This window comes from Dermacentor albipictus, chromosome 9 (assembly GCF_038994185.2).
Source record: "Dermacentor albipictus isolate Rhodes 1998 colony chromosome 9, USDA_Dalb.pri_finalv2, whole genome shotgun sequence".
In the NCBI taxonomy this organism is placed as follows: domain Eukaryota; kingdom Metazoa; phylum Arthropoda; class Arachnida; order Ixodida; family Ixodidae; genus Dermacentor; species Dermacentor albipictus.
Window position 1 is genome coordinate 98169385 of NC_091829.1, and position 144179 is coordinate 98313563.

At 47.1% G+C, this 144179-nt stretch overlaps 1 pseudogene; it reads left to right on the top strand.

The window, feature by feature from the left end:
- The first annotated feature begins 69754 nt into the window (after nt 1-69754).
- On the top strand, nt 69755-112222 carry LOC139050170 (uncharacterized; annotated as a pseudogene).
- The last annotated feature ends 31957 nt before the right edge of the window (nt 112223-144179 follow it).

Genomic DNA, 144179 nt, shown 5'->3' on the forward strand with positions numbered 1-144179 from the left:
CGTGAAACGCAGGTACGAGCGTATCAACATTTCAACAGCGTAAACTTCTACTTTAGTGCCATTTGCTTCGTTTGAAAAGCATGCGCTCATATTTTATGCCTAAATAGTTCATAAGCAGGGCCAAAACTCAATTGTCGCCTGCACGTGCTTTCCAGTGCATGCACAATGTCAAACTCTCAAAGTGCTTGTCGACTTCAAAACGTTTTTCTCGCCCGCAACAAAATTTATTCGAATTGAGATTTCTACATGACAATATAAAATAGTGGTGCTTGTACATAATTATTTCGCGTAATTTCTATCTAGAGCTTTTTACCCTGAATTCGAGAATGAATATTTTCAAAAAGTGAGTTCCCGCAAAAGTAGGAAGCAATGGTCTTAAAAAAACTTCATGTCATAGTCGAACAATAGTTTTGGCATAACTTAAGACTCCGTGGAAAATGTTATAAAAATAACGTAGCTCCAACATTACAAATTTGTATGCAAAAATATTCTAGAAATGCACAATATTTTGCTTTTTACTGAGTCAAATAAACGCGCAAAATTCATATGTGTGTCAACCTTTGACGTGACATGAAAGAACGACGCCAGCAGAGTGTCCTGAAATAAGATTTGCCAGTGTATCTAATTTTACACAATTTAACACTTTACCTTCAACCTACTTTTGCTTCGTCGCGAAAACATCATAGAGCTCTTACGTCGCCAATTCTTTTCGTGAAAAATACTTTGGCGAAGCCTCATCCGCCAATCCACCAACTAGCCCAATCTTGGCAAAGAGAATCAGTGATGGTGACTTCTGGGGTCTGCCATGTTGTGCGTAGAATTACCCTGCTTCAAGTCTTGCCGCTTAGAGTTCCTTTACGCGGTGTGCGTGCAGGTATTTACCTTCCAGGCATCCATATTCAATATCTGCAACAATATATTTTGTATAAAAATGTTTCCACACTGTGCAAAGTGTTGCAATTAAAACGTCATTTCAACGACAGCGGATGCAGTGATACAGTATCCATTTGCGTTTTTCCATATTCTTTGTACGCACAACGTTCCCTGTCAAAGTGCTCGCTGACCAATTCTGATTCAGCAACATATGCCCCTACGTTATTACTTCGAAAATCTCCATAGTGAATATTACTCCTTAATACTCGTGTTTTCAACTGATTCATTATACACTGCACGATAGAAGAATGAAGATTCAATTTACATTTGTTGCTCCTCTCTCGCATGTGGTATAAACTACTAGACGGCAAAAACTTTTTAATTTATAGAGCCCGGCTGGCGTTTCCCATTTCTTAAATTTCGAACGTACGGTGTTCCCGAGCGGCACAATGTGATTCATTGCGCATAAGCGTGCACATGTTTACAGATTTGATTAAGTACTTAACATAAAAAATGTTGTAATTTTCTATCGCCATTATTTGCCGCCATTTGCTTCTCTTCAGGAACTCCAGCCATCTTTGCAGATGTTGCGGTGTGTGTCTTGTATCTTAAGGTATACGATCCCTGATCTGATGCAACGGAATTACAAAATACCCATTTTATCGCTTTTCGCGCTTGACGCTTGTTAACCCTTCTAATTTCCTTGAACCTAAAATTAGCTGAGAAAAAATAAAGAAGGAGACATTACCAGATTCGGGATGTTGTTTTACATATGAAACCGGTACGTTTAGTGTCTGTTATTGACACTGGTAGAGTGTATAAGCGCGACTGGACGCGGACGAAGAAAGAAACAGATACACAGACACAGCGCTTCACTTTCAACTATATATTTTATTTTCGCACGCATCGATAAATATATACCGTGCGAGCGGAAACAAACGTGACAGCAAAAAAAGAACATTGAGTGGTACATTTCGTTGAACCGGACACGTGTGCAAGGCAAGGGAAAAAAAGAGAAAAAATATCTACTACAATTGTCACGAAGACAAACCAAGGAATCGTATCTCCTTTTCCGAATCGTATCTCCTTTCTTCGTCCGCGTCCAGTCGCGCTTATACACTCTACCATGGATTCTAACCAACTAGCCCGCCAGCGTGTTTTAACCAAGTTCATATTGACACTGGTTGGGGAACAAATATTGTTATATCTTTTCAAATAAACTACTAAAACATATCAACATATTTCCCCCAATACGTTAGAAAATGAATAACAGGTCTGGTAAGGCGATAAAATAAGTAAGGGCCATAATAAGCGTGTTCCATGACACCTCGTACTTTAGCCAGTATATATATATATATATATCTATATATATATATATATATATATATATATATATATATATATAGAGAGAGAGAGAGAGAGAGAGAGAGATCTTATTCATTTGTTATATTTATATTTCTTCGTTTTTCTTATTGTTCCTCTTTAGGAATCCAATCAGTGTAGTTTCTTTATTGCTTTCTGCAAAAGCAAGGCTCAGTATGTTTATAACGCCTGCTTACACATGCAGACTTTTTTTGCAATTTTGTCATCTCTGTTCAGAAAAGTGACAGCAGTGCGGATACCAACCTCCTCACTATCCCAACTCACGAAACGCACCACTCTTAACATTCCGACTTCCTTCACTATTGTTTAAACATCACCTTATTCTACTCCTCCAATCATAGCAGGGGAAAATGAGCTCGGCGTACATAAACGCTACCAAAGAATGCAACCGCTCTACCAACGAAGACAAGTTAGTCAAGTGCAACTGTTGGCCACGGCAACGGTCCTTGTTTTCCCATGGTCGGTAAATGGGAACCGTCAACATAATTAATTACATCCTTTTTGGATGCGTATGTATGAATAAAATGAATTTAGATTATAATTATTCTTTACTTTCCAAATTTACTACGCAAATACATTTTGCTAAAAGAACAACGCGGCTTACAGTTCAAGCTCCACCTTACCAATAACAAGTAATGATAAGGTCGTTCCTGCCCAACGCTTCCTACGTGAGCTCTGACGTCCGCCAATTGGTTTTTCCTGAGAAAAGGTGCACACGATGTCAGTAAACCGAAATACAGGCGCTTCGCATGCAGCAGTGGTGGCCCTATTCATAACGTTCATTCCAGTTAGATTCACAGATATTTTATGCATGAGAACCTTTATTTTCTCCCCACTAAAGTTATGGGATTTTACGTGCCAAAACCACTGTCTCATTCTACGGCACGCCGCAGTGGTGGACTCGGGAAATTTCGACCACGTGGGGTTCTTTGACGTGCACATAAATCTAAGTACATGGGTGTTTTCGCATTTCGCCCCCATCGAAACGCAGCCGCTGTGGCAGAGATTCGATCTTCGTTCACACTCGACACTTGCTACGTGGGCTCTGACGTCTGCCAATCAATCTTTTCTCAGTAAAGGTGCGCACGATGTCCATAAACCAAAACAAGAGTTCTTCACCGACAACAGTAGTCAAGCTAGTCATAGTGCTCATTCCAGTTTGATTCATACACATTTCCGCCACAAGAACTCGACCTTGCCAACGACATGTACTGATGAGGTCGTTCGCACTCAACACTTGCTACGTGGACTCTGACGTCCTCCAATCAGTCTTTCCTGAATACAGGTGCGCACGATTTCAGTAAACCGAAATACAGGCGCTTCGCAAACATCAGTGGTGGCCCTATTCATAACGTTAATTCCAGTTAGGTTCATACATATTTTCTGCATAAGAACCTTTTTTTTGTCCCCACTTAATTTATTGGATTTTACGTGCCAAAACCACTGTCCCCGCAGGGGCGTCTGCGTCAGCAGGCGTTTTGTGTGTTGCGACACCACGTACCCGAGCACACGAGGGTTGGACCCTCCCGCGTGTAGCCGTGCGCGGCTTAGCCGTGTCTGGGGAAAGGGGGATCCTGGAGGTTGAGCTGATGCTGGGTGTTTGCACCTTTAGGGCCCCCCGGCGGAGGCAACACACCTCTTCGGCCTCAGCTTCACATAGACGGCACCTCCAGACTGACCCACCTGGAGGAAATCGGCAGTCGCCTTTTCTTGTCCCTCCATTCAATTTTTTACTTTCCCTCTCGCTGCCTCTTCTTTCCGGTGTTCTTATCACTTCTCCTCACTTCCGAATTTCGAGGCGGCAAGGGTTAACCACGTGGGCGTGGCGTTCCTTGGTCATAGTTATATGGTTGTAGCAGTTATGTATGGCTAGTGGTTTTTAAAACACTCCCATGTTGGGCTCCATGGTGGGCGGCCAGCTTAGCTGCCGAACGTATAAGTAATTTCATGGATACAACCCCCTCTTCAGCAAAACCTGATCGTAGGCCGAAAAGGCACCGGACCGAGGTAATGAACTTCAGTAAACCTAGTGATAGCTTTACAAACTTTTTTGTCATCATGTCTGAAACTGAACGCAAAATTAAAGACGTCCCCTTTTCTCATCGCCAAGGCATTTAACGAGTGTATTGGTAAGACATACAAAGCAAAGAAAATGAATTCTAGAGACCTCTTGCTCGAAGTTATGACGGCTCAGCATAGCAGGCAGATTAAGAAACTTGACAAGATCGGTGATAACAGTGTGTCTATCTCACCACATCCTACACTGAACTACGCGAAGGGAGTGATTTCACAAACAGAACTCCTAAAGGGCACAGACGAGGACATCGAAGAAGCCTTGAGGGATCAGGGTGCTCTATCTGCAAGACGAATATAAATTTAGAAAATATAACATTGGAACTCTGACCAAACTCATTGTGCTGACCTTCAACTCCTTAACGCTTCCAAGTGCCGTTAAAGCCGCTTACCTGTAACTTAGAGTAAGACCATATTTGCCCAATCCCCGCCGGAGCTTTCGGTGTCAGAAATATGGGCACGGATCCCAGGCATGCCGCGGAAGACCAGCCTGTGCTAAATGCGGTCAACCAGACCATGGTGATGAAACGTGCACAAGCGAGCTGTGCTGTGCAAACTGCGTGGGTCAACACGCGGCGTTTTCCAGGTCTTGTCATGAGTGGAAAAAAGAAAAAAGAAGTGATTGTATTGAAGGTACGGGAGAACATACCATACATTGAAGCCAAAAAGAGAGTCGCGTTTGCCGATAGAGGTACTTAAGCACAGGCTGTGCATAGGGGGCGTGCGCCGCCGATGGTGTCAGTTGGAACACAGGTGGAGCTGCTGGACAAAGTGTCAGCACTACAGCCCTCTTCACCCAGCGAAAAAACAGACGCTCGTAGCAAACCTCTCCCAAGAGGCCCAGAGGCTTCTGCTGGGGCTGACATCGGTCAGCACGCGGTAGAGGCCAAGAAGGTCTCAACATCGGTGCCGAAGGACCGCTTTCTTTCCAAGAAGTCGGCACCTTCATCAAGCACCATCAACAATGAACGCCCAAGGGGCGATGATATGATGGAAGTGTGTCCGCCGGACACGAATCAAACAAAAAAGCCTAAATCTGGTAGGGAAACCAAAAAGTCGGGTATTCCCTCTGGTAAACACAAAGGGGGTAAACTTCCGGTCATTCTCTCTGCCAAGAAGACGTAACCTAAAAAGCATTTTGGCAAGTCTCTTGCTCATTGACGTATGTCATCTTTGTGACCTTTTACATGGAATTTCTTCGTGAAATACTTGATAATATACATCATCAAATATGGCTACTATTGTGCAGTGGAACTGCAGTGGTTTAAGAACTAATACTGACTACATTTACGATCTTTTCGAGGATGCCGAGGCTTCTGTTATGTGTTTGCAAGAAACTCATTTGAAAGGTTGCCATAAAGAACCTCTACGTCGATATAGCATCTTTCGCAAAGATAGGGGAACAGTCGTCAGTCGAATACGGAGGAGTCGCTATAGTGGTTGCCCAAGGAGTCCCAGTACGGGAAGTGAAGCTTAACACCAACTTAGAAGCTGTTGCAGTAAAGGTTCAGATAGAAAAAACAATAACAGTATGCTCCCTGTACATACCACCAGGTAAGGATATCACAAGAAAAGAATTAGAAAATCTCGTGAAAAGAACTTCCAGAACCTTTCCTTTTATTAGGTGATTTTTAATGCTCATAACAACATCCGGGGCAGTAGCCACACAAAAGTCAGAGGGAAAATAATAGAAGAATTTTTAGACAACTGCAATGTGTACCTTTTTAATGATGGAAAGCCAACATATTTTATAGCAAAATCACAATCTACATCAAGCATTGACCTCTCCTGTGGCACGCCATCAATTCCTAGGTTCTTTACTTGGGACGTGAGGAAAAACCCACATGGCAGCGACCACTACCCTATAATACTCAAGCCGATCGACGCGCCTCCAACAATGCCAGCACGAAGACAGAGATGGAAGCTGGGTAAAGCAGACTGGTCTCTTTTTTTGGAAAGTTCTGAAATAAGGATTGATAATGTCATCGCACTCAATATTGCAGACCCTAATATATAGCTTTCATTGATTACGAGAAAGCGTTTGATTCAGTCGAAACCTCAGCAGTCATGGAGGCATTACATAATCAGGGTGTAGATGAGCCATATGTAAAAATACTGGAAGATATCTATAGCGGCTCCACAGCCACCGTAGTCCTCCACAAAGCAAGCAGCACAATCCCAATAAAGAAAGGCGTAAGACAGGAGATACGATCTCTCCAATGCTATTCACAGCATATTTTCAGGAGGTATTCAGAGACCTGGAGTGGGAAGAATGGGGGATAAAAGTTGATGGAGAATACCTTAGCAACTTGCGATTCGCAGATGATATTGCCTTGCTTAGTAACTCAGGAGATCAATTGCAATGCATGCTCACTGACCTGGAGGGGCAAAGCAGAAGGGTGGGTCTGAAAATTAATCTGCAGAAAACTAAAGTAATGTTTAACAGTCTCGGAAGAGAACAGCAGTTTACGATAGGTAGCGAGGCACTGGAAGTGTTAAGGGAATACATCTGCTTAGGGCAGGTAGTGACCACGGATCCGGATCATGAGACTGAAATAACCAGAAGAATAAGAATGGGCTGAGGTGCGTTTGGCAGGCATTCTCAAATCATGAACAGCAGGTTGCCACTATCCCTCAAAAGGAAAGTGTATAACAGCTGTGTGTTACCAGTACTCACATATGGGGCAGAAACCTGGAGGCTTACGAAAACGGTTCTGCTGAAATTGAGGACGACGCAACGAGCTATGGAAAGAAGAATGATCGGTGTAACGTTAAGGGATAAGAAAAGAGCAGATTGGGTGAGGCAACAAACGCGGATAAATTACACCTTATTGAAAACAAGAAAAAGAAATGGGCATGGGCCGGACATGTAATGAGGAGAGAAGATAACCGATGGTCATTAAGGGTTAGAGACTGGATTCCAAGGGAAGGGAAGCGTAGCAGGGGGCGGCAGAAAGTTAGGTGGGCGGATGACATTAAGACGTTTGCAGGGACAACATGGCCACAATTAGTACATGACTGGGGTAGTTGGAGAAGTATGGGAGAGGCCTTCGCCCTGCAGTGGGCGTAACTAGGCTGATGATGATGATGATGATGATGATGATGACTCAATATTGACGACTTATGTGATGCGATAACGAAACAAATTTTAGAAGCAGCTGAAAACTCCATACCACTTTCACGAGGGAAGCTTCCACGTAGACCAAAACCGTGGTGGAATGATGCATGTGATAAAGCTCGTAGGAAACAAAACTGTGCATGGTCTCGTCTAAACAGGTACCCAACTGTCGATAATTTATTGTTTTTTAAACAAACGCGCAGTGAGGCTTGAAGGGAAACACTGATAGCAAAAAGAACATCATGGGTGAAATATGTGAGCTGGATAAACAGTCACACAAAAAGTAAATTAGTCTGAGAGAACGTGAGAAAAATTGATGGTGTTCATACAAAATACACACTCCCTATATTTGACGATGAAACGAATCTTACAGGGCAAGCAAATCTACTTGGCGAGCTCTTTGCTGGAATTTCGAGTGACGCTCATTACACTACCGAGTTTCTTAAGATAAAGACCACTGCAGAAAAGAAAGATCTTCGGATATCCCTGAATAGTACTGAGCTATATAACCGTCCTTTTACAAAAACTTAACTCTTCGATGCGATATATTTAGGAAAGAGCCATTCAGCAGGTCCGGACAACATACACTACGAAATGCTGCGACACCTACACATGAACACGTACGACACAATCCTTCACCTCTTCAACAGGTTGTGGGTGGAAGGCTATTTTCCGAAAGCATGGAAGAAGGCGATAGTTCTACCACTTCTAAAACCCGGAAAGGAACGCTCTGACCCTAACAGTTATCGCCCCATTGCCTTAACTAGTTGTTTAGGAAAAACATTCGAAAGAATGGTTAACAAACGGCTTGTACATCTTTTGGAAAGTAACAGGTTACTTGAACAGTACAAGTGTGGCTTTAGAGCCAATCGCAGCACAATCGACCAATTAATCCGGTTAGAAACAAAAATCCGTGAATCTTTCGTCCAAAGGCAGCATTGCGTCTCCATTTTCTTTGACTTATCAAAAGCGTATGATACGACGTGGAGACATGGCATTTTAATGGACTTGCACAGATACGGAATCAAAGGGCACATGCTTGGTATAATCAAAAGCTATCTGGAGAACCGAACTTTTCAGGTGATGCTTGGACCAACCTTCTCCAACTGTTTTATGCAGAAGAATGGAGTGCCGCAAGGGGGAGTATTGAGCGTTACACTATTTTTAGTGAAGCTCAATTTGATAACTACAGTTATTCCTTCTTCCTTAATGTATTCTTTATTTGTCGATGACATACAACTTTGTTTCTCGTCTTGTAATATGGCTACTTGCAAATGCCAACTCCAGTTGGGCGTAAACTCTATAGTGCGATGGGCAAAAGAAAATGGTTTTAAATTTTGCGCATAAAAAACAATATGCGTACCTTTCAGTCAATACCGAAGGCTTACACCGGACCCAACACTACATATCAAAGGACAGCAAATCACAGTAAAGAACAAACACAAATTTATTGGTATGATCTTTGACAAGAAACTCAACTTCAAAGCGCACATCACTCATGCAAAACAGAAATCTCTGAAATCCATAAATTTAATAAAGCTTTTATCCCACCGATCATTGGGCTCTTATAGAATATGCCTGCTTCGCATATACAATGCAGTTGTCCGGTGAAAATTAGACTGCAAATGTTTTGTGTACGGCTCAGCTCGAAAGTCGGCATTAGATGTTCTTGATCCTGTGCATCACCTTGGACTACGTCTGTGTTCCGGCGCGTTTCGTACGTCTCCCATACAAAGATACAAAGCTTGTATGCAGGAACCAACCAGGTGTCTTTGGAACACAGAAGGCTATTTCTCGGAAACATGTATATAATGAGAGTACTGTCCTGTTCAACGCATCCTTGTAGACTATTTACAAGGCCGCGTTTTGAAATACATTTTAGAAACAAACCGGCACTCATTCCTTACTTTTTTATCAGGTGCCAAAAGTTGAATGCGGACTTATGTTACGATGTAAGAAATAAATTCTTGCAAGATGAACCTTCTCTTGCTCCTTCGGAGATGAAACATGCGCAATGCGACTTTAGGTTAACAATAAACAGAAAACAATTTTCACTAACAGAGGCGTTACTAAGTGAATATTTAGAAATCGAATCAGAATATATTTGCCTGAAACACTTTACAGATGGATCAAAAAGCAATGGCGATGTAGGCGCTGCAGTGACATCAAATCAATTTGAAAAACAAATAGGATTTTCAAGTCAGGCTTCTGCCTTCACTGCAGAACTTCATGCCATTTCGTTAGCTCTGGAAGACAACTTGAAAACAGGAAATTTGGGCTGCTGAGCACGAGGTCGCGGGATCGAATCCCGGCCACGGCGGCCGCATTTCGACGGGGGCGAAATGCGAAAACACCCGTGTACTTAGATTTAGGTGCACGTTAAAGAACCCCAGGTGGTCAAAATTTCCGGAGTCCTCCACTACGGCGTGCCTCATAATCAGAAAGTGGTTTTGGCACGTAAAACCCCAAATTTAAAAAATAGAAACAGGAAATAATCAATCTCTTATATTTACCGACTCCTTGAGCTCTCTTAAAGATCTCGCATCAAGGTTACCATCTAGAAATAATCTACTGAAGAAAATAAAAAATCAATACACAATACGTCACAAGAGAGCGTTAAATGTCACTTTCTGCTGGATTCCTAGTCATGTAGGAAATCCCGGGAATGAAAGAGGAGATCTTATGGCAACCCATACCAAAGATTTGGAGCTACATGATGTTGGCCTACCTTGGCAAGACTATAAAGCAACTTTAAGAATAGCAGTTGGGAAACACTGGCAGAAAGCGTGGGATCAGGAAACATTTAACCAGCTTCATTGCATAAAACCTAATTTACGAGAATGGCAGATTTGTCGCCACACACAAAGATTTTACGAGGTTATTTTACGTCGCTTAAGAATTGGTCATACAAGGCTGACACATACTTACTCAATAAGAACCCACAACCAACATGCCAACACTGAGGTGAAAGTTTAAACGTACTACACATTTTAATAACATGTCCTGGCGTAGAAAAATGGAGGGAAAGATATTTTAAGATTTTTTCCAAAAAAAGAATCCCTATCTATCCTATGTTCTTATTGAGCGACGAACCAATGGTCCCATATGAAGATACCTTTAACTTTTTAAAAGCCACAGGAATCCTACAAGAACTATAGCACATTTCATGTCTTATGCATTTACGTGGCCATTAACACCATTTTACAGCATTTAAACAAATAGGCTAATACAAAAAACATGTGCTTGGCGCATTAAAGTCTGCACGGCTGCTGCGCCATGAAAATCCCAAATCGTCATCGTTAAAACCACTGCCTGACTCTACGGCACGCCGCAGTGGAGGACTCGGGAAATTTCGACCACCTGGGGTTCCTTGACGTGCACCTAAATCTAAGTACATGGGTGTTTTCGCATTTCGCCCCCATCGAAACGCAGCCGCTGTGGCAGAGATTCGATCTTCGTTCGCACTCAACACTTGCTACGTGGGCTCTGACGTCTGCCAATCAATCTTTTCTCAGTAAAGGTGCGCACGATGTCCATAAACCAAAATAAGAGTTCTTCACCGACAACAGTAGTCACGCTAGTCATAGTGCTCATTCCAGTTTGATTCATACACATTTCCGGCACAAGAACTCGACCTTGCCAACGACATGTACTGATGTGGTCGTTCGCACTCAACACTTGCTACGTGGACTCTGACGTCCTCCAATCAGTCTTTCCTGAATAAAGGTGCGCACGATGTCAGTAAACCGAAATACAGGCGCTTCGCAAACAGCAGTGGTGGCCCTATTCATAACGTTCATTCCAGTTAGATTCATACATTTTTCTCCATGATTCTCTGTAGCCTGTCTAAGCTGCTGCATCTTTACTAGCCTTCACAGATCCTGCTGTCTGGCGGCCTTAGGACTTCTCTATGCGACGGAGTAAATTTTCGTAGGCTGCGCATCCTGGCGAAAACGCCGGCTTGAACGTCCTGAATCTGATGTCTTCCAATAATACAGAATTGAAGCCCACGCTAAGCAGCTCCATTCAAATGAGCAAGCACAGACTGCCATTGATTCTGTTCACTGACTCTGAACAGTGGACTTCCGATTGACTTGAAGCAATAGTTATCTTTCTGCAATTTCTTCAGCCGGCAGCTTCATGATCGTTCCTGCCGTCATGGCTGCTAATATTGCGTTTCTATCTCAAAAATTTGATGGATTTAACTTGGGCGTTATATATATATATATATATATATATATATATATATATATATATATATATATATATATATATATATAGTCATATAACGAGAAGCCAACAAACACTGACACCAAGTACAACATAGGGGAAATTGCATGTGCTTAATAAATGAAATAAAGTAATGATAAATTAATGGAAATTAAAGTGGATGAAAAAACAACTTGCCGCAGGTGGGAACCGAACCCACAACCTTCGCATGTCGCGTGCGATGCTCTACCAATTGAGCTACCGCGGCGGCGTTTCCCCATCCACTTTCTTGGGTATTTATGTGTACTAGTAGAACCCTGGGAGTGTTAGCCAGCGCCCCCACTCACAGAACTTGGCGGCGGACGTGGAACGTCTTTTTTGCCGCAGGCGTCATGAGGACGTGATCTTTTCGGGTGAAGGCAACTGGTCAATAAACCCACATATGCTACCTGAAGGCATCAATGTTGCCGGATTCGAGACCCTCGTTATGTAATAAACGAGAAGAAAGGGGGTTAACCGAGGGACCCGATAATTATTAGTCATATAACGAGAAGCCAACAAACACTGACACCAAGTACAAGATAGGGGAAATTGCATGTGCTTAATAAATGAAATATAGTAATGATAAATTAATGGAAATTAAAGTGGATGAAAAAACAACTTGCCGCAGGTGGGAACCGAACCCACAACCTTCGCATGTCGCGTGCGATGCTCTACCAATTGAGCTACCGCGGCGGCGTTTCCCCATCCACTTTCTTGGGTATTTATGTGTACTAGTAGAACCCTGGGAGTGTTAGCCCGATTCATATCATATCATATCATATGAAGCCAACAAACACTGACACCAAGGACAACATAAGGGGCATTACTTGTGCCTTCTAGATGAAATAAAGAAACGATAAATTAATGGAAATTAAGGTGGATGAAAAAACAACTTGCTGCAGGTCGGAACCGAACACACAACCATGGAATTTCATGTGCGAAGCTCTACCAATTGAGCTACCGCAGCGCCGCTTCCACATCCAATTTCTTGGGTATTTGTGTGTCCTAATAGAACCCTGTGAGTGCTAGCGAAATGCGAAGGCTGTGGCTTCAGTTCCCACCTGCGGCAAGTTGTCTTCCTTCACAGGAGATGGCAAAATTATACGACAGAGGTAATTTTGCAAAATAACCCGGTGGCGCTGCCTGCTTCAGGGTAGTTGCGACGTCTTGCAGTGGGCAAATTTGTATTTCTGCGACATCTGCGTACTAATACACGTTCTGTCAAGACAGCTGCAGAAAGGATTGGAAAAAAAAGCTATGAATGCTGTATACCTTTTTTTTAAGAAGCTCAACTACATTTTGGGTCACTTGCATTAAGCGCTGCACTTTGCGTTGCATTTTTACCCAGTTTCTGTAATCTCCGTCGTTGTATGCCAAAAGAATACCACAAGCGCTATGAGTACAGTCAAGCGATTTTCTATGCTTTTGCAGGCGCCAGGCTCTCGCAGGGAAGGCTCCATCACCTGCATTTAGGAAAAACTTTGGACACAAAACAGGTATGAGAGTCGTGATTTATCAGGCTGTGTTCACACTGAACACCCATGCATACAGCACTGTAACCAATCAGTCAGCCAGTGTAGCATGTCCGACATCGAAGCTTTGCATTTGATATGACCGTTTACTGCCAGTCTAAGGCGATTCTTTTTCCTGGCCATCAATAGAGTAAATACAAGAATTTGCGTATCCAAGTACGATATCACTGGGCACTGGGGTACCAGGTCTTAGTAACAACTGACCATGCTTCTCCCGTAGGAAGGAAGGAAATCAACTTTATTCTAAGTGCTGCAGGCCACGAGAGCTTTGGGCTCTCATGGAGTGGGCGTCACCATGACGGAACCGGGAGGTTGAGTTTTCTGGCGTCATCGTGGACCTGCTGGACGGTACAGAGCTGGGGACCGAGTTCTTCGCTCTGGGTTCATTTTTCAAACTAGCGCTTGTCCTGTTCCGATTTTAAGTGAGCTTGCGAGCATGGCCAGAGACGTTAAGGGATCTACTGCAATTTGTGCAATAAGACTTGTCGTAGAGATATGGCATGTAATGATGTAGTTTGTTTTGCGCGGGGTATGTGTCTGTTTCTAGCATTCTGAGTGTCACCGCTTGAGCTGCGGTGTGGCGTGCTACACGCTCTACGTTGTAGGCAGTAGTGTTTAGAGATTTCATTGTACGTAGTGGGGGCGTCCTTGTTGTCCGAGTGGTCGGGTGAAGCCTCCCGGTCTGTAAGCATGCGCGCAGCCTCGTGTGCCGCCTCGTTAAGGTTGGGGATGCCACCGATCTTTGGTTTTAAATGTGCCGGGAACCAGTATATGAAAAGGTTCTAAATCTCTTTCTTTGTCACAATTCTGAGAGCCCGTAGCTGAGTGTGATCATGACGCAATTATAGCAGTTCAAACACTCCAACATTGCACGCGCAAAATAAAGTGGGGCAATGATGCATGTTCAGTTCCATTTCTGTGCGCTCTAGTCATGTGCTACTTGTTCTGTTCTCTGTTATGAGTAATGAAGTGCGGCTGATTCATGTGCACGAAAAACACAGGACACAAAATCCGTCAACTTCCTTGCATTCTTGTTACACCTGCCGTAATATAACTATCGGTGCACAAGAACGACAGAAAGCTGAGCTAGTTGGTAAGGATTCATTATGCAAAAAAGAGGTGAGGCGTGCAGACAGGACACAAGAGTAGAGAAGTGGACAACACCAACGCCGACTACCAACTGAAGGTAGCATTGAGGCGAAAAAAGGAAGAAGAAACAAAACTCATCTGCGCAAGCTCACGCTGGTATCACCACGTGACGTGTCGGTCTACGTGAAAGATAACTGTTAAGGCAATTAATCTCTTCCTTATGTAAAGCAATCGAAGGCTGACTCACGCACGCACTTCCACCGTTATAGATATGCCATGCCTCCACTTTAAGACGTGTATCTTCATTCATACAGGCATAGGAATGAAGATACGTGTCTCCTCCGATCGACGCGAACAAGGACGGGCGCCGATTCGACATCAACTGCTGCTGGACGAATGAGCAACAGACTGTCTTTATTGAACAATGACAACGCATGCAGTCAGCACCGTCCTAGCACATTTTGACGACAACGCTGACACCGAGGTGCATACTGACGCCAGTAGGACCGCTCTTGGCGCAGTGCTCGTCCAACGTCAAGACGGCATTGAAAGAGTAATAGCTTATGCTAGCTGCTCGCTGTCCCATGCTAGCCGAACTATTCTACCACACAAAAAGAGTGTCTCGTGGTTGTGTCGCGATCACGAAGTTCACCCTTATTTCTACGGCCAGCCCTCCAAAGTGGTGACACACCCCCAAGCCCTATGTTGGTTGACAAACACATGCGATCCTTCAGCACACCACCATGCCCTATGTTGGTTGACAAACATACCCGATCCTTCAGGATGACTGGTACGGTAAAGGTTGCGCCTACAGAAATCCGACATCGCTATCGTTTGCAAGTCTGGCCACAAGCACGAAGACGCTGACACATTGTCGCGTGCACCCACCGAATCTGTCAGTTGGGCAACAGAACGATGACCACCACATGGGCGCCATTACTGCATCGGACTTTATCAGACAATAGCGTGACGACGCTGAAGTTCGATCTATCATCGACCACTTAGAGGGCCGCCCGAGAACCATACCACGCCATCTTTGTCGCTTGTTGACGTCCTTCTGTCTGTGCGACAACATCCGTTACAAGAAAAATGCCAGTTCAAATGACCGGGCCTCCTCCTCAAAATGGGGGTTCACAGCATGCTAGTTGAGCTCACTGAGGCAGTACGAGTGTCTCAGTTGTAAACATTCGGCCAGTCTAAAACAGGGAGAAAAATCATGGAATGGGTAGGAATGCAATGCGACAGGGCTGCCCAGACTGACAACAAATACATTCCGTTGGACGTGCGTAAACGCTTCTGAATTGCCCCCCTACCTAATAATATGCATCCTATCTACAACAAAGAGAGGAGAGCTCACAGGGCTAAGGGTCTAGTAAAAAAACTTAAAATCACACCGCCAAATAAAGTAGCGTACGTGGACACCGCTTGCGGCAGAGACGGGGCTGCCGTATCGACGGTGGTTGATGGCGATGGGTGCGTTAAGATAGCGTGCTCCACGTGCATGAGCGACGCCTGTGCAGCCGAGGTGGTTGCAGTAGCGCTGGCTTGTGCGGGTACAAAAGCTGGAGTAATATTATGCGATAACAAATTAGCTATCCGAAATTTTAACAAAGGGAGAATCTCGGAAGAAGCCCTCCACATTCTAATCAAAAACCCTCCCAGGAGGGAAATAACATTTATTTGGGTACCGGCCCATGAAGAAGTCCCAGGCAACGAAGCCGCTCATGAACTCGCCCGAGAGCTCTACCACCGGGCAACTCTAGAGCAGTCAGTTCAAGGGATGAAAGATAACATCATCAGTACAGGGAAATTATAGCTCATTACAAAGCCGAAAGAAGAATATTTCCGCCTCCGCATCAGTCTCTCTCTCTAGAGGGCGCTAGCATTTGGCGGCGCCTCCAGGGAAACAATTATACGTCACCACATTGGGTCTACTTAACACAGACGAGCGACTATAACGACGCCCTCTGCAAAATTTGTAAGCAAAAAGGTATGCTAGACCATATAGTATGGGAGTGTGCTGGCTCCCCAGGGGCCAAGCAAAGCATTGACAGTACAGAAGCCTGGGAGGCCTTGCTCCAGAGCGAAGCTGAAGACGACCAGCGTCGAGCAATCCACCTCGCCGTTGAGGCCGTCAAGACTCACCGTCCTCAACGCGCGGGGACTGCTTCATCCTCCCCGCCTACCTACGTGTAGGTTAAGAGGCGGGCACTCCTGCTCGGTCGAACAATAACGTTTTCAATCAGTGAATTAATCGAGCCTACCTCCTGGTGATTCCAAAAGACTTGCGGGACGATATTCTGTTCGTTTGCCACGACGAGCCCCCATCTGGTCACTTAGGCTCCTCACGAACGCTTGCAAGATTGCGCGAGATGTACGAATGGTCTGGTATTTAGGCAATCGTCAAAAAGTACGTTGAAGGCTGCCGCGAATGGCAGTGGCGAAAGCCATCGCCCATGAAGCAGGCCGGGTTATTGCAACCCATCGAACCACCTCATAAGCCATTCGACCAAGTCGGCTTCAACATTCTTGGGCTTTTTCCTGTGTCAACGGAAGGTAACAAATCGGTTATTGTCGTGACTGGCTATTTCACTCGCTATGCTGAGACACAGGCGCTCCCACGAGCTACGGCTTCTGAGGTGGCGCAGTTCTTCAAGAGCCACATTGTATTGCACCATGGTGCCCCTCCCACTGTAATCACAGATAGAGGAATGCCGTTCAAAGCACGGCTCATGGATGAAATGTTTCAATTTAGCAACACCACGCATCGAAAGACGACTGCTTACCATCCGCAGTCCAACGGACTTACGGAGCGATAAAACAAGACCATCACCGACATGATCTCTGCGTAATCTGACGTCCAGTACACAACAGAGTGTCATATCTTGCCTTACGTGACCTTCGCGTATAATAGCGCCGTAGAAGAAACAACACATTTTACACCATTTCGTCTCCTTTACGGCCACCAAATTCAGGTGATGCTGGATGCTGCGCTGCATGCCGTGTCAAGACGACAAGATTCTAACTACGGATGCCGAAGAATTTGCTCAGTGCGCTGAGGAAGCTCACCAGCTTCCGCGGCTGCACATCGGTCAGCAGGAGCACGCAGAAGCGCGGCGTTATAACATCTGCCACAGACAAGTATACTACAGACCCGGCGACCAAGTGCGGGTGGTGGACTCCCGTTCGCCGCCGTGGCCTTAGTCAAAACTCGCTCTGCTGGTATATTGGCCCATACAAAGCGCGGTGCCGCGTTAGTGACGGGAACTACCAAGTCGTTACGGACAGTTCCGTGTAGACAAACACCTAGCCCTGACATTGTTCCCGTCGTACGCATCAAACGATGTGTTGCACGTTCGTGATTATTTTATTCTACGTTTGCAGCTAATGCCGTTGCCTCTTTGTTTCTTGGGACTCTGCACGCCTCGTTTCACCACTGCTGTACTCACTGCTGTAATTCTGTAATTGTAATAATTATAAATAAATTCAGTAAAACTCACTGCTGTAATTCAGTTTCTTGACATTTCCTACGTCTTCGAACAAAATCACATTTGTTAGCAGTACTCCCCAAGTTCTTCGAAGCCGTTGCTAACCATTCAATCCAAGCATTCCAAAGTAGTAAAAAACGGAATTGCAATGTCATGCCTTAAGTCTTCTCTCATCATATCCTGCATGTACAAAATGAGCGCCAATTTTAAAGCGCAGGTCCGGCGCCTATAAGAAGCAAGTTATCTTAGTGTAGCAGTGGCCACTGTGGCTGAGCGCATAAGAAGTCGGTTTCGAGGGGGACGTACGTGATTACGGAAAGCAGTAATAGCAAAACAAAAAAAAGAGTGTTGGCTATCCCGTATATTCATTCAGTGTCACACAGGCTTAAAAAAGTTGCAAGTGGATATCATGTTAATGTTGCTTTCACTGCTTCCAATAAACTAGGTAAGATATGCGCTGCCGTAGAGAGGAAAAAGGAGCAGGTAAAAGGCAAAGGACGAACAGCTATTTGTCCAGTGAAGCACAATAAGAACAACAGTTTTACCTACGGTCGTATGGGTGGGGTTTATAACATTCCCCTTAGCTGTGGTCTGTTCTGCGTAGGGCGAACGGGACGGTGCATCCATCAGAGGCTAATGGAACATAAAACGTCGTTAACCGGTGGATCGCCTTCCAATATTTCCCTACATTGCCAAGACTGTAGCTGCACGCCAGAGAAAGATGAATGCGTGATATTGTACAGGCATAAGAATGAAGATACGCGTCTTATGGTAGAGGCATGGCATATCTACAATGGTGGAGGTGCGTGCGTGGGTCAGCCTTCGATAACTTTACATGAGGAAGAGATGAAGCACCTCAACAGTTATCTCTCACGTAAACCGACACATGTACCAGACTGACACGTCGTGATACCATTCCCGAGCTTGCGCACATGAGTTTTGTGTCGTCTTTCTTTTTTCGCCTCAGTGCTCCTTTCACTTAATAGTGAAAGGAGCACTGTATCTCTACTCATGTATCATGTCTGCACGCCTCACCTCTTTTTTTGCATAACGCATCCTTACCAACTAGCTCAGCTTTCTGTCGTTCTAAGCTGTACTTGTGTCTTTCCTGTTGGTGTGACTCTGCCTTCGCGCGAGCATCTGATTTTACCTTATTATCTTTTCTCTTTTTCTTACACCGCTTCTTCAACATCGAGCCGATTATGCTTTCTAGGTAGGGGGAAAGTGCCACCTGCAGTAGTGGGCAACGCACGAGAGAAGACGCAGCAAGAACAAGAAGGAAGAACCATGCATGCTACTCCCACCCGCTCGATAGCCAGGACCAACCGCCCTACTTTTCGGGAGCCAGTTGTCGTCATTAAACGTCGCCATTTGAAGACACGTGACAATATGCAGCAAACAAACAGCTCAGCAAGTGCGGTAGGAGTAGGCCTCAAACACCACATCAAGCAAAGACGCACTGTAAGTACAGTCATTTTATCCTGTCTCCCGCCGTCCACGCCAGACGGCAGCACCTAGTATCGATAGTAGTGGCACGGCTCACACTCACGTTATGGTCTTTAAACTCAATATGACACTCAAGCTGGTCTTTAGCAGCGAGTAATAGAGAGAGGTCACCACATAACAAGAGGTAAAGCAATCTGTATGCAGTATTATTCTGCCACGCCTTCAACAAGACGGCGGATTGTGCTTTCCGAATGCAAGATAGATGGCGCTTGACATGTGGATATTCACTATTAATGTTGAATGAACTCAGAGGAGCCAGGTCCACCAGGCTTGTTCAGATACGAAACGGTAGCTGTGTTGGATCACGAATCTGACGTGCGTATGCTAATGCTATATTTCATTTTGGCCTTCAATTTAGAGGAACTAAGTAAAAAGTTGTTTGTATTGTAGCTGGTTTTAAAAAAGTTCATATAAATTCCCACAGTGGGAAAAAATACGGCCCGGTGTTCGCCCTTCTCGCCTCTTTCAAACTTCTTTCGGCGTACTGGTTTCTTAAAGACCTGAATTCCTGCTAGCCGCACAGACGTATTCATCAAAAGCACATTGAATTGAATTTAATATTTGACCCTCTGTGGCAATTAGCGCAAGAGTTTGCCCTTATTCGTCCTCGTAGTCCAATTCCTCTTGTTTAGTAACTACACTTTTGGAAGTTGGTAGGCACGCCGTAGTGGAGAACTCCGGAAATTTCCACCACCTGGAGTTCTTTTGCGTGCACCTACATCTGAGCACACGGGCGTTTTCGTATTTCGCTCCCATCGAAATGCGGCCGCCGTTGCCGGAATGCGATCCCCCGACCTCGTGCTCAGCAGCCCAACACCATAGCTACTCAGCAACCACGGCGGATGGCATATTAGTTACTATATCGGGCTTCTGTGCTCTTCTAATCAAATGCGACTGCAGCAAATTTTACCTGTGCTATCTATATATTTCGATAGATGTACATACATACATACATACATACATACATACATACATACATGCATACATACATACATACATACATACATACATACATACATACATACATACATACATACATACATACATACATACATACACATCAGACTAGGTCTGCGACCAGTGGCCACAGGACCCCTGTCATGGGGATTGTTCCACAAAAAAGGCTCCAAACAAATCCAATACGAAAAAGTAGTGGGAAGTCGCTGAGAAAGGATTTGACTGATAGCAAAGTGGACGGTGGTCGAGGGCACGCCAAACGTCAGTCTCCTTGGAATGCTGCGCCGGGCGATGGGTTGGCGTGCTGGCGGCGGTGGTGGTGGAGGACGGAATTGTGTCGTCACAGGGCCCTGGCGCGGGCGCGAAGGGGGGACGTGACGGCAGGCTACGGCGGCATACGTCATCGCTTGCGGCTTAGGCTGCGACGATACAGGGACTGCGAGTAATTGTTGGAGCTCCTCACGTATAACATTGGCAATCGAAGCCACTTGAGGCTGTGATGAAGCGAACAGGTTCCGAAGTTCCTCCCACACAGCCACTCTGATCGTCTCACGCAGGTCGTCTGTGGCCAGTGGCGGAACTCCGACGTAGTTTGTTGAGTTCGTGCGACGGTTGAATTGTTAGTTCCGCATTTGCTGTGTTTCTTGATGTTGGTTGCTTCGCGAAGAAACTCTTCATCGGGCATCGTATCATTCCGCCCAAAAGTCCTTTCTTCACACCACGCAGACTCGAGTAGGTGGACTTTCCTCTCCTCGGGCATTTCCAGGTCAGCGTGGTGGAACTGACGACTCATTTCTTCCGTAAAGATGGCGACGGTCTTGTTAGGTAGCTGCACTCGGGTTTCTAGTAGAGCTTGGGCTCGTTCTCTGCGAACGACGCTTGTGACTGTGTGACTGTGAAACGAAGCGCGTTAAGCGCCTGATGGCTTGGCTGCCTCTGCACGGTTTCATATGCTTCCTGGTCCACCTGGCCTCTGTGGATCAGTCGGAGCTAGTCTTCCATGGCTGGGCTCGTTAGCAAGATCTCCCATCGCTTGTAAATGGTGGGGATAGTAGGGGGTTAGTTATAGATATAGGGGGGGGGGTCTGTGGAGAAACTGCATTCTCCTATGACGTGACGGAGGGGGCCTAGTGCATTGTACTAAGGACATGTGTTCTCGTATCTTTCTGGGCATATTCTAATCTGGGGACAGCATTGGGAAAGGGATCCTGCCTAGGTTTGCCTGTATATCGCTTATTCGGCGCTGATCAAAGAGTGCTGGGGGAGTGCCAATGTCTTCCTGCCCTGCGTGTAATACTTGCCTACATCTGCGTAGCTGATGATGGGATGCCATCTCTTTGCTTCCTTCCCGGTGACCCACGAGTTGAGCGCTCGGGTCTTTAATAGGCAGATCCGTTGCCCTCAAAAGAGGAGAGGGCCGGGACCCAAACTAGTTCGATTGTTTTTTAGGAGGTATAGCTTTTCCCAAGCTTTTTAGTGCCGCAAGGGACACCCAGCCAGATCTCTAGTTCTTGTGCGCAGCTTCTGAGTCCGTGACGATCTTGGCAACGCTAGGTTTCAGGTATTCGAGGGCTTTCGCCACTTCTTCTGCTTCCTCCGAAGACGGAGTGTTGATTGATGCGCAGGTGACCACCTTGTCCAGCCCAGTGACCACGACCGTTGCCCTCATGGAGCGTTTGGGTAGGGAGGCGTCTGTGTATAGGACAGCATCGTCTTCCTCCAGGGTCCTGGAGGTGGTTCTTGCACGGGCGTCGCGTCATCCGGCGTGTCTTGGGGGGTTCATGTTTCGCGGTAGTGGTTTGCATTTCAGTTTCTTAGTCCTCTTTTCAGGTAATTAACCATAGCGGCTGTAGTGTGATTCTTGCTATCCAGTCATTTGGAAGACGCATTCTGCCCGCCATGGTCTGACTATGGCGGACACTTTGGTTGGGTAAATTGGCTGAATTTATGGAAATACCTAGGGCCTGCTTCACCCCTTTCGTGAGTATTGCCTCAAGTTGTATGACGTCCTTCTTGAGGAGTTGCATGCACGGCGCTGCGTAGAGGATTGGTGAGATAAAAAACGCCTGAATGAGGCGCAAGGTATCCGTTCCTTCAGACCCCTCCGCCTGTTGGCCACTCGTTTGATCTCGTTCAAGATCTGATCTGACGTGAGCTTGACTTTTCTGATCATGGCCGTTGCCTTAACGTCTGCCTGGATCAGGCCGACCAGGATTGAGGAAGCTTGAGGAATCCCGAGCTGAGGTACCGGCATGATCCGGATCCCTTCCAGAGATATTCCTTTGTTTTCTGCTTGTTTCCTTAAAGCACGTGGTCTGACAATGATCAGCTCCTACTTTTGAGCCAAACAGCAAAGGCCAGAGGTGCTCGCATCGCTGTTGACCGCGTCAGCCGCTTTTTGGAGCGTGCCTTCCATCCAGCCATCAAACTTTGCCCTCGCAATCCAGAGCGTGATGTCGTCCGCATAAAATGCATGCACCAGGCCATCTATTGATTTTAGAAGCTTGGGCAACGGTTGGACGACCACGTCAAACAGGAAGGATGAGAAGACCGAACCTTGCGGCATTCATTTATCCCCCAGGGAGATCGGCAGATTTGCTTCCCCCCCCCCTATTCTTATCCTGGCCGTTCTGTTCCCCAAGAAAGTCTCAGATGTAGTTGTACGTTCTCGCTCCGCAAACCGTGTTGCGTAGGTTGCCGAGGACACTCTCATGGGTGACGTTTGAGGTCGAGCGCTAGTAGCGCTCGTGGTGCCTGCTTCGTTGCCCGCTTGATTACCAGATGGTTGATTTGTACGAGACCATCCTGGGTGCCCAGGTGTTGCCTGATGCAATATATTGCTTTGGGCAACTGCTCAGTGGCATCCAAATGTCGCCGCAACCTTTTGAGTACCATATGTTCCATAACCTTCCCCACGCAGCACGTGAGGAATATCGGTCCCATGTCGATGTGAGGTGTATTCCTCAGCTTGGGTATGAAGCGGTCTTCTGCCTCTTTCCATTCCAGTGGAAGTTTGATAGACTCGAGACCCGGTTGATAGACTCGAGCAGCTCTGTGCGGGCCTTGACATCGAGGTTGTTCAGTAACTTGTAGGCAATGGTATCGGGTCCTGGCGCGCTGCCCCGATTGCTCTCAGAGATTGGCAAGACCAATTCGGTGTCGGTGAATGGCATGTCTATTGCTTCATTGGTAGGTCCTGCATAGTCGGGAGGTGCTGTGTCGCCCTTCTCAATGAACCGGTACTTGGCCTTCAGGTCTTTGATGAGTTCGCAGTACGCACAGTATAGTTTGCTTAGCGTACGTGTGCGGCTTCGATCAGTGGGGCTATTGCTGCCGAAAGAGTCGATCAGCTGACGGAGGAGGTACCACGTCTTCCTGCTGGACAGGATTTCCTGAAGTCCGTGACACACGGTCAGACAGTTCTTTCCGAACTGCTTGGACACGTATTCAGTGGTTTGCTTCTTGAGTTCATGAATGCGTTCATGAAGTTTCTTGTGTCATTGTTTCTTCCAACAACTGGTGAGGCTCTACCGTGCTTTCCAGAGATGGACAAGCCTTGTGTCCACACAGGGTGTCTGGAGTGTAATCGCAATTTTCTGTGTGTATTTCTCTACCAGCTCGAGTTGTTCTTTGGGCTATTCCCCATCCGGTCTGGTGCTGTTGATGTCCTCGTCTCCATCGCCTTCTTGCCTTCTTCGAAGCTTTTTCCAGTCTGCTATCTTTGCTGTTCTCATTCGAGCCTTGAAGCAGGCCCCCTGATTGGGATATTGTGTACATCGGATGTCCGAACTCAGGTTCACCCCCGTGTTCTGCCATGACACCTCCAAGGTTTCACTCAGCAGGGAAAGGTCTGGAGTGGTGTCCCGCGACGTACTTGTGCCCATGTGGGTGAGTGTCAAGGGTGACAAAGGTATCGGGTGAGGCTGGTTGAGCAAGGCTAGGTTTTGCGGATCCACGATTTTCGCCAGCATCCTGCCGCTCTTTGAGCAAAATTTGTCGCATCATGTTGAGTGAGAGATGCATTCAAATCTCCTAATATATATAGGGGTTGGCTGCCCACCCCTCCCTTGTTGTCGAGTAATGTGCCCTCTATGTCCAGGTCCTTCTTGGAGTGCCGGTAGTATGCGTTGAGTTTAAAGATGCTGTCCTTGCTTTCTATGCTTTTTCTGTTAATTTCCAAGAGAACGTGTTCACACCCTCTCTGGATTGTCATGTGCAGTGTCGCAGCTATGTCCCTTCGGACTAGGATTGCTGTGCTTTCTCACTGGGATCAGTGTGTGTGACATACCTCGGGAGTTTGGGTAACGAGTTCTTTTGTTGTATTGCAAGAATATCAGGCTTGTGTTCCACATTGTCTATGTGTTGCTGTAATTTCCGTATTATTTACATGATTCATTGGCAGTTCCATTGGGCTAAATTCATTGTATCAGCCTTCCAATTTTTTACGCATATCCCCCATCTTGGCTCAGGTTCGTGGTCGTGAGACTACTTCCCATACACAGTTTCCCATAGGGTGCTCCCGTTGTGGCTTTCTGAGTGGCTAGTATAAGCTAGTTGACATTAGCCTCTACTTTCTCGAACTTGGCCATCCTGAAAGTTACCAAGCCGATCGGGCTGGAAAGCTGTGTGACAATCTCGGTGAAGGCTTCAATGGGCTTTGTCCACGCCGGCTCCTCAGACGGACTTGATTCAATTTTTTTTGCCTTCATAGCGGTTAGCGGGGGCTCCGGCTGAGCATCCCTCTTGAAAACTTTGCGTTTTTCGTCAACCATGTTTTGTTAGGGCTTTGTCGTGCATTTTTTTTCTGAGATTGTGAGTTGCATGCATTCCTCACAATTTTTCTTAGGGGTATTCGGAAGGGGAGAGAAATCTTTGTTGCTAAGAGCGATAGGTGATCTATCTGAACCATAGAGTTTCCTACAAAAATTACTAGAGGGAACTCTGATGCTGCAGTCGTTGTCCTACCATGGGAATGATGCGAAGTACATGGATTTGTCTGATCTTCGTGCTTGTGGACTCAGACGTTTTTGTGGCTTTGTATATAACGCTATATAAATCTGATTGTATATTTCAGCGCAATCTATATTCTTTGAAGTGCAGAAGACGCCAGGAATGCGTACAATCGCTATTAATTGCAACGATTGAGCTTGGCCAGGTGGCCAAATCGAAACGCGCCAAGCGTCTCAAGGTACTGGCATGCCCGCGATAAATCTGTAAGGGCGTTTCTTTCGCTTGTCGATACATGCGCCCGTAGCCTAATGGTTTCAAGATCAGGCTTCTGTGCTAGAGTGCCTGTGTTCGAATCCTGCCATCGGGCAATTTTATAGATGTTTATTTAATTACTTATTGCGCAATATACTGTTGAAAATGACGAGTTTACAAAGTCACAAAGCCGTTTGAAGCCAAAAGAATGAAGTTTAGGCAAATCCATGTACTTCCCATAATTACCATGCTGGGACAACCACTCCCATTGCAGCTGCCGTAGACACTAGCGCCAGAGTTCCCTCTAGTAATTTTTGTAGAAAACTGCATGATCTGGCCCACCCACCTGTTTAGCGGCGTTCAACCCAAACGTTTGGCTTCAGGTCTTCGACCTTGAGCGCGACTCCCGGCGTCACCCGAAGCAGCTGCTCCCGGCCACGTCACCCACCGACGAAGCTCTCTAGCCCGGCCTTGAGGCGCAGCTGCTCCTCCGCCCTGTGCTGCCGTCATGGGAGTGAGACGGTTCCGGCTCCATGACGTGGCTGCTCCCTCCCGACGTGCCGGTTTGGAGGCTTCCGCTGACCTGTCATTGTCGTTTCTCCGGTCCCACTGGTCTTTCCGTACCACTTACGGGATCTTGAAGCACACATTGTCGGCGGTAAAATGTTCACCTACAAAGAAGTCACACTTAGAGCTAAATTTGTGTTGTACACGGGAATAGGAGCACAGCATCCTGCGCAGATCCGGTCTGTCGGATCAGGGCAAATGTCCATGCGGTGACCCAGGTAATGCGCTGATAGTAGATATGGATCTGTTTTTTGTATAACGAGCTTTTGGTGAGCAGGCTCGCATAACGACCGTAGTTGGCCACTTTGGGTACATTGTGGGTGATCATGCCGGGCGTCGTGTTGGCTATGCGGTTGGCCTCCACAGCAATGATATTATATTTCTTTCCGATGTTATCGTTCACTTCTTAAACCGTGTCTCCGAGGGGGAGGCCTCGTACGACTCCCTTGGCCATGCCAGGGTGGGGGGAGTGTTTCGTTGGCGCTGACCTCGTGCTGCTTGCTTTGGACGACAATCTGGGTGGCTCTGATATACCGGTTAGGATTCTGTCTCTTCAAAGTACTACTGATAACGATGATTTGCTGGTAATTCGGGCATATTGTGTCCCGTATTCATTCTTCTTTCGTGACTCTCGCCGCAGCATAAATGGCCCGACCAACTTCTATATGGCCGACCCTGCTGAAGTTGAAGTCCCCACGTGGTCTCACGACGATCTTGGTACCGTCTTGTGGCAAGTCAGGCGTGCGCGCTCCATTGATTACCTTGCCTTTGGTGTTCCCGGGTACACAAATGACACCGGAGAGTTTTGATTGAAGTAGGTTGGGTACGCGTAGGTTTCGCTGATGTGGCCGGGACTTGAGTTCACCGGCGCTGCGCCAGCGCAGGGTCCCAATGTATTTCCTCATTGCCATGAAGTGGCCATGATGCAGCTAGAATGCCAAATAATGTTCGTTCCAGCAGCGTCTGCCCATAGGCGGCGGCCGCGGCGGCTAGGCCAAGCGGTCGGCGGAGCAGGCCTAGGCTTAGCGACGACTCGGCTCAGGTGCGCACAAAATTTGGCTAATGTAAAAAAAAACTCTCACCAACCTCAAGAGCAGGTATCCTCGTATTCCTGGCGACTTCATGGAACACTTGCTACAATAATTTTTGGAGCACAAGGTGATAATCCAACACAATCATCGAAAAACTGCGGAGGCGATTTGAAGCGTGTTCCACTGGTGTCACGGTTTCTTCTTCCATCTGGTCATCAACGATGAGCTCGAAGCACTCACTGTTCACTTTCATAACACAAATCAATCATCTTAAAACATAGATACGACGGCACCAACATCCAAACGGTGTAAACAGAAACCTTACCGAAATTTCCTGCGTTTAAGAAGCGTACGCCCATAATTTATGCCTATAGAGATCATAAGCATACCAACAATTCAGTTTTCGCTACCACGAGTTTTACAGTTAAGGCACAAAATGAACTGGTGACATTGGTTGTCGACTTCAAAACTTTTGTTCTTGTTTCAGGTTTGATTGAAAAAATTACCTAAAACCTACTTTTGCTTTGTCACGGAAAGTTTAAAGAACTCCTACGCCACAAACAATGGTTTCTCCTGAAAAATCCTTTGGCCCACACCTCATTCACCCATTTACCAATCAATCCAATTTTTTCCAAGGGAATCGGTGAAAGTCACTATTTAGGTCTGAGACGTATCACGGGGAATTAGCCTGCTTCGAGTTTTGCCCATGAAAATTCTTTTACGCACAGTGTATGTCATGATTTACACTCAAGGAATTCGTATTCAATGCCTGCGGCAAGAAACTTTCCATAAAGATGTTTCCACGGTATGCAAAATGTAGCATTAAAAACATTGCTTCAAAAATATTGAATTTTCTGGTAGAATATTTGGCCTTATTTTTTTATATTCGTTGTGCGCACGAAGTTGCCAGCGAAAGCGCTGACTGATCAATTCCCAATCTGCTGTAAGCACACTTACGATAATAGCTCATACATGTATGCAGTTAAGAATATTACTTATTACTCGTGTTGATCACGTGCTGCTATAAATATTTGAAATTATTGATTAAACACTCCACAATAGAAGAATCACGATTGGCTTTACTTTGGTTGCCCGGCTTCACACGTTTCGGCTGTAAACTACTAGCGCCGCAAAATACTTTTTCTTTATTAGGGACTGGCTTGCGCTTGCCATTTGTTATGTTTCAAACCTGCGGATTTTCCAGAGGGCAATGTATGGTCAAGCACTCAAACACCTCTATTAGGTTATATATAGTGAGAGATATATATTTTTGTTTCAGTACTTAAATGAAAATTCTTGTCTGTATAGAAAGGCCCTATTTGATCTCTTTTGTTTGTCTTCAGGGACTCTGGCCACCTAGGCTAGTGTTGCGATACCTGTCTCATATGCTGAGGTGCACAATACTTGTACTGATGTAGCGACAATACAGACGCGATTCAATTGTTAAAAATATCATGATGTAGACACAAGATACCGAAGGAATATCCTAAAACAAAGAGGGTACAAACCGGGCATATTTGATACTGCCCTGCCATGCTTTTAGCGCTCATCCGAGGTGGTCCCCTAAGGGAAATAATGTGCCAAGGACGCTGGAATATTTTACCGTTAAAGTACAAAGTATAATTTTTCGTCGCTTTTCGAGCTTGACCCTTATTAATCATTCTAATTTCTTTATCCCTTACCATCAACTAAAAAAAATGCACAAAGCAATGCCACCACATCGCGATATCTCGTTTCTTATGAAACCTGCACGTTTTGTTTTTCCTATCGACAATGGATGTGGAACAAATGTTGTTATATCTCCTGAGGAAAAAAGCAACTATAACAGAGGGACATATCTTTTCCTGAATATGTTAGGCGATGAATTACAGACCTGATAAGGTGAGGTAGAAAGGGAGAGTTTTCAAAGTGTTTTTGTTAGGAACCTTAACTTAACGCGCGCGTTTATCTATATTTATTTCTTTTACTCATTTTCTATATTTTTATTTCTTTATGTTTTCTTACTGGTCGTCTGTCAAAAATTCAAGTAATATATCTTCCGAATTGCTTTCTGGAAAAGCGAAGCTCATTGTATAAGCAACAGCTCGTTACACATGTGGGCTTTTTTCAGTTGTATCACCCCTCATAGAAATACCAACAGCAGTGCGCATACCAACTACCTCACTATCCCAATTTACAAGCACACGCCACCTTTAACATTCCGACTTCCCTCACAGAGGCCTATGCACCCTCCTAAGGTATTCTACCATTATTACCGAGGTAAAATAAGCTATGCGTACGTAAACACTACCAAAGAAAGGAACGGCTGCACCGACAAAGACCCGGTAGTTAAGTCGAACTGCTCGCCACAGCGCAATTCCTTGTTCGGCCATGGTTGATAAATTGGGACCACTTCCATATTTAAGTACATCTCCCTATCAAGCACATAGATGGTTAAATATGAATTCCCATAACATTTTTTCACCAATCTCCCTGTTTCTTCTCTTAGTATGCTGTGCTGAATGTACAACGCAGCTTGGAATTCCAGCTGACAAGGAATTCCACCAATGACAAGTAATGACCAGGTCTTTCGCACTCAACACTTACTATGCACGCTCTGACGTCTACCGTTCTGTTTTTTTTTTAAAGTGTGCGTACGACATCAATAAATCAAAATTCAAGTGCTTCGCCAACAACAGTGATAACGTTATGCATAAGATTCGTGCCCGTTGAGATACCTACATATAATATGCGTGATTCATGTGCCCAGGCTAAGCTTGCTGCCGCTACGCTGCCAGTCAAAGATTCCGCTTTACGTTGGTCTGAGACGCCGTCTATACACACGACTAAGTATTCACTGACTCTGCATTTTGCGCAGATGCCGGTTTCCAACGGTAGAATTTCGCATTTTGCAAGGCAACAAAATTGAAGCAAATGTTCTACTTTACAACAAGCCTATGCAAACTAGCACTGCTTCCGCTTCCTGAAATTGGTGTAGCGCAACTACTCTTCAAATATAGTAACGTTAAGCCGGAGCCCTTCGTCCTCTTATACCCGCTTCCGATATGTGTTGACGAGGGCTGCATTCGTCTGCTTAGCCATTTATTGGCGCATTGATCACCTCGAGCTAGAATTAAGAAACCAATAAGAAAATCGCTAACACCACATAGCAAACCTAAACAGGCTAAGTACATATATGATAGAGTCAAAGACTTCCCAATTTAATTCAATTCGGCAGCATTTTTAAATCATTTGGCGTTGTGTTTCAAAGCCGCAACGTTTATTTATATTACATGCAAGTTAAAACCATCAAATTCCTCAGATAGAAAGGGAACAGTGAAAACCATGACGGCAGGAACTATCAGGAATCTAATCTCTGAAGAAATTGCGAAAAGCCATTGATTCCTTCAACTGAATAAGAACAATATAGCACAGATTCAGAGAACAGAATCAATGGCAGGCTATGATGGTTCATTTTCATGGGCTTGCTGTAATGTAGAACGTGAGCTTCAATTTTGTTGCCTTGAAAAATGTCAGATTCAGTTGGCAGAAACCGGTATCGAAGCAAAATGCGAAGTCGGAGAATAATAATCAGGGCGTATGGATGTTTCCCAACAGTGACTTAGAGCAAAACCTAATAGTCAATTATATGTACGGATGCCAATGGATATAAACCTTACGAATAGTGTCATCACTACCGTTGGCGAAGCGCTCGAATGCCAGTTTATTGACGTCGTGCGCACGCTCTTTTAAGAAAAACAGAACGGCAGACGTCAAAGCATCCATAGTTAGTGTTGAGGGCAAACTACCTTATCATTGCTTGTCATTAGTAAGGTCGAGCTCGAATTCTAAGCTGCGTTATACATTCAGCAGAGTTTACATGGAGAATAAACACCGAGAGTTGAGAATAAATGCAATTTAAATTCATGTTTATACATATATGTGCGTCCTAAGGTGATTTATTTAAATATGAAAGCGGTCCCATTTGTCAACCATGGCCGAACAAGCGATTTCGCCATGGCTAGCAGTTTGACGTAACTGACATGTCTTTGTCGGTGTAGCCGTTCCTTTCTTTGGTGGCATTTACGTACGCGTAGCTCATTTTATCTCGCTATTAATGGGAGAGCAAAGATGGTGCATAGGCAACTGTGAGGCTAGTCGGAATGTTAAAGGGGGAGTGGGTTTGTTGAGTTGGGACAGTGAGGAAGTAGTATTGGCACTACTATCAGTATTTTTATCAGTGGTCATATAACTGGAGAAAGCCTACATGCGTAAACAGGCGTTGTTATTATAATGAGAATAGCTTTTCCAGAAAGCAATTCGGATGGCAAACAGTCGTCTGTCAATGGCTTGTATTGCTGAACTGAAAAATTTATTCCATGAGCTGTGCTGTGAACGATGTCCCTCGATCAGCGATTACACTGAACTGGGCACCATGACGCAATAGAATGTGGCACATGAACTGCGCTACGTCAGAAGCCGTGGCTCGTGGGAGCGCCAGCGTCTTGGCACAGCGGGTTATATTTAGTCACTCACGACAATCACCCAATTGTACCGTCGGTTGACAGAGGAAAAGAGCCGAGAATGTCCAAGCTGACTTGGTCGAATGTTTTTTTCAGTGGTTGAATGGGTGACAACAACCCGGCCGGCTTCATGGGCGGTGGCTTTCGCCGCTGACATTCACATCAGCCTTTTCCGTACTGTTTCACGCTTGCCGAAAGCTCGGCCAAATAATGCATCTCACGTACTCGGGCAAGGGTATCTGAGGAGCTTAAGTGGCCAAATGTGGGCTCATCATGGCAAGCAAAAAGAATTTCGTCCCCCAAGTCTTGTGCAACCTCTAGGACGTTGGCTCGGTAATTCGATCGGGCGTTTTTATTGTAAATCACTTTGTCTCATAGGCAGAAGGGAATTAATTAAATTATGGGGTTTTACGTGGCAAAACCACTTTCTGTTTATGAGGCACGCCGTAGTGGAGGACTCTGGAAATTTTGGCTACCTGGGGTTCTTTAACGTGCACCTAAATCTAAGTACACGGGTGTTTTCGCATTTCGCCCCCATCGAAATGTGGCCGCCGTGGCCGGGATTCGATCCCGCGACCTCGTGCTCAGGAGCCCAACACCATAGCCACTGAGCAACCACGGTGGGTTAGGCAGAAGGAAGTCAATAAGCGACACAGATGGCGTGAAATGGTTGTAGGGCGACCCTGTACGCGGTAGATGATAGCTCCCATTTCAGCATCGTCACGCTGCCGTCTGATCAAGTCTGAAGCAGTAATCGCGCCCACGAAGCCATCGTCGTCATCTGATTCTCGACTGACAGGTTCCGCGGGTGTACGCGACAGTCTGTCAGCGTCTTCTGCAGCAGGTGGCAATGTCAGATGGCGCGAAAACTCGAGCTCAGATGCGCCAAAAACACACTTGGATACGTTCGCAACCAGGCCATACTGCTGTAGACGTTAGGAAAAAGCACCTAGATGGTACTCGTGATCTTCAGGCGTAGGGCTTAGATGAGGACATCATCAAGGTGCGCGAACACAGTAGGGAGACTCCGCGTGCCTCAGCGATGAACCATACGAAAGCTTTAGCCAAATTTCGGCGTCCAAAACGCATCCACACATACTGAAACAAATCAAAGGCCGTGGTGATGGCGGTCTTAGGTATGCCAGCAGGCTTGATGGGAATTTGGTGGTACGCCTTAATAAGGTACGCTTTGCTAAATATGACGCAGCCGTCCAGACGCAAAGTAATGTCTTGGATGTGAGACAACGCATAGCTGTCGTGGAGACTTTTGCTGTTCAACGCTCGTTAATCTCCACAGGGACGCTAGTCACCAGGATCACGCTTACCAACTAGATGCAGAGCAGAGGCCCACGCGCGGGACGACGAGCGTATAAGGTCGAGCTATAGCATGTGATTGAAATCCAGTTTGGTGATAGCTAGACGGTCCCCAAACGAAAGGCCTTGTCAAGCGGCTGCTGGTGGACCACGGGTGATTATGTGGTGCGTCATCGTATGCTTAGGCGGCTCAGTGAGACTACATGGCTTTATTACCTCCGTAAGATCCTCCAAGATTTTTATGCGAAGCATATTACGAGAGCTCAACCCAGCTCCTCAGGCGCGGCGGTGTCGCCTTCAATAACACGTGACACCGTGACGTCACGACAGAGGAGAAACGGGGCTCCAACTCGCGCCGTCGCTCGTGGCGTCGCGGCGGTATATAACCAGCTGCGCTTGCCCCTGCTAGACACTCACGAGGTGAGATGCCTCCTGGAGACAGAGCTGCTCGTTGGAATGAGAAGCGAAGGTTGCGGCTTGCTACAGAGACTGATTTTCTAGGTGGCTTTGGCTCAACTCTTGCAAGATGGGCTGGGTGGGAATCGAACCAGGGTCTCCGGAGTGTGAGACGGAGACGCTACCACTGAGCCACGAGTACGATGCTTCAAAGCGGTACAAAAGCCCCTCTAGTGAATGCGGTGTTGCCTTAGAAATGAGCTGTTTCTAAGGCTCAGGCGTGCGTCGCTTGCTCAGGCGCACATTTCGTTCCCGCGCCGAACGCTGCGTTGCTCGACGCTCACCGCGTCCAATGCGGGGCGCGTAGTCGCTGCGTCGTAGCACATTGTCTTAGACCCCTTGGCGGGTCGACGGGAACGCTGTCGCGTTCCACTCTTGAAGGCGAAGCAGAGTAACGCATGAGTTGTTTCTTCGTCTAGCCGAACCAAATATAGCCAAGCAACAGCAGTTCACCAGGCTAAACAGTGGTTCAACAACTAAAATAAAGGCTAGTATGCTTCGCATCCTGGGCTTAACATTAGCTAAGCCACAGCGATTTTTTAGAACGGAGAGGAAGGTATCATCGCGCGGATGCTCGAGGTAGCAATGTTGGACAGGACTTCAGTGATGTATAGACGAGTCACACCGTCGGTTAGGCGACGACGACGCACGCTGACGTCCAAGTTGTACTATAAATGGAAAACCAAGCCGATGATCGGGTGAACCACATCTGCGATGACGAAGACCCATGGAAGACTGCGGCGTAGGCGGAAATGGAGGGGGAGAGACGAGGCGTTTGTGGCGCGAAGCAGCTGCCCTGGTGACCTGGAGGAATCAACCTTAGTCAGTAGAACCACGCACCTTGCGGCGATTGAGGTGGCGAGCTCAACGATGCCAGCCTCAAGGAACGAAATCGCCGGGTTTATAGGTGGTAAGACAGCAATGACGGACGTCGTGTTGTGAACCTGATCGGTGAGATCCCTCAGGCGGTCGAGGGTGTTGTCGCTCGCCTCCGCGACAACGAGGCGGATGGACTGGGAAAGGCGTTGGAGGAAAGCTCTCGAAGCAATGCTAAGTGGGTGGAGACGTCACGCTCACCGAGAAGCTGTCGCATGCAGCGCAGCAGTTCCGAGGGGCAGTGGTCGCCAAGGTCCTTCTCGGTAAGGAGCTGCTGGAGGTAGGTGCATTCCGGCGCCATCAATCTCTCCAGTATCCTGGTCTTGAGGTGCTGATATAGTGTAGTGCCCGAGGGGGGTGGACACAGCGTCCGAGAGCTCGCTGGCAACATCAGGAGGAAGGACTGAGGCGACGTGGTAGTAGCGCGTGATGTGTTAGTGTGCTAGGTGATGCGCTAGGTGATGTGGTAGAGGCGGAATGGCGCCTTCATCCTGTGAAACCAAACATCCGGGTACTGGAATTAGAAGGGTGGGAGGCGAAGCTGCAGCTCATAGACGTCTTGCGGACGTGCTCCTTGTTCCATGAAGTATACGGGTGGATTAGAAGCGAAGGAAAGATACAGCTCGCCCGAGTTGATGCCAGAATAGAACCACGAGCCTTCGCAGCACGTGCCATCGCCAGGTACCGCCATTATTTTCTTCTCGTGCGGGCGCGTGCTGTACGGATTTTCGTCGCCGTACAAGGGAAGGCACTATAGCCAAAAATTCGTCCTTCCTTTGAACCGTATCATGACTTCGCAAGCCCATAATTTCCAGCAAAGTACTGTGTTTTAAATAATTAGATCGACATCAATGAAATTGTTTGACGTCATTAGGCGAACACAGGCAACTAGCCCGGAAGACCTATAATGTAGTCATAGCCCAATAGACGCATGCAACGACAAGCGCCTATAGAACAGCGCCTATTGAACAGCCAAGCGCCTATTTGGCACAATAGAACACCTTTATGAATTTCTCGTGAAGAAGAGCTTGCGTTCGCATGCTTGGCGCTTTTTAAATTTTGTCATTTCTACAGTCTGGACCGCTTAAATAGGTAGCAAATATGCATATCCGCAGAGTTTTCTGCATTTAGAAAAATATCGATTGCCTTGAAGTTTAAGAAAATGAGCGTATGTTGATCGCAATAATCGAAGCCTCAACTTTTCTAAAGCCACAAGCACAAAAAGAAGACAAATACATGTAATGTTCATCATTCCAGTGGTGGCTCAATTCCTCTAGTAGAACGATTCCTAGCCAGAGCTTCCGCTTGGGCTTATTGAAGGAAAACCAATGGTTCTTGCACACTTGCTCGATTAGAGGCACAAAGCGCGGAAGCCATATCCTTCGCCACCTCTTCTTTCTTTCGCCCCTTATTGTTCCTTTTTGTGATGAGGTGGCTTGCGAACTTGTGATATGTGCCCTCAAAACTCAACATAAGCCCTCAAGTTTTCGTCTCAAGCCTCTAAATTGATGTTCTGTTGCACTACAACGACCCATAATTCATGGCTGCCCAAGAACACACATGCGAAAAATTGAAGATCCGGTTACAGCCCTCCTCCTGGAAGCTGATCGTAAAGCACCGTGCAGGCCGCTAATGAGAACTGCAGTGTCCCAGTTTGTGGTGGATCCTCGCTTCGTGTGTGCGAATTCAAATCATGCAATTCTTGTTGGAACCACGTGCCCTGCAAAAACGAATGACAGGCTTTGTCATCACGTTCAATGTCAGGACTTGCTACCGTGCGATTCGATCAACGCAGTGCCTACGAGAGAGAGAGAGAATAACTTTATTGAATTGGGGAAATGGGGACAGGGGATTAGGAGCTTAATGGGTGGTTCCCCAAGTCCAGGGCTCCACTGGCTTCTGCCGCTAGCCGAACATGACCAAGAAGGGCCTTCTGCACCTTCGGGTATGAGCTGGCGAGTTGTGCCTCCCATTGCTCCAGTGTGTTGGTTAGATTATACCTAACTAACGTTTTGGCATGATAAGTCATTGCGTTTCCTTTCGGTGGCTCGCATCATGTGCTACACTTTTGGGTTTTAAGTTGAGGGCTTCAGCGTTCGCACAGGCTCTGGCTGCTAGCAAAGCGTAATAACAATCTGCAAGTGGATGGCTAGGCCTTTCAACGACCCTGCAAGGCCTTGGCTTTTCCACAAGCACAGTGCCATTATACAAAAGCAGAAGAAAGAAGGTAAATTAGGCTGAATAAATGCCAAAGCATGAATAACGAACGCGCAAAAACAACTCAACCACTTGAGGCGTAATGATGCAGTGACAGCTACATAATAGAGCGTATGGGCCTTAAATGTCTATAACGTTGGTGCATGGCTGTCAATAAGCGCAGGGCAACTATTTACTACAACGCCGTAACCGCTCTTCTCTTTTGTTGCCCCATTTGCGTAAACATGCTCCGATGAGCTTGGCTGAGCGATCTTTATTTTAAAATGAATGAGTAACAACAAAGCAATGATGAAACCCCACTGGACTTGTCTAAGTATACGCGAGCATACCCCCAAGTTTCAGTTGGCCTACCCCCAAACTTCAGTTGGCCCACCCCTACCGTAAGCTTCACCACGCACTTTTTTGTGGAACCCTATGTATCCCTGTGGGTATTCTTCTTTTTTTTTAATTTGTCGTCGTCACTTATAAAGCTACCAATCAACTGCAGCCAAACCATTTGCACTACACGGTTTATACTCCGCAAATTAAACATTTTTGTGCAGCTACTTTTTGCGTGATGGGGCTGGGGTACTCGCCAAGGATAAAATGAAAAAAATGCTTATTTTTATTGAGCGGAGAGAATGAGGACGGAAGTAGCCCCGGCGATCAGCTTGATTATACTAATATGCCAAATCGCTTTTATTTGAGCGCAGCTCGGATGAAAGTGGGGTCCTGGGTTAAACGTCGGCGTTCCTCGCAGAAACCTCGCGAACGCGTTCGTGCCACAGCTGTCTCCGATGCAGCTCACCATGACAGCGTTCCCATACCGCCCCTCTCTCTGCGAAGACACTGACGTCATGGGCCCACTGCAAGTCGGTGCAGTGATCTCCGCCTCAAATTCCTTGCCTCAATATATCGCGAAATGAAAACACGTATCGAGTTCCGCTCTAATTTCACATTTGGGAGTATTGTAATTACCTTACATTTATTTTGTAATAAATGAAATACAATTTTCATGAACATCGCCCTATCTTTTGAGAAGTTTTTTTTTTCATTTTTACTATGTTTGCAAGATCTCTAAAGGGCAATGTGTGGAGCAACAACCAATTAAGTTTTCGCTTCCCACAGTGGAAAGTGGCCAAAATAGAGAAAAATGTGGAAGCGTGCTGCTGCAACAGAGTAGTCCTTTACTATAAAGTAGTCGTGGTGGAAAGCTACACAAACGCTTCATAAAATGTTTTGTATTGAACCTAGCCTTGCCTTTGAACACAAATTTAAACGCAGCGTAGGTGTAGCAAAATCAACCAAAAATTCTTTTTCACTTTTCTTCTTAAGGTAGAAGGGGATGGGAGGTTATTGAACAATATATCAGCAAGGGCGTGAGGAACCGCGTTGTAAATTAAATGTCATGCTATCGCCAGCCAAGGGGCAGCCTATCCGGATATTGATCAGTGTCGGTCACGGTTTAGAACACCCTATTGACTTCATCCGCTCATTCTGTTTAGCCATCGCAAAAAAAAAGCTAAAGCAGGAGAGCTGAGAATTTTTCCGGAGTTGCCACCGGTGTATTCTTCGTATATAGGCCATAATTTCCTGTGCCTGTAAGCTTTCGTCATCCTATTTTTACTAATGAGGAGGATAGTGTAAGCTCTGGCTGGGGCCTGCGGGGACTGCGTGGGCGACAACGGACCACATCACGTTAGAGGATGACGTATTCCGAAATCGCTATTTTTTTATGTGGAGGCTGGTACAGGGGACATATCTAACTCGATTTCAATTCTAATGACAAAATTATATCACTGAGATAGTTTACTGAAAACAACTTGCGGCGTTGTCTGCTTCAGCGTGGTTGCAACGTCGCGCCGTGGGACAAGCTAACTTTTTGCTGCACCTGAGAAATAATAAATGTTGATTCAAATCAGCCTCTGAAAGAACAGGAAAAAACAAAGTACGGTAGACTCTTTTCCTTTAAAAAGCTCAGTAACATTTTCGGCCACGTGCTATTGGGTTACATTGCGCTAGATTTTTACCCAACTTTTGTCATATGGGACGCGGTATCCAAAAATAATACCACAATCGCGATGGGTACAGTCCAGTGATTTTCTGTCTTTTTGCACGTGCCAGCCTCTAACGGGAAAAACTCTATCCCGTACGCAATAACGCAAGACTTAGGACACAAAGCAGTTATGGAATCGCCATGTGTGAGGCTGCATAAACACTTACAAACCATACAAACAGCAACACAACCAATCCCTGGGCCAATGCACTATGCACGAAATAGAAGCTTTGCGCTTGATATGGCCGTTTTCTGCCAGTTACAGGCGCTTTTTTTCCTGGCAGTCAATAAAGAATGCACGAGTATCCGGCGTACCCAAATAGCATATCGATGAAGGGGGCACCAGCTCTTAGCAACAAGTGACCATGCTTCTCCCGTAGCAGAGTATGATCATGACACAATTCTAAAAGTTCAAGCACACCAGTATTGCACGCGCAAAATAAAATAAAACACAGACGTTTGTTCAGGCCCGTTTCTGTGCGCTCTACTTATATGCTACTTTTTCAGTTCGTGGTAATGATTAATGAAGTGCGATTGATTCGAAAACACCGGACACAAGAATTGTCCAGTTCCTTTCAGTGTTGTTACGCTTACCGCAAGATAACAATCGGTGCGCAATTTACGAAATCAACAGTTGCACCTGATAGCCTTCTGCGCGCTTTGCTCTCGTGTCCAAAACATACATGGCCTTCGTGGGTTTTCCAAGCAGAAAGGGAACCGAGCACGCCGAAATAAAGGCGCCAAAGGGCCGTAAATGGCGTTGTTGTCACAAGCCAGCAAAGTAGCAAGTTATGACGCCCCGTTATCGTGCAGTTTGCGCCATCAAACCTGCACACACCCAAGCGAGCAGGGTGGGCACAAATTCTTTCCTGTGTAAAGCCAACATTGAATGGTGCTTTCCAGGCACCACGGAAACTTCGTGCAGCGTGTATAGCCACCACTGAAATACAGTCTTCTCGTCTCTCCGTTGCACGAGTTTTTGCATGAGCTGTGTCCCCTCACTGGTTGTTGGTGGAGCCAACGAAGCCACAGTGCCACCAGACGAATATGTAGCAAGCAAACAGCTATGCAGGTCTGGTAAGAATACGTCTCAAGTACTACATTAACAAAGACGCACCGCAAATAAAGGCATTTTATCGTCTCTGCCGCAGTCCACGCTCGAATACAGCACCTTGTGTCCAGAGCAGAGGCGCGGGTGACACTCACAATAGGGTCCTGTAAACTCGATCTGACACTCAAGCTCATCTTTAGCAGGCAGTAATAGAGTGAGGTCACCACCTAAGAAAAGTGAAAACAGCCTCTACGCCGTTTTGCTATGCTGAACCTTCAACAAAATGGCCGATTGTATATTGCGACAGAACGATAGATGGTGCTTGACATATTGAATATTCGGTATTGCAGGTAAATAACTAAGAATGGTTTTATCACATTTGTTCGGGTAGGGAACTGTATGTGTCTTAGGAACGCTAATCTCTGATGCGTACTTTGATACTATACTTTATTGTAGCCTTCATTTTAATTAAAGGGTGTAAGAAACGGTTTGTATTCCTACTGGTCTTAGAAAGGCTCATATATATTCCCTCACTGTGAAAAATATAGCCATGTTTTTGCTTTTCACACCCCTTTTAAACTTCACTCTGCCCGTTTTGTTTCTTGAAGACGTGACGTACAGTTAACCACAAATAACTACTTGCCGCGAAAGCATATCAAAGTAAGTACAGACACAGCCCCTATGGTCATGTTATGGCTAACCATATGGTTTAACACTAAAAACGCATCATGATCAATATATCACCTATGTGCGCATCTGTCTGAATTGAATTTGAATATTTAGCCCACTCTGGAAATTACCGCAAGACGCCCTGAAGTTTGCACTTATCCCTCCACATAGTCAGATTCCTCATCTTTAGGACTCCACTTTTGGTCACATTTGACCCATTCACTCCTCATAATAAAATAAAAATCTATCCATTATCTTCGATAACAACTAGAACCTCTTACGCATATTGCAAAGTATTTGAACAAACGCGCCCGCATTTTCGCCACGCAGTTTATTGTCATGCAGCTCGTGATCACCGCAGAGAAAAGTGATCAAAGTATGTCATCCTCAGTGACGTCCCTAAAATTGGCGACAAGCAATGTATGGAACGTTGATGTCGAAGGGAAACTAATCGCATGCCGAATGCCATGTTCGAACACAGAGCGACAAAACACTGATGCGTCCATAACATAGACGGCGGAAAACTTCCCCATCCCTCCCGACGTCTCCCGACGTTGGATTGTAAACTTCCCAGTTGCTCAGCCTAGGTTTCCTGTGGAAACAAAAATTTTGAAGCAGGTTCAACCTTCAATGGAAGTCGGCCAAGGACAATGTCCTCCTAAGGCATTAGGGATGAGAAAATTGTTCGTCGAAGGGATTGTGGTGGAGTGGTTCATTTTTTTACTATACTTTTTTTCCAATGTGGTCACATTTTTACCTATGATGACATGGAAACTACATTCGTATAATTTATTGGCTTTTAGATGCCAATACTACGTGCTCAAAATCAGGCGCGGTACAGGGGGCGAAAAATGTCCGTGACGCATTAGTTAAAATATCGGGCTTCTGCGTTAGAGGTCTTGTGTTCGAATGTCGTATGATTTTGCATATTTTGTCCATACACTTCAGTATAGAACTCAGGATGGATATACATATATATATATATATATATATATATATATATATATATATATATATATATATTGCCGCGACGCCATCTGTGCCCAACCACGCTGACGACGAGGACGACGACCTCGTGTGTGCAAGCGAGCGTGCTAGAGAAGAAGAAGCGAACACTGAACGCTTGTTCTAATTGCCAAGGTTAAAATAACGCTCTCCGCTCTTGTCTCAAGTGAGCCGTGACACTGGTGGAGGTGCTGGGTATCGCATCATCGCCTCATGATAGGCACGACTCCTGCGAGTAGCCCTGCGTCCAGCCCTTCAAGACATCATCCCCGCGTCGAGACACCTGTGCACCGTGCAAGCCGCCGCCTGCAAGGTCTGTGCCCGGAATTCGGTCTCTTGCAACGAACTTCGTCAGCGACCTCAATGACTCAGGAAATGGCGATTCCAAGTCCAACACAGGTGACTATCCAAAACAATCTAGTCCCCTCAAGCTTCCACGGTGACACGTACGAAGACGCCGAAGACTGGATGGACCAGTACGAACGCGTAGCTAAGGTCAATCAGTGGCGTCCGGACCAGAAGCTTTCTAATGTGTACTTCGCTCTTGAAGGTAGCGCAAGGACGTGGTTCCAAAACCGCGAGGCACATTTGGCAACGTGGGACGAATTTTGCCGTCGGCTACTTGACACCTTCGGAAGCACTGATCGCCGAGATAATGCACAACGACTTCTCGAGTTGCGCATTCAGAAGCCCAATGAAAGTGTCTCCATGTTTGCCGAGGACATGTCTCGTTTGTTTCGTCGCGCGGATCCCAACATGCCGGATTCGAAGAAGCTGAGCCATCTCATGCGCGGCGTCAAAGAACAGCTATTCGCTGGTCTCGTGCGTAACCCACCTACAACGGTGGAAGAATTCATTAAGGAAGCCACAGCAATCGAGCGGGCGCTCCAGCAGCGTTGTCGGCAATACGAACGCCTGACTAACGATGCGCCTGCAGGAGCCGCAGTACTCACAGTGACAGACGAGACCTCGCTGCGTCAACTGATAAGAGACATTGTGCGCGAGGAGATTGCGAAGCAAACTGTGACACCGAAGGAGTTTACTGTTGCTTCGGTCGCTGAAGTTGTTCGCCAAGAAATTCGGCAAGCATTAGCACCTCCTGAGCCGCTCCCTGAACTGAGTCCCGAGCCGCGCTTTGAGCCACGCGCATATAGCTACGCAGACGCTGTCCGTCGCCCGCTTTCTACCATGCCGGTACAGCAGTACCACCAGCGGCCACCTATTGCTGCCTGGACACAGAGGGAGCATTTCAGGCGACCCCAGCCTCGCAGGACCGACGTATGGCGCACTGCTGACCGCCGACCATTGTGTTTTCACTGTGGCGAACCAGGGCACATTTATCGTTTTTGCCCTCATCGCCAGCGTGGCATCCAGGAAATGTCACCTGCCACTCCGCGCCAGTTTCCAGAGAGACATCCACGCTTCGACGACAGTGTCAGTCAGGAACAAGGCAGCTCAGCTAATCTGCGGTCGCGCTCGCCGTCTCCATTACGTTATTCTTCGCCGAGCCATCGCAGCTTCGCCGACGTGGTACGAGGCCGCTCTCCAAGCCCACGGCGGGGAAACTGAAATCAGCGACCTCAGGGGGGAAGGTTGCAAGTCGTCGAACCGCCGAAAATCCCCCATTATTACTGAGAAACGAGCACAGCAACCCGGAGAAAAGGGCCGCCGACGAATTTGTAAGTGCCGACCTACTCTTAACAATTGATGGGCACGACGTGACAGCTTTAGTTGATACTGGTGCAGACTTTTCGATAATGAGTGAGCAGTTGGCAGACCGGCTTAAGAAAGTCAGAATGCAATGGACGGGCCCTTATATTCGAAATGCCGGGGGCCAGGTAATGGTGCCTACAGGAAAATGTACTGCACGGCTCCAGATAGGAAATACAGCTTTTGTCGCCACTTTTATGATTTTAAAAGAGTACTGCAGATCACTCATCCTTGGAATGGACTTCTTGCGGGAGTACGGCGCCGTGGTTAACATACGGGACGGCGAGATAACCTTGTCAACTAGTACAGACACGAGCCAAGACGAAGAGCGCCGACGTACATCGTTACGTGTCGCCGACGACGACGTCTGCATACCACCTCTATCATGCAGTCTTGTCTCCGTAAGTTGCGGAGAACAGTTTGACAAGGACGGTGTAGCCGAACAACTAACTGCACTTCTGTTCCATCAAGGTATTGCCATCGCTCGGGGTATCGTCAGCCTAATCGGTGGTCGCACAGAGGTACTACTGACAAATTTTACCAATGAACGCCGGCACATCAGTAAAGGCACCGCTGTGGCGTACTTTGACGAAATGGACCACGTCCAACACTGCTTTGCTGTACAGCAGGAATCAACCACCGATACGATGCCATCTATGCCCGTCGTCGACGTTGACCGAGGTTTAGCGCCGCAACAGAAACAAGGGCTCAGAGAACTGATTGACCATTTTAAAGACTGCTTCTCTACAACGTCCCGAGTGCGTCAAACACCACTGACGAAACACCGCATCATTACGGAGGAAACAGCAATACCCATCCGACAGCATCCGTATCGCGTGGCTGAGAAAGAGCGTGAAGCAATACAGCAACATGTCAAGCAAATGCTGGACGATGATGTTATCCAGCCGTCGAAAAGCCCTTGGGCATCGCCCGTGGTACTCGTTAAGAAGAAGGATGGCAGCCTGAGGTTTTGTATCGACTATCGCAAGCTCAATCGGGTCACGAAAAAAGATGTGTATCCCTTACCACGCATCGACGATTCCCTCGACAGGCTACGGCATGCACGTTACTTCTCATCGATGGACTTAAAAAGTGGATACTGGCAAATAGAGGTCGATGAGCGGGATCGCGAAAAGACTGCGTTTGTGACGCCTGATGGGCTCTATGAATTCAAAGTTCTTCCTTTTGGTTTGTGCTCCGCCCCAGCCACGTTCCAAAGACTAATGGATACTGTTCTCTCAGACCTTAAGTGGAAGACTTGCTTAGTGTACCTAGACGATGTGATTGTTTATTCTGCCACATTTGATGAACATCTCAGTCGGCTACGGTCAGTTCTTCAAGCCATACGGTCCGCTGGGCTTACCTTAAAACCTGAAAAGTGCCACTTTGGCTATCCAGAACTACAGTTCTTGGGCCACATTTTAAGTCACAGATGGCGTCGCGGCATATATATATATATATATATATATATATATATATACGTATATATATATATATATATATATATATATATATATATATATATATATACGGAAAAGCATTTTTATAGCACGTATTGAGCAACAGCAAGCTGTATCGGGAGCTTGTCATGTCACTCTGCAATTTCCTAATTGATACTTGTCATCTCATTATAATATTTCCGTAGTTGAATATATAATTGAGACTGATTATCTAATGAGGCGGAATGAAAAACATAATCTGAGTATCTGCAAGCGACACCAAACAATATAACCTTGAGTGTGCCCAGCTACGTGGCATTCGCATAATTTTAATGCATGGCTAAAGTTAGTTGGTATATCCTGTATACCGGGATATGACTGCGACCAATGATCCAAGGGGCTCATATAGGTTCAAATTTATAGATTGCACTGTCATCAGGATTATTAAACAAAGAAGGCTACAAACATATCCGATAGGTAAAAATAGTGGCTACTCGCTGAGAAAGGATTTGACTTGTAAAATCATTGCAAAATTAGCTGTGGTTTCTAAGCACGAACCAATCGTAAAAGAGTTCAATCAAACGTGAGAGCCGGCTGCTTTAGATAGCGCCATCGCATTACAGCCGCCACATTATAGCCTGTTGACGTAGCTTGTTTGCCTCTTTCGTTGACCTGGGTTCCCTGTACATCTGTGTAGCGGCGAAGAAATAACCGGATAACAGCTGCACCTTTACTGTGCATTAGTTTCGAGCGTGAACATTCGCGCAGCAGCGTTGGTTTAGCTGTCAGATATGGTGTAAGTGAAGTTCAATGCAACCCCAAATGACATTTACCGACGGTAACAATGTGGAATTTTATTTATGCTGTGTTTGCAAGGGCGCTCAACGGCAAGCGCTATCTTTTTTCATTTTCCACTACATACATCCCGGCTTTGAATTCGACTTGCTGCGTCCAATCGGCAGCGTCTGACTGTTCAGAGGCCATGGAAGCCATCACGTGTATAATTGTAGTAGCATGTGGGAAGTTCCCATCACTCGCCCGGGCAAAGTACTAAATAAGTAAATTCTCTCTCCTGCCTTCCTTCCACACAGGCAATGCAGAATCATGCATGCCAACATAGCTACTATATAACGTAACACGGTATCTATATTACATTACCTAGCATACAGATTATTGTAATATCACACAGCGTCAACTGATTTGAAATTTAAATTTTCTTGAGTTACCGAATAAATCATAGATTGCAGTATTACTCCTATTTATGCAGTTGGAGACCGCAATGCTTAGGAACTCTCGGGGGCCTCCTGCGCTATGGTAAATGATAATAAAATTGAAATTACTGCACGTGGGGAAAACCTGGGTTTAAAATGCTCTTTGTACACGTTAAAATCATCAGAAAAACGAGGAAGAAATAAAAATAAACTCAGCCGCATGGTATGACGAGCGTGTAACAATAAACATGAGCTTGGTTTCAGGAATTGTTACCGCCCCTACAGCACATGTAACAGGCAAATGTTTAGGGCTGACTAGGGGTGAGCGAATATTCGAAACTTTCGAATAATTTAATGGAATACTGTCCTATTCTATTTGGTCTTCGAATCCCATTGCCACGATCCATAACTGCCAATATTTTTCGAATACTTTTGGAATATCTCAGAGCCTCATTTGCGCCCGAATAAACATAAAGGTTGGAGCAAAACTACACTCACTTTTCACCCATACGGGCATAAAACATGAGAAATGGCGTAGTGGAGCAGGCTACGTCGATCAGCCATACGTTACATGATGTACAGCGATCATCAGCGCTCTCTAAATCCGTGTGCATTGCATCCTGTGTAAATTCACGTTGCTTAAAAGAAACTTCGGGTCAAAATAGCTCATCACAAACACACTAACTTTGTCCAGCAGTTTACCTTCTGGAATGAAATGGTTGTCATAAGCCTAACCAACAGGGCTGCCATCACGAGTAGGCAGCAGAGCGAGAGTGTTATAAGGGAACGTGGAGCCTTCCTTTGCAACACTGTTTCTATATTATCTAGATCATTTAGGCCACCTTTCTGTTCTGTCTACCACCAAGTTCAATCCCCTTTACTCTGCTTTCCTTAAGACAAACACCTTTTCATAGTAGTTACCTCAGTGAATGCACACTTCGACATTTGAACAAAGCATTCATACTGTTCTTTGCGCACTTTGTACACGCTACGTTTAGATAGTCTGCCATCAGACTTTTATGCAGTTACACCAAGTTTTCAAAATCGGAAACCCAGATCTGACTTCGAAGAGGAGTAATCAGCGCTTTGAATTATAATAGTGCTTCTGTTTTTTTTTTATCTCACTGTGTGCTGTTCAATGCAGTTCTATGAAATTTTCTTTCTAACCTAACTTCCCATCTCAACTATCTATTGTGGAGTCTGTCTGTGTGTGACTTTGGCTTTCGCACCCTGTCATGTGGCGTGTACACACTGTGCACGTTAAGCATATACTCATAAGTATCATGGATAGTTGGCTCCACCATTTATTGCTCCACGTGTAGGCGGCTTTTCCTGTGCTCTCTCTCGAGAGAACAACGACAGACATTCCCGATAAACTCCCTTAGGTTATCAGCCACAACATTTCTATAGTGCATTTTCCATTTCGTATGGTTTAAGCTCAATATATTTTACACTGTGCAATCACGCAACTTTCAAGATAATCTCTTCCGAATTTCGCATGTAGCCATCATTTGATGATGATCATGCATAAATTAAGCTTTAATGGCCTGTGGAAAGGGATACATGAGACAACTCATTATACACACCAGCCTTTCAGTTTGTGATCAAGAAACTTCAGTTCGAGTAGATCGTGGGACAAAAGAAATTGGAGTCCGCAACCAATCTTGTCGGCCAGCACTGCCGAAATCTGTCTTCAATGTAAAACACGCATTACTCGCCAGTTTCTTACTGACACACATTTCCCCTGTGGGTATATTTATTTATTTATCTATTTATTTATTTATTTATTTATTTATTTATTTGAACCTAAAGGGTCCCTGGCGGGCCATTACATGAGGGGTGGGCGCAAGAACGGCGGTTAACAATGAATGTTACATGAGAATCATTACGATGACATGGCTTCCTGTCTTCATGCCAGGTGAACGCTGGTGGTTTCACTTGATGGCCGCATAAGTACATCGTAAACGCCGCATGTTTCTCAGTTGACCCCTTCTTATTTGGTGGGCTTCGGCCGGTCAGGTAGGCGAACGCTGCATAGATGGAATCAATTTCGCCGTGGCTGATAGTGACTTACTTAGCCTAGGGCGCTATAACGTAAAACTATTCCAAACTTTTCTATTCCAATTCTGCTATCAGCCCTCTGCGATTGGTCAAAAACTTTTTTCGACCACCCCCCACTTCACCTGTCTGTCACGCGACGTTACGAAAACCGCAATACCTCCCCATCTGATATGATGTGTACACACTGATTATACATGATTTGACAGAAAAAAGAAAAACGGTTATTTCTGATTCGACCCCTTTTCGCCATTAGCCCTCGGCTATTGGTAAAAAGTTTTCGGGCTGCACCCACTTCACCTGCCTGTCACGCGACGTCACAAAACCGCACGAACTAACCGCGTCAAAGTGACGTGTAAGCGATAAAGATGCATTAATATGCCGAACAAAACTGAATTTTTTTCGGAATAGCCGCAGGCTGCCCCGTTCCGAAAGGAATAAAAGATGGCTGCCGCCGATCGCTGAGAGGCTGGCTACTCGCACCTGCCGGAGAGCATGGGTGTATTTGCGTATTAATAAAACTTCTTGCGTGATTGTGTAACGTTTTCGAGCACTTTCGGCACGTTTACTACCTCATTCTGCCAACTCTTCTTTGCTGAGGGTCAGTTTTAGCGTTATTCTTAAGCTTCCGTTGCATGCCGCCGCGATTTTCGACCAGCCACCAGAAGCTAAGTAAGGGAAAGCCGACCAATCGAAGACGCCGGCACCACCCTCTTCATCCGATTATCGGTTTTCAGTGCACTGGCTCTGCCCCAGGGAATTCCTCTCCACTTGAGCGTTCTCCTCGCCTCTTGGCAGCCACATAGATACGACAAGCCGCTCAGTGTAGGCAATGTTATTCGTTTTTCGGGCAAACAAAAGTGACCTCCAACGAACGAGGAGAGCGTTTAATTGGTCTGTTCAGACAGCCCTGTGGGTGACTGCCCGGTGCTTGCGTCGGTGGTTACGCAAATTTGACGTCAGGAAATTGGATTAGAAACATATTGGAATAGTTTTACGTTATAGGGCCCCTAATTGTGTTCTCTGATGCAATAAACAGGATAAAAACTAAAATAATCGCATGGTGATCTTTTCTTCTCTGTCGCTTAACACCAGAATGAAAACGGCGCTTGATAGGGCACACGGAAAATCACAGGGAAATTAAAATTTCTTCATGTTAGCATCATATTCCCCGCTGGCGTGTAATGTCGATGATTCGGGCTATTGAATAACTGGTAGTCTGCTACTCTGTGTTACTTACAAAACAATGAATCAGCGCTGTGCCCAATATATGATGTGAGATCACTATCTTCTCATGAAGACAACCACGAAGCAGTCACGGTTTACTTTCAGCACACAATGTGTTATCGTAAGACGTAGGTACGAGTGCATCAACATTTCGACAGTGTACACCCAGTGGCGTAGCTAGGTCGTCTGGCACCCGGGGCCCATACGTCTTCTGTCACCCCCCCTCCCCGGGTGTAGCCGGCGGAAAGAGGGGTGTCTTCAGACGTATATGAACCCCCCCCCCCCCCTCACTGGCCCCTTGCACCCGGGGCCCACGGCCCCCCGGCCCCCCCTGTTGCTACGCCACTGTGTACACCTATACTTTGGAGCCATTCACTGTGTTCCAAAAGCATGCACCCATATTTTATGCCTAATGAGTTCATAAGCAGGACGAGAACTCATTTGTCGCCAGAACATGCTTTGCAGTGCAAGCAGAGTGAAAAACTCTGAGAGTACTTGTCGACTTCAAAACTTTTTTCTCGCCTCCAACAAAAACTCACTCGAATTAAGATTTCTTCAAGACACTATAAAATCTTGGTGTCTACACATGCTTATTTCGCGTATTCTTTTATCTGCAGTTTCTTGATGCTGAATTTGTGAATGAAATTTTTTAAAACGCGAGTTTTCGCCAAATTCGGAATCCATCTTCTGAAAATTTACTTCATGTCATAGTCGACCAATAGTTTCGGCGTAACTTAAGGCACCGAGAAAAATATTATAAAGATAATGTTGCTCCAACTTTACAAATATGTATGCAAAAAGCTTCTGGAAACGCGCAATATTTTGCTTTTTACTGAGTCAAATACACGCGCGAAATGCATAAGTGTGCGCACATATGACGTCACGTAAAAGAACGACGCCAGTAGAGGGTCCCGACATAAGATTTCCCAGTGCACCTAGTTTTACACTTAGTTTAAAACTTTACCTTCAGCATACTTTTGCTTCGTCGCGAAAACATTATAGAGCTCTTACGTCACCTATTTTTTTCCCGAGAAATACTCTGGTGAAGCCTCTTTCGCCAATACACCAACTAGCCAAGTTCTTGTAGACAGAATCAGTGATGCCTAATTTTGGGTCTACAATGTTGTGCGTAGAATTACCATGCTTCACGTCTCACCCCCTTAGAGTTCCATTACGCGGGTGCGTGCAGTTATTTAGATTCCAGGGATCCATAATCAATATCTGCGACAATATATTTTGTATAAAAATGTTTCCACACTGTGCAAAATGTAGCAATTAAAAGGTGATTTCAACAAAAGTGAATTTAATGATAGAGCATCAGTCTCCATTTTTCTATATTCTTTGTACGCACAACGTTCCCTGTCAAAGTGCTGCTGACCAATTCTGATTTTGCAACATACGCCCTTACGTTAGCAATTCGAAAATCTCCGCAGTGAATATTATTCATTATTACTCGTGTTTTCAACTGATTCATTATACACTGCACGATAGAAGAATGAACATTAAATTACCTTTGTTGCTCCTCTCTCGCACTTTGTACGTCTAATCTACTAGGACGGCAAAGTACTTTTAAATTAAGAGAGACGAGCTGGTGCTTCCCATTTCTTAAATTTGAAACGATCGGTGTTCCCGGGTGGCACAGTGTGATCCATTGCGCATAAGCGTGCACATTTATACAGATTTATTTCAGTATTTAACATGAAAAATGTTTTCATTTTATATTGCCATTATTTGCCGCCATGTGCTTGTCTTCAGGGACTCAAGCCATCTTTGCAGATGTTGCGATGTGTGTCTGGCATCTTAAGGTATACGAACCCTGATCTGATGCAAGGAATTGCAAAATACCCATTTTTTAGCGTTTCACGCTCGACGCTTGTGAACCCTTGTAATTTCCTTGAACCTATAATTACCAGTGAAAAAAAAGCAAGTAAATACTACCAGATTCGAGATGTGTTACATATGAAACCAGTACGTTCAGTTTCTGTTGGTGACACACTGGTTGGGGAACAAATATTGCTATATATTCTTGAATAAACAACTAAAACACAAAACATATCTTTCCCCAATACGTTAGAAAATGAATTAATGGTCTAATTAGGCGATACAATAAAGAAGGACCATAATAATCGTTTTCCATAAAGCCTCTTACCCTAGCCCAGCGTAAATATATATATATATATATATATATATACCTCATTCCTTTTTTATATTTCTATGTCTTGGTCTTTTCTTATTGTTCCTCTTAGAAATTCAAGCAATATAGTTTCTTTATTGCTTTCTGCAAAAGCATGGCTCAATACATTTATAACGCCTGATTACACATGTACATTTCTTTTGCAATTATGTCCTATTCGTTCAGAAAAGTGACAGCAGTACCGATACCAACCTCCTCGCTATCCCAACTCACGAAACGCACCACTTTTAACATTCCGAGTTCGTTCACCATTGTTTAAACATCACCTTATTCTCCTCCTCCAATCATAGCAGGGGAAAATGACCTTGGCGTAAATCAACGCTACCTAAGAATGAAACTGCTCTACCAACGAAGAAAATTTGTTCAAGTACAACCGGCTTTAACTCAGGAAGAGGGCCTTACTGTTGAAGCAATGAACGACAATCTTGTGGGCATCATTAAGGAGTGTGCAAAGGAAGTCGGTGGCAACTCCGTTAGGCAGGATACCAGTAAACTATCGCAGGAGACGAAAGATCTGATAAAAAATTCCAATGCATGAAAGCCTCTAACCCTACAGCTAGAATAGAACTGGCAAAACTTTCGAATTTAATGAACAAGCGTAAGACACCTGACATAAGGAAATATAGTATAGATAGAAGTAAACAAGCTCTGAGGAACGGATGAATCGTAAAGACAGTGAAGAAGAAACTATGAATTGGCAAGAATCAGATGTATGCGGTAAGAGACAGAGCCGGCAATATCATTACTAATATGGATAAGATAGTTCAAGTGGCTGAGGAGTTCTGTAGAGATTTATGCAGTACTAGTGCCACCCACGACGATAATGGATGAGAAATGAGTCTAGAGGAATTCGACATCCCACAGGGAGCGCCGGAAGAAGTAAAGAAAGCCTAGGGAGATATGCAAAGGGGGAAGGTAGCGGGGGAGGATCAGGTAACAGCAGATTTATTGAAGGATGGGGGACAGATTGTTCTAGAGAAACTGGCCACCCTGTATACGCAATGCCTCATGACCTCGAGCGTACCGGAATCTTGGAAGAACGATAACATAATCCTAATCCATAAGAAAGGGGACGCCAAACACTTGAAAAATTATAGACCGATCAGCTTACTCTCCGTTGCCTACAAACTATTTACTGAGGTAATCGCAAATAGAATCAAGAACACCTTAGACTTCTGTCAAGCAAAGGATCAGGCAGCATTCCGTAAAGGCTACTCAAGAATAGAACGTATTCACACTATCAATCAGGTGATAGAGAAATGTGCGGAATATAACCAACCCTTATATATAGCTTTCATTGATTACGAGAAAGCGTTTGATTCTGTCGAAACCTCAGCAGTCATGGAGGCGTTGCGGAATCAGGGTGTAGACAAGCCGCATGTAAAATTACTCAAAGATATCTATAGCGGCTCCACAGCCACCGTAGTCCTCCATAAAGAAAGCAACAAAATACCAATAAAGAAAGGCGACCGGCAGGGAGATACGATCTCTCCAATGCTATTCACAGCGTGTTTACATGAGGTATTCAGAGACCTGGATTGGGAAGAATTGGGGATAAAAGGTAATGGAGAATACCTTAGTAACTTGCGATTTGCTGATGATATTGCCTTCCTTAGTAACTCAGGGGACCAATTGATATGCATGCTCATTGACCTGGAGAGGCAAAGCAGAAGAGTGGGTATAAAACTTAATCTGCAGAAAGCTAAACTAATGTTTAACAGTCTCGGAAGAGAACAGCAATTTACAATAGGCAGCAAGGCACTGCAAGTCGTAAGGGAATACATCTACATAGGACAGGTATTGACGGCGGATCCGCATCATGAGACGGAAATAATCAGAAGAATAAAAATGGGCTCGGGTGCGTTTGGCAGGCATTCTCAGATCATGAACAGCATGTTGCCATTATCCCTCAAGAGAAAAGTTTATAATAGCTGTGTCTTACCAGTGCTCACCTACAGGGCAGAAACCTGGAGGCTTACGAAAAGGGTTCTACTTAAATTGAGGACGACGCAACGATCTATGGAAAGAAGAATGGTAGGTGTAACGTTAAGGGATAAGAAAAGAGCAGATTGGGTGAGGGAACAAACGCGTGTTAATGACATCTCAGTTGAAACCAAGAAAAAGAAATGTGCATGGGCAGGATATCTAATGAGGAGGGAAGATAACCGATGGTCATTAAGGGTTACGGACTGGATTCCAAAGGAAGGGAAGCGTAGCAGGGGGCGGCAGAAAGTTAGGTGGGCAGAGGCGATTAAGAAGTTTGCAGGGACGGCATGGCCACAATTAGTACATGACCGGGGTTGTTGGAGAGGTATGGGAGAGGCCTTTGCCCTGCAGTGGGCGTAACCAGGCTGATGATGATGATGATGACAACCGTCGGCCACGGCAACGTTCCTTGTTTGCCCACGGTCGGTAAATGGGAACAGCCTCCCTATTTAATTACATCCTTTTTGGATGCCTATATATGCATAAATATGAATTTAGATTATTATTATCCTTTATTTTCCAAATTTAATATGCAAATACAGTTTGCTAAAAAACCAACGGTGCTTACAGTTCAAGCTCCACCTTACCACTGACAAGTAATGATAAAGTCGTTCGCGCTCAACGCTTCTTACGTGGGATCTGACGTTCGCCAATCGATCTTTCCTGAAAAAGTGCACACGATGTCGATACACTGAAATACAAGCGCATGACCAACAGCAGTGGTGAAGCTAGTCGTAGCGTTCATTCCAGTTCGGTTGATTCACATTTTCGGCATCAGAACATTTTTTTGTTAGCACTAAATTTATGGGATTTTATGGGCCAAAACCACTGCCTAATAATAAGGCACGCCGTAGTGGAGGACTCGGGAAATTTCGACCACCTGGGGTTCGTTAACGTGCACCTAAATCTAAGTACCACGGGTGTTTTCGCATTTCGCCACCACCGAAATGTGGCCGCTGTAGCAGAGATTCGATCTTCGTTCGAAGTCAACACTTGCTACGTCGGTTCTGACGACCACCCATCAATCTTTTCTGAATAAAGGCGCGCACGCTGTCCATAAATAAAAACACGAGCGCTTCGCCGCCAATAGAGGTGCCGCTATCCATGACGTTCATTCCAGTTCGATTCCTTCGTATTTTCTGCATAAGAACCTTTTTTTTTCATTCGCACTCAACGCTTTTTACGTGGGCTCTGACGTCCGCCAATCAGTCTTTCCTGAAGAAAGGTGCGCACGATGTAAATAAACTGAAATACAAGCGCATTACCGACAGCAGTGGTGGAGCTAGTCATAGCGTTCATTGCAGTTCTATTCAATCATATTTTCTGCATAAGAGCCTTTTTTTTTGTTCGCACTCAATTTATGGGATTTTACGTGCCAACACCACTGTCTTATTATAAGACACGCCGTAGTGCAGGACTCGGGAAATTTCGACCACCTGGGGTTCTTTGACGTGCACCTAAATCTAAGTACCACGGGTGTTTTCGCATTTCGCCACCACCGAAATGTGGCCGCTGTAGCAGAGATTCGATCTTCGTTCGAAGTCAACACTTGCTACGTCGGTTCTGACGACCACCCATCAATCTTTTCTGAATAAAGGCGCGCACGCTGTCCATAAATAAAAACACGAGCGCTTCGCCGCCAATAGAGGTGCCGCTATCCATGACGTTCATTCCAGTTCGATTCCTTCGTATTTTCTGCATAAGAACCTTTTTTTTTCATTCGCACTCAACGCTTTTTACGTGGGCTCTGACGTCCGCCAATCAGTCTTTCCTGAAGAAAGGTGCGCACGATGTAAATAAACTGAAATACAAGCGCATTACCGACAGCAGTGGTGGAGCTAGTCATAGCGTTCATTGCAGTTCTATTCAATCATATTTTCTGCATAAGAGCCTTTTTTTTGTTCGCACTCAATTTATGGGATTTTACGTGCCAACACCAGTGTCTTATTATAAGACACGCCGTAGTGCAGGACTCGGGAAATTTCGACCACCTGGGGTTCTTTGACGTGCACCTAAATCTAAGTACCACGGGTGTTTTCGCATTTCGCCACCACCGAAATGTGGCCGCTGTAGCAGAGATTCGATCTTCGTTCGAAGTCAACACTTGCTACGTCGGTTCTGACGACCACCCATCAATCTTTTCTGAATAAAGGCGCGCACGCTGTCCATAAATAAAAACACAAACGCTTCGCCGCCAATAGTGGTCCCGTTATTAATAACGTTCATTCCAGTTCGATTCCTTCGTATTTTCGGCATAAGAACTCTACCATACCAATGACATGTACTGATAAGGTCGTTCGCACTCAACACTTGCTACGTGGACTCTGACGTCCGCCAATCAGTCTTTCCTGAAAAAAGCTGCGCACGATGTCAGTAAACCGAAATACAAGTGCTTCGCAAACAGCAGTGGTGGCCCTAATCATAACGTTCATTGCTGTTAGATTTATACATAATTTCTCCATGATACTCTCTACCCTGGCTAAGCTGCTGCACCTTTACTAGCCTCCACAGATGCTGCTCTCTGGTGGCCTTAGGACTTCTCTATGCGACCGAGTACAGCTTCGTAGGCTGCGCATCGTGGCGAAAACGCCGGCGTGCACGTCCTGAATTTGACGTCTTCCAAGGCGACAGAATAGAAGCCCACGCTCAGCAACTTCATTCAAATGAGCAAGCAGAGACTGCCGTTGATTCTGGACACTGACTCTCAACAGTGTTCTTCCGATTGACTTGAGGCAATAGTTATCTTTTTGCAAGTTCTTCAGACGGCAGATTCATGATCGTTCCTGCCGTCATGACTCCTAATATTGCGTTTTGGTCTCAGAAAGTTGATGGATTTACCTTGAGCGTTATATATATATATATATATATATATATATATATATATATATATATATATATATATATATATATATATATATATATATATAGAGAGAGAGAGAGAGAGAGAGAGAGAGAGAAACGAGAAGAAAGGGGCTTCACTGAGGGGCCCGATTTGTATTAGTCATATCAAAACAAGCCAAGAAAGACTGACACCAAGGGCAACATACGGGAAATTACTTGTGCTGCATAAATGAGATAAAGAAACGATAAATTAATGGAAATTAAAGTGTATGAAAAAACAACTTGCCACAGGTGGGAACCGAACCCACAACCTTCGCATTTTATCTGCGAAGCAATACCAATTGAGCTACCGCAGCTCCGCTTGCCCATTTAATTTCTTCGGTATTTATGTGTCCTAGTAGAACCCTGCGAATGTTAGCGAAATGCGAAGGTTGTTGGTTCGGTTCCCACCTGCGGCAAGTTGTCTTCCTCCACAGCAGATGGCAAAATTATACGACAGAGATAATTTTGCAAAAGCACCCGGCGGCGTTGCCTGCTTCGGGGTAGTTGCGACGTCTTGCAGTGGGGCAAATCTGTTTTTCTGCGACATCTGCGTATTAATACACGTTCTGTATAGACAGATGCTAAAGTATTGGAAAAAAGCAATGTATCCTGTATTCCTTTTTTAAAGAAGATCAATAACATTGTGTGTCACGTGCATTAAGCGCTGCACCTTGCGTTGCACTTTTACCCAGTTTCTCTAATCTTGGTCGTTGTATGCCAAAAGAATGCCACAAGTGGGATGGGTACAGTCAGGCGATTTTCTATGCTTTTGCACACTGCGAGCTCTCGCAGGGAGGGCTCCATCGCCTGCATTTAGGCCAGACTTAGGACACAAAACGTGTTTGAGAATCATGATGTATAAGGCTGTGTTCACACTGACAACCCATACATACAGCACTGTAGCCAATCAGTCGGCTAGTGCAGCGTGTCCGGGATAGAAGCTTTGCATTTGATATGACCGCTTACTGCCAGTCTAAGGCAATTTTTTTTCCTGGCAATCAATAGAGTACATACAAGAATTTGCTTATCCAAGTACGATATCACTGAGCACTGGGGCACCAGCTCTTGGTAACAACTCACCATGCTTCCTCCGTAGGAAGGAAGGAAATCAACTTTATTCGAGGTCCTGCAGACCACGAGAGTTTTGGGCTCTCATGGGGTGGGCGTCACCACGACGGAACCGGGAGGTTGAGTTTCCTGGCGGCGTCGTGCACCTGCTGGACGGCCCAGAGTTGGGGAGCGAGTTCATCGCTCCGGATTGATTTTTCATACTTGTGCTTTTCCGGTTCGGCGTTTATGTGAGCTTGCGAGCACGGCGGGAGTAAATGATATACGTTAAGGGATGTATTGCAATTGGTGCAATAAGACTTGTAGAGCTCAGGCATGTTATGGTGCAGTCTGTTTTGCGCGGGGTATGTGCCTGTTTGTACCATTCTGAGTGTAACCGCTTGAGCTCTAGCGAGCGTGCGGTGTGGCGTGCTATACGCTCTACGTTGTAGGTAGTAGTGTTTAGTGATTCCATTGTATGTAGTGGGGGCGTCCTTGTTCTCCGAGTAGTCGGGTGAAGCCCCGCGGTCTGTAAGCGTGCGCGCAGCCTCGTGTGCCGCCTCGCTAAGGTTGGGGACGTCGCCGATCTTTGGTCCTAAGCGTGCCGGGAACCAGTATATGACATGGTTCTTAATCTCTTTCTTTGTGACAATTCTGAGAGCCCGTAGCGGAGTGTGATCATGACGCAATTATAACAGTTCAAACACTCCAACACTTCGCGTGCAAAATAAAGTGGGGCAATGACTCATGTTCAATCCCATTTCTGTGCGCCCTAGTCATGTGCTACTTTTTCTGTTCTCGGTTATGAGTAATGAAGTGTGGCTGATTGATGTGCACTAAAAAACACAGGACACAAAAAACGTCTACTTCCTTGGAGTCTTGTTACATTTGCAGTAACATAACTATCGGTGCACACGTTACGAAGTCAACTGGGGCACCCGACAGCTTTCTGCACACTTTGCTTTCGTATCCAAAACCTACATGGCCTCCGTGGGCTTTCCAAGGAGAAACTGAACTGAGCAGACCCAAAATAAAGAGGCCGAAAGGCCGTAAACGGCGTTGTTATTCCAAGACCACAAAGTAGCAAGATAGGACGCCCCGTTAGCCTGTAGCTTGCGTCAGCAAAAGGTGTACCCACCCAAGCGAACATGGTGGGCACAAATTCTTTTCTGTGTAAAGCCAATACCGAATGTTGCTTTTCAGGCGCCACGGAAAGTTCGGGCGGCGTACGCACACTACAGAAATATGTTCTCGTCGTCTCTCCATTGCATGAGTTTTTGCATGAACTGCGTCCTCTCACTAGTTGTTGGTGCAGCCAACGACGGCACAGTGCCACTGGACGAGTGCGTTTTGCACATCCCGTTTCTCATCATTTTACCACCTGCTGTATTGGCAAAATCCAAGAGAAGAGGCAGGAAGGACAAGAAGGGAGAATCGCGCTTGCTGAGGCTGCAAGTACGTAGAAGGTGCTTCCGCAGCGATCAAACTTCTACGAGTGGCAAGTGAACGCGACATCCCCTTCCCATATTTTCACGGCCACCAGAAGCAATGATGACAACCTCAGAGAACTCATCCGCACCGAAAAACAAGCGCGAAGAAAGGCAGCAGGTTTGCGGCGCGCCACGGGCTACGGTGAGCTTGATTGCGAGTGTTGTAAAAAGATGAAATTCGCCAAGTGCTACATGCACCTTTCCTCTTATTAACATCGTGCCTGCACCAATTGAACACCGCCACACGACCTACGCGGAAGCCCTCAGACTCCCTGCTCCATCACCCCCCCCTGTTTGCTCACGCCGCTCATCCTGCTGCACTTTCTCCAGCCCAACCAGTACGATACATCGAAGAACGACGCATGCCACCAGCGTTTCCCCCTATTGTGCTTCAGCCGGAGCAGCCATTGCATTACGCAGACGTTCGACGCAATGCCCCTCGGAAGTAGGATGCTTGGTGAACACCGGACCACCGACCTCTGCGCTTCCACTGCGATGAGGCAGATCACTTGTACAGCCAGTGCCCACACCGATGTCTCGGGTTGCGAGGCTTTTCTGCCTACTCGCCGCCACCCAAACCTGACCAACAACCATGGGATATTTAACATTATCTGGCTCAACAACGCATAGCAGCACCTACCGGGCGCAGTCACGGTCGCCATCGACAAAGCTATTTTCACCACCCTCCCAGTGATACACGGAACATGATCACCAAGTGCTCTCCGGGAAACTTACAGCGACCTTTGGAGGCAAGGCCGCTGCCAGTCGACGCTCTGAAGACCTCCTCGAATCAACGCGAACGAGGATGGGAGCCGGTTCGACATCAACTGCAGCTGCACCTGCGATTCGACATCAACTGCACCCGCCGAATCTGTCAGTTGGGTCAGAGAACCATGACCGCCTCATGGACGCCATTACTGTATCGGACTGGATCAGACGATGGCATGTCAACGCTGAAGTTCGATCTATGATCGACCACTTAGAGGGCCGCCCAACAACCATACCACGCCCTCTGTGTCACTTGTTGATGTCCTTCTGTCTGTGCGACAACGTGCTTTACAAGAAAAATGCCTGTTCGAATGACCGCGCCTACCTCCTGGTGGTTCCAAAAGACTTGCGGCACGATATTCTGTTCGCTTGCCACAACGAGCCCACATCTGGTCACTTAGGCTCCTCACGAACGCTTGCCAGAGTGCGTGAGATGTATGACTGGCACGTCTTTCGACAATCGTCAAAAAGTACGTTTAAGGCTGCCGCGAATGTCAGTGGCGAAAATCATCGCCGATGAAGCCCGCCGGGTTATTGCAACCCATCGAACCACCTCATTAGCCATTCGACCAAGTCGGCTTGGACATTCTTCAGCCTTTTCCTGTGTCAACCGAAGGTCGGTTATTGTCGCGACCGGCTATTTCACTCGCTACGCCGAGACAGAGGCGCTCCCACGAGCCGCGGCTTCCGAGGTAGCGCAGTTCTTCAAGAGCCACATTGTATTGCGCCATGGTGCCCCACCCACTGTAATCACACACAGAGAAACGCCGTTCGAAGCACAGCTCATGAATGGCATTTTTCAATTTAGCAACACCAGGCATCGAAAGACGACTGCTTACCATGCGCAGTCCAACAAACTTACGGAGAGATTAAACAAGACCATCGCCGACATCATCTCTACGTACATCAACGTCCAGCACAAAACATGGGATCACATCCTGCCTTACGTGACCTTCGCGTATAATAGCGCCGTAGAAGAAACAACGCACTTTACACCATTTCGTCTCCTTTACTGCCGCCAAGTTCAGGTGATGCTGGACGCTGTGCTTTCACTGCTCCCAATGGGCTAGGTAAGATATGCGCTGCCGTACAGAGGAAAAAGGAGCAGGTAAAAGGCAAAAAAGTACAGATATTTGTCCAGTGAAGCACAATAAGAACAACAGCTTTACTGACTGTCGTATGGGTGTGGTTTATAATATTCCCCTTAGCTGTGGCCAGTTCTACGTAGGGCGAACTTCACGGTGTATCAGTCAGAGGCTAATGGAACATAAAAGGTCCTTAACTGGTGGATCGCCTTCTAATGTTTCCCTACATTGCCAAGATTGTAACTGCACCCCAGAGTTAAATGAATGCGCGATATTGTACAGGCATAAGAATGAAGATACGCGTCTCATGCTAGAGGCATGACATGTCTATAATGGTGGAAGTGCGTGCGTGAGTCAGCCTTCGATTACTTTACATAAGGAAGAGATGAAGTGCCTTAACAGTTATCTCTCACGTAGACCGGCATATGTACCCGTCTTACACGTGGTAATACTATTCCTGAGCTTTCGCAGATGAGTTTTGTGCCTTCTTTCCTTTTTCGCCTTAGTGCTCCCTTCAGTTGATAGTCGGCGCTCGTGTTTTCTCGGCTCTCGGCCTTTGTTTTTCAAGAGCCGCCGAGACCTGCTGGATGGCCCAGGTTTGGCTTTCGTGGTCGTAGCATTCCGCCGCAGCCATGATTCGCGGCGGAATCGTTGTACTTGTCGAAGCTTCGTCGGAGGACTTGGCGCAATCCCATAGTATGTGCGTCAGGGTGGCCCTCTCGCGCTGGCACACGCGGCACACATCACTCACATATAATTTCGGGTATAGATGAGTCATTAACACGGGGGTGGGTAAGGAACCAGTTTGCAATTGTCTGAACAGCACCGCCTACGATCGGCTCAGCCCCGAGTGCGGGGGTGGGAAAGTCCTTCGAGCCAGGTGGTGGAACTGTGTAAGCTCGTTGAACGTCGTCATGCGCTCCTTAGCACTACACCACGTTGGACGGTCGGTTGCAGCTGCGCGGTTGGTTAGCGCTCGCGACACTGCGTGTGCAGTCTCGTTGTGGTCATCCTGCTTCTCCGACGCATTGTCGCCCGCGTGCGCCGGGAACTACTTTATTCTAACATACCGATTCTCTCGTTGCAGGTCAGCCGAGCACAGAACGCGCAGTCTCACCACACACTTTACCCTTTGCATAATTCCGCACTGCACTTCGCGAATCGCACAACACCGTCTGGCACCCGGGGTCGGCAATGGCCAGGGCAATGGCCACCTCCTCCGCCTGACGCGCCTCGCGGACCCGTAAGCTCGCCGCGGCCCTCGTCGCGCCGGACGATACCTCGATGACGGTAGCTACGAACGCCGCGCAGTCTTCCTGGTATTCTGCTGCATCCACGAACCTTGCGTGCTCGATCTTAGCGTGAAAGTCGATGAGGGCCTTGGCCCTCGCCGCTCTTCTCTCCTTGTTAAACTCCGGGTTCATGTTTCTCGGGATGAGGTCTACCCGAATGTAAAATGTTGTTTCTATTGCTGCTGGTTTTAAAAAAGTTGATATAAATTCCCACAGTGAGAGAAGAATTATGGCCTGGTGCTTGCTCTTCTCGCCTCCATTGAACTTCTTTGGTTGTACTAGTTTCTTAAAGATGTGACTTCCTTCTAACCGCGCAGACGTATTCATCAAAAACACATTGAATTGAATTTAATATTTAATCCTCTGTGGCAATTACCGCAAGAGGTTCTGCAGTTTGCCCTTATTCTTCCTCGTAGTAGAATCCCTCTTGTTTAGTAACTACACTTTCGGTCAAGCTTGACCAAGTGAATGCTCATAATAAAATAAAAATATGCTCATTATCGTCATTATTCACATGAACCTTTGGCGCACTTTTCAAAGTACTTGAACTATCTGGCCTGCATTTCGGTCAAGCAGTATACTGTCATGCAGCCGGAGGTTATGACAGGGAAAAGGAATCAATGGGAGTCATCCTCAGTTAGGTCCCTAAAGTTGGTGATTTGCAGTGTTTGGAGCGTCGATGTCGATGAAGCTACACAGTCGACATCGACGCTCCGTGCTAATCGCTAGTCCGCGTGAAAGAGCTCTGCAACAAAGCCTTCACAGTAAAGTTTCGGTAGAATTTCCTCCCACATTGGTATTGCTGGCAACTGAAAAGCTGATTCTCTTGCGTAAACAGCACTCCAACATTCTCCCAAAATCAAGGCCACAAAGAGTAATTAGGTTAAAAAGCCCGAAATTCGAAATCACTTTCGGTCACTTTGGATTCCACCACATATGCCCTTTGTAACCAAAATATGTTGTCGAGAGGACGCTTCACTTCCATATTGAATAAGGACAGCATCTGCCAGTACACCAGCATGGTTATTTAGGACGGGTCATATTATTTCTGTGAACTGTACGACATGCGACGAGGCAGGAAACATTGGACATTTTCTGCGGTAGTGCTCGAAATTCCCACATGAAAGGGGCACTCTCTTGAAAAACCTGCAAGGACCTTTCGCATGTGTGCCCACAACAGCTTGTGTTTCCCGAAGGGTAGGTTATAGCCCGCACAGAAACTTCACATTTCCTTACTGCATTCTTAAGAGAGACTAGTCTGATGCACATGTGGTGAAACACCGCAGTGATGCTATAAAAAACGCTCCGGCGGAGCGATTTCCGGCCTTAATTCCCAGGCTAAACCTGCCTCCTTCTACAATTCACCACCACCGCCATCACTACCAGCGTCAATGTAGAGAGGAGGGAAAGCGCATGCCGACGACCGTGTGCAGCAGGCGTGATAAAGTAATGGTGCGTTCGTAATACAGAAGAAAGAAGACTTCCCTATGCATCCCGAAATTTCCCCACTATGTTTTGTAAGTATCCCAATCGCTCAGCCTAGTTTTCCTATGAAAACAAAAGTTTTGAAGGTGATTGAACCAAGGGAAGTCAATTAGGGACAATGTCCTCCTGAGTGATTAGGGATCGGAAAGCGATTCGTCGTAAGGGAATCGTTCGAGCGATTTGTTTTCACTACGCTTTTTCACAAGTGACCACATATTCACCTATGATGACGTGGCAAACAAATTTAAAGCATTTTTCGGGCTTTTAGATAACAGAACGGCGCGCTGCATATCGGGCACGCTCTAGTGGGGGAGAGAGAGAGAGAGAGAAACTTTATTTTGGTTCCTTCAAGGATTTAGCGTCTCGAGGTCTCGGTCGTCTTGGGCGCCGGCGACTTGGAGCCTCTTCCAGCAAGGGTGGGCCCCTATTCCAGGGCTCCACTGAGCCTAGCTACCTCACTAGCGTGCTGCACTAAGGCCCCTTGGGCCGTGAGCTCGCAGCTGGTAAGCCGACTCTCCCATTGCTCCGCACTCGGGTTATTGTGTTGGTGGAATGATTTATTGTGTTTACATTCCCATGTGACATGGTATAGTGTGGGTGTGGCCCCGCACCATGGGCAGGTGTCTCTGTATTGTGTTGGGTACATTTTGTTTAGGATGTATAAATTTGGGAAGGAGTTTGTCTGCAATCTGCGCCAACTCGTTGCTTCCTCCTGCGTTAGAGCTTTGTGCGGTGGGGGATATTTGGCTCTCGTCCCTCTGTATAAGTTTAAGATTTCTGTGTATCCTCCCTCACAAGCGTGTGGGTGATACTCCGGGGCGCGCGACTGCTCTGCTCGGAACGTGGTCTCTCGAGCTAGGCTGTCTGCCCTTTCGTTACCCTCTATGCCTGCGTGGGCCGGAATCCAGATTAACTTGTGCGTAACGTTTCTCTCGGCGAAGTTGGCTCCGCCAAGAATTCTGAGGGCGGCTTTGCTAATCCTGCCCCTCGTGTAATTTCTGCACGCTTCCTTCGAGTCTGTTAAGATGTTTAGAGGCCTGCCTGTCCTATATCCTTCTACTGCCGCCAGCGCCACGGCAATTTCTTCGGCCTCCGCTGTGTCGACTGCCTTTGCCGTCGCACATGTGATCAGATTCCCGTCGCCGTCCACCACCACCGCCGTGGCCGCGCGCTTCCCTTCTCGCGGATACGTGGCAGCATCCGTGTACACCGTGTTCTCTAGTAGCGCGAGTGTCTTTTCCACGTATTCGGCTCGCGCCTGCCTTCTGCTCTCGTGGAGGTTGGGGTCCATGTTCTTAGGTACTGGCCTAACACTTATTGTTTTTCTTAAGCAGTCGGGCATGTCTGCGTATCTATCTACGTGTCCACTCGTGTCCCGTCCCAGCCTAGTCAGGAGCGCTCTCCCTGCAGGGGTGCTTTTGAGTCTGGCTTTTTGCGTTTCAAGCAGGGCTTCCGCCAGTTCGCTGAAAGTGTTGTTGATGCCCAGTTGGAGCAGTTTTTCGTTTGAAGTGTTTTTTGGCAGATGGAGAGCCGTCTTGTATGCTTTCCTGATTATTGTGTCCGCCTGTTTCCTCTCTCCTTTGGTCATCGCGTGGTATGGTAGCAAGTAGATGACTCGGCTGACGACCAGGCTGCCGACGAGTTTGAGTGTGTCTTCCTCTTTCATGCCGTATCTTTTTTGGGAGACCCTGTTGATCATCCGGCCCACCTGCTCCGTCACTTTGCTCAGCAGGCTGATGGTGTGGCTGCATTTTCTGCTGCCCTGTAGCCACATGCCCAGGATTTTGATCATATTCTTTTCCGGGATGTTTTGACCATCAAGCGTTACTTCCAGCGTTGCTTGGGTGGGGTGTCTACCTACTCTCAGTAATTCGGATTTTTCTGTGGAGCATACCAGTCCCCTTTCTCTGGTGTACTTTTCGACACAGTGCGCAGCCTCTTGTAGCTTCTCTTGTTTTTCTCCCAGTGAACCTTGCGTGACCCAAACCGTGACGTCGTCCGCGTACATCGCATGTTGGATGCCCTGAATCTCGCCGAGTCGTTTTGCCAGGCCGATCATCGCCACATTAAATAGCACGGGCGATATCACGGAGCCTTGGGGTGTGCCTTTACACGGTGTGGAGAAGGTGTCGCTCCTCAACTCCCCCAGCCCTACCGTTGCCGTTCTGTCGGTTAGGAAGGGAAAAGCGTCTGTGGCAGATTCGTTACAATATCGGGCTTCTGTGCTCTTCTATTCAAATGCGACTACAGATCATTTTACATATTCTATTTATGCATTTCAATATATGTACGGACAGACGTACACATACATACATGCATGCATGCATGCATATATACATACATACATACATACATACATACATACATACATACATACATACATACATACATACATACATACATACATACATACATACATACTGACAAGCGTACTTGTCTTTTTCGGGCGACCCGTTTCACCGCCTAAAAATGTTATCACACAGCGCAGGACGCGCTTGCATGTGTCGGAAGTTTCTGGAACGTTATCGATAGTTCCATCCGCTGTCTGTTGTCGCCGAACCTTGTGCAATCTGATTGCATGTATGCGCGACGCGAATGGCGTAGAACTTTGTGGAAGGCATGCGGGTCCCAGCGATTACTCTGGAACATTCGATGACTGATCTATAAAAGCCGACGCGCTTGACGAAAGTCACCTTTGAAGAGCAACACGTCAGCGTTGCTGTTCAAAGGTGGCGGTTGCTGTCCAAGAACAGTTGACGCCGCTGTCGCAACTGGCTGGCAAAACTTGAACCTCAGCCGGCCGTTCGTAACAACGGTAACTTCAGCACTACCGTGCACAGCGAATTCTGCAACACTAGTCAAAATAGCACCTTCGGCCGTTGAGCCACTTGCGTTCAACAGCACCTGTTTTACCGCGTCGGCAGCCAGTGTCCCAGCGTAAATAAACCCAGTAGGAGTGACGCAGCATTGAAAAGACGCGAGGGCGATGCTTTGCATTGTGCTCTGCAGGAAAACGCGCAAATTTTTAGCAGGTGTCAGAAGAATTGTATTCCGACAATGCGCTTTCAAATAACGATGAAGAGCGAATTGCGTAAGCAGCTGAAGCGCAATATCTTTCCGAAAACAGCTCGTGTGTGAGTGCCACAACATGCAAAATTAATGTGCGTCGAGCATTGCGAGCACAATTGCCCTAACGAACATCAGGCTCAGTCACTGAGCGTCAGGAATCCAGACGAAGGGAACGTGTCCTCAAATCGCGGATACTCAGAATAAAAAAGCCTGGGAAAAAGTACAAAAAAGTACTTGAGGTGCTGAAGGAATACTAACGTCAGCGCACTATTAGAAGCCTCCAGAAAGGCTGACAAAAATGACCTTGGTGCATCAATACATTTAGGACAAGTGAAAAATTACTACGAAGTGTAGCTGACTTTCTCAGAATCGACTAAACGTCATGTCGTTGTAATGTACAACCTATTGCTCGTATGCGCTGCAGGCGGGAACGGTGCTGAGAGGACTGACGAAGACGACGATCGCCGATCGCCCCTAGTATATACCTTATAGACATATTGTCGAGCGTCTTTTCTCCCCGTAACATTTTGGTGCAGAGTGCGGGTTTTGCAAGTCTCCAGGTGAATCTACGCAGCAGACGCTCCTTGGCGAGATCTACAATTCCAACGCATGGCGGGGTCGAGAATACTTCCAGCAGGTCGCCAACCGTGCCTGAACCATTCACCCTCAACCAACGTACCTTTTCCGGCTGTGACAACACCAACATTGAACATTGGCTTAAACTGTATGAACGGGTGAGCTCTAGCAACGACTGAGACCGGACTGTGATGCTAGCGAAAACCATATTTTACCTGGTGGGTGACGTAAGTGTGGTTTCTGAACCACGAACAGGAACTTACCAGCTGAGAAGTATGTAGGCAACAGCTCATCGAGCTGTTCGGCAAGCCCACCGGACGCCGTCACGCTGCGCAGGAAGTACTTACATGCCGAGCTGAGAACTGCGCCGAGTTCTACGTGACGTGCATACAGGATGTGCTCGAGCTATTTGGCAAAGTCGATGACGCGATGCCGGAAGCGGAAAAGGTTGCGCATATCCTCAAAGGTATCGCGGATGATGCGTTTACACTTCTGGTTTTCGTGAACTACTGCACTATGCAAGACATCCTCAATGAATGTCAACGCTATGAAGAAGTAAAATGTCGCCGCGTTACTCCGAACTTCACACGTTTTCTGAACACGGATGCGACGTCTACCTGCGAGGACCTCAGTCTCCCACCCGTTCTACCCGTTCCTGCTGATGCGACGATATCGTGTGGATCATCCTCCGCGAGATTGAGCTTTTTCACCAGTTCCCTTCAGGTGTGTCACGCCCACGAATGTCATGCAACCATTTTCCCTATCCTAACTGTTGTGCGTCAAGAACTAGCAAACGCAGGATTTCAGACGCTTTGCCTAGTCAACGGATCCGACTAACGCCCGCCCACCATACGTGCGTTATACAGACGCGCAAACGTTCGTCCTGGTGATGATAATTCGGTAGAGTGGCGCACTTCCGAAGACAGGCCCGTCTACTTCTGTTGTGGACGCGTTGGACATATTTTCCGTCATTTTTGCAGTGCTTGGAATTCAAAGCCTTGCCTGAGCAATCGATACGACCGACGTCCAGGTGGTATTTTCCGAGTGCCAGTACAAATTGACTACGACAGCGCTCCCCCATCATCACCAGCACGATCAAGCCGGTCCCCTTGGCAGACCCGACAACTGCCTAGCAGACCTATGTGTCGTCGCTCTCCCTCTCTCTCATACTTCCGCCGCTTAACGGAAAATTACGGGCATAGCTCCCATATGTGAGCTTGCCGCGACGACCCGACCCAAAATTACCTTCCTCACATTACCTGGACATCACAACCTCATCAACCTACACGTGAACGGTATGCCTGTCATTGCACTCATTAACACCGGCACCTGCATATCGGTCATGAACATCAAACCTTCGTATACATGTGAAGAAATTTTTTACCACTGCTGCGATTGCTGCAGTCCGCGTAGCCGATGGCGCGACTCCGGCTTTTGCTGGGTTGTGTACCGCCCGTGCTACTGTTGCCGGACACCACACTTCAGTGTTGTTTTACGTCTGGGATCAGTGCCCACATGCCATAATTTTAGGACTTCACTTTCTTTCGGCGCATTTGGTTCTTATGACTTGGGCTTCGACTCGGCCTGCGGCAGCGGTCAGGCGATGTTGCTCTGCAGGGGAAATCCAGCTGGCGTTACCTCATGCGTCTGAGCCATCTGATCCCGAGCCGATTCGGCTGCATTCCGTCGTTTACATTCATCTACCACATCTATTCGTGACTTACGTCGACGTCTCTCCTGATCCCCCTGTGGACGACGGCGATTACACCGTGTCGCCCACGCTACCATCTTCTGTTCGCAGAATATCATGTTCCCTGACTGGTCATCAGTATAAAGGGCAGTGCCGCATGTCCCCTTATTGTAAATTTAGGCTATTCCCTTAAGTGATACCCCAGGGTATCTCTCTTGCAACCCTAGCTCCAGCCTCCGACTGTCTTGTTTCCGTCTTAACAGAGCCTGATGCCCAGCCCCCTGCTGCTATTGTTGCGACCCCCACGAAGTTAGATAGTCCAACACGCACTAAGAAACCACCTCCGTACTACCACGGCAGAATGGTGTATTCAAGCAGCAAAAGTCCCTACATTTTATCTCTCACGCCTGCCCTTACTCGCGCCTGCGCACAAACGGCTGACGATCCCTCACGGGAAAGTCTCGTATTTTTCGCTCCTTTGAGTGTGCACCGCGGCTACCGAACTATTCTCGGGCACCGGTGCCCCTAGTGGGCGACCCGCAAGGAGGTCAAACAAAGTGGTTGAACGGCTCCCCCGGAGTGGTTGCGCGGGCACAGAAAGTATTCAGGGTTGCCATATTTGGCGATTTCCCACCAAACTTGTATATTAGAGGATCCTGGCGATCAAAAATTGTGCTTGGCGACTTCGCTACTTTCTGGCTACTTCTGGCAGGGTAATTGCAATAGTTATTGATCGAATCACACTACCCCGACAGCCCCCTCGAAGCAACAGCGCCCAAAGACAAATCTTCAACGCCACGCTTTTCTCTTGCAAGCTCCAGAAGCAAATTGAGGAGCTGAAAATATATCATAGCCACCACATGGTCAGTTGCCCTCTTAGACTTGTGATGTAGGGCAGTCCAGGACTTTCGAGATGCTTCAAATACAACGCTCGTAGGCTGAAATCAACGCCTCTGGCAGTACGGTACTGTCATGGATGGATAACTGAAGAAACCGAAGCAGCTCCCTCTGTGTAACAGGAAATAACCAATTTTAAAAGCAATGCTCTTGCATTCTTCGAAAGATGGAAGGAATATTGGTGTCCCAGCGGTAGTGGCCCCAGCGATAGCTCCCTTTATAGTGAAACTAGAAGGCTGTGGTTATTGGCGTCAGAAACCACTGTAACTACCAAAAACGCGTCATGGCCGCTGTAACCTTACGGGTGCCAACGTCTGTGTGATTGTGCGAGTGCGTACCAGAGAGCGTACAACGTGTATTACGCAATAGACTTCACGCGGGAACCTTGAGAGTGAAGTCATACTGGCTAGAGGTAATATAACCATGCTTTCAGGGACTTCAGACTTGCAAATATGGCTACAAAACTGCACAAAGAATCGGCACCTGCAGAGGAGCCTGTTCGATACCAAAGCGTGTCCCAAAAAAGAGCTACATTGAGTGCTGCGTCAACCCCTCCATCTGCATTGACTGAGGCAACCAAGCAGGAGACGGAACCGTCTACTGAAGCAAAGGATGAAGGTGCTGCTGAAAAAGTTGGAGAAGGCCAGGAGGGCAGGAGACGAGTGTCAACCGGGCCAATGAGCGTGTGAGTGAAGGCAGTCTCGGTCGCCGTCCCAAGTGGCGCAAGCCCAGAAAGGAGGGGGAGAGCTACAGCCAAGGTGAGCCCGAAGGCATTGAAAGGCAAGAAGGAACTCCATCTCGGGGTGGGCCCCGTCTTTATCAGCCACATGTCCCTCGGGACCGTTTAGACATAACGCCAGGTGTGAATATCAACGAAAGCAACCCCTCGTCACATCGTTACGTCTGGGCTGACGACATATGCAAGCGTTGATTGTACATTGGGAACATGTCCAGCCAGGTGACCAAGGATGAAGTTCGTGCCCTGTCACATACCATCCGCAGTGTTTGCTTTGTAAACAGGCGCAGTGCATTCCTAGTCTGAGAGCCCAAAGGTGACTACTGCACAGCTGGAGCTCCTGCGCAGCATGTAGCTCAAAAGGCAGCCAGCGCAGGTGTAGCTTAGCAGACCCCGGAGCAGTTTAGCATACAAGTCGGACCACCTGCTGTATGTGCGAGGGTTTCCTAATGACAAAGGCATGGATACTCTTGGGCCGCTGTTTCCTGATGCCTTGCTCATTGACTGCCGTGAAGGCAAAGCGCCGCTGAGATTCAAGGATCATGAAATTGCCTAAGCGCCATGAAAGGAGTTATTGCTCATGATGGGACAGACTACAAGTTCGGCTTTGCAGCCGCTCGCCCCGGATGGCACCGCCGGGGTCTTCCAGGGCTTGCTCGCCGTGCGGCTAATTACGCGCTCCACGCAGGGACGCCACGTACACCTGCACGTAATCACAGCTTCACCGGTAGTGGGTTCACAGTGCACACCGCAAGGTGTTTGAACCCACCACCTCCCATATTCGAAGGAAGAAGCACTCATCGCCCGGCGGCAGCACCCGTGTGGATGAATGAATGTGTGGTTTTTATTGGCGCAAGGGCCAGGTATGGCCAAATAGCGCCATGCAAGTGTTAGTGATTTCGCAATGGAGTGATGGGCTCTATGAAGTTGATGTGACGTGGCTCTAAAGGGGCCTAAAATATAGTCACTGTAAAGTGCGTAAAATGTACGTGTAATAATATTATGGCGATGACAAATGACGTGTACTATGAGCATTAAGGTGCATTGCAACATAATGATACGATATAAAAAATGCATAAATTTCTAAAATTCACTAGAGCACCATGGCCTCGTTAGAGCCCTTGCGCTACGAATTTATTCGGCTCATAACATGTAGAACAACCTCATTTAAAAAATTGAGGACTACTTTGGTGTTTAAAAATGGTTCCTAACCAAGAAACATAGCTGGGTGAAGAGGTATGCAATAACGATATGCAAGAGGAAAATGTTTCTTTCTTTCAGATTCGGCTTTGCGACACTCCAAGAGGGTGTGGAGGACGGTCAGCCTCTCACCACATCGACCACAGGTTCGCGGTTCATTTTAAACTCTTCCATTTGTTAGCAGCTCTCGAAAAGACGGAGTACGTGAAGCAGTTAACGCGTGTGCGGAAGAGGTGCTGTTCATCTATTGCTTTGCCTGGTAGGATAGCCCGATGACGAAGGTATTACTTTTCATGCACCTCTGTTGTAATGCTCAATAATTAGTTGCCCAGTAAAATTAAAACGGGAACAGCAATTCCTCTGGGACAAGGTGGTCAAGTTGCCCTTGATCGAAAAAGCTATGGTTGAAAGTCGTCCAAAACTATATGTAAATCTGAAGGCCTTTTTTATATTTTCTCTGTTTTATGAATATCATTTCCTCGTAAAACGGTCCGATTATGTATAAGCGGTCTTTACTACTAGTGAGACGACAGTTTCATAGACTAGCAATTGAACAACAAGGGTTCATAATTTGAAGCTCTTTTGAGAGAGAACAGTTTGCGGTTTGGGTCAACTGCAATGTGGTCAACACACTTTCACAATTGAATGATCAACTGGTCAGCTCAACTGGTCCAACTGGTCCAACTGATCAACTGGACCCAACTGGTCAGCTCATCTTCGTGCGTCCGATACCAAACTCGAGGTGTGCCACCGAGGTAAAAGACGACGTTGGCGAGCATGATAGTTCGGTCCCACCGGTTATTGCGGCTGACGTGTTCGTAAAGGCTGATCCAGTCCTCGACGTCTTCCCCATCTTTTGCCGAGAATACGCCAGGATCACGGGGAGCGGAGAGGGTGATGTAAGTCGTCGAAGTGGCAGCAGGTGTCGGAGCCGGTGGAGTCGGGTTGGCGTCGCCGGGAGCCATGAAGGTAGGCTCGACGTACCGTCCACTGCGAAGCTCCGTGACGAGGTACAGGGAACGTCCACCTCCACCAAATATGTTACGTAGGAAGACGCAGACGACAAGCTATGTACAAATATATTTGCAAGGGAAATACGCTGCGCTTGGCCAAGAGGCAACAGCCCGCGCTAGCTTCTAAATCGTCGTCGTCGTCTTCACACTGCTGGCCTTTCGTGATCGCACATATTGTGCCGTAGCACTATTATTGATGAAATGTCCAAAAAACTTCAAGTGAATGGTTTCAGCAAAAAGCCGAATATTACCGTAAATGTAAAAACATAATTTTAAATATTGATTTTCATTTGCAAAAAAATGACACCATTCAGTAATCTTCTGAACGTCCCGATTCACCTCGTGTTGGACAGAAGCACGATCATCAGCGACAATTTCAACTGAAATATTTCCTGCTACGCCAATCATGACTACGGGAAATAAAAACAGCCGCACATGGCCGGAGTCTAATGAGAGTCATTCTAAAGAGTGGTCTCTGTATTAGACGTGCTGTTGCCGCTTCCTCAGGTGTGCTTACAAGAACTTTATCAATCATGGATATTTGAGGCATTCATTCAATTTCTAAAGTAACTTCTGTGGGAAATATTGTCGAATTCCTGGATGAAATCCATAAAAAATGGCGTCACATTGGTTGTCATAACTTGTTACTGCGAAATTACGGACGGATTCCATTAGCTCAAATACGTAAAATAGCCTTCTTAAAACCGGCGCTGGTATCTTAGTGATATATTTTCATGACGGCTAATGACAGCTGAAATGCTGCGTTTGTTTTCACACTGTAAGATTAGATATGCGGCACGATTCAAAAGAGAGAAAAAAAACAAATCACGAGTTCTTCCTATAACGAAATGACGGTCAGTGTACATTGCACCACATTTTTTCTTGTCGACCTTCGTTACACGAGGACTAAATTCTATTCTTCGACGTATGTTCTTAATATAACGATAACACTTGCGCGACCTTTCTTACAGAATAAATGCGCACGCTTTCTGTCGTTGTTCTACCTCAAATTCGCCCTCAGATTGCTTGGTCTGACTGCAGTAAAGTGATTTGTTCCAATTCATGTGAACGACCTCAGCCGCTCCGAACATTACCCTTGTCTGTACAGTCGATCTATTTTATTGTCCTGCTGTTTTCTAAGGCCGAAGAAAAATTAATTGCAATTGCTACTGGTAAATTAATTTAGTGCTACACATGGGGACATCCACCAGTCGAATGCAATTAGTGAGCTTGAAGGAAGCGCAGCGTTTAAACGCATTCAAACTGATTTTGTAACGGACGAAGAAGATACCAAATTTATTAGCACAATGTGCTACCTATATTGACCAGTATGCTGTGAAGCATAAATATAATGGGATGACTACGAATTTGCAGACTACCATTGTTCATCATGAGCACGGAGTTGTTGCGTCGTAAAGTGAGTTTTGGCCAATACAAATAAATTTCGATATTACAGGACGTTCTAGAAGGCTATTATTAAGCAACGTTCCTAACTTCCATATGATTGAAATGTTGCTCAAGTTGCCGCTAAAACACCGGTTGCTGATTAGAATACATTGTGGCTAAACAGACAAGAATGTCGCCGATTAAAGATGTTTCGTTTAGACGGCCCGAACAAACGCAAGGGGTGGAAGGGTGACGCAAAGGGTGGAAGGTGAAACTTGTTTAGGATCGCACGGCGACAATGTTGTCGACAATGCAGGCCAGTGAGGGGCGTCCTGCAGGTGGCTTGCACCACGAAGAACCGTACCTTTCTGCTCTGCGCTGCCTTTTCAGCGTCATCTGCTACAGCACGTGGTGAGGAGGCCCAGAAGACCAGCTTCGCTGCCTAAGCAGGTGATACCTTGTAAACATATTTACATGAGTAATGCAGCCAACCGCGCCAGCTTTCGAAACAGCGGGTGGGGGGGGGGGCATATGGCCAGCTTTGCCCTCCACCCACTAATGGTGGTGGAGGGAGACGAGGCCCCCACTGCCCCTCCCCCTATACGGTAGATAGGCATATGTAGGCTAGATAGTACTGGAGGCTATCAAGTCCTCTGGGCTCGCCCTGAAGTCGGAAAAGTGCCGTTTTGCTTACGAAGGACTTCTTTTCCTAGGTGACGTCACCAGTAAGTTTGGACAAGGTAGTGCGCAGGTTCCTTGACATGTGTGCCTATTGCAGGTGATTTGTGATGGAGGTTTTCAAAATTACAGAACCCTTAACTCATCTTTAAAAAATTATGGGGTTTTACGTGCCAAAACCACTTTCTGATTATGAGGCACGCCGTAGTGGTGGACTCCGCAAATTTCGACCTCCTGGAGTTCTTTACCGTGCACCTAAATCTAAGTACACGGGTGTTTTCGCATTTCGCCCCCATCGAAATGCGGCCGCCGTGGCCGGCATACGATCCCGCGACCTCATGCTCAGCAGCCCAATACACAGAGCAACCACGGCGGGTAACTCATCTTACGAATGCTCACGTCGACTTTAAATGGAAGACACGGTAGGCCGATGCATTCGAGGAGCTGAAACGATGGCTGCAGTCACCACTGGTGCTTTCACATTTCTACGAAGATGTCGAGACCGCCATCCAAACCGACGCGAGAAACGTTGGCTTCCGTGTAATGCTAGTTCAGAGAAAAGACGGAGTTGAAAGCGTAATAGCTTAGACTAGTTGGAACCTCTCAAAACTGAAGTGATTTATTCTACGATGGAAAAACATTGCCTGGGTATCATTTGGGCTGCGGCGAATTTGCCGCCTTAAACATATACGGCAGGCATTTCAAAGTGGTAAGCGACGACCAGGCCTTATTTTGGCAGGCAAACTCCAAGGATCCTTGAGATCGCCTAGATCGGTGGAGTCTCAGACTCCAGAAATTCGACATCACCAATGTGTATACCAAGTGAAACCAATATGATGCCGGCTGCCTGTCACGCCTCCCTATTGACCAGCCATCCGAAGACAATGTGGACGATGCGCCTTCCTAGGAACAATAACTGCAGACGACTTCAGCGAAGAGCAACGAGTACACCCGGAATTACGAAGGCTTTTGGAGCACCTAGAAGGCAAGACCGGCGTTGACCTTAGGGTATTTCGGTGGATACTGTTCTCGTATTGCTTGCACAACGACATCTTCGTAAAAAAGAACTTGTCCCCTGTCCGTGAAAACAACCTTCTCGTTGTACCAGCAGCACTCGGGCTCGAAGTCTTGCATGTCCGGCATGACGATCAGACAGCCGGGCAACTTGGCTTTTCCCGAACGCTAAAAAGAATACAAGAGGAGTGTATCGGTAGCGCGTGACCGCCAACGTCGCCCGCTACATCAAGACATGCCGTGACTGCCAATGTTACAACACAACTCCGGCAAGGTCAGCGGAATTCCTGTATCCGATAGAGCCACCTTTGCCGATCGGTTCATGAGATCATGAAAGAGTTGCTCGGACAGTCTCCGACATATTTGGAAACGGGTTCTTTGCACTTTTTTGTATAAATTCTGCTGATCACTGATTGTGACAATGTTTGACAGTGACCTACGTTGTTGTGTTCGATGTTCCGGCCTCCCCTTATGTAATGCCCCTTCCAGGGGTATTTAAGGGCCACAAAATGATGAGTGGGCCGTTGTGGCCACCGACTACCTTGCCTGCTACACTGAAACGAAAGCTCTGCCCAACGGTAGTGCAGCAGAAGTAGCGAAATATTTCGTTGAGAACGTCCTGTCACGGCATGGTGCGACAGAAGCCCTCATTACTGACAGAGGAACGACTTTCACAGCTGAGCTTATTGAAGCCGCACCGCAGTATTCCGAGAGAAGCCACCGTAGGAGCACTGCCTACCAACCACATGCGAGTGGCCTAACGGGACGTCTGAATAAGACGCTCGAGAGCGTGTTAGCGATGTGCGTCGAAGTCCAACAAAAGATTTTGGATGCTGTCCTGCGGTACGTAAACTTCGCTTCCAACATGGCGCTACAAGAAAGCGCAGATCACGCCGTTCTAACTGGTTTACAGCAGGAACCCGACGACGACTCTCGACACATTGCTGCCGCACATCACCGACAGATAGAATCTTTCGGTCGTCAGCATTACCAGGGCGCCGAAGAAGCCCGACAGCTCGTCCGGCCACGCACAAACCAGCAGAAAACAGGCAGCTGACATTACAATGTTCAACGACGTTAAGTGCAGTACGAGCCCGGCGACTGCGTTTGGAGTCTACGGGCACTACCAATATGCCGACGAACACTATGCGAGGCGCTTTTGCGATGATGATAGCTATAGTGGCTTGTTGGTACGGCATATCTTATTCTGTTGGCTACGAGAACAGGCTACGAGAACACAATAACAAAGTAAACAACTTGGCCGCTGACCGCTTTCTTTCCATCGATTGCCAGAGATGCAAATGCAAGCCTGGATTTAAAGAAACAGTCATCATGAGTAGAAGCAGGTGTGAGATGAAGCGCTTGATAATAGAAGTTAGACACATATCAGCATTCGGCGACGCACGCGTCAGTACACCTTCCATTTCATTATCCTCAAAGAGCTCAATTGCCTCCGTTAGCGCTGAACGCGCACATGTTTGTGGACATGTGAGGAAAAAAACTGCTTGCATGTGGTTCCCACTTTATTTGTTGTTGATTTTTACCACATTTACACGTGCTATATGACGTTTTCAAGGTGCATATATACCGACGAGAACGGACAATAAATTTGTTGTTGAAAGTTAGAGCTGTGTGTGTCAGATGTACCTTTCTGTTGTCCTTCTTTAGCTTGCGCTATAACAAAATAAGATGAGCTTTTGCGACCCTATTTTGGACGCCACAGGATCGTTTGATGTATTGGCGCCTTGGACTATGATGTTGTGCCAGATGGCGTTTCGGAATTACAGTGGTGCCGTCCACGGCCTGAAGTAGTCCATATTGTGCGCCTTAAGCCCTTTTACCAACGCCAACTCTGCGACTTTGGTTGTTTGTTATTTCATTTCGTGCGTGTAATTTAGTCTGTAGCGCTCGTGTTTGCAGCATCTGGATGGTGCTTTTAAGTGAGGGGCATAGACACTTGTATTTAATAGTTACCTTTTTCTGGTTATCGCTCAGCGCAAGATGCGTCTGCATGATTGGAAGTAACTGGGATGTTATCGATGGTCCTTTCCGTTGTCTACTTTCACCGAACAATTAGTAATCTGATTCTACTCGTGACAGGAATTGTGTAGTATTTTCTGGAAGACGAGCGCGCAGCAGCGATTACTCTGGAAACTTCGATGACTAATGTATAAAAGCAGACGTACTTGACCGGCAGATTAGATTTTCGATGATGACCGACTGTGTTCGCCGCTATCGTTGCGCTTTGAGCGTAACTTGATTTTTCGGGCACCGGTTCGCCAAATAACAAGTTAGTTAAGCTAGTGACAGTTCTGTTGGGCATAGTTTTCACTGTCACTACTACGTGGCAATATTGAGAACAGATTAACACAGGAGCTTTTATGTCCCAGAGCGATGACATTCATTATAAGTAATATAATTCAGAGTATATATCTACTTCGGCAAAAAACACCTGCACTGAACAGAAAGCATTACTAGTGCTGCAAATATGCTGTTGTTCCGAGGCTTGCCTCCAGTTTCTCAAGCTTTTCGTTAGTGTTACGTCTCAACACCACAAAGGTGTAAATCGAACGTCTGCCACGTGTCAAACTACCGCACCCCATATCGAGACGACAACGCAGCGTGCACACTGACGTTTGAAGGGCGCTCACCCCACCATTACTTGTAAACCTGAGCAAAGGATGAAAACGAAGGAACCACAACAACGTATTGTGAAACGCAGTAATCAGACGTTTGCGACGAGTCAAATCACCACCCATGCATCGGCACTTATGCAGCTGTCAAGACAGCGTGTATATCGGCTGTTGCAGGGTTCCACCAAAGGCCCTCACCCTGCCGTTTACATGGCAGCCTGAGCGAATAAAATAGGGGGGGGGGGGGGCGACGACAAACAAACTAGGTGCCGCTGGATGATTTCTTTCCACACATTCCAAACCGGTTTCTTCGGAGGCGGTATTAAAGCGGGTTATTGCGAGCATGGGCGTGGTATCGCAACACAGCAGACGATGGTGATTTGCTACTGGACAGTCGTCAGATTCCCTAGTCGACTCGCCTAGGGAAGACAATGGTATTAAAACAAGTGACTTTCATAGAGTGGGTAGGAGCGTCCTGATGTTAACCGAGATGTTTACCTTCCACCTGCATGAAGTGGGCTTCCGTACTGGAGCCGTGTACCTCGGCTAGTAAACCCTTTCTCCTTCATATTCCCAACCTGATGTAGTGGTCGTTGGATTTCGTGGATTACGTGCCCTAACGAACCCTAGCCGCAACATTAGTCTTAACCAGATATATCGGCATCTCTGGCGGCTTGATGGGCTCGTCAATAGGCGTGACAACATTATTAATTACGTGGTCTATTCTGATCCGAAATGCTGACTGTGTTGCCAGTTGCATCTTCGTATATTCCAGGTTGCTGAAAGCTTTTAAGAGAGTTTATACAAAAGAAAATATTTCCAGTGCTAGAGCACTGTCAGTTCTCTTCTTTTTGCAAGTAAATGCAATAACTGTACATTCCCACAGATAAACATAGAAAATAAAGAATGGTACAGCGGTTTCTGACAATGTTTCCAGTTTACACAATGGTAAACTGTTCAATGGCTCATGAATAGACTAGACGGATGCGCATGATTGCTCATAAATACAGGATGGATGCATTTCGCTGCTGGCACTACATATATATATATATATATATATATATATATATATATATATATACATATATATATATATATATAGAAAGGGGGTTAACCGAGGGACCCGATAATTATTAGTCATATAATGAGAAGCCAACAAACACTGACACCAAGTACAACATAGGGGAAATTGCATGTGTTTAATAAATGAAATAAAGTAATGATAAATTAATGGAAATTAAAGTGGATGAAAAAACAACTTGCCGCAGGTGGGAACCGAACCCACAACCTTCGCATGTCGCGTGCGATGCTCTACCAATTGAGCTACCGCGGCGGCGTTTCCCCATCCACTTTCTTGGCTATTTATGTGTACTAGTAGAACCCTGGGAGTGTTAGCCACCGCCCCCACTCACAGACCTTGGCGGCGGACGTGGAACGTCTTTTTTGCCGCAGGCGTCACGAGAACGTGATCTTTTCGGGTGAAGGCAACTGGTCAATAAACCCACATATGCTACCTGAAGGCATCAGGTAGCATAGTTGTTTTTTCATCCACTTTAATTTCCATTAATTTATCATTACTTTATTTCATTTATTAAGCACATGCAATTTCCCCTATGTTGTACTTGGTGTCAGTGTTCGTTGGCTTCTCATTATATGACTAATAATTATCGGGTCCCTCGGTTAACCCCCTTTCTTCTCGTTTATCACATAACGAGGGTCTGAATCCGGCAACATTGATGCCTTCAGGTAGGATATGTGGGTTTATTGACCAGTTGCCTTCACCCGAAAAGATCCCGTTCTCGTGACGCCTGCGGCAAAAAAGACGTTCCACGTCCGCCGCCAAGGTCTGTGAGTGGGGGCGCTGGCTAACACTCCCAGGGTTCTACTAGTACACATAAATACCCAAGAAAGTGGATGGGATGTGGGTTTATTGACCAGTTGGCTTCACCCGAAAAGATCCCGTTCTCGTGACGCCTGCGGCAAAAAAGACGTTCCACGTCCGCCGCCAAGGTCTGTGAGTGGGGGCGCTGCCTAACACTCCCAGGGTTCTACTAGTACACATAAATACCCAAGAAAGTGGATGGGGAAACGCCGCCGCGGTAGCTCAATTGGTAGAGCATCGCACGCGACATCCGAAGGTTGTGGGTTCGGTTCCCACCTGCGGCAAGTTGTTTTTTCATCCACTTTAATTTCCATTAATTTATTATTACTTTATTTCATTTATTAAGCACATGCAATTTCCCCTATATTGTACTTGGTGTCAGTGTTTGTTGGCTTCTCATTATATGACTAGATATATATATATATATATATATATATATATATATATATACAGCGCTTCTGAATCAAATAATTGAAGCACGGCGCAAACGAAAAAATCCATTTATATTGCATGGAGAATGCAGGGAAATTATAGAAAAAATAGTTATTATATTATGAGAAATACTAGTGCGTTTGGTCCATAGCAAAGAGAATGCAAGCGAATGGGCCAGGCTAAACGGCTGAGACTAGGAATAAGATCAATGGCTGGACAGCCAGTTGTACAGATAATCTGTAAACGACATGATAGTGATATAAAACATGTATAAAGGTTCACGATGAGGATCATAACGACCTGGTGGCATGAGTAACAAGAACAGATCCTTCCGAGAAAACGTTAGGCATGCAGACACTACGAAAGGGGAAGGGGAAGCAAACAAAAACGTTTGCTGTAAAGTAATTGATAGTGTGTGTGTCTTCTTCCCTTCTCTTTTGCTCGTGTCTGCATGCCTAACTCCTTCTACGATCAGCCTCTGTCAAAGAGCTCAATTTACTGTCGTTCTTAGACAAGATCACGGTTTTTGCTCTTGACAAAACCTACATGCCGTTTTGGCAGTGATGACGCTCGGAAGGTGCATTTCTTGGCTTTCATTATTTGCGTATAGTCTCTGAAGTGAAATGGCCTTTACCTGCAACATAGGCACCAGAAATGCCATGAGTTCACGGTTTAAAATATAAGAAAATGCCAACCTTATCACGAACTAAATTCCAGAAACAGCTCACAAGAACCTCACCACCTTCCAGTGCACCTAACCCATGCTTACTTCCAAATTGGGCATTGGGTCGTCAAGTTTCAGTGTCCTCCCTGTTCCTTGCCGCTCGTGGGCAATCCCTATGTCTTGTACCTCGTGGATTTTTGTGCCAGCAGTTGCGGTTGAAGATACCCGGCCGGAAGCGTCGCTTGTCTTTTTTTTTTTGATGCTGACAGGGCTCGTGCGCCGCAACGTATCGCCGTACAGAGCGAGCAAAGCGACGCCAGTAGAAGCGACGGCGGACACGGTGGTACGTGCGTCAGAAGCTCATGGAGAACGGCTGAGCGAAGGCGTCGAGGGGCAACACAGAGAAGGAAGGATCGTCGACGCGAAAATTGTGGCAGTACGAAACGCCGTTCTGTAAGACGAAGCGCAGTAAGGATCGGTCATTAGGCGCAGATTCATGTCGCTCAATGAGGGTCCCCAAAGTGCGGTCACGGCGTTTCTCACTGACCATGTCCAATTGTTGGGAGACGGAGAGACCGCAGGTGAAGGCGTCCGGGTCGTCGACGTTGGGCTAGACTGCGGGGTAATGCGACAAGCAGTCGGCGTTGGTGTGCTGGTGCCCCGATTTGTAGGCCATCGAATAGGAAAACTCTATTTGCAAAGCCCTTTGTCCAAGCTTCCCTGTGGTGTTGAAGTTGAGCGTGAAGTGTATTAAAAATAGGGAAAGTATACAGGAAATATTGTACAGGGCATCTGAATCCCTAGCTCAAGTGTAGTTGGGATCCATGCTAGTTATTGTTCAGAATCATAGCGGCAATAGAACAAAGTATAAATAAATCCTATGTACATAAATATTAGTTTATGAACACAGGCAGGGTACGTGTAATAGCTACGACGAACCTAAAGAAAGGAATTTGTATGTGGTAACTATACACTGCAAGTGAAAAAAAACAGATATGTACACCAGCGAGATGGAAACCCTATGCATATAATAGTAGTGAGTGATAAAGTGATTTCAGTGATAGTGAAAAAATTTTGCTTGTTTTACTCCCTATGGTAAGCTGTTTCATAGACGTGCTCCGGCGCTGTTTAACCTTCTCATTCCATATATATTAAGCATTTTTGGCAAGAGAACATTTCCCTTAAGTGCGCTGCGCGTATTGCTTCTGGAAGGTAAAAAAATTGATAAATTCGAAGGGGAGTTAGTGGATACACTATTATGATTATGCAATGTAATGCTAAAATTCAGTAATAAATTAAAAAGCGTTATATTTAAACTTTGAAACAGTGGCACGAATTCAGCTTGGTAATCCGAAAAAGTCATAAATCGCAAGTCCCTTTTCTGAAGAAGTACAATAGGTTCTACATATCAAACGTATGTGTTACCCCAAGATGCAATACAACAGGATGGATGGCTATAGCATATGCTAAATTGCTCGCAGAGTTGCTCTCAGAATTGCTCTCAGACCTGAAATGTTTTGCCCAGGGAGTCTAGCGCACAAAGTAAAACAGTGTCGTCTGCATACATTACAGCAAAGCAGTTTTCTATGGCACCAGAAAGATTGTTTACAAACCAAGAAAAAAAATATTGGCCCCAGTACTGACGAGGGTTGCAATGTGGGCTTGTTGGTAATGCATCTCCAAGGGGAGTACGGTAGCGCGATTAAAAGACGGGACAAAAGAAGGCACGTAGGGACACACACAGCGCTAACTTCCAACAATGTTTTATATCGAAAACCAGGACCTACTTACGCTTTACTTCTAGTATGCTTACTTATAGTACGCCCGGTTTGACCGGTTGGCAGTGCGTCAAGTTTGGCTGAGTGTGCAAGTTCGTCGTGGTTTTACATAATAAACATTGTTGGAAGTTAGCGCCGTGTGTGTCCCTACGTGTCTTTTTTTGACCCGTCATCTAATCGCGCTACCGTACTCCCCCAGTAACAGGGGGCGGCAGAAAGTTAGGTGGGCGGATGAGATTAAGATGTTTGCAGGGACGACATGGCCACATTGAGTACATGACCGGGGTTGTTGGAGAAGTATGGGAGAGGCCTTTGTCCTGCAGTGGGCGTAACCAGGCTGATGATGATGATGATGATGATGATGATGATGATGACTCCCCCACTGCTGAGCCTTGTGATTTCAGAAACGTAAGGAACGTCGGACTTCGTATCTGCAATGGCAACTAGTTGTTTTCTGTTATTGAGATATCTGCGAAAAAAGTTGAACAGTTAGAGCTCGAAAACCATAGCATTCTAACTTATTTAGCAGTATGTCATGATCTACAGAGTAAAACGCTCTTCGCACATCTAGAAATTTGCCTAGGATACTTTTGTTGTTGTTCATGTGAGAATTTCTGTAGTCAGGCAAAGCTAATACTGCTGTGTTTTTCAATCTTCTAGCTCGAAAACCATGCTGGCATTAAGCCAAAATGGATTCAAGTTCAAGAAATGAAGTGACAAGTTGGACGATAAGCTTTTCAAAGACGGTGTTTAAGCAATTTAAGAAAAATATAGGATGGCAGTGTTCTAGTGAATTATGGTCCACACTTCTGCAAATTGGAATAACCTTAGCGATCTTTAATAAACCTGGACAGGTAGCAGTATAGAAACAGATTGAATATTTTTTTCTAATGACTTGCACAGTATATCAATTCAATTCTTTGGGGCCATTGTGGATATTCCATCGTGACCAGTAGAATGTTTGAATGGCATGCCGTTAAGTACGGACAATATCTCCTCCGCTGTAGTGTCCACAAAACCTAATGAGTTTGTCGTCCTTTCCAGGTAATAGACAAAAGAAGAAGTACATTATTAGATACTGCGCGACGAATCATACAGGAGTACGTGATAAAGGACGATACTAAGGATTCCATTAATATTCCTAAGGTTTTCAAATCTCATGTTGTATGTTCTCCAACCGATGGCTTAATTACCGAGTTGATAATGAGCCTGTAGCCTTTGAATTACCAGAATTACGGACTATTAAGTTTGTGTAATACTCTTTTTTACGAATACGTATAGCGCTAATTACTATATTTCGAGCCATACGAAATTTTTGTTCATAATATTTGTTACCCCTAGGTGACTTTACTTTAGTGTGCCAAAAGTCTTTATCTTTCAATAATTTTAGCAGTCCTTTCGCCATCCAAGGACAGATATGAGTGCGAAAATATATTTTTATTAAGGTGCTTGACGATTACGCTAATGTATCACACAACGCTTTGCTGAAACTGTCAAATTGCTGATTTCCATTTTTCTGCGTATCTATAGTTAAAAGCAAAGGCACTCACGTAGTACTGGATAGTTAACTCGATGAGAAATATGAGAATGGCCGTGAGAATGAGTGGATAGATGAAAAAGGACGAAAGTTAGGACGAAAGCCAACAGAGAGTTTAATGGTCGGTGACAACAGAAAAAGGCCGGCATATAAGAGGGGACGGAAATTCGCAACCACCCAGACAAGAGCAAGACACTCTCTCTGGGTAATGGGATAGTTTCGCTCCAGAGGAGACCAAAGGCGGCAGGCGTACGCAATAACGCGGTCATGACCACGCCGAACCTGGGCGCCCAAGCTACAAAGAGCTGAGTAGATGTAAATAACTAAATTTCGAACAAAAATATTGTTACGGTGAAGTGAAGGAAGACGTTGAATTGGACGAGAGAAAGACGAAGTCTGGCGGTTGCCTGAACGCCATATCCATCATTTGTAAATATAAGTTATTTTACACTCGTGGGCCTGCTTTCTTCCCGCAACATTTTGGTGGAGGTGCGGGGTACAACCACGGAACTTCGCAGCGGACGTCATCTACCTGCTGCCACAATGGCAAATCAACCGACACAAGCGACAACGCCTCGGCAGTCCGTGCCCACGGTCATCCTCACTCACCCACGGGACCCGGGAACATTTTGTGGCACGGACAAAGTCGACGTTGAGGACTGGCTTACGATGTACGAGCGAGTGTGCGACAACAACAGGTGGGATCCTACAATGATGCTTGCAAACGTAATATTTTATCTGAAGGGAACCGCGAAGCAATGGTATGACACACATGAAGCTGACCTAACGAGCTGGGATGTTTGCAAAGAAAAAATGCGAGACCTGTTTGGCAGACCTGTCGGTCGTCAGCTGGCAGCTAAAAAAGAACTTGCGTGCCGCGCTCAGACGTCCACAGAATCCTATGTCGTGTACATACAGGATGTGCTGGCCCTCTGTCGCAAGGCTGATGACAACATGACCGAGGCAGACAAGATTGGCCATATATTGAAAGGTATTGCAGACGATGCCTTCAATCTCTTGATGTGTAAGGATTGTGCCACTGTGGATGCAATTATTAAGGAGTGCCGGCGCTTCGAACAAGCGAAGGGCCGCCGCGTCACTCAAACATTCGACCGGTTGCCCAATACTGCCGCGACATCTTCTTGCGAAGACCCGCCGCGGTTCGTTCAGCCCGCAGGACCGGAAGAAATAACGCGCATCGTTCGCCGTGAGCTTGAGGCCATGGCCCCGGCTCCTGTTCGTTCAGACTGTCGGGAAAGCGTACCCGCTATCTCCCTTATACAAGTGGTCGTTCGGGAGGAAATACCAAGTTTGGGCATTCCATCTCTCTGCTCGGTCCGCCATACCAACACCTACCAAATTTCTCCGACCGCTCGCTCCCGGACGCAAAGCTTTCCACCACTCCGTCGCAACCCAGCTGAATGGCGCACAGCGGATGATAAACCCATCTGTTTTAATTGTTCCGGTATTGGACACATCGCCCGTCATTGCCGCAACCACTGGTCGTCGCCTCCTCGGTGGTCGTCTCCGAGTCACTACAGCCAAGTACCCGACAATCGCACTTTCTCGCCCTATACGCCGACTAGGAACATCAACGCCGACAGTGCTCCACCAAGATCCAGCCGCTCCCCGTCTCCGCAAGGTCGTAGGTCCTGTTCGCCTCTCGTTCACCGCTCTTCGTCCCCTTCTGCAACCGGTCGCTTCGCTTCGGGAAACTAGGCGGTGCAGCTCCCGGAGGTGAAGCTGCAACTCCGACCCGGCCCACAAATCCTCTATTGACCCTGCCTACATGTGGAAACCTGCTGGACATTGAAGTCGATGGCGTTCCTGTTAGATCTCTCGTTGATACAGGAGCGCAGCTTTCAGTTATGAGCGCTGCTCTCCGCAGCAGGCTCAAAAAGGTTCTGACCCCCGCCGTACCGTGCACCGTGCGAGTCGCCGATGGGAGTACGTCACCTGTCCTTGGAATGTGCACAGCACGTGTGACCATTGGGGGCCATTATACCGTTGTTCTATTTATCGTCCTTGAACACTGCCCACACGACCTAATTCTCGGCCTCGACTTCCTTTCGAAACACTCTGCCCAAATTGACTGCTCTGCAGGTGTTGTACAGTTGGACCTGCCGCTTCCTGCCGACGCAACCACTTGTGCTCCACACCGCTTATGTGCTGCTGAATATGCAAGGCTGTCTCCACAGGCTGCTACAAATGTCCTGCTGACGCCCTGTCCCCCCGTACCTGATGGCGAGTACGTCCTGTCGCCGCTTACTGACGTGGTTTTGTCGCGTAATATTGCCCTACCGAGCACCTTAATTCGGATCCGCGAAAACTGCGCTCGCGTGCCCATCCTCAATTTTGGGTTCTCGTCACATGTTTTGCCACACGGTATCGCCATAGCGCATATCACTCCTTTGGAAGAATTTCAGATTTCTTTTTTGACCTCTGAATCCTTCCTCAGTACGAACGGACCTTTGTCATCCACTCCTTCGTACTCGACGCCTGCGGACGATGTTTCTAAGATGATCGCCCCCGACCTTCCTTCCGAGCAAACAACAGCTCTTCGTCATCTCCTGTCATCTTATCGGGACATCTTTGATTTGGACGACCGTCCACTTGGCCAGACATCTGTTGTCACGCATCGCATCAACACCGGTGATGCCAGCCCCATTCATAGGCGGCCATATCGTGTCTCGGCAACAGAAAGGGCCATCATACAGAAGGAAGTAGACAGGATGATGGACAAGGACATCATTGAACCCTCCAGTAGCCCGTGGGCTTCACCGGTTGTCTTAGTAAAGAAAAAAGACAACTCGTGGCGCTTCTGCGTTGACTACCGTCACCTCAACCGGATAACAAAGAAGGATGTTTATCCCTTGCCTCGCATTGATGACGCTCTTGACTGCCTTCACGGATCCCAATACTTTTCATCAATTGACCTCCGCTCCGGCTATTGGCAGATTAGCGTCGATGAGATGGACCGCGAGAAAACCGCCTTTGTCGCACCGGACGGTCTGTACCAATTTAAAGTCATGCCCTTTGGATTATGCAATGCGCCAGCTACATTCGAGCGCATGATGGACTCTCTCTTGCGCGGCTTGAAGTGGTCTAGGGAAGTAATGGATGACGAAATGTAACACAAGTTGTGAAAAATACCAAAAAAGACGCATGGAAAAATTGAACCAGAGTTAAAAAATAATAATGCTATAGACCGCTGGGAGCAGATGTTCAATTTATCGCCCCAATTCTTTTACCAAGTTTGCGGGAAATATGTGTAAAAAAATTAATAGAAGGATTACAAACCGAATACCAACAAATGACATCGTATTTGTCTATATTGGATAATTTACACCTATAAAGCGGACAAATGTGATGATGATTTACGTGGAATATTTTAAATTTTAGGACAGTTTGGAAACGTCATATTCAGAAATCCTTTGCATATTAGTGCGCGGTCTATACGTCAATATTGTTACGGTGGCAAAAGAAGACAAGGTCATCGACGTTGGTCACATTGGTATAACCACTTTGGTTGTTATAGTGAGTATTGTTTAGATAACAACCCATCCGAAGCCCACCTGACGCAGCTTATTCATTACAAGTGAAGACTAAGAGCTCAGGCGTAGAAGAACTTATCGAATTGACGCATGAACAAACGGTGAAGGAGTCAGTCAAAGTGAATGCATTAACATATGCTATGGAAACAGTTCATTCGAGCCCAAAACAATAGCGAAAAGTTCAGCTATAAAAAACTGACGTGCATTTAGCCAAAGACAAAATACCACTAGAGGTGAGTAGAGAAACTGCCAGCAGAAACAATCTCAAGATGAATCACAAAGTTGATGCGATTAGCATTCGAACAATTTAGAGATACACCGTGCTGGCCACCGCAGACGCACGAAATGGCAATCTCGCTGCCAACTACGACACAGTAAACATGCTGCAAACACAGCACGCCAGTGCAAACTCCGTAATATCCCTAGCACTCTGGCTGCAACTTCGTTGACATGTCTGTCTATCAAATGATCGTGCTCGAGGAGGAGGTGTCTTCCGGGTGTGGCGCCGTCACCGGCAATGTTTTTAGAGCCGCATAATCCCTGTGTTATCCTAGCACATACATCTGGAACATATATCATCGGCGTATATTGCGGGGTGTTGGCCCAGAACGCAGAAAACGAGTATCATCATATGTTGTGCCACATACAAAGCGGCCCAATAAACCATGGACAGAGACTCATGTTGGCAGCACACCTCTTATAGTCCTCAAAGCAGGTGAATTATATTGTTACGGGGTTGAACACAGTAAGATGTATATTTACAGGATATTTACAATAACCGCAGCGGCTGACAAGGTGGTAGACATCGCGTGAAGTCCAGAGCGTTGTCTTCGTCCGACCAAGCTGACAACATCTTCGTCAGCGTGTTACACGACCCCCGGCGGCGGAAGCACCGGCTCGGCGCTGGTTAGGAGGTGGGCGCGTGATACAACTTAACGCGGGACATGGACCACGTTGGAGCGATGCTGAGCCACGGTTGGCTCAAGAGGGGTGATTCCGTACGTGACGTCAGCTACTTTACGCAAGAAACGGTAAGGGCCAGAGTAGCGTGAAAGTAACTTCTCCGAGACTCCAACGCGTCGCGACGGCGACCAAAGGAGAACTAGGGTGTAATGGACGTCGCGATGGTGGGTGTCATATAAGCGCCGCTGATTGTCCTGTGACTCCACAAGTCGACGTCGGGCAATATGGCGTGTTTCTTGAGCTTTGAGTATGCCTTCACGGGCGTACTCGGACGTGGAATTCAGACTAGCAGGCAGAATGGTGTCGAAAGGTAGCGTAGGCTCGCGGCCAAAAAGAGAAGCCGGCTGCATCATGGCGAGACGAATTATAGGCGAAAGTAACGAACGGCAGCCCAACTTCCCAGTCGTCGTGGTCAGCGGAGACATACATGGACAGCATGTCAGTAAGGGTGCGGTTAAGGCGCTTGGTTAGACCGTTCGTTTGTGGATGGCAGGCAGTAGCAAGTTTGTGTTTAGTCGCTCACGAGTGCAGAATGTCGTTGACAACTTTAGAAAGAAAGTAGCGGCTGCGGTCAGTGAGGAGCTGTCGAGAGGCGCCGTGGTAAAGGATGACGTTCTCTAGGAGGAAGTCGGCGAGATCGGTTACACAGCTTCTCTGAAGAACCCGTGTGATTGCACATCGGGTGGCGTAGTCTGTTGCTCCAGCAATCAACTTGTTTCCCGAATCAGACGTAGGAAAAGGGCCTACAAGATCAACACCTACACGGAAGAATGGTTCTGATGGTACGTCAAGTGGTTGAAGGCGACCAGCAGAGAGTGTGGTGGACTTTTTGCGTCGTTGACAAAGGTCACACGCAGCGACGTAACGGCAGACGTCACAGTACAGACCAGGCCATTAGAAGCGCCGACGCACGCGGTCATAGGTCCGTGACACGCCAAGGTGACCGGCAGTCGGGACATCATGAAGCTGGGCGAGAACAGTCTGACGCAGATGCTCAGGCACAACAAAGAGTCGGGCAGGGCAGTTCGGGCGCATGTTAGAGCGGTATAATATACCATATTGGAGTTCAAACAAGCGAAGGGAAGGATCGGGCGTCATTAAAGTGAGCCGTTGAATAAGGTCCTGTAAGGAGGCGTCCCGACGTTGTTCGGCTTCAATATCGCGAAGAGCAGCCAGAGAGAGAACGGTGACAGGTATGCCGGCCGCAGAAACGTCAGGAGGGTCGACAGGATGGCGCGACAAGCAGTCCGCATCTTGATGTAACCGGCCGGTCTTGTATACTACTGAATAGTTGTATTCTTGAAGGCGCAGAGCCCAGCGGCCAAGGCGCCCTGAAGGGTCTTTGAAGGACGAAAGCCAACACAGAGCGTGGTGATCAGTGATGACTGTGAATTGGCGGCTGGACAAATAGGGGCGGAATTTACCCACTGTCCAAACGAGAACCACACACTCGCGTTCGGTGATGGAATAATTGCGCTCAGCAGAGGAAAGAAGGCGGCTGGCGTAGGCAATAACACGTTCTCGCCCTTGTTTCTGTGCCAAGATAGCGCCAATACCATGGCCACTGGCGTCGGGACGGACTTCTGTTGGAGCTGACGCATCAAAGTGAGCGAGAATGGGCGGGGACGTAAGCAGCCCAATCAGCTCAGTGAAAGCACCAGCTAGCTCAGGGCCCCAAATCAATGCGGCGTCTTTCTTGAGGAGCTGACTGAGAGGGCGCGCAACGTTCGCAAAATTTCGGACAAACCAACGGAAGTAGGAGCAAAGGTCCAAGAAGCTGCGAACATCCTTGGCCCATGTTGGCTCGGGAAAGTCTTTCACTGCCCGTATTTTATCGGGATCAGGGCGTACACAAGAAGAATCGACGAGCTGCCCGAGCACAGAGATTTTCCGACGACCGAAGTGGAACTCGGACGAATTTAATTGTAGCCCCGCCTGACGGAAAACTGATAGGATCGTCGACAGGCGTTCGAGGTATGTCGCTAAAGTCGGAGAAAAAACGATCATGTCGTCCAGGTAACAGAGGCAGATGGACCACTTGAAACCATGTAGGAGGGCGTCCATCATTCGTTCAAATGTGGCCGGGGCCCTACATAAACCGAAAGGCATCACTTTGAAGTGATACAGGCCATCGGTAGTAATAAATGCTGTCTTCTCGCGATCCATGTCGTCGACGGCAATTTGCCAGTAGGCGGAGCGAAGGTCGATGTACGAAAAATATTGTGCTCTATGCAGACAATCCAGGACATCGTGAATGTGTGGCAGCGGACAGACATCCCTTTTGGTTACCTTGTTGAGGTGTCGATAATCCACACAATATCGCCAACTGTTGCCCTTTTTAACTAGTACAACAGTGGATGCCCATGGGCTGCAAGAAGGTTCGATGATGTCTCGAGAAAGCATCCTGTCAACTTCATGTTGGATGACTTCTCGCTCAGTAGGTGAGACGCGGTAGGGTCGCCGATGGATCAGGCTCGCATCACCGGTGTTCGATGTTTTACGACAGATGTTTGTCCTAGAGGGCACTCTCCAAGGTCGAATATGTCCCAGTATGAGGCATGGAGGCAATGCAGTTCCTTAGCACGGTGGGGCGGAAGGTCGGGAGCAATCATTTTTGTGAGGGCATTCAAGTCTGAAGGGACAGGGGGTTAAGGAAGAGTTGAACACGAGGTGCTGTTACAAGTTAAAGCCGAAATGTTGTGGTCTCTGGCCGGCGTTATTTGCGCAAGGGATATTCCGCGTGGGAGTAGTGTATCAAGTCCAAAGTTCACAAGTGGAAGGCAGGACACGTTGTCCGAAATGGTAATGACGCTGTGAGTAAAAGTGACGTTATGCGAGGGCAAGACATCCGGATTGGGGGATACGGTGTAGTCACCGTCTGGTATAGGTGGAAAGGGGGAGACACCTATGTAGGTAACCCCCGCAGGGGCGTCTGCGTAAACAGGCGTTTGGTGTGTTGCGACACCACGTACCCGAGCACACGAGGGCCGGACCCTCCCGCGTGTAGCCGTGCGCGTGTTAGCCGTGTCTGGGGAAAAGGGGATCCTGGGGGTAGAGCCGATGCTGGGTGTTTGGACCTTTAAGGCCCCCCGGCGGAGGCAACACACCTCTGCGGCCTCGGCTTCACATAGACGGCACCTTCAGCCTGACCTACCTGGAGGAAATCGGCAGTCGCCTTTTCTTGTCCTCCTCTCCGATCTTCGTCTTTCTCTCGCACTTTTCTATCTTTCCTGTCTTCTGTTCACTTCTTATTACTTCCGTATTTCCTGGCGGCAAGGGTTAACCGTGTATTATATATCCTGCCTTGGGTATATTGTCACGTGGTAGTGACGGCGAAGAAAGAAGCAGTACGGTGGAATACAAAACTAGCTTTTATTGGGCGAACCTGTGCCCACAAAAGAGGCTACACGTATAGCAAAAGGAAAGCGGCGAACACAGTCGGCGATCGTCGAAAATCTGCTCAGCGGGTCAAGCGCGTCGGCTTTTATACAGCAATCATCGAATGTTCCAGATTAAAAGTTGGGACCCGCATGCCTTCTAAAATGTTCTACACCATTCGTGTCAAGCGATGAAATCAGATAACACAACGTTCGGCGACAACAGACAGCGGGTAGAAGCATCGATAACTTTCCAGAAACTTCGGATACATGCAGGCGCGTCCCGCGCTGTGCGATAACATTTGTTCGGCGGCAAAACTTGTCGCCCGATAAAGACAAGTACACGTGTCAATACCCCCCTCTTAAAAAGCATCGACCCGATGCTGCAAACAAATCAAAGTAATAAGTAAGCACTCATAGCAAAGAAAAAAGCAAAATAAGGGAAGTTCGTTAGCGTCTGTAAAATGGTTTCAGACGCACCACGTGGACCACTTCAGGTCGTGCGCGACATCGCTGTGAATGCGAAATGCCGTCTGGCACGACCTCATAGTCCAGTGCGCCAATACGTCGGATGACCTTGTAGGGTCCAAAATAGCGTCGCAATAGTTTCTCACTCAGTCCCCGTCGGCGTATCGGGGTCCATACCCAAACACGGTCGCCGGGCTGGTACTCGACGAAGCGTCGTCGGAGATTGTAGTGTCGGCTGTCGGTCTTCTGCTGGTTCTTGATTCGCAGGCGGGCGAGCTGTCGGGCTTCTTCGGCGCGCTGGAAATAGGTAGCGACGTCAAGATTCTCTTCGTCCGTTACGTGCGGCAGCATAGCGTCGAGCGTCGTCGTCGGGTTCCTGCCGTAAACCAACTTGAACGGCGTGATCTGTGTTGTTTCTTGCACCGCCATGTTATAAGCGAATATTACGTACGGCAGGACGGCATCCCAGGTCTTGTGTTCGACGTCGACGTACATCGCTAGCATGTCGGCGAGGGTCTTATTCAGTCGCTCCGTAAGACCATTCGTCTGCGGGTGGTAAGCCGTTGTCCTCCTGTGCCTTGTCTGACTGTATTTCAGAATGGCTTGGGTGAGCTCCGCTGTAAAGGCCGTTCCTCGGTCGGTGATGAGGACTTCTGGGGCGCCATGTCGAAGCAGGATGTTTTCGACAAAGAATTTCGCCACTGCGGCTGCGCTACCTTTCGGCAGTGCTTTTGTGTCAGCGAAGCGGGTGAGGTAGTCCGTCGCCACGACGATCCACTTATTTCCGGTTATTGACGTCGGAAAGGGTCCCAGCAAGTCCATCCCGATCTGCTGGAATGGTCGGCAAGGAGGCGCGATTGGCTGTAGTAATCCGGCTGGCCTTGTCGGCGGTGTCTTGCGTCGCTGACAGTCTCGGCATGTTCTGACATAACGGGCGACGTCGGCTGTCAGGCGCGGCCAATAATACTTTTCTTGTATCCGGGAAAATCCGAGGTGTCCAGCGGTCGGATCGTCATGTAGGGCATGCAATACTTCTGGACGAAGTCCTGACGGGACAAAAGAAGGTAATTGGCGCGTACTGGCGAGAAGTTCTTCTTCACGAGTAGACCGTCTTGAAGCGTGAAGGAAGACAATCCGCGCTTAAATGCCCTGGGGACAACGTCGGTGTGCCCTTCCAAATATTCCACGAGGCCTTTAAGTTCCGGGTCCGCTCGTTGTTGTTCGGCGAAGTCTTCCGCGCTTATTATTCCAAGGAAGGCGTCGTCATCCTCGTCATCTTGCGGCGGCGGGTCAATGGGGGCGCGGGATAGGCAATCGGCGTCTGAGTGTTTTCGTCCCGACTTGTATGTTACGGTGATGTCGTATTCTTGTAGTCTGAGGCTCCACCGTGCCAGCCGTCCTGAGGGATCCTTTAAATTCGCTAGCCAACACAAGGCGTGATGGTCGCTGACGACTTTGAATGGCCTGCCATATAGGTAAGGGCGAAATTTCGCTGTAGCCCAAACGATGGCGAGGCATTCCTTTTCGGTTGTAGAATAATTGCCTTCCGCTTTTGACAACGACCAACTAGCGTAAGCTATCACGGGTTCATGTCCATCTTTTCTCTGTCATGTCTAGCTTCTCCGCAGTGATAGCAGAGCGGGCGGTGGTCGGGGGCTCGCCAAATGTCCGTCTTCCTCGTATAGGTGCGCTGGGCGACGGGTGAGCGCGCTGGTGGCGGCGGCGGTGGACGACGGAATTGCGGTGTTGCAGGACCTTGGCGCGGTCGCGCAGGGGGGCCTTGACGGCGGGCGACGTCGGCGGCGTAGGTCATTGCTTCCGGCTGCGGTGGTTCTGGTTGCACCTCAGGAACTCCAAGGGATCGGTGCACCTCTTCCTTCACGATGTCGGCGATAGAGGCCACTTGAGGCTGCGATGAAGGCAGGACCTTGCGCAGTTCTTCGCGCAAAATGGCCCTGATGGTCTCTTGAAGGTCGTCCGAACCTAGTCCTTGGACGGCATACTGCGGCGTGTGCCCCTGGCGGTTATATTGCCGGGTGCGCATCTCCAGAGTTTTCTCGATCGTCGATGCCTCTGCAGAAAACTCAGCCACAGTCTTCGGTGGGTTACGAATAAGTCCGGCGAAAAGGTCTTGCTTGACGCCGCGCATCAGGAAGCGAACTTTTTTCTCCTCCGACATTTCCGGGTCGGCGTGCCGGAAAAGACGGGCCATCTCCTCCGTGAAGATTGCGATCGTCTCGTTTGGCAGCTGCACTCTGGTTTCTAGTAGAGCTTGGGCTCGCTCTTTTCGCACGACGCTTGTAAACGTGTGCAAGAAGCCGCTTCTGAAAAGGTCCCACGTCGTTACGGTGGCTTCCCGATTCTCGAACCACGTCCTGGCGGCGTCTTCCAATGCGAAATAGACATGCCGCAGCTTGTCGTCGCTGTCCCAACTGTTAAACTTAGCGACCCTCTCATACGTTTCGAGCCAGGTTTCCGGGTCCTCGAATGTTGATCCGCGGAACGTCGGAGGTTCCCTGGGCTGCTGCAGCACGATGGGGGATGCTGGGGCTGCCATTGGGGTTGCCTTGTCCACAATCTTCTTGGTCTTCTCAGGTAGAAGTCCGTGCTCCGGGGGCAGCTGTTGAAGACGGCGGCTTGCTCGGTGTTCCGGGACGGCGCTGGTGTTGTCTTGGGGGTCCGGGCTTGTATTACGGGTTGTCGGGGGCGTCCGGTAAATGGACGTAAAGCACCTCCACCAGATGTCACGGGGTAGTGACGGCGAAGAAAGAAGCAGTACGGTGGAATACAAAACTAGCTTTTATTGGGCGAACCTGTGCCCACAAAACAGGCTACACTTATAGCACAACGAAAGCGGCGAACACAGTCGGCGATCGTCGAAAATCTGCTCAGCGGGTCAAGCGCGTCGGCTTTTATACAGCAATTATCGAATGTTCCAGATTAAACGTTGGGACCCGCATGCCTTCTAAAATGTTCTACACCATTCGTGTCAAGCGATGAAATCAGATAACACAACGTTCGGCGACAACAGACAGCGGGTAGAAGCATCGATAACTTTCCAGAAACTTCGGATACATGCAGGCGCGTCCCGCGCTGTGCGATAACATTTGTTCGGCGGCAAAACTTGTCGCCCGATAAAGACAAGTACACGTGTCAATATATATATTAGGTTATAGCGGCGATGCATGGCTGGCGTCTGCAGGTATTCTTCCAACCTTGTAGTGTCCCCTTGTTGGGCTCGGTGGTGGGTGCCCACCATCGCCGCCAAATTTGCCTGCTCTATATGGCAAATAACTTTCCTCCGCTACCTGATCGCTCCCCGAAGAGGGCGCGCACCGATGAAACATTCACTTTCTTCATGCAGCCAAAACAATCTTTTCCAAATTACCACGTTGTACATAGTCAGCACGATAAGAAACCAGTCAGAATGATCTCACCATTTGTTGTAGCGAAATCTCCCATTGAAGCAATTGGCCCAGGCTATAAAGTAACGAAGATGGGAAGTGGTGATCTTCTTCTCGAACTTCGCGACAAAGCGCAATATGACAAACTCTCGAAACTTGTAGCATTTGGGGAAATTGCAGTCTCAGTGGGCCCACACAGATCCATGAACACAGTGCGCGGGGTCGTCTCAGAAGATGACCTTCTCGAACTGAGTGAAAGCGAACTACTAGAAGGATGGCAAGACCAGAACGTAGTAAAAGTACAAAGAATAACATTAAGGCGAGATGACAAACAAATACCAACCAAACACATAATCATTACTTTCGGAAGCAGCAACCTGCCTGAAACAATAGAAACCGGCTATAACACCGGCAAGCTACGTGTTAGACCCTACATCCCAAATCCGCGTCGATACTTTAAGTGTCAGCGTTTTGGGCATGGGTCGCAAACCTGCAGAGGACGTGCTACTTGTGCTAAGTGTGGCTCTTCTCAACACGCTTCTGACATCTGAACTTCACCAAACCACTGCGCCAACTGTGAAGGAGATCGCCCCGCCTACTCGCGATCGTGCCCCTCGTGGAAAAAAGAAAAACAAATCATAGAACTGAAAGTAAAACTCAACCTAACATTTCCAGAGGCACGTAAGCGTTTCTCACTCCAAAATCAGTCCAGTCCTCCCTACACCGATGTGGCGCGCCGGGGGGCAGCGCTACATGTTCAGGCGGCCGCGCAAGTCACACGGAGTGTGACGGCGGTTACGCCATCAGCTCCCCTGGCGGGAGCAGCCACGGCTCTACCACCCCCTACCACGAACGGCCAGCAGACCTCCGAGCCTGCCGGTCCCAGGGCCATTGCTCGTGCAGACAGGCCCGAAAAACTCCCGCGCGTGCCCGCTGAGCGGGCGTCATCCAGCGCCTCTGACGAGGCGATGGATGTAACAAAAACCTCTCCGGCGTCTCAGACGCCGAAGGAACGGCGTTGCCCCTTGGAGCGCGCCAAGAAAAAAGAAATACCCCGCATCAAGGGGCCTCGAAAGGTCCCTTAAGCCAACCTAATTCATATCTCTTGACACACAGCACATAAACGCAAGCTTTTCCGGAAGGACCGAGATGATGCTGTTGCATCGTCCGGCGTCGTAGCAATAATTGTAGACAGAGGCGTTGCTTGTCGGCAACTGCAACTCCGAACTGCCCTTGAGCCACTTGCTATCCAAGCAGTACTATTCAATAAACTAGTTACTATCACGTCCGTATACATCCCCCCAAGTTATCAACTCTCTAGCACAACATTTCAAAGCTTTATTGATGAGCTGCGTCACCCTTACATAGTCGTCGGTGATCTAAACGGGCATAGCACAATGTGGGGCTACCCACGCTGTGATGCGAGAGGACGGCTTATAGAAAACATCCTATTCACTTCAAGTTACTGCTTGCTTACCAAGAAAAAGCCAACATTTTACAGCTCTACACATAAAACATTTTCTTCGATAGACCTAAGCATAGCGTCTAGTACAATTGTGCCATATCTCCAGTGGGATGTCATTGATAACGCTCATGGCAGTGATCACTTCCCCATCGTCCTAAACCTTAAAAAACAAAGTGAGTGTCCAGCACGTGTTCCTCGATGGAAAGTTTATTCAGCCGACTGGACGAAGTTTCGCGAACTAACGCAGTCCAGAGACCTTTGAAGGCCCCTGCATGCGGGGTATTTATTTTTTCTTGGCGCGCTCCAGGGAGCAACGCCGTTCCTTCGGCGTCTGACGCCTGAGAAGCCATTGTTACATCCATCGCCTCGTCAGAGGCGCTGGAACGACGCCCGCCCAGCGGGCACGCGCAGGGGTTTTTCGGACCTGTCTGCACGAGCAGTAGCCCTGGAACCAGCAGGCTCGGAGGCCTGCTGGCCCATCGTGGTAGTGGGCGGAAGAGCAGTGGCTGCTCCCGCCAGGGGGCTGACGGCGTAACCGCCGTCGCACTCCGTATGACGTGCGCGGCCGCCAGAAGATGTGGCACTGCCCCACGGCACGTCACATCACCGAACGACGGATTCGACTGGTGGTGGACAGAAAAACGCTTGCGCGCTTCTGGAAAAGAAATGTTTAGTTTGGCCTTCAGTTCGATTATTTCTTCTTCTTTCTTCCCTGACGGGCACGATCTCGAATAGGCGGGGTGGTCTCCATCACAGTTAGTGCAGTGGGTTGCGGAAGAACAGTTATCTGATGTGTGGTCTTTAGATGCACATTGTACACAAGTAGCACGCCCTCGGCAGCTCTGAGATCCATGCTCAAAACGCTGACACTTGAAGCATCAGCGCGCATTGGGGATGTATGGTCGCACGCGAAGTTTACAATATCCGCTCTCTATCGAATCAGGCAGTTCACTTGTCCCGAACGTTATTATTACATGCTTTGTTGGGATTTCCTTGTCATCACGTCTTAACTTAATTCGTTGCACCTTTACAGCGTTTTGGTCTTGCCATCCATCCAACAGATCGTTTTCAATGAGTTCAAGGAGGTCGGCATCAGAAATGACACCACACACAGTGTTCATTGACCGGTGGGGGCCCACAGAGACAGAAATTTCACCAAGCGCAACAAGTTTAGTCAGTGTTCTGTATTGAAGCTTGCCACGCGCTTCCAGAAGAAGGTCGCCAATTCCCATGCTAGTTACTTTGTAACCAGAGCCGGTTGCTTCTGTCAGACACTTTGCAACCACGAATGGGGATATTGTACGGACTGTCTTGGGTTTCATGTTGACTATGTATTACGTGGTATCTGGGAAATATTTCTTGTGGTTTCATCAGAAAAATGAAGGCTTCATCGGTGCACCCCCTCCTCGGGGAGCGATCAGGGAGTATGGGGAAATTTGAAGCCATATGTAGGATTACTGTGTTCGGCAGGACTGCCCGCCGCCCCCCTCGGAGCCCAGCCTGGGGACGTCACAGGATAAGAAAAATTCTATTCTGCGTACGCCAGTGGTACGTTTCCACTATAGCCTAGTATATATGTACCCAAAACTGGATATATTACACAAGGTTAACCCTTGCCGCCAGGAAATAGGAAGGTAAAAGAAATAAGCAAAAGAAAGCAAAAGGGAAAAGTGGGAGAGAAAGACGAATGTTGGAGAGGAGGAAAGGAAAAGGCGACTGCTGATTTCCTCCAGGTGGGTCAGTCTGCATGGTGCCGTCTATGTGAAGCTGGGGCCGAAGAGGTGTTGCCTCGGCCGGCGGCCCTTAATGGTCCAAACGCCCATTATCGGCTCAACCCCCAGGATCCCCATTTCCCCAGACACGGCTAAGCTGCGCACGGCTACACGCGGAAGGGTCCAACCCTCGTGTGCTCGGGTACGTGGTGTCGCAACGCACCAAACGCCTGCTTACGCAGACGCCCCTGCGGCGGGTTGTGTTAGGAGATGTGGCTTCTATTTCACGGCGGATGATATGTAGGACGTCATCAGAGCGATCGGGCGTGGGCGGACTGCGGAGGCCTTCGCAGGTAGACGTAGCAGCCGTGTTGAGAAGGCGGGGAAATAGTTGGGCAATGCGGCGACTCTTGGCTTCTTCAAACCGCCGGCATTCGGTAATAATGGCTCGCACAGCGGAAGAATTCTTGAAAACAAGGAAGTGGAAGGCATCATCTGCTATGCCCTTCATGACGTGCGCAACTTTATCAGGTTCCGACATCTTCGGATCCACTTGACGGCACAGAGCGAGCACGTCCTGTATGTACGTGAGGTAAGATTCAGTGCACGTCTGGACATGCAAAGCGAGGTCTTTTTGGGCGGCCCGCTGACGGCCAACAGGCTTGCCAAACAAATCTTTCAGCTTCTGTTTACAAATGGCTCAGCTGGTAAGTTCCTCCTCGTGGGTCTGAAACCAGACGCGTGCCGTGCCCGTGAGGTCAAATATCAAATTTGCGATCATGATGGTCTGATCCGAGTGGCTGCTGGAGTTCACCCACTCATATAGCTGAAGCCAGTCTTCAACATCAGTGTCGTCGGCGCCAGAAAAGGTTCCTGGGTCGTGGGGTTGTGCTAGAATGACAGTGGGCGTGGGTGCCGACGGGCCCTTAGCATCCTCGCTTTGTGCTTCATTGTAAATGCAGCCAAGCAGCGCCCTCTGCGTAAATCTCTCTTGATAATGATCCCGCAACCTCCACCAAAAACGTTACGGGGTTAAAAACAATTAGACGTATATTTAATTGATGTTTATAATAATCATAGTGGCTGACAAGATGGTAGACAGCGCGCGAAGTCCACAGAGTCGTCTTCCGACTAAGCTGACAACATCATCTTCGTCAGCGTGTCACAATATAAGAGACTGGCAATTACACTAAAATGGGTATTGTGAATTGTTCCAAATCAAAAGAAACACCCGGTATATTACCGCCTCGACGCCCACAGCATTCACCATTCTCGTGGCGAAGCATGTACAATATGTTCTTGCTGCGGTCGTGGGAGGCGGTGGGCGTGCGCTTGCGATTCAGCTCACAGCCGATGGGCATTATGGCCCGAGTTGGCTCAGCTGTCACGACACACTGGGCCAATCAGGGTACGCGTACCGTTTTCAGACGGACAGGAGGGGGCACATCAATCTTGACAGTGGTTGCTGGCGCCGATCACCCAACGTAGAAACCTGTTGCTTGAAAGCTACGTATAGTTTGATTTTAACGCGTAGTTGAAGTTCGCTATACTGTAGTGGTAAGCCTAGGAGCCAGTACAGTTTGCTGATTTTCAGCCGGTTCTCAACCAACTGCGGTGGCAGTTGTGGCATATGTGGCATCTATGCGGCATATTGTTCTGGCATCTGTGTCTGTTGAGTAGGTTAATGTGTTTGTTTGTTTGTTATGTATGTGTGTTTGTTATGTAATGTGTTTATATGTATGTGTTTGTTATGTATGTGTTTGTATGTGTGTTTGTTATGTAATGTGTTTATATGTATGTTTGTTGTTATGTATGTGTTTGTATGTGTTTGCTCTTTGGCACATGAGTATTCCACAACGCTGCCCATTGGAATAGAATTACATAGTCGTGTAATCTCGACTACGCGTTTCCTGCGAGACCCGAAAGTGCAGCAGCTTAGTTTTATTGCTACTGACCTGCGTTGTTACCTCAAACAGCTTTAAGTATAATTGGGGTGCATCCACCTTTTTGAGATGATGGTGAGGTTCCTGCGATTAGCAGTCCTTATTATGACGGATGTCAAATTGTTGATGATATGTCATATGTTGTCATTGAAGTCCATGCCATCCGTGAATCGGCAGACAAACCAAGTGGCAAGCTCGCTCACAAACACAGGGCGAGGGGAGTGAACGCAGGCTCTCCCCGGCTCGCCATCGCTACCGCTCCGCCACAGCATTGGGAACGTCCAGCCAGGCCCGTATCATCGTAGACACACACAAATCTCAAACGCTGAGGATGTCTTGAACAGAGCAGAGTTCTACCTGCACATTGTCGCTAATTCTTTATCTTCAACTCCTCATTGAGCCTGTATTTTTAATGAAGTTTGACCAATTTTATTACTTAGCCGCCGCGGTGGCTTAGCAGCGAAGGTGTTACGCTGCTGAACGCGAGGTCATTGCATGAAATTCCGGCTAGTGGATCAGTGGTTCTTTTTGTGCCGCAACGTTTATACGTAGTGTGGCTCAATACGGCAAATAATGATAGTACTGGTTAATGCTTTCCCCGTAGGGGCATCTGCGTAAGCAGGCGTTTGGTGTGTTGCGACACCACGTACCCGAGCACACGAGGGTTGGCCCCTCCCGCGTGTAGCCATGCGCGGCTCAGTCTTGTCCGGGGAAATCGGGATCCTAGAGGTTGAGCCGATGCCGGGTGTTCGGACCTTTAAGCCCCCAGGCGGAGGCAACACACCTATTTGGCCTCTGCATCACGTAGACGGCGCCCCCGGACTGACCCACCCGGGGTAAATCGGTAGTTGCCTATTCCTCTCTCTCGCTCTCCCTCCAACCTTCGCCTTTCTCTTACTTTCCATCTTTCCTGTCTTCTCCTAGCTCCCGCTCCCTTCAAGTTTTCCAGGCAGCAAGGGTTAACCTTGTGTGAATAACCAACCTAGGTTATCTCATATTTGGTTATAGTGATAGCGTCCCCTTGTAGGACTGCACGGTGGGTGGCTGGCGTTATTGCCGAAAATTGAATCCCTTTGTGGCAACCTCTTTCCCTCCGCTTCCTGATAGCCCTGGGAAAAGAGGGCAAACGGATGATGTATTCCACTTTTTTGGTCGGCAAAAAGAATCGTTCCCTCGTTTTCACGTGATCCTCTCCGAAAAACCAGCTAAACCAGTTCGAACAATCTGACTATTCCTTGTTTCTAAGACATTGACTGAAGTCTTTGGTCCAGGTTATAAGGCGTCGAGGATGGCAAGCGGTGATCTCCTCTAAGAACTCCGCGATCATAAACATTATGAGAAATTAAGAAAACTAGTATCATTTGGGGAAACCCAAGTAATCGTAACCCCGCACCATACGATGAACACAAGCCGCGGTGTTGTCTCGGACGATGACTTGCTGGAGCTCACTGAGGATGAACTCTTGCCGGGCTTCAGTGACCAGAATGTTATCAATGTTAAAAAAATTAAGATCAGACGTGACAGCAAAGAAATCAAGACCAAAGACCTTATATTGACTTTCGGTTCATGTAATCTGCCCCAGTCTGTAGAGGCCGCGCACATCAAGCTCCGTGTTAGGTTATATGTGCCAAATCCCCTCAGATGTCTGTAATGTCAACCTTTCGGCCACAGTTCGCAAAGCTGCCGACGCCGTCAAACCTGTGCGACGTGTAGTGCCCACGAACATACTTCTGAAGCCTGCGTGAACACTCTCCATTGTGTAAACTGTGAAAGGGAACACGTCGTATACTCGCGGTCATGCCCGTCCTGGAAAAAAAGAAAGAAATCGGCAGAATCAAAGTTAAGGAAAACATATCGTTCAAGGAGGCACGCAGGCGGGTACCATACCTGCCAAAGAAAAGCTTTGCCGAAGTGGCGCGTTGTTAGGGGGCAGCGTCACAACGGCCTCCGGTGGCTGTCCGACCCAAAAGCAGTGAGTCGGCAGTTACGCCGTCTGCCCCCACGGTGGTTGCAGCTAGCGCTGCTCCGCCAACTCAACAAATGGGGCCATCGACCCCGAAGGTGGGCGCAGCCGATGCTGCCCCAACCTCCCCGGCCCCTTCCAGCGCTGGCAACAGCCCGCGCAGCCAAATCCCCCAGGTAGCCCCATCGACCTCCGGGCTGATGGTGCAGGGGTCTTGCCCTCTAAGGCAGGACTCTCCCTGGTAACTTCTCGCTCGCAAGAGCACGTGTCCGGCGCCTCACAAGAGGCAATGGACACTACACCTATCCCCATGGCGCGCCAAGCGCCTAAGGAGCGGCAAAACTTCATCGAACGCTCCAGAAAGGGCAAAACCCCGATTACAGGGCCTCGAAAGAGCTCTGTAATCTAATCTCTGAAATCTCTATTAACACATCTGTTTCTGTACACACAGCACCTATTGACTTCCAATATGGATACACAAATAATACAATGAAACGTCAGACGTCTTCTTGGAAACCTTGATGATGTGCGGGAGCTCATCCAAAAACACAATCCAAAAGTCCTGCGTTTACAGTAAACGCACCTAAAACCACAACATACAAACTTTCTCCGACCGTATGTCACGTTTCGCAAAGATCACCATGATGCTGTTGTATCATCAGGCGGTGTTGCCATTATTATCCATAAAAGCATTTCGTGTCAGCGCTTACAGCTACAAACGCACCTTGAAGCTGTGGCAGTTCGAGCTGTTCTTCTAAATATACTCATCCTCATTTGCTCGCTTTACATACCCCATACATTACAAATTAAACAAACTTGAATTTCAGTCCTTTATAGATGAATTGCCTGAACCTTATGTTGTTCTTGGCGATTTCAATGCGCACAGCTCCCTGTGGGGCGACTCTTGTATAGATGCGCGAAGCCGTCTGGTTGAAGAGTTCCTTTTTTCTTCTGCTACATGCCTTCTAAATAAGAAGAAACCCACATATTACTCTCTTGCAAACAAAACCTTTTCTTCAATTGATCTCAGCATAGCTTCCCCGTCTATACTGCGTGAACTCGACTGGGAAGTTACGAAGAATCCTTTCAGAAGCGACCACTACCCCATACTATTAAGAACACTTAAAGAAAACGAATATTCCCCAAAGCCTTCTAGGTGGAAGATCGACACAGCTGACTTGGAGAAATTCCGAACCCTAACTAGTATATCATGGGATGACATGTCCTCGTTAACAACTGATGCTGCTGTGGAGTATTTTACAGCCTTCATAATAGATGCCGCTCTCAAATGCATACGTGAAGTAGCTCGGCAGGCAAACGGCGTGTCCCGTGGTGGAACGAAGAATGTAGAATCGCACGTATGAATCAGAACAAAGCGTGGGGGTTGCATCGCGCTTCGCCCACTGCAGAGAATTTTGTCAACTTTAACATAGTAAAATCTCAAGGCAGGAGAACCCGCCGGCAGGCGAGAAGAGAAAGTTGGCAGGAGTTTTTTATTGAGTATTAACTCGTTTAAAGATGAGGCGAAAGTCTGGAACAGGGTAAATAGAATTAGAGGGCGACAAACATATTCACTCCCTCTGGTAAATACACAGGGCGATACACTGCAAGATCAGGCAGACTCACATGGGGAGCCCTTTGAGAGCGTGTCAAGTCCAACAAATTATTCACAATCCTTTCTCAAATACAAACAAATAGAATAATGTAAGCCTTTCATCAGAATAGGTCGACAGAATGAACCATACAACTGTCCTTTTAGTATTGCCGAGTTCAGTGATGCCTTGAGCTCATCCAAGAGCTCCGCACCGGGTTCTGCCAGAATCATGTATGAAATGATAAAAAACCTACACAATGACACCCAAGTTACACTACTCACACTTTTCAACATCGTTTGGGCTGCAGGATACTTTCCAACTCCATGGAAAGAAGCAATTGTGGTCCCTGTTTTGAAGCAGGGGACAGACCCATCCATGGCGGCAAGCTATCGCCTGATAGCTCTTACAAGCTGCCTGTGTAAGCTTTTTGAAAAAAATGATTAATCGCAGACTCATACATTTCTTTGAACTCAACAATATACTTGATCCCTATCACTGTTTCTTCAGAGAAGTCCGGTCGACAAGAGATCACCTTGTACGCATTGAAGGATATATTCGGGACGCATTTGTACATAAGCAGTTTTTCTTATCAATATTCCTTTACATGGAGAAGGCATATGACACAACATGGCGCTACGGCATCTTGCGAGACTTGTTGGAAATGGGCATCTCTGGCAATATGCTGAAAATATTTGAAAGCTATTTTTGAACCGCATCTTCCACGTGAAAATCGGCAACGTATTATCGTGACCGTTCACCCACGAAACAGGCGTACCACAGGAAGGCGTGCTGAGCTGTACGCTCTTCATCGTGAAGATGAACGCACTTCGTGCTTCGCTACCACCTGCCATTTTTTATTCTGTCTGCGTGGACGACATTCAAATTGGCTTCAAATCCTGTAATCTCGCAGTATGCGAGAGACAGGTGCAGCAGGGCTTGAACAAGATTTCCAAGTGGGCAGACAAAACTGAGTTTAAAATCAACCCCCACAAAAGCTCTTCTGTTCTTTTTACAAGAAAGAGAGGCCTGGTTCTCGATCCTTCCTTAGATCTGTGTGGACAACGAATACCTATCAACAAAGAGCACAAATTCCTAGGTAATATACTTGACTACAGACTCACTTGCATTCCACACATAAGACATCTGAAAGAGAAATGTCTAAAAACAATGAACCTAATGAAACTTCTATCCCAGACTACATGGGGTAGGGACAGGAAGTGTTTAATGAACCTATGCAAGAGCCTAATTCAGTCTCGATTGGACTGTGGTCCTGTAGTATATAACTCTGGCGCCCCGAGCGCGCTAAAGATGCTAGATCCTGTTCACCATCTAGGCATCCGGTTAGCCACTGGCGCTTTCAGAGCTAGCCCAATTGAAAGCTTATATGCGGAATCAAATGAATGGTCTCTCCATCTACAGAGAACCTACATCAGCCTTACATATTTCCTGAAAATCCACTCCAATCATCAACATCCAACCTTTAACACTGTTAACGATATGACGTGTACTACACTTTTCCATAATCGACCCCCTATAAGACAGCCTTTCTCGCTTCGTGTTAGGGAGCTTAGTCATGAAATACATGTCCCACTCCTCGAGCTTCACATAATGCATCCAACCAAGTCGTTACCACTTTGGGAATCGCAGGTCGTAGAGTGTGACATATCCTTTTTAGAAGTAACAAAACAAATCCGAATGCATTTTCTAGAACTACAGCACAAGTACTCCTGCCCAGAGTTCTACACAGACGCTTAGACGTCAAATGCCGGGGGTGTCCCATGCTGCTGTCGGTCCATCCTTATCAGAATCCGGTGTACTGCATCTGGAAACAAGTATCTTTAATGCCGAGGCGTACGTATTACTGTCTTCTGTATAGTATAGTATATAAGAAAATCAAAACTTGCAAAAGCAGTGATCTAAAATCATAAAATCCCGTATTTAATGAACTCTATTCCGTCTTGTGTAAAGCGTACTCATCTAACCAGCATATCATAATATGCCGGGTACCTGGCCATAGGGGAATCGAAGGTAACGTTCTGGCGGACGAGATGGCCACGTCGATCGCATCGCGAGCCGCTAACCCTACCGCTGAGGTGCGTGTCACAGATCTGAGGCCTTTCTTGCGAAGGAAGCTGCGAGCCCACTGGAACACATGTGGGACACGGAAACGAATAATAAGCTCCACCTGGTAAAGCCACAGTTAGGATTGTTGCCCTCTGCAACAAAATCACGCCGAGCAGATGTCCTATTCTGTCGTCTCAGAGTAGGACACTCATTTGGCACCTTTTTACTTACCGGAAATGATCCTCCAATCTGTGGTACATGTGGGGAGAGGCTGACCTTGCTCCACGTTCTCCTGGAGTGTCGGGAAGCTAAATCTGAGAGAATGAGACATTTTTTTCTTAGCATACAGGCAGCAAATTCCTCTTCATCCTGTAATGTTCCTCGGTCCAGAACAACTTTTTAATACAGACATAGTCCTAGGTTTCCTCAGAGATGTGGTCTTACATATTATTAGTCCCATGCATTCGTAGCGCTTCCTCTGTTCGTAGTGGCTCCTCTCTTCAGAGGATACCACTGTGATAGCTGTTTCATATAGCACATGCCTCCAGGCCCTTGTGTTTGTGAGCCTGATGTGTTTAATAGCCGAGAGTATAGGCAGGTTGCCAACGTAGTTCCCGCGCCTCCTAGGGCGCCCCTCGCGGCGGCGAGCGCGGAACCGGCAGTATACGACCGGCCCACGTGCGTTCCGAAAGCCTGTCTGTGGACTGTTTTGCGCGCATGTGTTGCCTTTTCTGAACAATGCTGAAGTGCAACCCGAGCTGTTGCGTCGTGGGCTGCAACAGCACGTACACCAACTCACGAGGAACAAAGTTTTACAGGTTTCCAAGCCGACCGTATGAAGCAGAACGGCGCCAACACTAGATAGCGCTCGTCCAATGGCATAAGCTGTTTTATGTTCTGGCGTTATGCCAAGTGCGTAAACGCTGAATTCTTTGCTTTTACAGCAATGATGGCAGCAACGGAACACCTGCAATGCGTACCAGGATATGCAGCAAACAAAGTAGTTTGTTTCCACACTGTACCGCAGTAAAGCTGTGGAACTCTTTCCGAATCCTCTCCCATTCAAACAGCGCTAGGGCTTGCTGAGAGATTTGAGGAGGTGCTGCAGCTGGCTCAGCTGGCGTACACCCTTCTGCGCCCAGCATATCAACTAAGAGGCAATTGAGATCACCAAAATTTTTGACGACATGGTTTATTAGAACCTCCTTTGCACGCACTGAAAAATCGCAACATAAAAGTACCGCACTTTCAGTAAATTGGGCGAAAATATTTTCCCAACGTAGCCTAACACAACTGGTAAGTTCCTCACCTTTGTTTGTGTTTGGGGAGAGCAACGTTAGAATACCTCGGGTAGGTCTTACGAGTCGTTCGTACGCCCCACGTTCTTGGATGAGATGTTTTGGATTAGCATTTGCCGTCCTGTATGTACAGGGAAACTACCGCGGCGTCCTTGCACTTCCCTGGGATGCCAGCTAGGCAATCGCAGCTCCCCGCTAGGATTTTTCTGCTGTCGCCGATCTTCAAGAATCAATGTCACCTATAATTTCATGCGTCCGCACCGTAGATAACGAAGTAACTTACGCTGAGCTTCACGCATCTCGCTGGTGCGTTATTTTTCGTTTGCGGAATACACCTAGCACTCCCTTCCGATCAGTGCGAGTTCAACACTTTCCTCACGTCGTAGACGTGCCCCACTTCGAATAGACAGACGACTTCCGTTCTTTAAATTCTTTTCGCGAAAAAACCTGTCAAGATCTTGTAATTCCCGAAACCCCGTTAAAAGTAATATGGGCACGCTGTTTCGCGCTATTGCTAACGTTTGACAGGGCGTCAAACACGCAGCGCGAGCTGCTGACGCCATGAGTAATCCTACCGCATTCGCGCAACTATTCGTCAGATGGCGCTAGGGGTCGGAAAGACAGGGCGCCGCCTAGCACTCACATCGTGCCTATAGCGTATGCTTCCGCTGTAAATATGCTGGTGTATGCGTTTAGTGTCCCAGATATTGAAAATGATGGTCCAAGAGCTACGTAAGCAACACCATCAGCAGACTTCAAAGCATCCGTGTAAAATTCAGCACAAGAATACTTCTCTTTTAGTTCACGAAAATGTGAATGTATGTGAGCCTCAGCCACTCGTTTCGATATTTCTAAGAAAGATATGTCACATTGGATAGTTTGCCACTCCCAAGGCGGTGGGAACCGAGTAGGAGTGATTGGGATATTTTCTAGAAAAGGGACGTCTGTTTCTTCTGACAGTGCTTCCACTCGGAGGGACAGAGGAGGCCTGATGGCTGGGCGGTTACGGAATAGCCTGGCAGTGGACAAGTCCCTAATTGCAAAATGACATGGATGCTGAATATCTGATTTAACTTTCAAGGCGTAAGAGAAAGATAGATATGCACTTTGTAGATGAAGAGACCATTCGTTGCATTCAACGCACAGGCCCTCTACAGGACTAGTCCTGAAGGCACCTGTAGCAAGACGGATACCCAAGTGGTGAATCGAATCTAACATCTTCAAGGCAGTAGGCGTAGCAGAGCTATACACTATAGCACCATAGTCAAGGCGTGACCTTATCAGACTTTTATACAGGCTCAAAAGGCATCTTCTATCACTTCCCCAGGATGTACGGGACAAGAGATTCAGAAGCTTCATTGTCTTCATGCACTTCGCCTTCAGCTATTTTAGGTGGGGGATAAATGTTAATTTAGTGTCTAATATGAGGCCCAAAAATTTATGTTCATGGCTCACAGGGAGCCGGTGTCGATTAAGGTAAATAGCTGGTTCAGGTAATATACCTGTCTTGCTCGAGAAGAGAACACACGTGCTCTTTTGCGGGTTTAATTTAAACCCGTTCTTGTCAGCCCACATTGAAAATTTGTTTAGCCCAAGCTGTACATGTCGCTCGCAGATGGAAAGACTACATGATTTAAAACCTATTTGTACGTCCTCTACATACACAGAATAAAACATTGTACGTGGTATTATAGTATAAAGTGAGTTCATTTTTATAACGAATAGAGTGCAGCTAAGCACGCCACCTTGTGTTACACCTCTTTACTGTGTAAATAGGCGCGATAGCACATTACCAACTTTGACGCGGAACGTGCGGTTAGACAGGTAACTTTGGATGACATTCAGCAAATTACTTCGGACTACCATTTCGGCCAGGTCACGGAGAATTCGGAACCGCCACGTGATGTCGTAAGCCTTCTCCATGTCAACAAATACTGACAAAAAGAACTGCTTATGCACAAAAGCATCGCGAATATTCGCCACGATGCGGACAAGGTGATCAGTTGTGGATCTACCTTCCCTGAATACACACTTTAGGGGATCTAATAGCTTGTTACTTTCAAGAAAATGAAGGAGACGCCGGTTAACCATTTTTTCAAAGAGTTTACATAAGAAACTTGTCAACGCTATAGGCCTATAGCTGTTGACTGAAGTTGGGTCCTTGCCGTATTTTAGTATTGGAACAATTATTGCTTCCTACCAGGTGGATGGAATGTAGCCGGCAGAGAACACAGAGTTAAAGAGTGACAGTAGTGTTTTGTGGGTTTCAGGGTGTAGGTGTTTGGTCATTATATACAATATTCTGTCACTTCCTGAAGCGGATTTGTTACAGCCATTGAGAGCAGCCTGAAATTCCGCCACGCTGAATGGGCGGTTGTAAGGTTGGTTGCTATTTCCTTTCCGACCCAGAGACCGTCGTTCCGCATGTTGCCGGTATCTCAGACCCCGCAGGGGCGTCTGCATCAGCAGGCGTTTGGTGTGTTGCGACACCACGTACCCGAGCACACGAGGGTTGGACCCTCCCGCGTGTAGCCACGCGCGGCTTAGCCGTGTCCGGGGAAAAGAGTGTCCTGGGGGTGGAGCCGATGCCATGTGTTCAGACATTTAAGGCACCCCGGCGGAGGCGACACACCTCTTTGGCCTCTGCTTCACGTAGACGGCACCCCCGGACTGACCCACCCGGGGGAAATCTGCAGTCGCCTTTTCCTGTCCTTCTCTCCATCTTCGTCTTTCTCTCTCAGCTTTTTTATCTTTTCTGTCTTCTTTTCACTTCTTATTACTTCCGTATTTCCTGGTAGCAAGGGTTACCCTGGTGTAGTTTATCCAACCTTGGGTCTTATATATTAGGTTATAGCGGCTATGTACAGCTGGCGTCTGCGTTTCCTTCGGGTCTTGCACCATCCCCTTGTTGGGCTCGATGGTGGGCGGCTCGCATGGCTGCCGAAATTAAATAAACATGTATGGATTTATCATCCTTCCCCCGTCTGTCCGATCAGCCTCTTAATAAAAGAGGACGCACCGAAGAAAAGTTGCTGTTTTAATGTCAACCTAAGCAATCGCTCGCACGATTTCACGTTATTCATAGTGAAAATCCTGAAAAGACAGTTAGAATGATTTCGCCATTCACGGTTGCGAAATGTCTCACTGACTCTGTTGGCCCAGGCTACAAAGTCAAAAATGGCTAGCGGTGAGCTCCTGCTTGAGGTCCATGATAAACAACAGCATGACAAGCTCCCAAATCTGGTCTCCTTCGGTAATATAAACGTAACAGTGACACCACATGGATCCATAATTACAAGCAAAGGAGTAATTTCCGACGACGCCCTGCTATATCTCAGCGAGGAAGAACTTCTAGAAGATCGGAAGGAATAGAACGTCACCATAGTAAAGATAACTTTAATCAAACGAGAAAACAAAGAAATTCCAACAAAATATCTGATCGTTACATTTGCGTCCAGTGTGCTGCAAGAAACATTAGAAACAGGCTATACTAAAGTTCGAGTCCGACCATACATCCCGAAACCTCGGAGATGTTTCAAGTGCCAGAGGTATGGCCACGGCTCACAAGGTTGCCCCGGCCGAAAAACCTGCGCAACGTGCGGTGTCCTAGATCACCTTTCAGATAATTGTAATGGCGCGCTCCACTGTCCCAAATGTGGCAGTGGACATGCAGCTTTCTCTAGAGCTTGCCCTACATGGCAAAAAGAAAACGAAATAAGTACCCTCAAAGTAAAAGAAAACATTTCCTTCCTGGAAGCGCGAAAGCGCATTTCCTTTCTTCATACCGCAGGGTATGCTGCTGCGGCGCGTGAGGGGGCAACGACGCAACAGACTCCGGCTTCGGCCCGGACCACAAAGAATGTGGCCGCGGCCGAGCCACCAGCCCCCCAGGCGACAGCAGCCGGCTCTGCTTCTCTATTTCTGAAGGAGGGTGCATCGACCTCTGGGTTGGTGGCCTCCAAGGCCCTGCTTTTCGAGGCATGGCCTAAGGTGAAAACACCCCGCTTGTGTGAGCGGAAGTGCGGCGGCTCCCAAGAGTCGATGGACACAACCCCGAGCCAGAAGGCGCATCCAGTGCCTCGGGAGCGGCGCGAGTCTCGCGACCGATCCAAACAAGGCAAAACCCGTGCCATAATCACGGGGCCTGAAATGGCTCCATAATTCATTTCTCTAACTTGACTCCTCTTGACACACAGCACATAAACACAAACAACATGGATACACAAATATTACACTGGAATGTGAGAGGTCTGACCCAGAAACTCGGAGATATCAAAGAACTTTTACACAAATACACTCCAAAGGTGCTGTGTGTTCAGGAGACACATCTTAAATATAGGCAAACAAACTTTCTTAGGCAATACGCTATTTTCCGGCAGGACCAAGATGATGCTGTTGCATCGTCCGGCGGGGTAGCAATAATAGTAGACAGAGGCATTGCTTGTCGGCAACTGCAACTCCGAACTCCTCTTGAGTCAGTTGCTATCCAAGCAGTGCTATTCACTAAGCAAGCTACTATCACGTCCGTATACATCCCCCTAAGTTATCAACTCTCAAGCACAACATTTCAAAGCTTTATTGATGAGCTGCCTAACCCTCACATAGTCGTCGGTGATCTAAACGCGCATAGCCCACTCTGGGGCGACTCTCGCTGTGATGCGAGAGGACGGCTTGTAGAAAACATCCTATTCTCTTCAAGTTCCTACTCGCTGAACAAGGAAAAGCCAACATTTTACATCTCTACACACAAAATATTTTCTTCAATAGATCTAAGCATAGCGTCTAGTACAATTGTGCCATATCTGGAGTGGGATGTCATTAATAACCCTTATGGAAGTGATCACTTCCCCATCGTTCTAAACCTTAAAAAACAAAGTGAGTGTCATGCACATCTTCCTCGATGGAAAGTTGACTCAGCCGACTGGACAAAGTTTCGCGAACTAACACAGCTGCGCTAGAATGATATCTCTGAACTGAGCTTAGACGATGCAGTAGCATATATAAGAGCGCTCATTATTGATGCTGCGTAACTATGCATTCCCCAAATAAATGGGTCGCCCTCGAAACGACGTATTCCATGGTGGAATGAGGAGTGTAAGGAAGCCAGGAAAAAGCAAAACAAGGCTTGGAACCTCCTCCATAACTCTCCAACCGCGGAGAATCTGATGAATTTCAAGACGATCGAGTCGCAAGGTAGAAGAACGCGCCGCCGCGCTAAACGCGAAAGTTGGAAAAACTGCATACTAAGCATGAATTTATATACAGACGACCAAAAAGCCTGGAACGGGGTGAACAAAACAAAAGGCCGTGAAACTCATCCCTTACCTTTATTAAATACAGAAGTACTTGAGGATCAGGCAGATTGTATAGGATCACATTTTGAGCACATTTCCAGTACATCTCATTACACAGATACATTTCTAAAATACCAGCGACTAGCAGAAGAGATGAATTTGGGCCGTAACAGCTCATCCAATGAAGTATACAGTAGTCCATTTGGAATGGCTGAGTTCCAGACCTCACTGAACTGTTGCAACAAGTTCGCCCCAGCAAGTGACAGAATAATGTATGAGATGATCAGATACCTACACCCTGAAACGGAAGAAACACTACTGTCACTCTTCAATTCTATGTTCTCCGCAGTCTACATTCCGTTTGCCCGGAAAGAAGCAATCGTAATCCCCATTCTCAAAGAGGGCAAGGCCCCTTCCTCACGCGACAGTTATAGGCCTATAGCGCTGACAAGTTGATGCAAATTATTTGAGAAGATGATTAACCGTCACCTCATCCATTTTCTTGAAAGCAACGAGATAGTCGATCCCTTTCAGTGCGGATTTAGGGAGGGTAGATCCACAACAGGTCACCTTGTCCGCATCGAGACAAATATACGTGATGCCTTTGTCCACAAACAGTTTTTCCTGTCAGTATTTTTAGATATGGAAAAGGCATACGACACAACCTGGCGCTTCGGAATCCTCCGTGACCTGTCTGATATGGGAGTTCGAAGCAACTTACTGAAAGTCATTCAGAGTTACTTCTGCAATCGGACGTTCCGTGTTAGAGTTGGTAACGTTCTGTCTCGTCCATTTACGCAAGAGGCGGGTGTTCCACAAGGTGGTGCGCTGAGCTGCACTCTTTTTATTGTCAAAATGAACGCGATCCAGACTGCCATACCACATACCATGTTTTATTCCGTATATGTGGATGACATCCAGATAGCTTTCAAATCATTTAACCTAAGTATGTGCGAGCGACAAGTACAGCTTTGCATGAATAAATTATTTAAGTGGACGGACCAAAACGGTTTCAAACTAAACCTACAAAAAGTACATGCGTCCTATTTTCTAACAAGAGAGGTATACTTGCGGACCCCGCAATAGATCTAAATGGAGAACGGCTGTCTGTGAGCCATGAACACAAATTTCTAGGAATCCTTTTAGACAGTAAGCTGACTTTTGTACCACACCTGAAGTATCTGAAATCAAAGTGCCTCAAGACTATGAATCTCCTGGAGCTCTTGTCACGTACAGCTTCGGGAAGTGACAGACGGTGCCTTTTAAAACTTTACAAAAGTCCAATATTAACACGGCTTGACTACGGAGCAATAGTGCACCTAGTGCTTTGAAAATGTTAGGTCCTATTCACCACTTAGTTATCCGCCTTGCTACAGGCGCCTTTAGGACTAGCCCTGTGCAAAGCCTCCCCGTCGAATCAAACGAATGGTCATTGCACTACCGAAGGACATATTTAACTTTCTCCTACGCCCTGAAAGTTAGCTTAGATGTTAAACATCCTTGTCATTCTACTATATGCGACTTGTCCACTGCTAGGCTGTTTCGTAACCGCCCGGCCCCTAGGCCTCCTCTGTCGCTCCGGCTGGAAGCACTGTCAGAAAATACAGGGGTCCCTCTTTTACACAATATCCTAATGTTCCTACGTGGCTTCCACCGCCTTGGGAGTGGCAGACTATCAAATGTGACATTTCATTCTTAGAAATATCCAAACAAGCACCTGAGGCTCTCATACCATCACATTTTCTTGAACTTAAAGAGAAGTACTCCTTTTACGAATATTACACAGATGCTTCGAAGTCTCCTGCTGGTGTTGCTGACGCAACTCTCGGACCCTCATTTTCAACATCTGGGCCACTAAACCCACGCACCAGCACCTTTACGGCAGAAGCATACGCTATACTTTCGGCTATTAAAAACATAAGGCGCAGAAATGTCGCTAAGGCTGTTGTCATTGCAGACTCATTAAGTGTCGTGAGAGCCCTAATTAGCTTACGAAAGCATAAGAATCCCGTTTTGAATGAGCTGTATAGATTGTTGTGCTCCGCATATATGTCCAACCAAACGATTATCCTATGCTGGGTACCTGGCCATAAAGGTATAAAAGGCAACGTAGCTGCTCACGAAAACGCTACGTCAGTGAGTTTTAGTGACACAGATGGAAATATCCCTATTCCTGCCACAGATCTAAAGCCCTTTCTGCGCCGTAAATTGAGGAAACATTGGCAAGCAGAGTGGGATACACAAATATTGAAGAAGTTACACATCATAAAACCAAAACTACGGAATTGGATAAGTGAGAAAACAGCACGCTACAAGGAAGTGCTTCTTTGCAGATTAAAAATGGGACACACTTACAGTACTCACTCCTACCTCTTGACTGGCGGGGATCCTCCTACTTGTAGTAGGTGCAGCGATAGCCTGACAGTCCTTCATGTTATTATCCAGTGCTCTGCAATAGAAAAAGAGAGGAAAAAGTATTTCCCTTCTGCATATCGACAAAATATACCACTTCAACCTGGATTTTTTTCTCAGTGATGAAACGCTTTTTAAACTGTAAGTAGTCTTAGATTTCTTAGCCGAAACCGACATTCTGAAAATAATTTGGCCAGGAAATTTTAACACGTGATTACCAGCCCTTGTATTCGAGGGACGTCTTGACGCTTTGTGTAACAGTTGTCTCATTTCGTATGTTTTTTTATCAAAACACAACTGCCATCGCTCACGTCCATAACTAATCAGTGTCATTATTTTACTAGCCATATATTTACGTCATTTACAGCGAAAGTTTTTAGGCCCTTATACAGCCATGTCACACCTACCATAATAAATTCACTGTCCATGCCATTGAGAACAAATCCTTTAAATTACCATTAGTCATGGCGCTCTTTGCTCGTAACTGGCCCTTGCACCATTAAAAACCACATATCATCATCACCACCGGTATCTCAGAAATGTACCTGAATAGTGAGATGAGCTAGAAATCCTTTCAAAATGTACCCCTGGAGAGTCGGCTTGGTCAATGAGTGTGTCTCCTTGTGTATTCACTAATGGTAGAGGATGAGTTTCGCGGCCTTTTATTTTATTTACCGTGGTCCAGGCTTTTCTTTCGCCTGTATAAGAATTAATACTAGAGATGTATTTTTGCTAGCTTTCCCTGTTGGCAAGGCGGCGTGTTCTTCTACCTTCTGATTTTATTTTCTTGAAGCTGATCAAGTTCTCGGTAGTTGGGTAGTCGCGAAGGTGACTCCAAGCCTTATGTTGATTTTTGTGGGCTTCCTTACACTGCTCATTTCACCAAGGAATATGCCGTTTAGAGGGTGATCCATTCGTTTGAGGGATGCACATTGATGCAGCATCAGTTATAAATGCCGTCAAATATGATACTCTATCATCGATTGAGAGAGTACAGATGTCTTCCCAGGTCAAATGTGTCAGCTCTCTGCATCGTTTGCAGTCAGCACAGTCGACCATCCGACGTGGCAGTTGTGGGGAACACTTATTGCCTTTTGCTAATTTTAAGACAATTGGGAAATGGTCACTCCCATATAGATTTTTGATCACGTCCCACTCCAGGTATGGAACTAGTGTACTTAAAGTTATACTTAAGTCAACGAATGAGAACGTTTCGTTTACCATGCTGTAGAATGTGGGTTCTTTCTTGTATAGTAAGCATGCATTGGAGGCTAAAAGGAACTTTTCTAATATATATATATATATATATGATTTATTTATTTCGAAAATTACATACAAATACGAGCCTGCCCAAGCCAACAATGGGCTTGTGGGGCCCTCTCGTATAAGTGCCCTCTCGTATCACGATGAGAATTTCTCCAGAGGGTGCTATGTCCGTTTAAATCACCTACTACAATGTAAGGTTCCGGGAGTACTGCGATAAAGCTCTGGGATCTGTCGTGGAAAGTTGATGGCATGGAGGGATGTACAGAGAGCTAACTGTTACTAACATATCAAATAGCAAGGATCTGATTGCCACTGCCTCAAGGGCTGTTTGCAGATGTGAATGTTGGCAGGCGATAACTTTATCAACTACAATAGCAACACCGTCTGACGAGGCGAGAGTGTCACTGCAGTCTTTTCGTTAAATGGCATGTTGTTTGAGAAAGTTAGTATGTGAAGGATTGAGGTATGTCTCTTGCACACACAGCACCCTTGGATTAAACTAGCGAAGGAGTTCCTTAATATCATCAAGATTGTGTATTAAACCTCTCACATTCCAATGCATTATCTGTGTGTCCGTATTGGAAGTGTTTTTTAGTGTGTGTCAAGAGATCAATTAGGTTGGTTCGAGAGACCTTTGAAGGCCCCTTAAGGTGGGGTATTTCCTTTTTGTTGGCGCGCTCCAGAGAGCAACGCCGTTCCTTCGGCGTCTGAGACGCCTGAGTAGTCTGTTACAGCCATCGCCTCTTCAGAGGCGCTGGATGACGCCCGTTCAGCGGGCACTCTCGAGAGTTTTTCGGGCCTGTCTGCACGAGCAGTGGCCCTGGCGCCGGCAGGCTCGGAGTTATGCTGGCCCTTCGTGGTAGATGGCGGAAGAGCGTGGCTGCTCCCGCCACGGGGGCTGATGGCGTAACCGCCATCACACTCCGTGTGACTTGCGCGGCCGCCAGAAGATGTGGCGCTGCCAACCGGCGCGTCGCATCACTGTAGGACGGATTCCATTGGTTGTGGACACTAAAACGCTTGCGCGCTTCTGGAAAAGAAATGTTTAGTTTGGCCTTCAGTTCGATTATTTTTCTTTTCTTCCATGACGGGCACGATCGCGAATAGGCGGGGTGGTCTCCCTCAGAGTTAGTGCAGTGGGTTGCGGAAGAACAGTTATCTTATGTGTGGTCATTAGATGCACATTGTGCACAAGTAGCACGCTCTCGGCAGCTCTGAGATCCATGCCCAAAACGCTGACACTTAAAACATCGGTGCGGATTGGGGATGTATGGCCGTACGCGAAGTTTACAATATCCGGTCTCTATCGAATCAGGCAGCTCACTTGTTCCGAACGTTACTATTACATGCTTTGCTGGCATTTTCTTGTCATCACGTCTTCAATTCGGGGGGGGGGGGATTTGGGATTTTCATTTCGCAGCAGCCGTGCAGACTATAATGCGCCCACGTCTTAACTTAATTAGTTGCACCTTTACAGCGTTTTGGTCTTGCCATCCACCCAACAGTTCGCTTTCAATGAGTTCAAGGAGGTCGTCATCAGAAATAGCACCACGCACAGTGTCCATTGACTGGTGGGGGCCCACAGAGACAGGAATTTCACCAAACGCAACAAGTTTAGTCAGTTTACTGCATAGAAGCTTGTCACACACTTCCAGAAGAAGGTCGCCGATTCCCATCTTAGTTGCTTTGTACCCAGAGCCGATTGCTTCTGTCAGACATTTTGCAACCACAAATAGGGATATTGTACGGACTGTATTGGTTCCATGTTGACTATGTATTACGTGGTATTTGGGAAATATTTCTTTTCGTTTCATCAGAGAGTTGAAGGTTTCATCGGTGCGCCCCCTCCTCAGGGAGCCATCAGGGAGTGTGGGGGAATTTGAAGCCATATGTAGGATTACTGTATCGGCAGGACTGCCCGCCGCCCTCTTCGGAGCCCAGCCTGGGGACGTCACAGGATAAGCAAAATTCTTGTATGCGTTCGCCAGCGGTACGTTCCCAATATAACCTTACATATACCCAAAACTGTATATTGTAACCAACAGTTACAACAGCCGTTTCTGCGAAAGCTGATTTATGTTGGGCGAACCTGTGCCCGTCAACAAAAACCGACTGAGCACTCAACAACAACCAAAACGTCCCTCGAGCTTCGCTCCTTCGAACGTCGTCCTCCTCTTTCTCGCCTGCTGTCACGTGCCAATCGGCCGATTCTCGCGCACGAGCCGCCGGCCTGTCAGCACCGGCCGAGCGTTGCCTTGCGGTGCTTTGCTTGACGCTCGCGGTGTGGCGGCTACGCAGTTGGGATATGTCGGTCGTCTTTGTCTTCTCGCAATGCTGGCGGCATTAGCTCCCTCCGAAGAAGCATCGTCCCGATGCGTAGGAAAGGCCTAGAGAGGCCAGCTGCTTTGGAAGGACAGTGGTCAGAGGATGGCCGGTGCTAGGCTTGATCGTATGCGCAACTTCTGTTAATCAATGTCTTTCGTAGTATGGCTTCATTCGTACTACGTGTACGACCTCTGGGCGAGTCCTGCGGCGTGTGGAGCAGACTTGGCCGTCAGGAGTTCCCTCGTAGTTTAAGGGACTTAACCGGCGAAGTACTTTGTAGGGGCCAAAGTAACGGCGCAGTAACTTCTCCGAAAGACCGGGTGTACGTATAGGCGTCCATACCCACACTTTGTCTCCGGGGTTGTACTGTACCTCTCTTCGCCCTAGGTTGTACCGGTTTGCGTCCACGTGTTGCTGTTGTATGATACGGTGCCTTGCCAACTGCCGTGCTTCTTCTGCCCTTTCTATGCACTCGCTAACGTCAGGGTCGTCTTCGGTGCTGTTGTCTACAGGTAACATCGCGTCCAGTGTCGTTGTTACTGTCCGGCCGTAAACAAGTTCAAATGGCGTGAAATGTGTCGTTTCTTGTACTGCAGTATTATACGCAAAGGTGGCATATGGTAGAATACTGTCCCATGTCCGATGCTCGACGTCCACGTACATTGAGAGGATGTCAGCGAGCGTTCTATTGAACCGTTCAGTCAGGCCGTTTGTTTGTGGATGGTACGCTGTGGTTTTTCGATGAGCAGTATGTGTTAGTTGCATAACAGACTGCATCAAACGGGCCACAAAAGCTGTTCCTTTGTGTGTTATGAGTACCTTAGGTGCGCCATGTCGTAATACTATGTGTGTGACAAAAAACTGAGCCACTTCAACGGCGGTTCCTTTTGTAAGAGAACAGGTCTCAGCATACCGGGTCAAATAATCGATTGCTACCACAATCCACCGCTTTCCTGAGGTTGAAACTGGAAATGGTCCAAGTAAATCCACTCCTATTTGTTCAAATGGCGCTGTTGGTGGCTGTATCGGTTGCAGAAAACCTGCTGGTTTGAGTGGCGGTGTTTTGCGTCTTTGACAATCTCGGCATGATTTGACATAGTGCTGCACTGAATTCATCAACTTCGGCCAGTAATATTTCTGGCGGATTCTCGCCAGAGTCCTACTAACGCCTAAGTGGCCAGCTGCAGGGTCATCATGGCAAGCTTCTAAGATTTCAGCTCGCAGCGATGATGGTACGAGAAGTAGAAACGTCTCACCAATGTGCTCGAAGTTTCGTTTGTAGAGGACGTTGTTCCGGAGGACATACGAACACAATCCGCGAACGAAAACTCGAGGCACTTTCACTTGTCGACCCTCCAGGTACTCGATGAGCAGGAGTAATTCCGGATCAATACGCTGATGATGAGCCATGTCCGTCGTGTTCACAGCCCCAAGAAATGGGAAATCTTGCTCGTATTCAGGTGACGTAGTTTCGATTGGTGCGCGTGATAAGCAGTCAGCATCATTGTGCTTGAGACCGGACTTGTAAACGACCGTGATGTCATACTCCTGGAGAAGCAAACTCCATCTAGCGAGTCTTCCAAAAGGGTCCTTGAGGTTCGCCAGCCAGCACAATGAGTGATGGTCGCTTATGGCTCGAAACGGTCTGCCATATAAGTAAGGCCGGAACTTACTGATGGCCCATATAACCACCAGGCATTCCTTTTCTGTAGCTGAGTAATTTGTCTCGGCTTTCGATAAGGTACGGCTTGCGTACGCAATGACTTTTTCTTCTCCATTCTGCCACTGAATAAGTATGGCACCGAGACCAACGTTACTCGCGTCGGTGTGGATGTCCGTTTCGGCATTTTCATCAAAATGGGCAAGTATAGGAGGACTCTGCAAACGCTGTCGTAGTGCAGAGAAGGCGTCTTCTTGTTCTTTCTCCCACGAAAAAGGGACATCTTTTGTCAGTCGCGTGAGTGGTTCGGCAATTTTAGAAAAATTTTCTACGAAACGCCTGTAGTAGGCACACAGTCCCAGGAAACGTCTAATAGCTTTTTTTTCTCTTGGCTTCGGAAACATTTCTACTGCAGTGATCTTCTCAGGATCGGGACGGACGCCTTCAGCACTGACAATGTGTCCGAGGAAGCGGAGCTCGCGAAAGCCGAAGTGGCATTTTTCAGGTTTTATGGTCAATCCCGCCGTGCGAATAGCATCCGGAACTGCTCTCAGTCGCTGCACGTGCTGCTCGAATGTAGTGGAGAAGACCACCACATCATCAAGGTAGACGAGTCATGACTGCCATTTCAGTCCGGAGAGAACAGTGTCCATCATCCGTTGGAATGTGGCTGGCGCAGAACACAGACCTAATGGAAGCACCTTAAACTCGCATAAACCATCCGGTGTCACAAATGCCGTTTTTTCGCGATCTCGCTCGTCCACTTCTATCCGCCAGTATCCGCTTTTGAGATCCAGAGAAGAGAAGAAGTAAGCATTGCGTAGTTTGTCCAAGGTGTCGTCGATGCGGGGGAGTGGATAAACATCCCGCTTCGTGACGAGGTTGAGTTTCCTGTAGTCAACACAAAATCGTAGGGTGTTATCCTTCTTTTTGACTAGGACTACCGGAGATGCCCATGGACTATTGGACGGTTGTATTACATCGTCCTTGAGCATTTCCTGTACTTGACTTCTTATCGCTTCTCTTTCCTTTGGAGCTACTCGGTACGGGTGTTGGCGAACTGGTCTTGCAGGTTCTTCGACCACAATCCGGTGTTTTGCGACGGGAGTACGACGGACTTTCGATGAAGTCGAAAAGCATTCCGCAAACTCTGTGACCAAGTTCACAATCTCATCTCTTTGTAGTGATGACAGCTCTCGGTCAATGTCGATAGAGGTAAGGACACTGTCTAAGGTGGCAGAAGCTGGTGATGCTGCATCGAGGATTGACACATCTGCAAATTGTGCATAGTCATGAAGAGACGCTATGGCTGTTCCCTTCGCCACTTGTTGTGGCTCATTGCCAAAGTTAGTCAAAAGGACGTCCGCATATTTGTTACGCAGGTGAACTAGGCCTCTTGCCACGCATATTTGCTTTTCCAGTAGCAGCCCGATATTTCCGTCGGCAAGTCCCTCATAGTCACGAAATATGTCACTCCTTACAACGACAGTCATACTGCACCGTGCCGGCACCGTCACGTCTTCATCCACAATACGGAGAGAGGAAATATGTGGCTCTTCTGTATCAGAAATGGTAACAGCATGTTCTGTGGAAAACAACACGCGTGATTCTTGCAAGTCGATAATTGCGCCATTCGTTAGCAAAAAGTCCATGCCCAGTATCAGATCACGGGAACACTCAGGGAGAACAATAAAGCTGCTGACGTATGTAAAGCCTCTAATTCCGATTCTTGCTGTGCACATTCCTACGGGGTCGACTAAGTGTCCCCCCGCTGTACGTATTGGAGATCCGGTCCAATGGGTCAATACCTTTTTCAATTTTCTGGTGAGTACACTATTAATAACTGAATAGTCCGCACCAGTGTCTATCAATGCAGTCACTTCGAAGTCGTCGATGATGACGCGCAACTCGGAAGTAACGGTGTCATCACTGCACTTGTCCGTCGTTTCGTCACTGCCGTCGTCTTGTCGGATTGGCGATGGTGGGCCTTCGGTGTTCCGGGCGTCAGCGGCCTTGCCACCACAGGTCGCTGGCTCTAGTTTTCCCGTCGCGGACTTTGGGAGCGTCGCCTCGGTGAAATGGAAGCGGGACGCGGACTGGGCGACCTATAACGCATAGGCGCTGCTGATCGAGGTTCATGTTGCTGGGTGTTCCGAACAGTTTGGCGCGTCGATAAAAATGCCTCAATCTCATAAGGGCACTCACCGTTTCGGGGGCAAGGTGCATTCACAGAAAAGCCACGCAGTCCTACTCGGCGATACTGGCATTCCCGGTAGAGGTGACCAGCCTATCCACAGTGATAGCAGAGGGGACGCCGGTCTGCAGTGCGCCACACATCGCTTTTACGTGGGCTTCCTTCTGGCATGGGCTGCACATTGCGAGGAAATACCTGGGGTATTGTGGCCGTTCGTCCAACGTCGGCGCGTCCTAGGTCCTGACGTAAAGCTTGGGCGTACGACATCCGCGGCTGACGCTCTGGCTGTGCGTGGGGCCGTACCTGAGGCTCTGGCTCACAAATTACTTGCCGGACTTCTTCACGTATAACATCAGCAAGTGAGGACACCGTAGGAGGGCTTTGGGCCAGCTGCAGTTTCTGCAGCTCTTCTCGTACGACGGACCTAACCATTTCGCGTAGGATGTCCATGTTGTTGGGGAGGGCTCCTGACCCAACGTCAAATGATGCGACGCATACATCTCTGTTGTACTGCCACGCGCGCTGCTGCAGCGTCTTCTCCATCGTCGTCGCCTCTGATCGAAATTCGGCTACAGAGCGGGGCGGATTACGCACCAGGCCGGCAAAGAGTTCCTGTTTCACACCGCGCATTAGGTGCCGCAATTTCTTGTCCTCAGCCATGTTTGGGTCGGCTCGGCGGAAGAGGTGGGTCATGTCTTCAATGTACATGGTCACACTTTCGTTGTTCCGCTGGTTCCTCGCCTGAAGAGCGGCTTCTGCCCTCTCTCGGCGGTCCGTGCTCGGGTATGTAGCTAGCAGCTCTCGTCGGAAGTCGTTCCACGATGATAGCGACGCTTCGTGGTTCTGAAACCACGTGCGTGCAGATTCCTCCAGCACGCAGTACACATACCGGAGTTTCTTTGACTCGTCCCAACCGTTACACCTGGCGACACGCTCGAAGTTTTCGAGCCAGTCCTCGGCATCCTCAAATGTGTCTCCGGGGAAGGATTCTGGCGTCCGGGGTGAGTCAACGACGACGTGAGAAGGGGCTATTTGAGTAGCCATCGCACTAGTACCTCGGCTGGCTGCCGCCGCTGCCATTGGTGAATCGGTGAGAGGACCAAACTCGGGGGCCTCACCTCGTATGCGGCGACTCGTGCGTTGGTGGACAGGCGTTAATTCTGTTGGTTCCAAACTTCGGGGATCCGGGCTACCTTCCCTTGCGTGTGTGGGGCTTGGAATCATACCCAGCACCTCCACCAGATATGTAACCAACAGTTACAACAGCCGTTTCTGCGAAAGCTGATTTATGTTGGGCGAACCTGTGCCCGTCAACAAAAACCGACTGAGCACTCAACAACAAGCAAAACGTCCCTCGAGCTTCGCTCCTTCGAACGTCGTCCTTCTCTTTCTCGCCTGCTGTCGCGTGCCAATCGTCCGATTCTCGCGCACGAGCCGCCGGCCTGTCAGCACCGGCCGAGCGTTGCCTTGCGGTGCTTTGCTTGACGCTCGCGGTGTGGCGGCTACGCAGTTGGGATATGTCGGTCGTCTTTGTCTTCTCGCAATGCTGGCGGCAATATATTACACAAGGTTAACCCTTGCCGCCAGGAAATAGGAAGTTAAAAGAAATGAGCAAAAGAAAGGACAAAGGGAAAAGTGGGAGAGAAAGACGAAGGTTGGAGAGGAGGAGAGGAAAAGGCTACTGCCGATTTCCTCCAGGTGGGTCAGTCTGGAGGCGCCGTTAGCGAGCGAGATGGTCGAGCATGATGATCTGAGCGAGCCTGATGGTCTGATCCGAGTGGTTGCTGGAGTTCACCCACTCATATAGCTGAAGCCAGTCTTCAACATCAGTGTCGTCGGTGCCAGGAAAGGTTCCTGGGTCGCGGGGTTGTGCTAGAATGACGGTGGGCGTGGGTGCCGACGGGCCCTTAGCATCCTCTCCTTGTGCTTTATTGTAAATGTAGCCAGGGAGCGCCCTCTGCATAAATCTGTCTTGATAATGATCCCGCAACCTCCACCAAAACCGTTACCGGGTTAAAAACAATTAGATGTATATTCAATTGATGTTTATAATAATCATAGCGGCTGACAAGATGGTAGACAGCGCGCGAAGTCCAGGGAGTCGTCTTCCGACTAAGCTGACAACATCATCTTCGTCAGCGCGTCACAATATAAGAGACTGGCAATTACACTAAAATGGGTATTGTGAATTGTTCCAAATCAAAAGAAACACCCGGTATATTACCGCCTCGACGCCCAAGGCATTCACCATTCTCGTGGCGAAGCATGTACGATATGTTCTTGCTGCGGTCGTGGGAGGCGGTGGGCGTGCGTTTGGGATCCAGCTCACAGCCGATGGGCATTATGGCCCGAGTTGGCTCAGATGTCAAGACACACTGGGCCAATCAGGGCACGCGTACCGTTTTCAGACGGACAGGAGGGGGCACATCAATCTTGACAGTGGTTGCTGGCACCGATCTGCAGCTGAAACCTGCTGCTTGAAAGCTACGTATAGTTTGATTTTAACGCGTAGTTGAAGTTCGCTAAACTGTAGTGGTAAGCCTAGGAGCCAGTGCAGTTTGCTGATTTTCTGCTGGTTCTCAATCAACTGCGGTAGAGGAAGGAGTCTATGTGGCATAATGTTCTGGCATCTATGTGTCTATTGAGCATGTGTATGTGTTATGTATGTGTGTTTGTTATGTAACATGTTTATATGTATGTGTTTGTTTGTTATGTATGTGTTTGTATGTGTGTTTGTTGTGTAATGTGTTTATATGTATGTTTGTTGTTGTGTATGTGTTTGCTCTTTGGCACATGAGTATTCCACACCGCTGCCCATTGGAATATAATTACATAGTCGTGTAATCTCGACTACGCGTTTCCTGCGAGACCCGAAAGAGCCGCAGCTTAGTCACGCAACGCGAGTCAATAGACTTGCGTTGTTACCTCAAACACCTTTAAGTATAATGGTGGTGAATCCACCTTTTTGAGATGATGGTGAGGTTCCTGCGATTAGCACTATGATGGATGTCAAATTGCTGATGATATGGCATATGTTGTCATTGAAGTCCATGCCATCCCTGAATGGGCAGACAAACCAAGTGGCAAGTTCTCTCACAAACACAGGGTGGGGGAGTGAACGCAGGCTCTCCCCGGCTCGCCATCGCTACCGCTCCGCCACAGCATTCGGAACGTCCACCCATGCCCGTATCATCGTACACACGCACAGATCTCAAACGCTGAGGATGTCTTGAACGGAGCAGAGTTCTACCTGCACATTGTCGCTTCAACTCCTCATTGAGCCTGTATTTTTAATGAAGTTTGACCAATTTTATTACTTAGCCGCTGTGGTGGCTTTGCAGCGAAGGTGTTACGCTGCTGAACGAGGTCATTGCATGAAATCCCGGCTAGTGGATCAGCGGTTCTTTTTGTGTCGCAACGTTTATACGTAGTGTGGCGCAATACGGCAAATAATGATAGTACTGGTTAACGCTTTCCCCGCAGGGGCATCTGCGTAAGCAGGCGCTTGGTGTGTTGCGACACCACGTACCCGAGGACACGAGGGTTGGTCCCTCCCGCGTGTAGCCATGCGCGGCTCAGTTGTGTCCGGGGAAATCGGGATACTGGAGGTTGAGCCGATGCCGGGTGTTTGGACCTTTAAGGCTCCCAGGCGGAGGCAACGCACCTATTTGGCCTCTGCTTCACGTAGACGGCACCCCCGGACTTACCCACTCGGGGTAAATCGGTAGTTGCCTTTTCCTCTCTCTCGCTCTCCCTCCAGCCTTCGTCTTACTTTCCATCTTTACTTTCCATCTTTCCCGTCTTCTCCTAGCTTCCGCTCCCTTCAAATTTTCCAGGCAGCAAGGGTTAACCTTGTGTGAATAACCAACCTAGGTTATCTCATATTTGGTTATAGTGATAACATACAGCTGGCGTTTGCAGGACCTGTTCTTACACTCCGTGTAGCGTCCCCTTGTCGGACTGCACGGTGGGTGGCTGGCGTTATTGCCGAAAACTGAATCCATTTGTGGCAACCTCTTTCCCTCCGCGTCCTGATCGCCTTGAGAAAAGAGGGCACACCGATGACGTATTCCACTTTTTTGGTCGGCAAAAAGAATCTTTCCCTTGTTTTCACGTGATCCTCTCCGAAAAACCAGCTAAACCAGTTCGAAGAATCTCACCATTCCTTGTTTCGAAGACATTGACTGAAGTCTTCGGTCCAGGTTATAAGGCGTCGAGGATGGCAATCCTCGATCTCCTCTAGGAACTCTGCCATCAGAAAAATTATGAGAAGTTAACAAAACTAGTATCATTTGGGGAAACCCAAGTAATTGTAACCCCGCACCCTACGATGAACACAAGCCGTGGTGTTGTCTCGGACGATGACTTGCTGGAGCTCACCGAGGATGAACGCTTGCCGAGCTTCAGTGACCAAAATGTTATCAATGTTAAAAGAATTAAGATCAGGCGTGAGAGCAAAAAAATCAAGACCAAACACCTTATATTGACTTTCGGCTCATGTATTCTGTCCGAGTCTGTATAGGACGGATACATCAAGCTCCGTGTTAGGCCATATGTGCCAAATCCCCTCAGATGTTTCAACTGTCAACCTTTCGGCCACAGTTCGCAAAGCTGCCGAGGCCGTCAAACCTGTGCGACGTGTAGTGCCCACGAACATACTTCTGAAGCTTGCATGAACACTCTCCATTGTGGAAACTGTGAAAGGGACCACGTCGCATACTCGCGGTTGTGCCCGTCCTGGAAAAAAGAAAAAGAAAGAGTCACAATCAAAGTTACGGAAAACATATCGTTCAAAGAGGCACAAAGGCGGGTACCATACCTGCCAAAGGAAAGCTTTGCCGAAGTGGCGCATTGTCCGGGGGCAGCGTCACAACGGCCTCCGGTGGCTGTCCGACCCAAAAGCAGTGAGTCGGCAGTTACGCCGTCTGCCCCCACGGTGGTTGCAGCTAGCGCTGCTCCGCCAACTCAACAAATGGGGCCATCGACCCCGAAGGTGGGCGCAGCCGATGCTGCCCCAACCTCCCCGGCCCCTTCCAGCGCTGGCAACAGCCCGCGCAGCCAAATCCCCCAGGTAGCCCCATCGACCTCCGGGCTGATGGTGCAGGGGTCTTGCCCTCTAAGGCAAGGCTCTCCCTGGTAACTTCTCGCTCGCAAGAGCACGCGTCCAGTGCCTCACAAGAGGCAATTGACACTACACCTATTCCCATGGCACGCCAAGCGCCTAAGGAGCGGCAAAGCTTCATCGAACGCTCCAGAAAGGGCAAAACCCCGATTACAGGGCCTCGAAAGAGCTCTGTAAGCTAATCTCTGAAATCTCTAATTAACACACCTGTTTCTGTACACACAGCACCTATTGACTTCCAATATGGATACACAAAAAATACAATGGAACGTCAGACGTCTTCTTGGAAACCTTGATGATGTGCGGGAGCTCACACAAAAACACAATCCAAAAGTGCTGCGTTTACAGGAAACGCACCTAAAACCACAACATACAAACTTTGTCCGACCGCATGTCACGTTTCGCAAAGATCGCGAAGATGCTGTTGTATCATCACGCGGTGTTGCCATTTTTATCCATAAAAGCATTTAGTGTCAGCGCTTACAGCTACAAACGCCCCTTGAAGCTCTGGCAGTTCGAGCTGTTCTTCTAAATAAACCCGTCACCATTTGCTCGCTTTACATGCCCCCCACATTACAAATAAAACAAACTTGAATTTTAGTCCTTTATAGATGAATTGCCTGAACCTTATGTTGTTCTTGGCGATTTCAATGCGCACAGCTCCCTGTGGGGCGACTCTCGTATAGATGCGCGAGGCCGTCTTGTTGAACAGTTCCTTTTTTCTTCTGATGCATGCCTTCTGAATAAGAAGAAACCCACATATTACTCTCTTGCAAATACAACGTTTTCTTCAATTGATCTCAGCATAGCTCCCCGTCTATACTTCCTGAACTCGACTGGAAAGTTACGAACAATCCTAACAGAAACGACCACTTGCCCATACTATTAAGAACACTTAAAGAGAACGAATATCCACCACAGGCTTCTAGGTGGAAGATCGGCACAGCTGACTGGGAGAAATTCCGAACCCTTACTAGTATATCATGGGATGACATGTCCTCGTTTACAATTGATGCTGCTGTGGAGTATTTTACAGCCTTCATAATAGATCCCGCATCTAAATGCATACGTGAAGTAAGTAGCTCGGCATGCAAACGGCGAGTCCCGTGGTGGAACGATGAATGTAGAATCGCACGTATGAATCAGAACAAAGCGTGGGGGTTGATTTGCGCTTCGCCCACTGCAGAGAATCTTGTCAACTATAACAAAGTAAAATCTCAAAGCAGGAGAACCCGCCGACAGGCCAGAAGAGAAAGTTGGCAGCAGTTTTTATTGAGTATTAACTCGTTTAAAGATGAGACGAAAGTCTTGAACAGGGTAAATAGAATTAGAGGGTGACAAACATAATCACTCCCTCTGGTAAATACACAGGGCGATACACTGCAAGATCAGGCAGACTCACATGGGGAGCACTTTGAGAGGGTGTCAAGTCCAACAAATTATTGACAATCCTTTCTCAAATACAAACAAATAGAAGAATGTAAGCCTTTCATCAGAAAATGTCGACAGAATGAACCATACAACTGTCCTTTTAGTATTGCCGAGCTCCGAGATGCCTTGAGCTCATGCAAGAGCTCCGCACCAGGTTCTGACAGAATCATGTATGAAATGATCAAAAACCTACACAATGACACCACAGGTACATTACTCACAATTTTCCACACCATTTGGGCTGCAGGATACTTTCCAACTGCATGGAAAAAAGCAATTGTGGTCCCTGTTTTGAAGCAGGGGACAGACCCATCCATGGCGACAAGCTATCGCCCGATAGCTCTTACAAGCTGCCTGTGTAAGCTTTTTGAAAAAATTAATAATCGCAGACTCATACATTTCTTTGAACTCAACAATATACTTGATCCCTATCAGTGTGGCTTCAGAGAATTCCGGTCGAAAGCAGATCACCTTGTACGCATTGAATGATATATTCGGGACGCATTTCTACATAAGCAGATTTTCTTATCAATAATCCTTTACATGGAGAAGGCATATGACACAACATGGCGCTACGGCATCTTGCGAGACTTGTTGGAAATGGGCATCTCTGGCAATATGCTGAAAATAATAGAAAGCTATTTTTGAATCGCATCTTCCGCGTGAAAATTGGCAACGTATTATCGCGACCTTTCAGCCAAGAAACAGGTGTACTACAGGGAGGCGTACTGAGCTGTACGCTCTTCATCGTGAAGATGAACACGCTTCGTGCTTCGCTACCACCTGCCGTTCTTTGTTCTCTCTGCGTGGACGACATTCAAATCGGCTTCAAATCCTGTAACCTCGCAGTATGCGAGAGACAAGTGCAGCAGGGCTTGAACAAGATTTCCAAGTGGGCAGACAAAAACGGATTAAAAATCAACCCTCACAAAAGCTCTTGTGTGCTTTTTACAAGAAAGAGAGGCCGAGTTCTCGAACCTTCCTTAGAACTGCGAGGACAACGAATACCTATCAACAAAGAGCACAAATTCCTAGGTAATATACTTGACTACAGACTCACTTTCATTCCACTCATAAAATATCTGAAAGAGAAATGTCTAAAAACAATGAACTTAATGAAACTTCTATCCCAGACTACATGGGGTAGTGACAGGAAGTGTTTAATGTACCTATACAAGAGCCTTATTCAGTCTCGATTGGATTATAGTGCTGTAGTATATACCTCTGCTGCCCCGAGCACGCTAAAGATGCTAGATCCTGTTCAGCATCTAGGCATCCGGTTAGGCACTGGCGCTTTCAGATCAAGCCCCATTGAAAGCTTAAATGCGAAATCAAATGAATGGTCTCTCCATCGACAGAGAACTTACATCAGCCTTACGTATTTCCTGAAAATCCACTCCAATCATTAACATCCATGCTTTAACACTGTTACCGATATGACGTGTACTACACTTTTCCCATATTCGGCCCTCGATAAGACAGCCTTTCTCGCTTCGTGTGAGGGAGCTTAGTCATGAAATACATGGCCCACTCCTCGAGCTTCACATAATGCATCCAACCAAGTCGTTACCACCTTGGGAATGGCAGGTCGTAGAATGTGAGATATCCTTTTTAGAAGTAACAAAACACGCACCAGAGATCGAAATCCGAATGTATTTTCTAGAACTACAGCACAAGCACTCCTGCCCAGTGTTCTACACAGACGCTTAGAAGTCAAATGCCGGGGGTGTCCCATGCTGCTGTCGGTCCATCCTTATCAGAATCCGCTGTACTGCATCTGGATACAAGTATCTTTAAGTCCGAGGCGTACGTATTACTGTCTTCTGTATAGTATATAAGAAAATCAAAACTTCCAAAAGCAGTGATCTAAAATCATAAAATCCCGTATTTAATGAACTCTATTCCGTCTTGTGTAAAGCGTACTCATCTAATCAGCATATCATAATATGCTGGGTACTTGGCCATAGGGGAATCGAAGGTAACGTTCTGGCGGACGAGATGGCCACGTCGATCGCATCGCGAGCCGCTAACCCTACCGCTCAGGTGCGTGTCACAGATCTGAGGCCTTTCTTGCGAAGGAAGCTGCGAGCCCACTGGAAACACATGTGGGACACGGAAACGAGTAATAAGCAACACCTGATAAAGCCACAGTTAGGATTTTGGCCCTCTGCAACAAAATCACGCCGAACAGATGTCCTATTCTGTCGTCTCAGAATAGGACACACATTTGGCACCTTTTAACTTACCGGAAATGATCCTCCAACCTGTGGTACATGTGGGGAGAGGCTGACCTTGCTCCACGTTCTCCTGGAGTGTGAAGCTAAGTCTGAGAGAATGAGACATATTTTCTTAGCATACACGCAGCACATTCCTCTTCATCCTGTAATGTTCCTTGGTCCAGAACCGCTTTTTAATACATATACACTCCTAGGTTTCCTCAGAGATGTGGTATTACATATTATTAGTCCCATGCATTCGTAGCGCTTCCTCTGTTCGTAGCGGCTCCTCTCTTCAGAGGATGCCGCTGTGATAGCTGTTTCTTATAGCACATACCTCCAGGCCCTTGTGTTTCAAGGGTTCTAAAGAGGCAGTTGTGCTCTAGTAAATATTTTAGAATCATATATATTTTATACATCGTATCATTCTTTTGAAATACATCTGAATCTTCATAGTACGTCAAACGTCATCGCTTATATTATTAGACAGATTTTACGCGCTTTAGAGCAAGTATCTTTAAGGCCACTTTACATCCACGTCACACCAACTTCATAGAAATCATTATTACACTGCAAACTCATTATCACAGACATGGCGCTCTTTGGTAATATTTGGTTCTTGCGCCATTAAACATCTATTCATTTATGGTTAATGCCTTAGCCATCATGGAGGCCAAAGTAGCCACAAGAGTCCATAGATGAAGCTCGCACCGTGCGACCTGTTGGTGGCGCCACCCACCACCCTGTTCAAAAGGGGACGCTCACAGCATCCCTTCATTCAGCCTGTTTTTGCTGCCATACCCTCCTATATATTTATACCCGCCGACATAGAGTTTCTCACTATTATCGCCGAGAACCACCTATAGGGGTGCTGTGAGCGCCGCTCGCGTTTAAACCCCTTACATTTCGTATTGCAGTGACTCTCCTCCTCCGCCTTCACTCCTCCTCGTTTTCTCCTCTTTTTCACGCTCCCTCCTCGACCGTGCCACCGCCTACACAGCTCGAGCGTAGCAACGGCGCTAACATGAGCTCTTCGCCACTCTGTAGATGCTTCTCGAGCAAAAATGGCGCTGATGCACGGCGCGAGGGCCCACGTGATGCTATTAGGCCAAACGTGACGTGCCGTTGGCCTCGGCCAGAGCGTGCAAAGAGGAAGCGGCATTCTCCAAAGCGTGGCAGTACTTTACGATGTTTAAGGGGCTTTACGCTCGCCTGACGTCAGTGCACGGACTTGTGCCTGTCGTCTGCTGTGGTTCGGGCAGTGTCCGGACGCCTTCTGCAGTGTTTCCGTTTTTTCGCTCTCGTTCCCAATGCTTGTATACTTATGACGGGCCTCGCAAATATATATTTTACGATGACTTCCTTCGAGAAAATGTGATCAAGGAGATTATTTCCTTGACGACAGTACATTTCTCGAAGGCAACGCTATAGTGCCACGCGAGGGAGCTCACACCAGCCCATTACGGGGTTTTCATGCGCGGATCTACATTTTCCAGTGGAATGTCACGTGAATTATAAATGCACAGACGCAAATGCTTTGCACTTAAGAATTTAATTAAGATTCCATACCCACCATGGTGCAATATGGGTGTCACAAATAAACGCTGACAATATATGATTTCTACAACATTTATCTTGATTTTAACCCACTAAAAAATGTTTGCTCAGGACAAATAGTTCAAGGTATAACGTCCAATTGTTCTATTTCTTCACAGAAACCCTCGGCACTAAGACGAGCACTTAACTACCCCTGCAGTTTAGATTCGGCCAGCACCACTTGCGTTTTTAACTGGTTCTCAAAATTCGGCCATTCTTCACCGGTTAAATTTAAGTTGCGCTAACTTGAAGCAAAGCTGATTGATGTTTACAACTCTTTGCAGCACACAGAAAGGAATGTAGCAATATTTATTCCCCTTTCCCTGCTACACGTTCAACACACTCGAGCAATTTACTGGTGCTTCTTGCTTGAGAAACAGACATGAGAAATCTGTTTGGAGAACTCACGCAGGCTGCTCCGGTCAAATGTTTGAGTGAAATATGCCTTTTGGACCGGTTCGCTGCAGCCAGCAAGAAGCCAAAGGCCCATTCATGAGTAGTGCTGCAAATATTTAAGATATCATTGTTCCCCAGTGGAGGTAAAGTGTTCATGTGAAACTTGTGGTGTCTTCTTTATGAGGTGGGTACGCGACGTTTTCTTTTATGCACTGACGAAGCAAATAGTTTTCTGTCTTCGTAATTAAACAACGCCGGATAGAGACATGTTGAGGCAAAATGTGTTTGCATTTTCCATTTCAACGCAGCCTAAGCTGCGCTGTAGTGCCTCGAGTATACTATAGGCATTGTAATTGGAGCTGCAAATAGCTGCTTCATGGTTTCAATTCGAAGTTGTACTGAACTGCTTCGTTTCGCGAACAATTCGCGCCTCGCCATGACGACAGACGGTTCTTGCGTTGCGGGAGGGGTGTGCCATATCGTCGATAAAAGCTACTGAGGGTCCCTATGACCCACTTCATCGCTTGCATTTGGTTTCTTCTGTCTCTTAAATACGAAATTTTCTTTCGTGTGATTGATGTTATGGTATTCGTGAAATATATATATATACTATACAGGATGCGCCATCGTGTTAACAGCCAGTCGATTTCTGGGTGCCTATTTCAGAGAATCGTGAATGTAGTGCCAAACATTCTCACACAAAATGCGCGCCTATCTCTTCCATTTAGGCCTTAATACAGTTACAACATTTGATTAAAACCACTCAGCAGAGTGATAAGAACTACGATGAAAGCTTCGCTGGGCAGCGTCCTTCTAACACGTATTCATAATTTTGACACCAAATATCAACGTATTTCGTCCATGCAAAATGCTATGTATCTCATACTTAAGGTATAAAGGAATGCTAAGTCATTATAGGAGCATCATAAATAAGTTCGCGTTTTGAACTTGCAGACGTTATATTTTTAAAAAATTTGTTTATAGACAGGGTGCATATACGCATTGCCAGACCAGTAGACGCCATCACCGCTGCATAGCTTGCGATATCCAAGTCGCAAATTTTCATGACTCACAAGCTTTTAAAGGAGAAACTGCGGTCCACGCATGGCAACAGAAATTATCCGAAATAAAGTTCTGTAACTATGGCTGAAGCCGCCAATACCCCAAGCACGCACCAAGAAACGAGCGTGCCCGGCAGCCGAGCGAGCCGGAGCAAGTGGCGTCCTGGCCGTGACGTAACTCGCTAGAGGACGCCGCTCCCAATTCTCTCCGCTAATAACACCTAGAGGGAAATCTGCCGCCACCGTCTGTGGGAGTTTCCTAAGCGGCGCTGTGGCGTCATGGGAACGACGGCATATGTGTCTGCGAGGCATGTGCTGGCTGGTTTTGTAAGAGGCTATCATCTAAAACGTGAATACGGCTACACAAATAACGCGTTCCTAAAGCAACATGTTCATGAAATGTTTACATCCACGCATATTCCATTTCCCAGGAAAATTTACTCACGTACAATGCATAACGAAGTGAAGAAATGCAAGAACAGAGGACAAATTATTCTAACGCGAGCGCGAATCTTGGCAACTTTGGCGGCCTGCTGACACTTATTACATTTAATATAATTGTAGGTGGAATAAAAATTTCGAACAGTTAAACATAACATGCTTTTGTGTAATAATAAAGCTAAAACAAAGCTAAAACAAACAAATTATAAAGCTAAAATGAATCCTTGTGACAGACGGAACGGTGCTTGCCAGGCACGTCTTCAACTTGTCCTGGCTCTCCCAGAACGATGCCAATCTGAAGTCGCAATATACTGCCATGACGATGCATACCACGGTGCAGCAGCGCCAGATTTCCCTCTAGATAATATAGTGAGAAACTCTATGCCTGCACATCGGCACCATGAACGCAGACAACCGATCGTCGCGCCTAGTTCCGTCGCTGACAACCATATGGTGGTGCTACCCCAGACTGTGAGGCATAGAACAAGCTCTGAGATATACAAAACCTGAATTGATTAAGCAAGAAGCAATGCTGAGCAGGTTTATCGGCGCCCCTATAAGATGATGCCACACCACCAGCATGACTGTGTTCCTGTCGAGCTCAAGTGTATTTGCTGCTCTGGTGTCCATGTGCCACACCACACGCATTCCAGCCGATGATGATTTGTGTGCCTCTTCATACATAAAGTTTTTATTCCATTATAAAATATTTAACGCTTAGGTATATCTGTCAATTCGTTTATGTAGAGATGCATTGACACAGGTGTCACCGTGGAATGCCCCTTCAATTCAATCCAGTTTGCAATTTATAGTCAACCTCACATCGAACATGGGGCACATATACCATTCAGCATTATGTAGCAAAGGATGGCTTCCATTTGAATCCTTAGTCACTCGGCAGTGCCGGTATGGGTGTAAGAACGTAGAGCCTACGACAAGTTCTATGTATTTAGGAATAGGTGTAGTGTGCTTAGCTGTAATAAGTACGCTCCTTTCTATTAGGCAGACATGCTTTATAAGATATCAGAAGATTCTAATTAAGTTAGCCTCCACTATTGCATTTGGAACCACCCTACGAATAGTGAGAGTTTGGGTCACCGATAAAATTTACCTGGAAAAGAGCTGACGGACTATATTTTGAAATTAGAACCCTCCAAGTTACTCGTCTGGTTCTACGCATAGAGTACTATTACCTTGCTGGCTAATACCGCTAGCTTGAAGTGGCACATGGAGGTTCACATGTTAACTTGCAATGCACCTTTCTGCAGCTTCCACTCTAGTTGAGGCATAGGCAGGCCTGATGCAATCATTTGCAAAAAATTACATATTTCTTCGAGAAATTTATGTTTCAGAAAGAGGTGAGCCATTTGAAGACAGAGTACCATTTGCTTAAAATGGAATCAAACCTTCTGCATGGTGTCAAATTTTGTAAGTGGCATGAAGCATCAGATTTTGCTATTTTAGCTTGCCCTAGAGAAATAGAAGGAAAAAGCAACTGTTAAGTCTGGGTGGCGACTGGTAAGCTGTTAAGTCTGGGTGTAAGTTAAGTCTAAGGAACCTGCAGGCTTGTGTGGGGCAGTTACACACAGACCGACTATTTCGCATGCCTAGCGGCAAGCTGCGATCTCGGCACTAAGGCTGATCGGCTAGCCACTACCTCCATAAAGTCAAGCAGAACTGGAGGGGCTGGCAGATTGGTTTACAAGAGGATGATTCCTTCAAGACCAGTTTCAACTTATGCTAGCTTATCCTCACTTCACCTCTATCGGAAATGCCTTGTGATTAAGCGGGCACTGCTTCCACAGTCAAGAAAGTCTAACTTCATGGGCTAACTTCATGGGCTCGGGTGGAGCACTGGAGCAGTCAGGAGCCAGAAAAGAAGGTGGCTGTCTTTCCAGCACAGTTTTCGTGAAATATTCCTTGTTCCAAGCCATGCATTTACAGCAGGGCTCTAGGGGGTGGAGGACACGGTCAGGTCAGCAAGGCCGTACTGACATCGCCCATGGACTCGTGATAGCGCATATCAGCACCAGTGAATTGCATTGGCCTAGTTTAAACCTGAAAACTATGCATGTTCGTATGCACTGTGAGGAAATACGTGTTTCGTTAAGTTCCACCTATTTACCTTGTCGTTTATTTTAATACTACGCATGATCCAAAGTAGGCGGCATGCGGACCGTCATGGCACTTCGTGAATGCATTCACACAGTTGTCCAATTTATATTGACATTATCAGCACTTTGCACATCAAGTTTCCCACGGTAGAAATGTTAGCTATGCTCATATCGCTGGGTTTTGAAGCACCTAGTTGACGCAGAATGAATGGCCCAACTGACCAGCTGACGAAACCTAAGGCGACTCTCATGCACACACATTCACTTAAGGTAAGGACTGCATGGTTGTGTTTATCTATGTTGCTTGCCTTTTTTAGTGTTATGCACCCAACTGCAGTGATCACTTGATCAAGCAGCGCACCTAGAATGACCCTCTTTCTCAATTAACAAATATTTTAAGTAGGTTATAGAATACCAAAACAGGAGTGTTTGAACCATACTAAGAGCGCGTGTGCATTACCAATGCCATTTCTTCCACTAAAAATAACCGGAACTAGTCATTCTGTTTCTTCAATATTCTCTGGGGGAAATACGACACTCAAGCGGTTAAGGATGTATAAAAACTAAAGGTTATTCAATTTATGAGAACAATGTTTTATTATGAAGCAATTGTGAGGGTTTTCAAAGGTCTGCAGGGACCTTTACCTGCAAGAAAATTTCATACTAGTGCAACTGGTTTCATTGAAACCAGTTGAAACATAGTAGGAATCGAAAAAGCACATAATTGCCTTATAATTTCAATTCCTGGAAAAAGGTTGTTTTAATTGCATTACATGACAGTAGTAAATAGCCACTAAACTCTTTTGAAGCATTGGGCATAATAAAATGCATATGAATTGAAACGTTACATGCTATTACTGCAAGTATTGAAACATCAAAAAAGAGCAAACGCCAATTGTAATTTTATTTAGCGCACTGAAACAAACTCACACAACTGATTTAGTAATAATCAGTTAAACGCTTCAACGCAACAAACAAGTGCTTGTCTGCAAGGGAAACAGCTTAAATATCGTAATAATGAAAAGTGAAACGACTTCCTATGATTCATACATACAGAACTAAAGGCGTACAAACAGCTGAGCTTCCATAAAAAAAGAATAAGAAAAACGTGAAAAGCAAGTAGGAACAATGAGAAGTGCAAAACAAATGAGTATTGATGCACAACACGTGTCGGGTGCACTTGTCGTCGCAAGGCCTCAATTAATGTAGCGCTTTTACGTCCCACGGTTTGACACTATAAGTGGCACTGAAACAGCCTCTTGCTTAAGTGGGTTGTGAATGCTTCAGTTCAGTGCGTACTTCCACAACTTACTCTGACGAGATGAAGAGCACTGACACGGCCTCTCGCCGACTGAATGCACAGGTGGTTCTTCACTCCGGACGTTGTGTGGACGAGCCGATGTCGGTTCAGTGCAGACTTCCACGACGAGTTCTCAGGACATGAAAGGCACTAAAACAGCCTCTCACATTAGTGGAAGTGAAAATCAATGTGAACTCTCCCAAGTACCTTCGAGGAGATGAAGAGCACTAACACGGCCTCTCACTGAGTGGATGCACAGGTGATCCTTCAATAAGGACTTTTGAGGATTGCTTCGGGCATGCAGTGCACTGAAATGGCATCCCGCCTATCAGGATGCATGGCTGTTCGTTTAATGCAGACTCCCGCAAGAAGTTCTCAGGACATGAACGGCTCTGAAACAGCTTCTCACTTCAGTGGAGGCTTAGGTGAACCTTTTATGCCGACTTTTGTGGGAAGCTTTGATGGCACAAGTGTTCACTGAAATGGCGTCTTGCCTGTCTGGGTACGCAAGTGTTGATTTAGAGTACTTCTTCGTGAAAAGCTCTGAGGGCGCGAAAGGCAATGAAATGGCCTCTTACCTGTGTCGTGCGCAGGTGTTTGTTCAGAGTACATTTGGGTGAGACTTAAGCTTTGAAGGCACGAAGGGCACTGAAATGGCCTCTCCCCTGTGCGGGTGCGCATGTGTTTGTTCAGAGTACATTTTTGTGAGAAGCTTTGAGGGCACGAAGGGCACTGAAATGGCTCTCGCCTGTGTGGTACGCAGGTGTACGTTGAGATAAACCTTCCGTGAGATGCTTTGAAGGAAATCAAGGCAGTGAAGTGGTCTCTTGCGTGCGTGCGTGAACAGGTGTCCGTTCATGACTTTCGTGGGAAGCTCTGTAGGCACGAAGCGCACTGAAACGGCCTCTCACCTGTGTGGTACCGCAGGTGCTGGTTCAGATGACTCTTTTGTGAGACTCTCTGAGGGTACGAAGGGCACTGAAATGGCTTCTCACCTGTGTGGATGTGCAGGTGCTTCTTCAGGGTAGATATCACCGTGAACCTGAGCATAGGACAGAACTGGCAATGAAGTGGCAGCTCACCTCTTTGGATGCACAGGTGTTGCTTTAGATAAAGTTCTTGTGAGAACTTCTGAGGGCATTAAGGGAACTAAAATTGCTTTTCGCCTGCGTGTGTGTGCAGGTGTTGCTTCAGCTTCAACGTTCGCAAGAAGCTCCGAGGGCGCAAATTAAATTCGTACACACGCTGGCCTGCATGGATCCTGATGAGAAATGTAGGTCACAATTTATTCACCTGATAGGTACAAGAGTTACAGCGGTGGTGGTGGTATCTTCCATGTAAGTGCATCTGCATTTGCTGGACAGCTGTAATGCCTCAATTCTGCACGAAGAAAAGAAGACAAGTTACCCGAGTAATGTTTTTCCCTTAAAAATAAACTGTAATTACAAAATGCCGAAGAAATTAGATTACATAGATACTAGCGCTAAGGATCAGCCTTTTCTTATTTCAGTGTGTTGGCGGTGATTTCTGATTAAGTCAGACCACAGCAGGTCAACAATTTTGATATTGAAAATATATCGTCATGATAGCTCATGACCACATTTAAGGCTTTGCACAAATTCTTGCTTAAAAAATTTTTTACCTGCAATAAATAGTGAGAAGACTAGGAGCATGGTATCAGTGCAAACTATTGTTGCAGCCAAGTGGGACCAGCCCGAACATTCAGTAATACCACCATGGGCATGATGACCCAATTAGGAACAGCAGTTCGCCTGGAACTAGGTTTCACGGTATTACCTGTTGTGGTAGATAAATACATTTCCGAAATTTATTCATAAATGCTGCCACTCACTCGAATCCAAGGAAGAATGAATATACAGAAAATGTAATAAAGGGACAAAAATACAAACATTGAAAAATATTATTATAGCCCAACAATACAAATCAGAAATATGACTATATATTTGCAGGGTGCGCCAGGTACTTGAGAACACAAATCTCGAGACCCCCATTCTCTAGGTACATAATAGCTGCAAATACTTTTCTGCTGCAGGTAACCATGACAGAACTTGAGCGATCACAACATTCTTGAAGGTTGCCCGATCATTCGTGTTCAAAGTTCAAAAAGAACTCGAAGCTGCCAAGGATGATGTGGCGCTGTCTCACAAACTAAACGCAATTGTCAGCCTTATGACACATTTAGGACACCGTAATTCGTTTGTAACGTACAAGGTATCACTGATGAAGACCGTGGAAAGACGATAAGGGCGCACGCAAAGTAGCTGGAGGTTGACGAGACCGCTGTCGGAGGTGTGATTCTTCTTGACTTTCACTAAAAGCCTTATCCTATGCAGAGAGGACAGTTCTTGCCTGTGAAAACCTAGGAGGATTGCCTGACCAGACCTAAGCGTCTCCTGATCAAACTCAAACACCCAAAGGAGCCTGGAATGTTCTGGTTTTTCTCCGATGAGAAAAACTTCATCTAGGACCATAAAGCGAACCTCAAAAATAATCGGTGGCTGTGCAAAGGCCTCGAGGATTTCTCAGCTGTCCTGCGCACAAAATTTACATCATCAGTGATTTGAAGATGTCTTGAGCAGTGAAGGAGACTTGATGCCACCACATCTTTTTTCTCCAAGGTGCCAGAGCTAACGCTCTTGCTTTTACTGATGTATTGAACATGGTTGTGAAGCCCTGGATTACTGCTGCAGCCCGTGAGAGGCAGTATGTTTTCCAGCTAGGCTCTGCACCATGCCACACAGCCCATACAACACAAGAATGGATGGTCGAAAACCTCCACGACCACGTTACTCCAAACATATGGCCTCCCCGCTCCCCAGATCTCAACCCCATGGACTACTACGTATGAGGCGTAGGTAAAAGGGAGTCCAATAGACACCTACACAATACGCTTGAGACTCTCAGGGGCGCTACTGTTGATGCAATGACAAATGTTCCGAAGACACACCTCATCACAGCCTGCGGTCTGTTTCGGCAGCAAGTGGAGTCTGTGATTGTTGCCCTTGGCAGTTTCATTATATCATGACATTCATTGCATGCATAAGCACCTGTATACAACGTTAGCTATAAACAATCTGTATCAAGTATATGTGTCTGTTTGCGTGTGGGCGTAACCCGCTACTTTCAACAATGGTCTTAGGCAATTCATTCCATTCTTTGTCTTACAAAAAATACTATCTATAATTATTATTCGCGGCACGTAGGTCCTGTAACATTCTACTGTGGTACTGACGAATGTTAACCCAAGAAGCAGGACACAGGTAAAATTATTTCCTAATGTTGGACTTTGTTGTATACTAAATGCAGGAGTTGTAGCCTGTCTAGCGCATCTCCGCTGCAGCTTTTCAAGACGGAGAATACTCAGGATCAGCAACACACATAACGTACAAACAACACACACAACGTACAAATTCCAAATGAACCTAACTGCTATTTAGTGTTCTAATTTTAATTTAACAATATTTTTTGGCATCTGGATCCCGCAAAGCTTATGCACATTGAAGGCGAGGCCTGACGACGTAGTAAACGACCCTATACATTTACCTGTATTTGGACTCCTGTGAAATTGCGTCAAAGGTCCACAAATTTCTGAGAGCGCTCATGCAAATGCTTTCAATATGATCGGCACACCTCATGTATTCTGTTAGAATTACCCCGAGGTTCTAATAGGTAGAAACATCCTTAGGTATTGTTCCCAATGAAACAGCGAAAGTGAAAGTTGTCTCCTTGCAGCTTATCTTCATAACACATCAGCTATTTATGTTCCAGCTCAGTAATGTTCAAGTGTCAAATCTTATGGCTATTGCTGAACTTAGTTTCATCGGCTTATGATTTAACTGTTGTATGCAATAGATCCACATAAAGCTCTATTTCAAATGAGAATCAACTATATTTACTTTGTCATTGACAATTAGGAACAGGAAAGGTCGCAAGAATCACCCGGGTGGTAAACCTTATATGAAAAGAAACGCCTCAAATACGACTGCCGACTTTGACGTACTCAACATGGTTTTCGAGAAAGGATCTGATTAAATACAGATTTGGTGTCCATTCGGACTTTATAAACTTATATGGAGCTTTATGTTCAAGCATTTAATCAACAGCGCTGGCAAAATCTAAAAATATTGCCACTATTTCATCCCTGTTCATCATCATCATCAGCCTGGCTACGCCCACTGCAGGGCAAAGACTTCTCCCATACTTTTCCAGCAGGCGTTTCGTGTATTGCGACACCACGTACGCGAGCACACGAGGATTGACCCCTACCGCGTGTAACCGCGCGGTAGGGGTCAAGAAAAGTTGCTGATTTCTTGTCAACCTAAGATAACATTCGCACAATTTCACGCTATTCATAGTGAAAACCCTGAAAAGACAGTTAGAATGATTTCGCCGTTCACGGTTGCGAAATGTCTCACTGACTCTGTTGGTCCAGGCTACAAAGTCAAAAAATGGCTAGCAGTGACCTCCTGCTTGAGGTCCGTGACAAACAACAGCATGACAAGCTCGCAAATCTGGTCTCCTTCGGTAATGTAAACGTAACAGTGACTCCACGTCGATCCATGAATACAAGCAAAGGAATAATTTCCGACGACGACCTGCTGTATCTGAGCGAGGAAGAACTTCTAGAAGATTGGAAGGAACGGAACGTAACCATAGTAAAGATAATTTTAGTCAAATGAGAAAACAAAGAAATTCCAACAAAACATCTGATCGTTACCTTTGCGTCCAGTGTGCTGCAAGAAACATTAGAAATAGGCTATACTAAAGTTCGAGTCCGACCATACATCCCGAAACCTCGGAGATGTTTCAAGTGTCAGAGGTATGGCCACGGCTCACAAAGTTGCCGCGGCCGAAAAACCTGCGCAGCGTGCGGTGTCCAGGATCACCTTTCAGATAATTGTAATGGCGCACTCCACTGTCCCAAATGTAGCGGTGGACATGCAGCTTTCTCTAGAGCTTGCCCTACATGGCAAAAATAAAAAGAATCACCCCCAAAGTAAAAGAGAACATTTCCTTCCTGGAAGCGCGAAAGCGCTTATCGTTTCTTCATACCGCATGGTATGCTGCTGTGGCGCGTAAGGGGGCAACGCCTCAACAGTATCCGGCTTCGGCCCGGAACACAAAGAATGTGGTCGCGGCAGAGCCACCAGCCCCCCAGGCGACAGCAGCCGGCTCTGCTGCTCCATCTCTGAAGGAGGGTGCATCGACCTCTGGGTTGGTGGACTCCAAGGCCCTGCTTTTCCAGGCAGGCCCTAAGGTTAAAACACCC